General features: G+C 31.3%; 16 protein-coding genes and 1 long non-coding RNA gene across 21 annotated transcripts in view; 9 read left to right on the plus strand and 8 right to left on the minus strand.

Annotated features, from left to right (window-relative positions):
* Positions 1-497, minus strand: part of LOC114162233 (uncharacterized) — a 6,770-nt gene extending 6,273 nt beyond the window's left edge. The window contains exons 1-2 of one of the 3 annotated variants that reach the window (XM_028046051.2): positions 406-497; positions 1-140 (exon numbers count right to left, since the gene is read on the minus strand). The exon at positions 1-140 is cut by the window's left edge and continues 56 nt beyond it. In XM_028046051.2, coding sequence (XP_027901852.1) covers positions 1-67 — 67 coding nt within the window. In that variant the 5' untranslated portion in view covers positions 68-140; positions 406-497. Of the gene's footprint in view, positions 141-391 lie in introns of all 3 variants that reach the window. The other 2 variants (XM_028046052.2, XM_028046053.2) reach the window with 2 other exon arrangements.
* A 7,211-nt stretch (positions 498-7,708) lies between these two features.
* On the plus strand, positions 7,709-9,924 carry ATL43 (RING/U-box superfamily protein). The gene has a single exon (XM_028047362.2). The coding sequence runs from the start codon at positions 8,371-8,373 to the stop codon at positions 9,739-9,741; it is 1,371 nt and encodes a 456-aa protein (XP_027903163.1). The 5' UTR covers positions 7,709-8,370; the 3' UTR covers positions 9,742-9,924.
* Positions 9,925-11,788: 1,864 nt separating this feature from the next.
* Positions 11,789-16,254, minus strand: LOC114163201 (uncharacterized). Its single transcript, XM_028047361.2, has 16 exons — positions 16,007-16,254; positions 15,793-15,821; positions 15,546-15,667; positions 15,253-15,330; positions 14,987-15,106; positions 14,751-14,870; positions 14,507-14,648; positions 14,166-14,342; positions 13,872-14,027; positions 13,632-13,738; positions 13,336-13,426; positions 13,094-13,235; positions 12,859-13,015; positions 12,563-12,679; positions 12,211-12,337; positions 11,789-12,080 (listed from the first exon to the last, which is right to left on the minus strand). Exons 1-16 carry the CDS (start codon positions 16,077-16,079, stop codon positions 11,847-11,849), a joined length of 1,992 nt encoding a protein of 663 aa, XP_027903162.1. The 5' UTR covers positions 16,080-16,254; the 3' UTR covers positions 11,789-11,846.
* A 7,564-nt stretch (positions 16,255-23,818) lies between these two features.
* LOC114162938 (Rhamnogalacturonate lyase family protein) lies at positions 23,819-27,982 on the minus strand. The gene is made up of 15 exons (XM_028046954.2): positions 27,829-27,982; positions 27,629-27,750; positions 27,469-27,528; positions 27,227-27,346; positions 27,025-27,144; positions 26,789-26,930; positions 26,481-26,651; positions 26,240-26,395; positions 26,035-26,141; positions 25,768-25,858; positions 25,489-25,630; positions 25,257-25,413; positions 24,572-24,688; positions 24,351-24,477; positions 23,819-24,272 (listed from the first exon to the last, which is right to left on the minus strand). Exons 1-15 carry the CDS (start codon positions 27,868-27,870, stop codon positions 24,015-24,017), a joined length of 1,932 nt encoding a protein of 643 aa, XP_027902755.1. The 5' UTR covers positions 27,871-27,982; the 3' UTR covers positions 23,819-24,014.
* Positions 27,983-28,888: 906 nt separating this feature from the next.
* Positions 28,889-31,392, plus strand: LOC114162939 (uncharacterized). The gene is made up of 3 exons (XR_003599321.2): positions 28,889-29,015; positions 29,126-29,382; positions 30,840-31,392. It is a non-coding gene; the product is annotated as an uncharacterized LOC114162939 (long non-coding RNA).
* A 966-nt stretch (positions 31,393-32,358) lies between these two features.
* Positions 32,359-38,269, minus strand: LOC114164537 (uncharacterized). The gene is made up of 16 exons (XM_028049248.2): positions 38,095-38,269; positions 37,591-37,660; positions 37,210-37,331; positions 36,989-37,039; positions 36,534-36,653; positions 36,332-36,451; positions 35,905-36,046; positions 35,021-35,191; positions 34,762-34,917; positions 34,556-34,662; positions 34,119-34,209; positions 33,699-33,840; positions 33,458-33,614; positions 33,134-33,250; positions 32,933-33,059; positions 32,359-32,834 (listed from the first exon to the last, which is right to left on the minus strand). The coding sequence occupies exons 2-16, from the start codon at positions 37,630-37,632 to the stop codon at positions 32,589-32,591; spliced, it is 1,911 nt and encodes a 636-aa protein (XP_027905049.1). The 5' UTR covers positions 37,633-37,660; positions 38,095-38,269; the 3' UTR covers positions 32,359-32,588.
* Positions 38,270-40,379: 2,110 nt separating this feature from the next.
* On the minus strand, positions 40,380-48,114 carry LOC114196268 (uncharacterized). 2 transcript variants are annotated; one of them, XM_085667057.1, is made up of 6 exons: positions 47,950-48,114; positions 44,140-44,219; positions 43,658-43,793; positions 41,883-42,020; positions 41,670-41,791; positions 40,380-40,744 (listed from the first exon to the last, which is right to left on the minus strand). In XM_085667057.1, exons 2-6 carry the CDS (start codon positions 44,181-44,183, stop codon positions 40,585-40,587), a joined length of 600 nt encoding a protein of 199 aa, XP_085523183.1. In that variant the 5' UTR covers positions 44,184-44,219; positions 47,950-48,114; the 3' UTR covers positions 40,380-40,584. The 2 variants fall into 2 exon arrangements, with proteins under 2 accessions (XP_085523183.1, XP_027942659.1); XM_028086858.2 differs by lacking the exon at positions 47,950-48,114 and adding an exon at positions 44,328-44,508.
* LOC114164371 (Pentatricopeptide repeat (PPR-like) superfamily protein) lies at positions 45,009-47,215 on the plus strand. Its single transcript, XM_028049020.2, has one exon. It carries the CDS (start codon positions 45,204-45,206, stop codon positions 47,001-47,003), a length of 1,800 nt encoding a protein of 599 aa, XP_027904821.1. The 5' UTR covers positions 45,009-45,203; the 3' UTR covers positions 47,004-47,215.
* A 5,130-nt stretch (positions 48,115-53,244) lies between the features above and the next one.
* LOC114164446 (oligopeptide transporter 2-like) lies at positions 53,245-57,940 on the minus strand. The gene is made up of 6 exons (XM_028049121.2): positions 57,168-57,940; positions 56,964-57,061; positions 54,632-55,195; positions 54,297-54,549; positions 54,034-54,216; positions 53,245-53,949 (listed from the first exon to the last, which is right to left on the minus strand). The coding sequence occupies exons 1-6, from the start codon at positions 57,666-57,668 to the stop codon at positions 53,338-53,340; spliced, it is 2,211 nt and encodes a 736-aa protein (XP_027904922.1). The 5' UTR covers positions 57,669-57,940; the 3' UTR covers positions 53,245-53,337.
* Positions 57,941-60,152: 2,212 nt separating this feature from the next.
* On the minus strand, positions 60,153-65,794 carry LOC114163062 (CBL-interacting serine/threonine-protein kinase 8-like). The gene is made up of 14 exons (XM_028047124.2): positions 65,075-65,794; positions 64,918-64,980; positions 64,471-64,542; positions 64,258-64,365; positions 64,104-64,178; positions 63,953-64,006; positions 63,705-63,830; positions 63,166-63,255; positions 62,305-62,427; positions 61,456-61,575; positions 61,118-61,234; positions 60,883-60,939; positions 60,725-60,799; positions 60,153-60,638 (listed from the first exon to the last, which is right to left on the minus strand). Exons 1-14 carry the CDS (start codon positions 65,231-65,233, stop codon positions 60,537-60,539), a joined length of 1,341 nt encoding a protein of 446 aa, XP_027902925.1. The 5' UTR covers positions 65,234-65,794; the 3' UTR covers positions 60,153-60,536.
* A 3,694-nt stretch (positions 65,795-69,488) lies between these two features.
* Positions 69,489-74,667, plus strand: LOC114163061 (oxidoreductase, zinc-binding dehydrogenase family protein). Its single transcript, XM_028047123.2, has 10 exons — positions 69,489-69,807; positions 69,891-70,199; positions 70,275-70,363; positions 70,447-70,575; positions 70,673-70,793; positions 72,247-72,331; positions 72,442-72,551; positions 72,835-72,977; positions 73,523-73,619; positions 74,153-74,667. Exons 1-10 carry the CDS (start codon positions 69,727-69,729, stop codon positions 74,444-74,446), a joined length of 1,458 nt encoding a protein of 485 aa, XP_027902924.1. The 5' UTR covers positions 69,489-69,726; the 3' UTR covers positions 74,447-74,667.
* Positions 74,668-76,798: 2,131 nt separating this feature from the next.
* On the plus strand, positions 76,799-77,950 carry LOC114163694 (F-box protein CPR1-like). The gene has a single exon (XM_028047989.1). It carries the CDS (start codon positions 76,799-76,801, stop codon positions 77,948-77,950), a length of 1,152 nt encoding a protein of 383 aa, XP_027903790.1.
* A 1,410-nt stretch (positions 77,951-79,360) lies between these two features.
* LOC114163695 (F-box/kelch-repeat protein At3g06240-like) lies at positions 79,361-80,512 on the plus strand. Its single transcript, XM_085666802.1, has one exon. The coding sequence runs from the start codon at positions 79,361-79,363 to the stop codon at positions 80,510-80,512; it is 1,152 nt and encodes a 383-aa protein (XP_085522928.1).
* A 1,805-nt stretch (positions 80,513-82,317) lies between these two features.
* On the plus strand, positions 82,318-83,454 carry LOC114163696 (F-box protein CPR1-like). The gene has a single exon (XM_028047991.1). The coding sequence runs from the start codon at positions 82,318-82,320 to the stop codon at positions 83,452-83,454; it is 1,137 nt and encodes a 378-aa protein (XP_027903792.1).
* Positions 83,455-84,359: 905 nt separating this feature from the next.
* On the minus strand, positions 84,360-93,299 carry LOC114164564 (phosphoglycerate mutase-like protein 1). 2 transcript variants are annotated; one of them, XM_028049283.2, is made up of 11 exons: positions 93,131-93,249; positions 92,829-92,936; positions 92,527-92,588; positions 88,786-88,893; positions 88,440-88,519; positions 87,461-87,623; positions 86,149-86,223; positions 85,937-86,025; positions 85,525-85,644; positions 84,714-84,758; positions 84,360-84,631 (listed from the first exon to the last, which is right to left on the minus strand). In XM_028049283.2, the coding sequence occupies exons 3-11, from the start codon at positions 92,584-92,586 to the stop codon at positions 84,523-84,525; spliced, it is 849 nt and encodes a 282-aa protein (XP_027905084.1). In that variant the 5' UTR covers positions 92,587-92,588; positions 92,829-92,936; positions 93,131-93,249; the 3' UTR covers positions 84,360-84,522. The 2 variants fall into 2 exon arrangements, with proteins under 2 accessions (XP_027905084.1, XP_027905083.1); XM_028049282.2 differs by lacking the exon at positions 92,829-92,936 and having other exon boundaries at positions 93,131-93,299.
* Positions 93,300-100,032: 6,733 nt separating this feature from the next.
* Positions 100,033-101,242, plus strand: LOC146883965 (uncharacterized). Its single transcript, XM_085666803.1, has 3 exons — positions 100,033-100,094; positions 100,171-100,428; positions 100,510-101,242. Exons 1-3 carry the CDS (start codon positions 100,033-100,035, stop codon positions 101,240-101,242), a joined length of 1,053 nt encoding a protein of 350 aa, XP_085522929.1.
* Positions 101,243-112,965: 11,723 nt separating this feature from the next.
* LOC114162621 (transcription factor bHLH93-like) lies at positions 112,966-114,921 on the plus strand. The gene is made up of 4 exons (XM_028046573.2): positions 112,966-113,819; positions 113,918-114,076; positions 114,240-114,404; positions 114,515-114,921. Exons 1-4 carry the CDS (start codon positions 113,238-113,240, stop codon positions 114,599-114,601), a joined length of 993 nt encoding a protein of 330 aa, XP_027902374.1. The 5' UTR covers positions 112,966-113,237; the 3' UTR covers positions 114,602-114,921.
* The last annotated feature ends 12,009 nt before the right edge of the window (positions 114,922-126,930 follow it).

Raw genomic sequence — 126,930 nt, forward strand, 5'->3', positions numbered from 1 at the left:
TTACGGAGTCATTGGCACCGCCTTCACTGGTCTCATTTTTTCCGCTCGCAGTCCCACACGCACTCATAGTTTAAATCTCAGCACTAAGAAAACCCAAAGGCCCCAACTTGATCCTTTCACTGCAAAATAATACACTAAACCTACCAGAAAAACAAAATTATTGCACCGTTCTTGCTTAACCAAAGAACTCAATTGTCATATAAAGAACCAAAAAAAAAAAGACCAAGAACTAAAAGTTGTTGACTGCAGTGTTTGGGAATGAAATCATGGTTCTTCTTTCACCAGTGACATGCAAAAATGATTAAACAAGAAAACACATACAGTCATCACTTAAGAGAAAAAATGTGAAATGCAGAAGTAAAGAAGAAAGAAATGTGAGGGAAGTACAAACCCCACTGGCTTCACCTTATAGGAGATTACCCTCTGTCACAGAACTCCACAATCCTTGTTTTCCAGATTTGCTCTATTATGAAACTATCTACTACAGTGATGTGTTTATATATAGAGAGAAATCGGGGGTAGATTATTAACTTTAATGGGTGTCTGAAATTTAAAAAACAAAATACAAAAATGTTTTTAGAATTTTCAACTATTTTATTTTATAAATATATACTTATCTTATTAATGTTAAATAATTGTCAGCCTAATATGATTGATAGATTATATTTCAACTTTTCTACCTAATCAAGCCATTTTTTTCACTGAAATAAGTATTGCTGATGAGTAAAAAATTAAATCATTCTATTTGTAATAAAAAAAATGTATTAATACATGATTTAAATATTTATTGGTGTAATAAAAACGACAAAATATATAATAAAGAATAGTAAATAGATGGTGATGAAAAGTATAAGTATCTTGTATCTCATTTTTTTTTTACATCGACCTCCGAATAATTTTAATTAAAATTATCATTATTAAAAAATATTAGTTGATATAATTTAAATGATAAATACATTTTTAATTGAATGATTTTATGAAGGAAAATTCACTCTATAAATGATTGCAGTTAAAAAATAATAATTTGTAATAAAAAAATAGCACGTTACCCTTTTTTTTCTGAGATGTTAATTATATTAATGATCAATTTGATCTTTGACAATGTGTGATTTTGAGCAACTTGTACACTAGTTATAGCAAATTCTCGTATGAAGAACCAAGTGAACCATACTAATATCAAGAAGACTTGACATAATTAAAATATAAAATGAACAAAATACAATAATTCAGCTAGTACAATGGAAATACGATTATACCAATTTTATTCCAAGAGAACAAAATTGTAATAAAGTTTGTTTTAATGTATAAATTTTATCTTAACTCTATGATAAATTAAATAACGTTATGATGCAAGTTTATTTAAAATATTTTATAATTAATTTTTAAATATTGGTTTAAATTAAAATTGAGTTAGAGATAATAAATAAAAAAATGGTTAGAAATCAAGTATATCTTTTTATTAATAATTAGTAAAAACAAATAAGCATGGAGGAGAATCTCATGTGATTTGATACATAATTCACACAAATATCTTTCTGTTTATGTAATTATAAGAAAATAAAAAAGGATTTAGATTGGAGGTGAAAGTTAATGATTTATAGTTAAGTTTGTATTATTTCTTTCAAATAAATAATAATTGCATGGTAGACTCATGAAATTACAAAGAACGAAACGTATGAATTAGTTTTTCATGCTAATTTCATCACATGGTATATAAGAGCAACACATAAAGAAGGTAATTTCAAGAAGCACCCACCATCTATAATAATCAGTCCCAAAATATCGCTCAGTCATTGCTCAAATCAGCACAATGAAACACACAAATTACTCTCGGTCTCATGTAAGAGTAAACCTACATATGTGAATAATTTTAGTAACTTATATGAGATGTACTTTTAAGTAATCTATTTTACCAGAAAAAGAACATTTTTTTTTATATTTATTTCTATTTTACTTTTAAAATATTTATTAACACACGTTTATTTTAATTTATATTTAATAAATAGAAACTCTCTAATAAAAAATTGTATGTATTTAATTAAATATTTAACTATAAATTACATTTAAGGAAGGAAGGATTAGAAGGGTTGGAAGTAGTGATGCCAAAAAAATCCGTACCCACGGATATCCGTGGATAAAACCCGCAACGGATAGGAAATGGATATTAAAAATGGATACCCGCTACCCGCGGGTATGAGTATTTTTGATACCCGCATGTTAACGGAGCGGGTACGGGTATCATAGTATCCGTACCCGTGGATACCCGTACCCGCTAAACTTTACCCTTATATATATATATATATATATATATATATATATATATTAGTAAAAAATATTATGAGTCTTCATTTAATAATGGTGGTCAGATTCTTACCCCACAAATGAGTAAATTACTTCCATATACTGTGGAGGCATTGATGTGTCTCTAAGACTGGTTATGGACAAACATGGAAGGTAATGAAATTAACACTTTTACTTAGATATTTTAATTAAGTGATTGTTAGAAATTTTTACTGAACTTCTTATGTTTTAAGGCTCTTTTAGATTAAAATTGGACAAACATGAAACTTATAAAGTTAGTAATTTCTTTAATATTTTATTCAAAAATAAACTACAATATAAATTGGTAGTGATTTTTTATTTGTTTGTTTTTCAAGAATCAATCGGAGAAAGAGGACTTGTTGATCTAAGCACTAATTATGATTAAATATTTATTTTTTAAAATATTTTTGTAAATACCCGCGGATACCCGTGGATACCCGTGGATATGAAAAAAATAGACGGGTACCCACATAATGGATACCCGACGGATATGGGTACGGGTACGGGGTGAATATTTATCCAGCGGGTAGGGTACGGGGGAGCTACTACCCGTACCCTACCCGCCCTGCTGACATCCCTAGTTGGAAGATGTTCTCAAACTTTTAAAATGTTATACAAATATAATGAAAATTTATGATAATTAAAGATGAGTTTTTAATTTTATGATAAAATATGTAATTTAATATTAATAAACATTGAAATATAAAATTAAAGTTTTTTCATTAAAATAATTATTATTTTCTACTTTTGCCTTTTAAATTACTTATTCATACATTATTTTATGTTTAAAACGAAAAAGTTAAATATGGATTCATTATTTTTACTTTTATTTTTCTATCTATGTATTTTGTTTAATTTTTTTAAAGAAAAAAAAAACTCTTTTGTTAGTAAAATATTATTTCTATTTTGAATCTATCTGTATATTAATTTTTTTTTTAATATGAAAGAAGAATTAATTTTATGTATTTTTTTATTATCAATTTTTTATTATGACTTAATTGCCATAATTTTTTATTAGTTAATATTCTTTTCTAATTAAAAATCAATTTAATTATGTCAAGAAGTTTTCTTTTTAACGTTAAGAATATGTATAACTGTAAACAAATTTTATCTTTTAAATTTTAGTAAATAATAAAATATTATTTTAAAATTTAAACTTTAACCTTTTATTAATGATTATCTTATTCACTCAAATTTAAAGAATTTATTAATTTAACGATGTAAATCCTATACCTGTATAAGAAGTTCAGTGCACTTTACTTTTATAGATCATTTTACACTTTATAATTTTTACAAACAAAATTATTTTCTAAAATGAAGATTATAATCTAAAATAAAATGAAAAATCATTTTTTTTTAGATAATATCATTATTTATATTGATAAGGAAATATTTGAATATTTTATTTAAGAATCTGAAAGAATTTTTTTTTGTGTGTATGTGTGTTATTATCATCATGTTGTAAATAATAATAAAATTGACTTAATTAGTAATTTAGTCCTCTAACTTATTTTTTTGGTTCATTTTGATCTCTTTTAGTGTTTTTGGGTTCAATTTTATCCTCCACTTTTGTAAAAGTGCTCAATTTGATTATTTTTGTTAAGTTAAATTAACACCGTAATATATTACATATTACGTGTAATCTAGTAAAATTTCTAAATTTTTAAATTGTTTGTCTTAAATTTTGTTTTTTGTTTTTTAAATATAAATGGTCATGTGTCAAGTTAGGATGTTGCATGCCAATTTGTAATTTTTTTTTCATTTTTATATTTTTTTATTCAATAAAAAAACACAATCTGTCACATAATAGATTATGATTGAGAATAATTGATTTCAATTTATTCCCTTTATTTAAAATTTTGATTTAATTTAGTTTTCTTATTTTTTAAAGGCTTAAATAGTCATTTGGTCCTAGTTTTGGTCGACTTTTTTCACTTTGGTCCTACTTTTGAAATTGTTTTCAATTTGGTCCTACTTTTCGTTATATTTTTTCAATCAACTCCTTTCCGTTAACTCCGTCTAAATCGTTAACGGATGTGAACAGTAACTGCCACGTGTCATTTTTTGATTTTTTTGATTCTTTTTTAATTTTTTTAAATTTTTTTTAATTTTTTTAATTATTTTTTAAAAATGTACACGTGTCAAACTCATATTATGCCATGTGTCATTATTGATTTTTTATTTTTTTTTTAAATTTTTTTAATTAAAAAAAAATCCACATGTCAAGCTAATATCATGCCACGTGTCAGAATCATATTTTTATATTCAATTTGGTCCTAATATTCGTTATTTATTTTCAATTTGGTCCTAGTTTTTTTTTTAGTTTAGTATTTTTTTTCCTCTCCAAAGACAAAATATAATTTGTATATAAATGTGGCTTAATTGCAGTTATATGAATATTCTTATTAAACTACATATTTTTATTAAATATTTTTAATTTAAAATTAGAGTTGGTTTAAAATTAAATATTTTTAACCTCTTAAAATTTTAAATTAGTGGTGTTATTGCTTTTTTTTGTTTTAATTTTAAACTAACGCTAATTCTAAATTAAAAATATTTAACAAAAATATGCATTTTAATATATACAAATTAAATTTTGTCTCAATTTGGAAAGGAACAAAAATGTTAAATTTTAAAAAAAATTAGGACCAAATTGAAAACGAATATTGGGACCAAATTGAATATAAAAAACTGACTCTGACACGTGGCATGATATTAGCTTGACATGTGGATTTTTTTAAAATTAAAAAAATTAAATTTAAAAAAAATAAAAAAAAAAAATAAAAATCACAAAAATGACACGTGGCATAATATGGGCTTGACACGTGTACATTTTTTTTTAAATTAAAAGAAATTTTAAAAATTTTAATTTTTTAAAAAAAATAAATAAAAAATATTAAAAAAATATTAAAAAAAAATAAAAAAAATCACAAAATGACACGTAACAGTTACTGTTGACATCCGTTAACTATTTTAACGGTGTTAGCAAAAAGGACTTGATTGAAAAAATATAACAAAAAGTAGGACCAAACTGAAAACAATTTGAAAAGTAGGAACAAAGTGAAAAAAGTCGACCAAAACTAGGACCAAATGACTATTTAAGCCTTTTTTAAAACAATCAAATGTTGTACTATGTAATTTGAAACCAAATCAGTAATAAAACTTAATTACAATTTATATATACATGTTAAAATAAATTTTTTAGAATTTATATATAAATCATTCCATAAATATTCAAATTCTTTTATCTTTTAAAAGCATAAAACATTAAGTAGTTAAAAATGCAAAGGACGAAGAGAACAAGTGAAAGAAGGAAATAAAAGCATGTCACTTGAAAGATGGATAAGCCCAAGATAAGTGATAGTTGTTACCAATCGAAATGTTTAAGATAAAACAAAGGAAAAAAGATATTTTAGAACAGAGAGACACTAACAAAATGCACACAAAGTCTCTCAAATTCATCATAGATCTCCTTCTTAGAAGTGGTGGAAAAGCTCCATCATATAGGCATGGGTTAAGACTTATTAGCATTAATAGAAAGAGTGATTCTGAAAGGTAGGACAAGCTACCATGACCTAGAGGAACCTAGGGATGACTCTTTGCTCTCCAAAGCTCATCTATTGTCCAAGCTTATTTTCCTAGAGAGACCCTATCGACTCATTTTCCTTGTACCCAATAAAATCATGAATTTGTGACTAATTGGTAAAAATAAGTTTCTTTTAACAAATTAAGGATTCAATATTTTTTTTTTAAAATATTTAGTTCATTAACATGTTAAATTATTTAGTCAAAGTAACATGAATATTTGTGGTCAATAAAAGTTTTATTTTGGTGTAAAAAACTACTTAATTTAAGAAAGTAAGATTCTCACTTTTCCAAATAAATGTTTTCATAAGAAACATTATCCAAAATCACCTCGAAAAGCATTTTTTAAATGATATTATTTTTCAACAGGTAAACAAAACATAGCTTTTCAATTTTAAATTATGGAAACCTACAGAATTTTATCCTGCAAGCTCTATGCAGATCAAATTATGCAGTGGTTTCTCCCTCAAGTAAAATGCAGTCTAAATGATTATCTTTTGTTTTTATATTTAAGTTTAATCGATATATGAATTTGTGTGGGAACTTATGCAGTAGAAAATATATAATTTTTTTGAGGTGACTAGTGCATGTCTGGTTCAGAACCTGTTAGAATTTCAAATCATTGAGTCAGTGTTAAATCAACCAAAAAGGTTTGTATGCAGCAGTATTCACTATATCATCATCAGAAGAAAAAAATGGCACCAATACAGTCAGCAGAGATACTCCTGCAAACTAGCACCAGTCCACAGATGCTGATTCCTTGTGAGTGAAATTCTACTCTCATGCATTATTATCTAAATCCATCAATCACTCCAAAAGCATCTTATTGTAAAAAACTATTATTCATCATGGAAATGCCTTGCAGGTCCACGTACACACTTTTGAAAACATGACAAGCAGAACTTTGAGTTTGTAGCATATCAGATACAAAACTTTGTTTGTAGCATAAGAAAAACAAATATATGAATTCATTCATCAACTTTGAAGGTGGGAAAAGATTAGAGGAGCCAGAAATGATAATACAAGTTTTGTGTGGCACAATTGTAGCTGCTGTCAACTAGAAAACGGGGCAAATGATTTCTGGAGTACAAGAAACAAGTACAAGTCTCAATCTTGCAGGTGTTTTCTTCCAAGAGTGTGCACTAGTCATTCATTTTTGATGCAGAAGAGAAAAATATAATCAATAACACCGCAGCATTCTAATCTGTGATGTGTATATCTTCAGGTGCATATTCAATTAGGCTTAGCCATGTTATAGAATACTGTGGTCCAGATCCCCATTTTAACAAGTACACCATAAAAATACGGAGTCATAGTTATTGTATTGATGGTCTGACAAATGACAACCAGGCAAGTTGTGTTTTTCTTCTGCATAGAAAAGCTTGGTAGTTTAGCAATTATATTAAACTAACATGCAAAAAACACCACTAATTGTAGATGGTTGGCTGGTAAAAGGACAATAATTTGCCTAAACTTAGGTTGCGAAAACAATGGAAACAGACATGAAATTAGTTTCACGAGGTTCCATAATGTTCCACCTTAATTTATATCATGGCCAAACTACGTAGACTAATTAGTGTGAGGAATAAAATTAATGAGCAGAAGCACATGGGTGAGGGTTAGTGGTCCCGTGGCTAGTGTCTGCTGCACTCTGCAATGAACTTTTGAGCAATCAGAAATGTTGTTATAGAGATCGATATTCTTGATGAGACTTCACATGTAAACAACACATGGCTAATTGGAGCAAAAACAAAAATGGAAGCAGCATGACAATAAACTTCATACCAGCATGATGGTAGTGGTGTTACCCTGTTTTGTGACCTCAGCAGAGATTAACAATGTTGCGCTTCTTCCTATCTCGTAGCCTCAGCATTATAGGTTCCTTTCCCGATGCTGTATGAAAAGGGGCCATTAGATCCTTTCAAGAACCGCCACCCTTTTTATCTTCTTGTTTGCTTATTGTCTATGGTGGTCCCCTCTCTAACTCATCATCACATTTCTTATTTTGCTTCCATCAAAATGTCACTACCACACAATCAATTATCTCTCATATGTATTCAATCATAAATTACCCTGTTAAAGAGTTTTCCAAATATTCATGTGTGAAGATCTGGATTTGATTCTCAAACAATAAAATTAGTTTCAAGAGAAATGAATTAGTCGGAAAGAGGTTTAAAGAAAGAAAAAATGGAGAAATATGTTTGATATTATGGCATTCAGTATTTAAAAAACGAAGATACTATAGTAGTAGTACAAGTGGATATTTGGAAAGAAGAGTAGGTGATGTATTTAATTAATAAAATGTGAAGTTATATACGTATTTGTCTTTGTCTTTTTGTATGTTTTTCCCCTGAATCCTTACCATAGAATCTCTCCCAAAATAGCTTCCCCTGTCCACTCCACATGATTAAAAATTAATGCTGCGCTTCACCCTCCTCAGCTAACCACCACCCGCGCCCCCACATGGCTCCTGCACCCTCCATCTTCCTCCTCCTCCTCACTCTCCTTCTACTCCTTACAAACGCAGCACACACCAGAGAAACTCCACCTCCCACTCCCCAACGAATCATTGCTCCACCGCCGCCCGACAACGAAAATGACACCTCGCCGCCGTTCAGACCTGGCATAGCGGTGGTGGTATGCGTTTTGACCACCATAATCTCCCTCACCTCGCTGCTCCTTCTTTACATCAAACACTGCAACGGCGGCAACATCCACAGCGGCGGGAGCTCGATTCCGTGGACGGTGGCGCCGTTCTCCGGGAGAAAGAACTCCGGCATTGACCGGTCCGTGGTGGAATCGCTTCCCGTTTTCAGATTCGGAGCGCTGCGGGGACAAAAGGAGGGGCTGGACTGCGCGGTGTGCCTGACGAAGTTCGAGGCGGCGGAGGTTCTCCGGCTGTTGCCGAAATGCAAGCACGCGTTCCACGTCGAGTGCGTGGACACGTGGCTGGACGCGCATTCCACGTGTCCTCTGTGCCGGTACCGCGTGGATCCGGAGGACATTCTTCTGGTGGAGGACGCAAAGCCTTTCCGCTGCCAAACTCAGCCCCAGCGCAACAGCCACAACAACAATTCCTCCAACCAGGAACGCGCGCGGTTGAATATGGACGTGGAGAAGCAGGAGATTGGGCGGAGGCATTCGTCGGTGGGGGAGAGCGGAACGGAGGAGCAGAGCCGGAGGTGGACGACGTCGTTCAGGAGGTCGTTGGATAGCGCGACATCGAGAAAAAAGAACGAGAGCGTTGGTGTTGGTGTTGGTGTTGTTGGGTTTGGTTGGTTTGTACGTGGCAGAAAAGACGGGATGTTGTTGACGCAAGAAACGGAGAGAGAGGGAGATAGGACAAGCGCGGAACGGAGGTTGGAACACCGGATCATTGTCTCCCCGGGACCCGGCCCGGGCCCAGGCCCGGGAAAAATGAAAATGAATGGGGTCCATCAGCGATGGAGCGATGTCCAAGCTTCGGACCTGCTGTATCTGACGTCGGAGATGATAATGAGCGAGGCGCAATGGAACACGCGCGGCGGAGGAAGAGGAAGGGGGACGCGCCGTTCCAATGATGATGGGGTTGAGGACAGTTGGAGTGGCAGAGGGATAATAAATTCGAGAAGTGTGTCTGAGATCACGGGATTCAGCAGGTTCTCCAGCAATAGCAATAATAATAACGAGGAGGACACAGATAGACACAGAGACAGAGAGTGGGAGCAACAAAGACAAGGACATGGAGAGAGAGAAGAGGGTCTCGTCAGAAGGTGGTTGGGTTGGATTTCCAAGTCTCACACACAACAACAACATCATCAACGACAACAAACACATTCCCAAACCCAACCATAGGTACGGTAGCAACTTCGGAGTTCCTTTCTTTCTCTCTCATCACTCTCTCTCTCTCTCTCACTCTCTCAGATACAGACAAACCACTGCATTCATGGATCTCCCTTTGTATCTTAGCCTAGCTTAGCATAGGATTTGTCACTCCCAACACAACACAAAAATATGAACCCACTTTCCAATTTTTTAGCTCTTTTTATTTCTCTCTTACTTTAACTTTGTGCAACAATCGGAAGTGATAAGAGGAGGCACGTGGATGGAAGGGACATGATCCTGCACCAGTGTGCATGAATGGGATACGGAGATCCTCAATTATTTCTTCTTCTCACTCTCCATGCACTCACATACACATTCCCTCACTTTTTAACTATTTCTTTTTATATATACTTTTTCCATCTGTAAACATCAAACACATCTCATTTTTTAAATTCTGAAATTACCTCACTCTGTCGTTTCTCGCCACTCCTCAAAATTTAAATAATGCTAACATTTCGCTGCACCACTTATTTATTCCCACCAAACTTCAAAACATTTTCTTTCTATAAAAATATAATAAATTTTAGTTCTTTGAAGTAAAAGAATCTGTGATCCTTCTTCTTGGAAGTCATCGAGGCAGTGTAGTGTGATTCTTGTACAACTTTGTATATATATCTTCTTTTCTTGTCAAATTTGAATGTAAAGAGATACTCGCAGTGTGACTGAAAAACTCACTGCTGGCTGCCACTTCACTTAACGGTCATATTCTTTCCGGATTTTCATCCATACTTTGTCTTTCTGAAAAAAAAAAAAAAAACAAAAACAAAAACGTGTTTCTGCAGGGAGCCCCACAACCTGAAGTGAAACTGCTGGAAAACTGATTACTATACAAAAGTGAGAATCGCGGAAAAAAGGGAAGGTCCTATCTAACATGGTTGCTCCAACTATTTTTCAAAACCAATTAATATCATTTTTTTATGCGACAATTATCCAATATAGTTATGATTAGAGTGTAGAAAAGAGAAGTCACCAACAAATATACAAAAAATGTATATAATAGGTCAACGTAAAATAAAATAGTTAGTAGTTAATTGAACGGGTATTTCTTATTACATGAACGATAGAATGTCTAATCATTAACACCATAAAATCTGGCAGTGAGCAAGGTAAAAGAAACATGTTAATGTGACTAAATAATTTAGTGTAAATAATTTACTCAAAAATCCAAGATGGATAAATGATGCTTTACTATAAATATTTACATAATATCATGCAAAATACGTATTAATTCATAACAAATATATTTATTGTGATCTTCTTTTTTGAACTTATCATCATTCGAAATTGGGTAACCCACCCCTAATTTTAAAATAACTAGGAAAGCGGAGTCTTTAGGTATTTCACTGTTCTTCTTTTTAGATTTTTTGTCCTTCCTAATAGAATTGATGGAATGACTTTATGATAGAATATATTTGTTCAAGGACCTTGTAACTCTAGCTCGAATCATTGAATTTAGATATAAAGTTCACTCAACTAAAATTCCAATTCTAACTAAAAAACAAAATAAAAATACCTAAAGAATTGTATCAGTTTTGTCCTTGGCGCTTATACATCTGTATTGCAAATACTTATTGAAGATAAGCACAGCGTGAGATAAAACCTTCCACCAAATACCAAAAGACACCGACGATATAGATATAGATATAAATATAAATATATTATTATTTTTTAAATATTTACAAACGTAATCAATAATATGCTTTTAAAAATGTAAAATAAATATTCAAAATATAATATAAAAATTGTATACTATACACTTCCAGCTGGTGCATTACACGAGTTATTCGTACATGACATCAAAGAACAAATTTGATAACGAATCAAATCCTTAACCAATAAAAATATTTGCTGAAAAAAGTTTGATTGAGAGTGACGTCTCTTGGCATCTACCATTTCTTTGCTATTTCATGAAATTTGTTTGAAAGAGGAAATAAAGAACTAAGATGGCACAGTTTGTAAATGCAAAGAGAACGAAAGGAGGAAAAAAAGAATGAAAAAAGCTTTTGAAACGAGTATGTTGATCAAACAATTACTTTTGAAGTGAATATTCTTGAGAACAATGGTTAATTTGATTTTCAGCGTTTATATTCTAAACGAATATAGTCGTACATAATTCCTATAAAAGGACTTGTGTTCATCGTTTGCGTTAGAAAGATGGTATTGTTCCCCTGCACAAGAAGAGTGTCGTCTACATCAAGGCTGAATAGCCAATAGAGACCGTGAATTCCATGTCTAGCTATTGTATTCTCTTTTCCAATCACTCCACTTGAAAATAAAGGTGGATCTGCTTCTAATTTGTTTATCCGAATCTACCCTCCCAAAATTTCAAGAAAGAAAACCTTGTTAATGAGAGATAAAAAAAAACACTTGCATGTATGTGTGTTGCAGAATTTCTTTATGATGAATATCAAAATTATTGAACAGAGTTTTATTTTATACCTGTAATTCTGCATTATGCACAGATGCCAGAGCCACTCGTAATGTGTAGCTTCCATGGGTATTCACGCGATCAAGGTTGAAGTTAATTTGCCATGTGGTTCCTTGGTAAGTGCCATTATCTTTCTTCCTGTGAAACAGTAAAGGAAAGTAATCAGAGGGGAGAGAGACAGGACATCTTTTGAGACATCTTTTGAGACATCTTTTGAGACACCTAGGCTGTAAGAACAAGTACAGAACCTAAACTCTCCTAAAATAAAATTTTCCAAATGATAATATGTGCGCTTTCATGAGGTGGGGTTTGGGTTTAATTACCAACAATAGATATGAAAATAAGAAAAGCAAAAAAACACACCTATTAACCTGAGCAAAGAACCAATCTTTTCTGTAGTCACTAACGCCAACAGTGTAAACTAGGTCTTTATTTGGATACAAATCAGCATATCTTTCCCACAAACCATATTGCCTAAACCTGCAAGCAATGGGGACACAAAGTTTTCTTTTTCTCTAAAATGAAAGTTCAATGATATAATTAATATTTGGATGCAAAAACAAAAACCTAGGGAGCAACATATATTGAACTTGGGCATAACTTTTACAGGTTACATAGTAATGACAAAATATGTTCAAGTGGGTAAAGAGGAAAAGAACCTGTCTGTATGATTGACATAGAGTTTGTTAATGTACATGGGATTTGGGTCAGGAACATAGAACTCAGCAGCTGAACGATCAGGGATACCTATTTCCCACAACGTAGGACCATCTCTAGGTGGCTCATAAACAAGCTCATGCACATTAATTTCAGAACCTGTTTAAACATTGGCCTAATGAGTTTAAAACAAAATATATTTTGGAACTTCAAAAAAGCTTCATAAATTTGTTTAACCTGAAGTTACGTTGATGATTTGATCGAATTGATAATCTCCAATGTATCCATTGACCCAGGAGTAGAGATTATAATCCCCAGGACGTATGTTAATAATTGAGAAATAGCCTTTATCATCAGTAATCGTCCAAAATTGATAACCCTGTAAGGAAATAATTACAAGTGTCATTTTTTTTCCTCTGGTGGCTCAATGTGTTGCTGTTGCTTATTTAAACGGTACAAGGAATTAGTTTAAATGCTACCTTACATTCTCGTTGCCAAGATCCAACTTCTCCTATGGCTGCTAGTCCCACATAAGCACCACTAACTGGGATGAATGCATCACTAACCTTCCTATACAGATTTAGCTATATAGAATGAATATACCATTTTTGGCGTAAAAATGAAGGTGAAGAAGAAATAAATACACCCAAATATCTAGATTTAGCAAATGGTAAGACCATAAGAAATTAAGTCTTAATTGTTTTAAACATCATTTGATCATTCTTCCTTAGCTGTCTGGAGATTTCTGAAGATGAAAATTAAGTAAGTGACCTACCTGTCTCGGACAAGCAATCTACCTTGGACTTTACCTCGTTGCTCAGCTGAGAGAAAGTCCTTTGAAGCTGGAAATGTATAGGGCCAGCTCTCAACTTCATTGACCATCTGCAGTTTTATGTTTCTTTTGTAAACTAAAAGTGGCAAACATTTAATATTGTAACAACGACAATGATATTTGAAAACAACGAATTATCCTTAATGTTTAATCAGTTAAGATAAAATTATACAAGTGGCATACCTGTTGTTTGGCGTCCTCCCAGAGTTTGACTGGGCTAACCCCGTTGGATAGAGAATTAAGGTACAAGAATATGGGCCCATAGACTTTCTTCCACGGCTCATTAGGCCCAAATTTCATTATCAGATCCGCTCCTGAATAATGCGTGCTATGAAATACCTGATTCATGTAGTTTCCCAAATGTGGATTTTTACACCTTTAAATAGAATTGAATATTGTTCTGAGTAGAACCAAAAAAACAATATAAGAAAATACAATCCAGTGATAAAAAGAAAAAATGTTAGCAAAAAGTCTTACAGAGAGTGTGGTGGGGCCAACGTGAGAAGTAAGATATTGCTTGAGGGGTCCAGCAGATCGGAACTCATAGCTTGGCGTAATTAGCCAGAATCCGGTGGAATTCAAGGGATCAATGCTCATCCAGCCGTGAACACGATCGTTTCGACTCTCGCACGAATACTCATATTTATCATCCACCTGTTCTCAAACACAGACCAACTTTGAGGTTACCGTGTCGGAGGCTAATAATCTATTCAAAATCAAATGTTTTTGGCAAGTAACTGAAAAGGAGATTAGATACCTAAGTGACCTAATGTTGACTATTTTGTAAAAGTTTGGTAATAGATGAACCAAAAGCATACCTCGCCTTTGAATTCGGGCTCCACGGGGTCAACGAGACGCACAGCCTCAGGGTAGGCAAGAACTTGACCTCTTGGGGGAATCCGGTCATCGGGCAGAGGCATAAATCTTTGCCTGTTGTCCGCTATAGACATGTAATGGAACCTGTCCAATAAAAGAACAACCTACGAGATAAACAAAACAAAACATGTGCTTCCCTTTTTATTCATTTCTGAGGAACGGCAAACAAAAGCAATTGTTACCCACTTGTCTTTCCTAGGTTTGAATGCGATCCTAGTATTGTCGATATCGAAAGCTGGCCATTCCTTCAAATGCTCGTAAATGGCATAGGTGTAGAACCCAGAGAAACCACGAAGCAATATAAACCTGCACATAATCAACTTCCTCTTTATCATATCACAGTCATGTAATTAATTAACTTAATGTTGCTTCCGAAACGGAACCCCAGAAGCAGAGAGAGTGTAGGTTGAAAGTAGAAGAACCTTTTGTCAATGTTGAGTGGCGGAAGCTTCCCCTGAAAAGACGCATTCCATGTTCTGGTGAAAGATAGCTCTACCTGTTCTTCGTTTTCCACTATCACCGTTAAATTTGTTGCTTCCATTCTGTATATATTCAATTATTAATACTTATATTATTTTTAAAATGTTTTTATAAAATATTTTTTCCTCTTTCATAAATATTTTCTTTTCCCAATTCTGTCTTTCTTTTCTTTCAAGAAAAAAAAAAATACAAGGTCCACGAACCAAACCTGTCAAATCTACCCTTTCCCTTTGCTCCTTTTTCTGTTCTATTTTCTCCACCTTCGTCCCAAACAATGTCCCAGTACCTACACGCATACATCAAATGAACAAGACAAATATAAAAAGTAAAATCAGGGTTATGATTTCAGATTCGAGATGCTGACAATCAACACAATAGCTAGCTGATTCTCATTGGAGATTATTCTTTGCGTGCTCAGTGTTTGTGAATTGTCCTAGAAGAGATCTTTCTGCAGTTATTAATTTATTTTCTAAATAACATTTTGAAATTAAATTGGTGTACCCTCTGTCGTATTCTTCGTTGAGAACTTCCAGCAAATTGTCGATGCCATTATATCGAATTCCCGTGACAATTCCTTCAGGATTTGATAAGTTGACCTGGACTATGCCATTATCCATTACCACCTGGTCAGAACAAACAGAGTTACAGACAAAACCAATGGCTAAAGCCTCTGCAACAAGCCACAGTTAAATAATAAATAAAATGTATATAGCTAGGCAGAGAAGAATCCATTGCAGAAGTGGATTACATGTTTATCTTGAATATCCAATCGTACTCCTGGGGATGATGACACACAGTGAATTAGTCCCTTGAAAATTTTCAGATATCTTAGCAAATTTCTATTATTTTCATTAATACAAATCCTGGTGCACTTTTTTACTCTTCTGCATTAAATTTGTTGGACGCGATAAAAACATAGTTGTGGCAGAATTAGTAAAAAGGGTGAGATGAAGCTGAGAAACCTGGTTTGGTATCACCTCCCAGAACCACGAGGAATTGCAGCATCAAGAACAGAAAGTGTTTAGTGAAGTTCATCGTCTTTTTCTTAAGCTTTGAGCTCTTTGGGCTTTTTTGTTTGATGACAAACTTAGTTTTCAGATTCTTTTGATGAATGGGATCTGCATAACTCTTTTATATCTGCATAAAAAGGCTTAAGAGAAAATCTATAAGAGGGAAATCCTTCTGTTAGAGTATGAAACTTAGTTCTCACCATGTTCGGGGAAAAGATTAGTTATATAATCAGTCATGTAATCAGAACATTTAAAAGTGTATCGATCTTGTCAAACTTTATTCTATTATCAGTTTAATTTTAATAAATTGATGTTATAAAATTTTAATACTGTTAATTAATAAAATATCAGAAGTTATGTCAGGTACAAATAGTTATTAATTAATAAAAAAGTCAACATAAGAATTTAGAAATACAAGTTAAAGTTTCTTGATTAAAAATTATAATATTGTGCAAGTATCATTTATTATTTGCAATCATTAATTGTGTAAGTTACAATCATTAATTGTGTAATTTACAATCATTAATTGTGTAAGAGTGTGTATTACAAAGAATATTAAAGAATGTCCTAGTAACATTTCCTCAAAGAAAACAAACATGTTACTCCACGGATATAATGAGAATGTTAAATGTTTGTTTACTGACACCAATTGTTTTATAAAACCACACATTAAAAACATTATCACTTAATGCATCTTAATTGGTCATTTAAGTGGACTCCTACAAAATATTGAATAATATAAGTAATTTGTCAATTAAAATAATGTTTTTTATCAATAACAAAAATTATGAACCATAAATCAAAGTTCTGTACGTAGAGTTGGATGTGTGACTCGTCATAATTTAAAAAAAATATTTTAAATGAAAGTAATTTCATTATATATATATATATATATATATATATATATATAATCATTAATGTATTTTAATTTGTGATTTAAATGAATTTTTACGTAATATAGTATATAGCAAGGCTATTCAAGAAAAAATATAAGATCAGATTTTTTTTATATTTAATTACTTTTTTTTTCAAAAGTGTCAAATTAGTTTTTTAGTTTTTTTAAGTTTTAATTTGATCCTAATTTTTAAAAAATTATGCAATTTGGTTATTTTCGTTAAATTTTTGAAAACGAATTAAAGATTTTTTATCAAAATTAAATTTGTTAATATGGATGATTTGTTTTATTGATGTAATTAACATAATCATAATAACAATTTTGATATAAAAATAATTGATTCGTTTTAAAAAAATTTAACTAAAAGGAAAAAATTGCATCAAATTTTTAAAAATCAGTACCAAATTAAAACTTAAAAAAACTTTGAGACAAAAACAGGAACCAAAAGAGTAATTAAATCATTTTTCAATAAATAAATATTTAGATTGCACACTATTTTTATATTTTTATTAGGATGATAATATTTTGAAAACCACCAAATAAAATTCATATAACTCAAAATAATAATATTTTAATGATATTTATTTTATTTTTTCAACCTAAAACATTAATATATATTATTATGTTGGGTTGTAATGTGAATGTATTTGCTTTCATGTGAAGATATTATTTTTCTTTTAATTAACTTACAAGAATGTATTGGAGAAGGTGTTACTTACACGTCATACTTTTCAAATAGACAAACCTATAATATTATATTCATTATATAAATGTAAAATGGACACAATTTGATTACATTCTATTTTAATACACAACTTTATCATTAATGCATTTCCATTGACAATTTAATTGAATCATTAGAATACAAAGTATGAAACTAATCATTGGCAATGAAAAGGAATATGGTGTACTTTGTAAAAGAAAAAATCATATGAAAGTTTTGTAATAAAATGCATAACATCATTCTTCCCCAAACCTATAAAGTATAAACAATGAGTAGGTAATTTGCATTTTAACTACTAATGTTGATTTAGGAATGTAGTTGTTGGTCGACAAGAGAAACATGTGACAGTTAAAAAGCAGAATAAATTAACAACTTTTGGGTAATGAAGTCGCTCATAAACCTGTCAGTTACGTAACATAAAAATAGAAACTAAAGTCATGTGAAAAAATGCTTCCAACAATCTTGTTCGACTTTGTTTCTTCAACCACTTCCTTTTTCTGTTAGTCCTAAAAAATGAAAAGGATTTGCTAACCAAACTCACGCCACAGACAATATTTATTACCCCTTTTAACAAACTAAAGAATTTTGTGTACACTTTATGTGAGCTTTTTCCGAAGAAAAATGTTGAAAGATTTAGTATTAATGAAGTGTGAATAAATTAATATAAAAAATCAATTTTAATTCCCGTTCTTAATCCATGATTAATAGAAACTCGAATTTTTTTCGTAACTCGTCAAATTTTTTCAAAGCCACCATGCCTCATTTTACAGGAACTCAAACTCGCTTTATTTCATTAAATTACATTCATAAATTAATTTCATTCATTTAATATTTCTTTAGATTCGAAATCTTAAAAATAATAAAATTATGTCATCTTATTTATTTTTATCATATAAGACGGATTTCTAACTCATTTTTGAATTTCTAACATTGATTAGTGATTAGGATATTTTGAAGTAAATTTTCCGATAAGTCAAAGTTATAAGGAGAAGGTGGTGCTTTTATATTCAGCAAAGCAATAAAAAAAGAATGGTAATTTATTTTGTTCTTTGGTGCTAATTAGACGGTGGTGCACTAATTATGGTGGCTCTAGAGTATTTTTCGGACAAATAATGATTTGAGTAATGGAAAAAGATGGAGAATGATGGTGGGTAGTTGGAAATTTGTAGTGTATGATTAGGTTCTATACAACGAAGTAATATTGGTAAACAATCCAAATCCATTAAGGTTATATAATATGACGTGTTAACGAATCTACTTACATCATAATTATAACTTCAATTGCTGACCCTTGTTAATAGACTTATTTACACATGTCCATGTCCAAGGTATAGTAAAATATTTTCCTTTGGAAAAGACATGCTGCAGAATAAAACTAGAAATGAAATGGAACCACACTATGAGAAGCGATGATTTTGAAGAATTTTTCGTAGATTTGAAAGCGAAGGAGGACGCTGATTTGAGGGATCTTCACATCCAACTAGCATAGCATGATGAGATTAAAGAGTGATTGGAATAATTTTACGCTTATATTTTTGTTATTTTATTCAAAATAAACAAACCAGCAATGTGCATTTAAGTTCTAGTAGGTGAGCTTCTCCATACCACTCTCATTCCATTTTCCTTTCTTCCTCTTTCTTTGAATATTCACCGGGGCTTGCTACCTTTCCACCCCTCTTTGTTGTTGAGAAGAGGGATGGTGTCGACGATAGCAGCGTGACAGTGCGATAGAGCGTTTACGGAGTTGATCTGTGCATATCTCTTCTTTAGAAACGGATATGTTTTTGTGGGTATTCAATGGAACCAGATTTGTTTTTGCCATAATTGAAGGGAACCTATTGTCTTTTTGTTGGATCTGATTCCAACTTTTTGAAACACAAGCATGGTTTCGTTTTAACTGATTCCATTTTCATGTAACATGTTCCATTTTCATTTGTGGTGTTTTTGTAAATTAAAATATTAAATTTTGTAAATCAAATATATTTTAATATTACTTTTTTTTCAATTAATAAATATTATTAATATTTTTATTTATGATAATAATATATCAAAAACTAACTACAACTTATCAAAATATCATTTTAGTATACTTTTTTTAATATCAAGGATAATTATGTCATTTTACATTTTCATCTATTCAATTTAATTTCACAAAAGTTATTCTCAAATCTATTTCATTATCAATCCCAAATCTCTAAAAAAGAACAACATAAAACTCATCTTCTAATCAATCCAAATTAATGCTCTTTTTCTCTCTTAAATCACCACTCACATAAGAACACACCCTAAATGATTACATGAAAGCACATAGAAACATGACATTTAAGTATTGAATAATAAATCTTTAAATAAAAAATTAAATAACATAGACTTGTAAATTACAAAACCTTTTATGTATTGAATGAAAAAAAAAGAGAAGTAAAACTTAATTAAATAATAAATAGTCATTTTTTATTAAAAATCACAAAATGAGTCCATTCAACTCGTTTTAATCGAACTCTTGTTGATCTACCAAAAACGAAACAAAACTGGTTGGCCTGTCATGCAAAACGAGTTGGAAATATATTTAATCAGGATTATTACTATATAATCAATTAATACAAATATATCTTTAATTTACTTATATATACAAAAGAAATAAATAAATAAATAAATATATATATATATATATATATTAAAAATAATTTATTCATAAAAATATTTTTTTAATTGATTAATTATCGTCTTTGAATAAATTAAAAGAATTATTAGTTTAGATGTTAACTTATTCAATTATATTTAATAATTAAAACTTAATTTATAATTAAGGGTTAATAATTAAAGTTATAAGATTATGACAAATTTGCATCACTAATAATATAATAGAAAAATAATATTTTAAATTATTTTTTATTTTAATTTTTAATTAAAAAATAATTCCACACCCCAACTTCTTGTACTCTATAGTTCGGCAGATTAGACAGAATATGCTAAAATTGGAAAAGAGTGAAATTGAGATCCCTCATTTTTTATCATCTAATTTTGTAACGTAGTAATACCACATAAACATGATCATGATTCAAGTTCTTGTTGGTCACCAATTAGGATGTAATTATTATATTGATGAATAGTTAGGTGTTTATTTGGGTGATGATTGGATTTAGGGGCTGTAGAATGAATAGTTATCTGTTTTTATTTTCTTTTTTTGAAGTTTATTGCTTTTATAATTTTTAATATATATTTTAATTTAAATTATGTTGATAAAAGTATTACTTTAATATTCTAAATTATTCCATTAATTATAATTACTGACTGAAACCTGATTTATAAGTACTCAATTCAAATTATATTATTACATGCTTGTATTTTTAAATCATGTAATAAAAACTTTAAACACTTTTTTGTTTTAATTTAATAAATTAAAAAAAAACGACTTAAAAAATAGAGTGATAAACTAAAAATGCCGGCCATTAAGTTTCACTTCTCATTGAGCTCTGATTTTATTAGTAGTTTTTTTAATATTTAATGATTTTTTTAATTATTTTGTATGAGTTCATTGTTTGTAGGTACTTTTTAATGAGTTCATGGTTTCATTAATTATTATTTTTATGATGGTTTGATTTATTCAATTCAATTGGTTCAATTTGTGGTTGATTAATAATTGTGTGAATAAATTTTTTTGAGAGGTATAAAATTAACATTTAAGAGTATCAATTGTAAGACCCTAAAAAATGGCGTTTTAAAAGTGATAGTGGTTTAAAAATAGTGAGACTCAAATATTTTAATATTAAAAGGCTTTAGTATAAATAGAATTGTTATAAACGAGTTTCATTATTTTAAAACACACCACCATCTCTCTAGAAACCACTTTTCTAGAGTTCTCTGACTTCTCTCTAGAGGTTCTGTCTCTCTGGTCGTCTGATTGAAGAACCGAGACCGTAGGATTGATCCTCTCGGCGAGCTCTTCAAATTGGACCGATCAGTTTCTCCGTTCGCGTAAGTTGAGTTTTCGCTCTTTATTTTAGTCTTTTTCTGTTTTCTGTTGCATGCAGGCCCTCTTCCGCTTGCATGCGACATTTTAATCATCAGTATGAGTCTCTGTTGATCAGTGATCATAACGGTATGTCCTGATCGTTCATGTGATGTTTCTATGTTTAGAGGTGTTGAGGTTTTTAAGGCGTTGACGTTTATAAAGTTGTCTAAACAGGATAACAGGTAAGGGAAGCTAACTGTTTTACTTTAATTTCGTATAGAAATCATTCTGATGACTTTGAATTGCATTATTGATTGTTGTATGAGTGCTTGAACTGTGTAATTGAGTGTATGCTTGGATTGTGCTAGATTTCTTTACTGTTGCATGTGAGAACAGATTGGGAATCTGGTATTTTCGCCTAAGCGAGCAGCTCTCGCCTGAGCGAAAACACCAGAAACTCATCCCCTGTTTTTGCGCGAGATCTCGCCTAGGCGAGCCAGTCTCGCTTGAGCGAGAGTCACTCTCGTCTAAGCGAGACAACTTAGCCTGAGCGAGAATTCGCCCAGAGTTTGGGTTGTTCTCTGTTTCGAGCCTCGCTTAAGCGAGAATGACTCGCCTAAGCGAGAGAGCTCTTTTCGCCTGGGCGAGACCTTCTAGCTTGGGCGAGAACCTCTGCAACTGAGTGTTATTTATGTTTCTAATGGATGAAGCTATGTTTGAATGTTAAAATATGAACTTAGTTATGATATGCATGAATTGTTATGACTGGTAATATGTGCGGTGAAATTGCATGAAGTTGGAATATGAGAAGAAGTGGTTAAACTAGGATTTCAAGGGAAATTCTAAGAGGAATGTTTTAGTGTATGTAAGGACATAAGGACTCAGTTTTGGTTGGTATTCTGACGCTCCTAGTAACCATTAAGACTCATGTAGAGTATGATGGATTACGTCAGGGGGAGTAGCAGGAGGTCCTGGTCTATGGACCCGATCCGCCATAGAGGTGATGGGACTTACCTTGGGAGTGGTTGGGTGATAACCCCTTGTGTCCAAACTCTGCAGAGTTTGGGAACCATCGCAGGTGCAAGCCAGCAAGAGATCCGATGTCGCTTACATAATCCGGATATTGAGTCTAGAGTCATGTAAATGTGTTGTGGTGGTCTATATGATTCTGGTGATAATAAAAAAGATTGTGTGGTTTCTGTTTATAATTGAACTGCATGATTCCTTAATCAGATTAGCTTACCCTTGCTTTTTGTGTTCCTGTCTTGTGTTGTATGTTTCCTTTTGCGATGATCACCTATTCGGTGGGAGCAGATGTGGTTGTAGTGTCAAAGGCACTTCTGGAGGATGAAGAGCCATCGTGTTAATGTTGAAGAGGAGGTTTTCAGTGGGAGCTTTAGCAGTGGTCAATAGTACAGAGTTTATTAGTTTAGTTTAAGTGTATAAGTGATATATTTTTATAGTCATACCTTTTGTAAGATTGTATTAATATATTGGGTACACTGGATTATCTGTTTTGGAACTATGATGAAACTCCCTATTTTTTTTTTAGTTTTAAGCTGCTGAAATTGGGATGTTACATCAATAAAGAGCTATATTTTCATGATGACAAAAATTAATAAATATGACTAAAGATAAAATACTACAATTTTTGTAAAAATAAAAGAAATATTGACATTTATATTAAATTTATAAAACAATTGTACAAAAAGAAGTTATAAAGAAATCTCTTTAATTAATTGTTACAATGTTATAATTACAATATTTATAATTTTCCATTTTATTTAGTTTTTTGAAAGTCAGGCAAACCGATCGATTTATATGGGTTAACACTAAGATTTGACTGAAAATCAATAAATTTATAATTAGTAAAGTATTTTTTAATTTAGCCCAATTAACTGGTGGATAAGTCAAGTGATTTAGTTAAAAGATAATGATATTTTAATTATTAAATTTTGACAATTTTTTCTATCAATAAATTTACTAGTCGTATAGTAATACCAATAAACCACTGGTTGGTAAGTGATTATGGCTTATTTAAGTCCATATTCATGTAATCTTTAATTAATCTAGAATTAAATATATTTTAATAAAATACTGAAAAACATCATTTGTCAAATGGTCATAAAAGGATACTAAATTTTGGATAGATTTATGGTTTATTAACACAATGATGACATTGATGTTCAACAATTTTTGAAGACAAACGTTATGAATTTGATAGATAATAAAACTTGGTAGATTCCCTTAGGAATTCCTAATGAGGTCAGGTAACAAATTCTTAATGCAACTACAAACAAGTACAAGCTAAAAAGAAACTGAGTTTTTCCTTATTTCAGAAGCTCCATTCTTTATTCCCAGTATTTATTCTTCAGAAACAGAAAATTGATCACTTTGTGTTATTGATATTAGATGATGGTGGAGCTTCCAGACGAATATAATCATACATAATTGCCTGAAATGGACTATTTCCTCTGCTCTGTGTTAAAAAGATGGTATTATCTCCTTCAACAAATTGAGTTCCTGCAATGTCTACACTGTAAAGCCAATAAAGTCCATGAATTCCATGCCTTGCGATCGAGTTATCCCTTCCTATCAACCCACTTGAAAATAGAGGACGAGGACTCTTTGGATTATTAACTCGAACCTAAAATTGTAGTAAACATTAATTAGTAAAGGTTACGATTATAAAAAGTTAATTAGACTAATGAAGTTAAGAATTTGCCTGAAGTTCAGATAGTGTTGCTGATGCCAAAGCCACCCGAAGTTTATAGCTACTGGTTGTGTTCACCTTATCGAGCTGAAACTTGATCTGCCATGTGGTTCCTTGGAATGTGTTGTCATCTTTCTTCCTGAAAAAAAGGCAAAATGTAAAAGCCAACAATGCAGTTATACACTGCAAGATGTTAACAATACTTTGTTAAGAAGAAACCATTTTTTTTGTACCTGGTAACTTGAGCAAAGAACCAATCTTTGGTGTAGTCACTCACACCAATTGTGTAGATCAGGTCTTTGTCAGGGTAGAGTTCTGCGTATCTCTCCCACAATCCATATTGTCTAAACCTGCCAATTAAGATCCATTGTAAGAGTTATACAGAAATATTCTTCATTAATTTACAAGCTTTTACATGGGAACTGAAATTAATCAGTTTTAATGGAGTCGATTTTGGCTTTTGAAAATAAACTCAATGAAAATACATCGATAAGAAAGGTCTTTTTCATTGGAAATATGTCCATATTTAATAATGAGAGAAACCTTGTCCTCTTATAATCTTCAACACATCTTCTTATGCCGAGGTATATACAACTTGAGTGTGGAACTAGATTCACAGTAACTCATAACTCTGATATCAAGTTAAAAAGTGGACTTTAAGTTTGCACCACTTATATACTATAAACTCATATTATCTTATTTCTAATCAATATTGTCGTAGGTGACATCAATTGTTCCCTGATAGAACTCAAATGCGCCGAGTCATAATTGAATGTGGTGTTTGAGCTATTACGCTCTTAAGTAAAAAGAGTTGCACCCTAACCAATGGTTATAACTTTTGGTTTAGTTATAAGCGCTCGATCCTAATAGTTGATATCAGAGTCAAGGTCACAAATTGGATCCTAATAGCTGACTTACTTGTCTGGATGATTAACATAGAGTTTGTTGATATATTTGGGATTTGGGTCGGGAACATAGAACTCAGCAGCTGTTCGATCGGGAATGCCAATTTCCCACACTGTTGGACCATCTCTAGGAGGTTCATACACAAGCTCACCAAGGTCGATGTCACAGCCTATTTTCAAGTAAATAGTCAATACAAAAACTCAGTAGTTTAAAAAGAAAAAACAAAAAAGCTTCTTTCTTATACCTTCTGTTATGTTCATAACTACGTCATATTTATAGTCACCAATAAAACCAGGCACCCAGGCGTAAACATTGTAATCTCCTGCAAGTACATTGGTGATGGTGAAGTAGCCATCATCGTCTGCTTTAGCCCAAAACTGGTAATTCTGATAACAATTAAAATGTAATGTATCTGTTAGCTAATGATCTTTCTATAGACTTAAAAGTTCATAAGAGACAAAACTTAAATAAGCATACTAATAAGAACATGCAGTGAACATATTCTTCCTCCATTTCAAGTCACCTTGCATTCTCGTTGCCATGATCCCACATCGCCTGGAGGAGCCAAGCCAACATAAGCACCTTTTGCTGAGATATAGTCATCGTTTATACACCTATATATATAGCAAAATGGAGTTAATTAGATTAACACAAGTTATTACATGTGCTTTCAATGGCCTGCAACACAAGAAAATCTTATTGCTTTTTGCACTTTCACTGTATCAAGGTTTAGGTGGTAAAAATTACCAGATACTGTAACTAATCTCAAATAAATTTTATCAGAACACACCTCTCTCTAACCAAAAGCCTGCCACTAACATTACCACGTTCGTCCCACTTCGCAAAATCCTCCGATTCAGGGAAACTGTAGGGCCAGCTTTGAACTTCCACCAACATCTGTAAGTTTGCATAATCATGTGGTGGTGTCACTAACTATGCCATAAAATCAAGCTATATATATAATTTAATATTAGATACAGAAACAAATATTAAACCTGTTGTTTAGCATCGTCCCATAGCATAAGGGGGTCACCTCCATCATAGGAAGAATTCAAATAAATGAAAACAGGACCAAAAACTTTCTTCCATGCCTCACCAGCATTAAACTTAGGCACCAAATCCTCTCCAGAATAATGTGCACTCAGAAACACCTGATTACGTTATTTTTTAGCAAAGATAATGAATGTTTGAGACATGGAATCATGAAACATTGCAGAATATGTTGGGAGCACTTACGGCAAGCGTGGTGGGGCCAACATGAGAAGTTAAGTTTTGTTTGAGGGGCCCACCAGATCGAAACTCATCGGTGGGCGTAATAAGCCAGAACCCCACTGCAGGATCCATGCAGATCCATCCATGAACTTTGTTGTCTTTGTTGTCGCATGAATATTGGTACTTGTCATCCACCTATATACACATACCAACCATTTTTTATTCCATTTCACTTTTCATTTGATGATGCTCATGAAAAATGAGTTCATCAATTAATTGAAAATGGTGAACTACTTAATGGTGGATCAGTATCCCAACCTAAATTTGGTTACCTCTCCCTTAAGCTCTGGTTCGATGGGATTAACAAGTAGAACAGCTTCTGGGTAGGCAAGGGCTTTCCCCTTAGGTGCTAATCTGTCATCTGGAAGAGGCATGTTTCTTTGTCTATTATCAGCCATGGCCATGTAATGGAACCTGCACAACACCCATATATATTCTTTGAGATTGAGGAACAACAATGATATTATTATAATAACTGGAAGGATTAATAAAAAATTTAAGCCTCTACTTGTCTTTTCTGAGCTTGAAAGCAAGTCTTGTTTCGTCAAGATTGAAAGCAGGCCACTCCTGTAAGTGCTCATAAATTGCATAGGAGTAGAAGCCCGAACAACCACGAAGCATTATGAACCTACAATCACACATTAATCCATTAATTAACTTTACATTATGTATTAACAATGCAAAATGAACAATGATTGTTAACTAATTACCTTTTGTCAATGTTTAAAGGTACCAACTTGCCCTCTAGAGAGACGTCCCACGTCCTGGTGAAGGATACCTCAACTTGGTCCTCATTTTCAACCATAACTTGGAACTTTGTTCCTTTGATGCTGCAGTCACGTATCATCACAATGTGTGACTTTAACTTGTTGAACAGATTATCGTGGAAAGAAGAAATGAAGGAAACGTTAAGCCATAATTTGTCGTACAAGTAAAACAAAGAAACACATACACATCAAATGTACCACTGGTTCCTGTACTTGTCGGTGAGCTCCAAACAAGGTCCCAATACCTGCATGAAGTCGAAGACATGTTACTAGGAACACCAAACGAAGTTCCTTAATCTGCAACATTGAACACAATAACTTTTTCTAAATAATACATATACATACCCTCTGTTAGATTCGTCATTCAAAACTTCAAGCAAGTTGTCGATGTTATTGTACTGTATTCCAGTCACGATTCCTCCAGGATTTGATAAAGTGAGTGTTAGTATGCCATTTTCCATCACCACCTGCACATGAATTTTCGTTACCCTTAAGACTGCTACGAAAATTTATAAGGAAAAACAAAAGGGCTAAGTTTTAAGTACATGATTATCTTGAATAGTAAGTTGCACCCCCAGTAACGGCATGGTGTGGTATTTGCAGTGAACGAGTGAGCAATGAAAATGTGAGAGATTGAGAGTGGTTTAAGAGAATGGCTGAGAATATTTATCTCATAATGCAAAGAAAGAGTGACCTTTATATGGTAGCAATGGGTGGTTTTAAGCAGAGTTTTGAGAAAAAACAGTGTGTGCTTATGTTGTACTACTCAGCAATGTGCCAACAGAAAAATGGATAGTGTGAGGGCTGAAATGAATTGGATTACAGAGAAAGCATTGTTTTGAATCTCTTTACTTGGTCGCCACAGTTTGGTGTATACGGTTTTTAGATAATGGCGTACGAGTGAAGAAACAGTCAATTACAACCATACAGAAGGATAAAAATTAAAATATGTAGTGTTCTATCAATTCCTTCTTTTCGTTTCCTTCATTTCTTATTCTCATTAGGCGATTGTTGGGACCAATGTATTTTAAAAAAAAATCGAAACCTATTTAAACACAAAATTAAAATTAAGATTTATTTAATAAAATTGAGACAAAAAATATATTTTAACCAAAAATATATATTTTTCCTCTAACTCCGACATATCTTTTAAAAGTAATTCGGTAGAAAAACTTAAAACTTTAAAGTGAACAACATTTGATCACTGACTTTAATTATATTTACTACAAAAATAACGTTTAAGTATTAAATGAAATATTTGTAGAAATATTATAACATTTTATTTATTTATTTATTCATTCTGAATTGAGGGTAAGGTACTTACGCCATTTGAAAGTTAATTTATACACATTCTTTTGAAAATTTTAAAACAATATTCAATTCAATTGTCTTATTCAAATACAAGCTAAAGGATAAAATATAGTTTTTGTGTCTTAAGTTTTGTCAATTGGGGTTTTCTTCCTGCACCCCCAATATTTCTTCTGCACCTCCAAACTTTTCATAAATTCCAAAACTACCCTTTTAGTATTTTTAAATTTTAAATCAATTAATTTCTATTTTTCTCTCCTATTTAATGCTTCACTTGTTTCACTGAACCCTAGCCGCCGCACACCCCCAATCTCTCATCTGCCCACACTCACCACTCTAACGTGCTTCACTCTCTGGCCCACTCCTTCTAATTTTTTTTGTCCGCTCTTCCTCTTCCCTTCCCCATTCCTCTCCTCTCCAACAGGTAAGTAAAGCTAAAACTATCCCGTTGTATATTTTAATTTTATAATTTATTGATTGTTTCTGCCATCTTTGCTTTGTTGTACGTAATTATTATTTTTTATTTGAATATAGATCTGTAAAAACACAAAAAGCTGGAAGTCGTGGAACCAGGTTGGGAAGAAAAAAAAATGGCACTTACGGAAGTCGACATCAATATCGGAAGTTGACTTCCGTAGTTAGTAAATATTGATTTCCGTAAGAGCAGTTCCACTTCCGTAGGCCAGTGCAACTTCCGTAGGCGAGTTCGACGTTCGACTTCCGTAGGCGAGTTCGACGTTCGACTTCCGTAGACGAGTTCGACTTTTGTAGGCGAGTTCCACTTCCGTAAGGCGAGTTCCACTTTCGTAATAACGTAATGACGTGTTCCGCAATTTTTTTTACTTAATTTTAATTTTAATGTAAATAATTTTGATATTAATTAATTTTAATTATTATTAAATTTAATTAATTATAATTTTAAAAAAGTAAAATTTAGAATAATTAAAATTTTAGTTATATACGATTTTGAATAATTTTAATTTTATTTAATTTTATTATTGAGTAAATACAATTTTAAAAAATTATAATTTAAAATAATTAGAATTTAAAATAATTAAAATTATAGTTATTTATGATTTTGAATAATTTAAATTTGAATTAATTTTATTATTGAGTAAATATAATTTTAAATAATTATAATTTAGAATAATTAAAATTTTAGTTATTAACGATTTTGAATAATTTTAATTTTAATTAATTTTATTATTGAGCAAATATAAATTTAAATAATTATAATTTTAAATAATTATAATTTAGATTAATTAAAATTTTAATTGGTTTATGATTTTGATAAATTTTAATTTTAATTAATTTTATTATTGAGTAAATATAAATTTAAATAATTATAATTTGAAATAATTATAATTTTGAATAATTATACATAAACACTCAACCATAAAAAAATAAAAAAAAATTAAATTCAATCAATAAAAATTAAAAATATTCATTCAAAAATATAAAACAAACACACAATAAATAAATAAATAGTAAACTTAAACAAATAATAATTAAAACATACAAAAATATAAACAAAAAATAAATATTCATGTAAATAAAAGTTAAATAAATAATATAAATAAATAATAAATAAAAAATAAGTTATTATTCAAACCGTAACAAAATTATAAATTACAAAATAAAATAAATTAAAATATTACTAAGTCTAAAAGCATGGAAGTAGAAAAGTGAAAGAAAAAAGAAAAAAGACAACTTAGTATAGCGAAGTGGAAAACTGAAAAGCAAAAAACAAAGAAAAAACAAAGGTTAGCCATCTACGGAAGTCGAGTGGAAAACTGAAAAAGAAAAAACAAAGAAAAAACAAAGGTTAGCCATCTACGGAAGTGGAGTGGAAAAATGAAAAAAAGCATGGTAGAATAGAGAAAGCATCGGAAGTGGAAAAAAAGAAAAACAACTTGACTTCCGGGCGAAATATTCACTTTAAAACCAGAAGTCCACTTCCGTAACACTATAAACATTTACTTCACCGGAAGTCCACTTCCGATTTATTCATACACTTTCGGAAGTCGACTTCCGTAGAAGGAAAAAAATTATTAAATTTTACTTGCCTCCGGAAGTCGACTTCCGTTTTACATATACACTTCCGAAAGTCGACTTCCGTATATGGAAAAAATAACTTAAGTTCTACATGACACTTCCGTAAATAAAAATGACTTCATGAAATATTAAAAATGCACCAACATTTATCTCACACATAAACTTATCAAATATAAACTTCTATTCTAAACAGGTGTACCTCTTTTTCTGAGAAGAAATGAAGCAGATGGAATTTCACACCTCAACCACGAAATTTTTTGCAGTGACCACGAAATTTTTTGCAGTGAAAGTAAATGTAAGTGAAACTGAAAGTGAAACTGAAGAGGGGTGCAGGGTATATAAAAGACTGGCCGGTAATTAATTCAGGCAGCCAACTAACTTTGCCATTCATAATTGCGTCTACCTAATTAAACTTTTTTTATTTATTTAATTTTCCAAGGACATAAATGGAAGAGCATGAATATTTGGAGGTGCAGAAGAAATATTGGGGGTGCAGGAAGAAACCCCCTTGTCAATTTTAAAAGATAGTTTTGATTCTGCCGTTTTCTTAAATGTGATAATTTAGTCCGCACGTGAAATCCACTACATTTCAAAAATGAGGTCTAAGACATTGTGTTTAAGACGATGGAACAAAATGCTGTACAAAATTGTTGGAAACAAAAAGTATTTTTGACTAATCGTGAAGATCTAAAAAACAATTTAACCGAATGCTTAATTATAAGTTATTTTAGGTACACTTTTAAACACACATTAAATCCAACTTAAAAGCTAAAAAGGATTTTTTTTATAAAAAAGTTACTGTACAAATTGATTTTAATTAATGAAAAACATTTGAATTTTTTACTGATTTATTCCTTCTATTTCTGTTTTAAAAAATGACAGAAATTTGATACACCTACTTGGCCTTTAAACATGCAAAAGTTTTTGCTTGTGACAGGTAATTGTGGAGTATACTAATATCCATCCACCACCATTTAAATAATATTTTTCTTTGCTGAATTTCATTCATTAAATATTAAATAGTGAAATAATATATTTTAAATCGTGTCACCAAATTTCTTTGGGATGTTTTTTAGCATTTAGGACATTCATTCCAATGAATCTTCCCTTTAAGATTTTTAAGATTTTAATAGGTTGGACTGATTTAAGAAATTACATCAGCCTCTATAACCATCACTCCTAAAGCCAGATTAATAAAGTTAGTAATTATTTTTTTTATAAGCTTAATTAAATTAAATTTAAACTGAATATCTTCAATTCAACTGAATTCCATAAAAAAGTTATTGAATGCTTAATATTTTTTATTTTTGTTTGACTTTATCATCAATGGAATGGCATTTTTTGTTTTGTTTTTAATTTATCGGTCAATTTGATATCTTTTGATTTGATAAAGTTGGAAAAGATTGTGATCAAGTTGAAAAAGATTGATAAATTCATCGATTAGTTGAAGATAACAAAAATCAAACTAATAGATTAAAAAAAAAACACTAATTACAACAAATATTTAAAGTGATACTTAATTATAAATACTTAAAATTTAATTAAGATGGTTTATATAAATCAATTAAATAATTTTATTAAGAACGTAAGAGTCAATATAATGAGAAGAAGAAACTAACTCTATAGCTTGGGACAGTGGCTATTACATTTCTACAGTGCAAATAAAACTCTATATTCAGATGCATCAGTTATATCCTTGGACAATCTACCCGTGCACTTGAAAGGTGGATGATTTAGTCAAACAAAAACATCAAATACAATTACGAGTTTATCATGTGTGCTTTCAGAATTCTCGTGACTATCAAACAAAGTCCAAATAAATACACAACGACAACAAAAGATTGCAGAAAAAACAGAAAGAAAAAATATAAGATAGTAGTACGCATACAATGTTCACAACTATATTGTAAACATTTTGTATCATTTACGTCCCAAGGTTAACTTAAATTCCTTCACAAGGTGGGGCTTCCAAACGAATATAATCATACATGATACCTTGATAGGGACTGTTGCATCTTGGTTGCGTAAAATATATGGTATTTGTGCCATCAACAAGAAGAGAACCTGGTATACTCACATTGTAAAGCCAATGGATTCCGTGAATTCCATGTCTTGCAATTGAGTTGTCCCTTCCTATTAATCCACTGGTAAATAGTGGTCGCGCAGTCTTGGGATCATTTACTCTAACCTTCACGACAAGCCATAATGTCAGCACCACATTCTACAAAGTACTTATCACAACCAGTGGGATGTGTATGTGAGAAAAAAAATAGTTAGGGAGTTTACCTGCAATTCAGCTAATGTTGCAGATGCAATTGCAACTCTCAGTTTGTATGTACTTCCCTTAACCACGCTTCTGACTTCGAACTTGATTTGCCAGGTGGTCCCTTGAAGAGTGTTATCCTCTTTTTTCCTGCAGTTTCACACGCTTGAAAATTTAGTAACATTCTCATCTCATGAAAATGATCAATAATCCATAAATCAGACCTTGGAGCCTGCGCATAAAACCAATCCTTCCTATAGTCACTAACACCAACTGTGTAAACCAAATCTGCATCAGGATACAATTCTGTGTATCTTTCCCACAATCCATACTGCCTGAACCTACAAGTTGAGCAAAAAAAAGGAAAATCTAAGAACAGACAAACTGACATCTCAATGAAATATTTTCATCACACGTACAAGGATAAAATGCACAGTTGGGTAAAGATTTTAGCGTTTTCGCCATTCCGTGCTATGGTATAGATAGTTTCACAATTAAGCAAGATCCGTTTAAGCATTATATGGAAAAACAAAAAGAACAGAGCTAACCTGTCTGGGTGGTTGATAAAAAGCTTATTAACATATTGGGGATTGGGATCAGGAGCATAAAATTCTGCACCAGATCTATCAGGAATACCTATTTCCCACAATGTGGGACCATCTCTTGGAGGCTCATATACAAGTTCACCAAATTCAGTGTAAGAACCTGCATCCCAAGTTTATTAAGCACAGAACTCAACTTTATTTTGCATGACGGCAAACAAACTTAACTTTGACGAAGCTAAGGAACCTGGCGTTATCTTCACAGAATCTACAAATTTGTAGTCCCCAACAAAGCCAGGCACCCAAGCAAAAAGGTTATAGTCGCCTGGACGTACATTTCTAATAGTAAAAAATCCATTCTCATCTGCTCTGGTCCAGAATTGATAGTCCTGTTATGAGTAAAAGTTAATTAATCTTCTGGTAAGAAGTTATTTTGGGCACATTCTTGTAATTATATTGATTTTTATAATTTATCCTTTTCAAAATAAAAGGAAAACAAGATGATGTCTCGCGTAGTCAGCAAGATCCCTTTGATCACAATCACATAGATCCATCCTCGCACCAAAGGTGATAAAAATTACAAAAATAAATTATTTGAGGGACAAACTACAAAAGGTAAAGCTCATGCAACTATAATGCTAGTTATCCACAAGTGTGGGAAGAGTACCTTGCATTCTCTTTGCCACGACCCTGCATCTCCAGGTGGAGCCAGGCCAACATAAGCACCATTTGCTGATATTAAGTCTGTGCAGATGTACCTACAATTTGAATAGTTTCATAAAATTTGCCAATGCAGAAAAAAAGAATAACCATAATCTTGCTGCTGCTCAGCAGCAGTTGATGAATTATTCAACTAATTATTTTTTTTTTAAATTTCTCACCCCAAAAAAAGTAAGTAACCGCCTTCTTTTTTTCATATTACAAAAATGACTAAAAGCTTTTAATAAAACTAGTAGTAGCTTTTATGTAACCTGCACACCTTGCACGGGCCAAAACAAAATCAAAGTGCACTATATAATGCAATATATTCCAAACACAGTAAGATACAAATCCAAAAAATGGAATATATAACCCTCAAGAATAAACTAGGAATATCATGCTTACTTGTCTAAGATAAGTAATCTGCCACTGACATTGCCCCGTTGATCCGATTTTAAAAAATCCTCTGAAGCTGGGAAATAATATGGCCAACTTTGAACTTCATTCATCATCTGATTATCAATTCGAATTAGCCTTATGTGATAATTACTTGATCGAACTGTCTATACTAAATTCCTCCTAACAAAGGCTCACGAGAAGCATGCACAAACCTGTATTTTTGCATCCTCCCATAACCAAAGTGGGTCGTCACCAACTGGTGCAGAATTGAAATAAAGATATACAGGACCGAAGACCTTCTTCCATGATTCACCACCTCTAATTTTAGGCACCAAATCTTGTCCCGCATAGTGACCACTAAGAAACATCTGATGATGCCAATTTAATAAACATGTCAAGAAGAGTTAAGATATTATGATAGCCTTGTAGGAAATTCTTATCTTGGTCTAAAATTTAATTTCATTTACTTACTGCAAGTGTGGTGGGCCCTACGTGTGAGGTCAAATTCTGTTTGAGGGGTCCACCAGAACGAAACTCATCACTAGGTGTGATCTGCCAGAAGCCTATTGGTGGGCTGAAAGATATCCACCCATGAACTCGATTATCCTTGTTTGCACATGAATACTGATACTTGTCATCCACCTGTGAATTAGATTGAATTCAAATAAAAACCCGGTGAAAGAGTTAATACAAAATCCAAGCATAGGAAATCATCCTACCCCCTCTTTAACAAGCCACATGAATTACTCAACTTGCCAGATCAAACAACTATGACTTGCGTGTTTGGACTTTGATTAACTTTTTTCAAATACAAAGTAGTTTAGATAAGTTGAATGAATTCATTTGAAGCCATTTGGTTAGTTTCAGTTGCATTTTTCCACTTTGGTTTCATGATATTAAAACTTAAACTGATGCCAGTTACAAAAAAGCAGTTGAAGATTCCTTTATTCTACAAGAAACAATGTTCTCCTTGTCAAAATTTAGGAACAGAATGTCTAATGTCTCATATGTAATCCTGCTGGTTTAATGGAATATAGCATGAATAAATTTATCATAGCTGACAGCCAAAAGAGAGACAAGTAGTCTAAGTAGATAACAAATATGTTAATTAAAGTATGAAGGGGCAAAGTGACAGTGTAAACCACATGTTGGCGAAGTAATACTCCCCAAACCACATGAGGGAAATTAAAAATAATATTTAATTACGCAAGTAGGGACATATTGTAAACTTTTGTACCATATGAGCAGGAACTAACATTGAAGCCATCTGAAGAAGCAAAGACTGCTACGATAAAATACAACTAGAAGCTTTCAAAAAAATAAAAACAATGTCAGGAAACATTTGCAACAGATACCTCTCCTTGCAATTGTCGGTCTTTGGGATCGGTTAGTAGGACAGCTTCTGCATAGCCCAAGGTTTGGCATCTTCCGGGTAACCGATCTTCTGGATAAGGAAGAATCCTTCGCCTATCGTCTGCCATAGCCATGTATTGAAACCTACATACTTCATTGTTAAAGTGGATGAAAATCCAAAAAAGAAATAAACGTTCCTATTTATCTACCAAGACCATCTCAGCTGATATGGCTATATTTGTGAAAGAAACTGATATTTCTGATAACAAAATTATATGATAGTCTTATCAAATTATTTAGTAATTATCAATTTCCCCCAAAGGGTTCTACGAATTTCGTGTTAAATATGCAAATACAATTAACAAGTACAAGAGAATGACAAACGTAAAGAGATGCCTCAAACTTTGTTGTCAAAATGATAGAATTTACTTGTCTTTTCTTAGCTTGAAAGTAATCCTCGTTTCACCGAGATCAAAATCTGGCCATCCATTTAAGTGCTCATAAATTCCGTAAGAGTAGAAGCCAGATGAACCGCGGAGCATTATAAATCTGAAATTGACAATCCACAAATTTTAATCCTATAGCTATCAGTAAAAGAAGCCAACTGATACACAAAATTAGAGCCAAGGACCTTTTGTCAATATTTAAGGGGACAAATTTTCCCTCTAGAGAAGGATCCCACATTCTTGTGAAAGAAAGCTCCACCTGTTCCTCATTTTGAACTATAACTTTAAAACAAGTTCCATGAATCCTGAACCATAACATCTCGAGTTAGCATGTGCTTAAAATATTATCCTTTGAGCAATAATGGAACTGATAAAATTGCAAGTAGACCATGTAACCAAAATAGAGGGGTTCGACAACTGTTTTACTTCTGCTCGTGTGACATAAAAAACCCACTCCTAGTTTAATTGCAAACTTGTTGACAACCAGTTTATTTCTGATCAAGTGTGACTCAACCACTTCAAATATAATATCAAACTCAAATCAGGGAATGCATTTGAATAAATCTTTATTGAGAAACTGAATTGTTGGAATAATATCAAAGACACCATGAAGTTATAGAAGAAAGTAGTGTTGTCATACACATCAAAGATCCCTTTGCTTCCTGGCGCACTCCAAACGAGGTCCCAGTACCTAAACATTCAAATGAAAAACAAAATCAGCTTACGGCTTCAAAAAGTAAGAGCTTCCTAATATTTCTCCACAATGAGTACAAAGTATATTTTTGTCTTTCTTAATGACAAATCTGTCAACCAATTCACCGTGTCTATTGTTTAAAGTGTGTGTGGATGTGAGGGGCATACCCTCTATTAGACTCCTTGTTGAGAACTTCAAGCAAATTGTCAACACCATTATATCGTATCTCAGTGACAATCCCACCTGGATTTGATAGCGTAACCTGGACTATGCCATTATCCATCACCACCTGCACATGTCAAGACATTCAAACAATAACAAGAAACTAAAACTTAACTGACAGTGTGGCTATACGTAACGCTGTCAAAGCTTCATTAATGCACATCCTACATTCAAACTTAAGCTACAAGGAAAAAGAAACATACAATAATTTAACCTACATGCTGGTACGTTGCACAAACTCAAAAATAACAAGTCTTTTCAAGGCTTTGTGATAGAAGCACAACTACGAGAAACAGGTAGAAAAAATGCACAGGCGTCAAACTTACATTGTGATCTTGGATGTGCAACCGTACCCCTGGGCCGGACATGGTGAACCCTTGTTTTTGTTTTTACTAGCTTGCAGATAACAGAAGGAATCTAGTTAAGAATTCCATCAACAAAGTTTAAAAGAAATGGAATGACTTAGGGAAACAGAACCTGGTCGTATGAATTTGAAAATTTCAATTACTTCGCATTTCAATGAAATATAAAAACAGTTGCAACCAGTTATAATGCTTGAACTTCTAATTATGTCTACAAATTTCTGATACCTTAGTTTTCTGTGTCAACAAAAACGTAAACCTCGTAATTACAAACATGACAAATAGATGAAAATGAAATAATCATTTAGCTTCTTCAGAAGCGACCAAATAGGGTGATTCACAACCACATATACACAGTGAGAGAAATTTCAAGAATATATTTAAAATAAAAACATATATCGAGAAATCATATATTTCATGAATTACAATCGATGAGGATGAATGGTGAGGTAACCGAGGGAGACGTACTATATCAGTGCACGACGACGGAATCCGAGGGATCAAGAGACACGGATCGCACAGCTTCAGAGTGTGAAAATCGCCTTGTTATGAACAACAACGGCATCGAAAGTGCATAATGGGAAACAGAGTTTTAGAACAGAACACTATACATTGTAATTGCAGTAATTGTCTTCTTGATCCCAAGTGTCACCTAATAATACGTGTATATGTTTTTAATATTTTTACAAATTATACGAAATATAGTAAATTTGTTACAAATTTTATTTATATCATGCTTTATTAATCTACGTTATAATCTTCAAGATCCTTTGTGATAGGAAAAATATTATATAAATACTATAAATCAACTTAAAATGCTCACAGAAAGGAGAGAAGGGAAGGGAAATGTAAACAAATATTTCATGAACTCGAGTAAAAGAGAATTTCAAAATTTTATTTGAAAACCTCTAACTCATATAAAAAGGATTAATAGAATTCAATAGTTGGTAGGTAATTGATTTTCTTTAATTATATTGACAAGAATTTGATTCCCTAATTATACATTACAAGAATTTTCAAAAATAAAATTTACTTTAATGATCTCTACATACGGGGACATTAATTGACAGAAGAAAAAAAAAATGAATGAAAAACGGTAAGCACGTGTGGATACAGGATGGAACATTCCTTGCTTTTATATCTAGATATACCCGTACCCTTCATAAGGAAGATCAATAAGATCGCTGGCTGAATAGTCCATCAGAATCCTTGTATCATCCAAGGAGGAGGTTGGATAACAAGTTCTCCTTATTATATATTATTATATATGATAATTGTATTATTTTTATATTAAATGAAGATATGAAAGTTGAATATTATAAAAAATAGGAATATGAGGATAAATTCTGTTAGTATCGGTGGGTAATAGATATTCATACATAACAAATATTTTAATATATATTTATAATCGAGTATGGGTATTCGGATTTGCATATATCTATTATCTGCCAAAATTTAAAATATTTTTTTGTTCTTGTTATGTTATAATATATTAAGTAGTTGCATTCTAAGATAACAAATATTTTAATATCCATTAAATGAATCGATTGTAATATCATATTATCCGTACTTATATATTCTCGTGAAAAAAATTAAAATGATGTTTTTATTCCTGTGTTAATGATATATTAAGCAGCAGATATATGAATTTGGAGTGTTCACGGGTCTTAATCACAATCTTTTAAACTCGTGTTAGGGTTGCACACATTTTCATAATCCCATTATCCTCACTTTTATTCAACATGCAGCATGAGTGAGTGAAGTAGATGATTTTGAGTTTTTGTTTTCGGTAATAGGATGACAAATAAGCATGATAAGTAAGTATATTATCCAAAATCCTTGTAAACTTTAGTTTGGTTGTATTTTATTTTATTCAAAAATATTTTAATTTTAAAGTAATTTTAGTGTTTAAATATTCAAAATTAAATTTTCGTGTATTTTAAAATTTCAGCATGTATCTAGCATGTACCTATGGGTCGAAAATAATCTAGAAGTTTTTTCATGTGAGTATCCCATAGATGAACGGAACAGATGTGGCTTAGTTCTTTTCATTTGAGTAGGCATTATCAATGTGTTATTATTTTTGAAGACTCATAAATTCATAAATTTATTGTTTTGATATTCTGTGTTTAAAATGGTGTCGATATATGGTATGGTTGGACACAAATTTACCCATCACGTAGTGCACCTGGGTGTCATCAACCAAACTCTTCATTCTGTCTCAATAAATACTCGCATCTACATCATTCTAGTGTAAAAGGCTTCATGGTGATGGAACAGATTAATTTATTCTCCCAGGCATAGTTTTGTTTTGAAGCAAGCACTGACAAACATATAGGTTGAAAAACTCGTTTTATTTGGTGACAAAGAATAACAAAAAATTAAGTGTAACGATTAGGTATAAATTTGTCTATTTATCTGAACTTTTAAATTCATCTATCATTTTACGAGATTCTTTTTCCTTTAATGGACAGGAAAATTTTGAATTGAGTAATCCCTGTTAAAAAAATGCATTTCAAAAATCAGGGGTTCTCTTTATCAGGACAAAAATGCATTTCAAAAACTGCTAAATACTCACCTTCATCTGCATACGTTATTATTTATCAAAAACTTGCTTAATATTACCTAAAATTTATTATAGTAATTTAAGTGCTAACGCAGAATCACAAATCCCAACAAAATATCCCCAAATTTTATCAAAAAACCATATTTCAGTTCCTAGATAACAGACGAATAACAAAGAAATGGCAATATTGGTAATGAATGACTCATTTATCTCTTGCTACTTGGCAGTTTTCACTATGAAATAGAATAACACAATAATAATTCAATGACAATGCCAATCTGTTTTATCCGCAGGTGAAGGATATCCCATAGTTATCTCATTCGACCTTCTGTTGTATGCAAATAAATTATACAGATCAAGCAAATTTACAGTAACATGTATTCTCTCCGCTGTTATTGCACATTGCTGAGATCTGTCTTTCTCTGGAAAAAAATAGACCCGAGTATAACAGCAATACCGGTGATGGCTATTGTGAAAAAAACACGCTTTCTTGGGAAATCATTCTGCGGCCTTCTTCGAGGACCATCGTCTCTTTCAACTGGCCTCACGTACCTTCACAAGAAAATTAAAAGTAAATATTCAATCACGAAAAATAAGTTAAGACACACCTATTCTAATAAGTTAAGACATTTTTAGAAATAAAAATATATACATGTAAATTAATTAAACAATCGTTTTAGTGCTATGAAGATACTCTTGACATCAGTTTGGTCTTCCAAGATAAAATGAATCAGTCCTCTTAAGATTTAATGTGAACATCAGAATAATTCTAACTTGATGTCATATGTAACTTGAAAAAAGGACCACTTTATGACATATCTTAAAATAGTTTTATGAAGCAAGCCAATTGGAAGGAATTTCTTCTAAGGGGAATAAAAACAAACCAAGCCGAAGAATACCTTAAACAATCAAATAACTTTAGAAAAACAGGAGATATCTCTCAGATGATAATTCATTATTCAAAATTTCATGGAACTTGCCTGTGGTTAACAGTAAGTGAATTGTTATTTTACCATCTACACTTAATATATGACATGCCTGCGATTCTCATACCATCTACATTCTAATCATTGTTATAAATTTTTTAATGGCGATTCTTTGCCACTCTCCTGCAGAATGTACAATTCAGCACTAAAAAAATTATAAAAATTTATGAAGCAACCATAAATATTCATGCTACTAATAGGGTAATTACACCGTCTACAGCTAACAGGAACCATGCATCTTAGAAAGAGAGCACAAAAATGTATTTAAGACTTGCACAGGTTGAGAAAAAATTCTAAGAAAAAAATCCATCCCAAACTCTCGTGACATCTATAAGCTGCATCAAGAAATAATCTTTGGCAAATGTATTTTTGTGGAAAATAACACTTTTTTTTTCCTCCCAAAACTCTGAAGGAGCTATTGATTCAAGCTGTTTCAATACAAAATAATCTAATTGAAATGCCTACTACAATCAAATGATACCATTTCCTACCTTGAAGGCCCTGAAGAATTTTCTTGAATTCTATTGCAACTATCTTCATGGTTGTATCTTTCACGCAGTCTAACATACTTGTTACAAAGGTGACAAAGTTCTGTTCGATTCCCGCATACTTCCTGAATGTTTAAAAATCAAACTGAAATTAGTACCTGAGTTTATTGATTGATGTAGACTTCTCAAATACAAAAAGTCCTTTACAAACAGTACCTGATGCTCAGCCAGATCAATGGCTGGCAAAGGAAATTCACAGAACTCACAGGTGACCATCCTTCTAGGACAATTTTCATCTCTATGGATATCTAAAATATCACGTTCCATAGTTTCACTGCACAGCGAACAGGCAACCTGCACAAATTTACGATTTTCTCATGAATAACCATTGCAAAAGTGAATTTTAAATCTGATTTCATGAACAGTGTTATAATGTGCTAAGCAGCCTTTGGGAGAAGGGGAAGGAAGGAGCAACAGCAAGGAACTGATGGGCATGTAGCCAGCCAGCTTCCTTTGTCGTATGGAGTTGACACTCCAAGTTTCTACACTCTATGATATGACCGGACCTTCATATCACATACTGGACATAGTAAAACTAGGACTAGTTCAAAAAAAAAATTGCACCTGTTACTGCATCCCCGTTCCATTCTTGATTGCTAAAAAATTAAAGCCAACTGAGTATGTGAAAGTTGAAAGAGCTGCTTAATTAAGTAATATCTATTATCAAAGTACCGAAAAATCCTTTAAGAAAGTAAACCCTCACCAACCAATATATATTCCCTCCTAAGAACCATTATCTTTTTCTATTTTTTTATGAAAGCACTATTAATATAGAACCAACACTCCATTGATAGGTCCCACATATAAGAACTAAAGCAACAATTATCAGAAGCCATGCTAAGAAAGATATCAACCAAACCAACTCCAACCCATCCATAAAAATTGATGTATATCCAATCCATCTATTATTTTGTTTTCTAATTTTAATGCATCTATGGGATTATAACTCTGCCGTTCTCATTTTTCACAATTCAGGATCCAAAAATTACTATTTGTAACTTAAAAATTACAGAGACAGTTGAGTAATCATTTTTGTTGAAGTTTAAATTGACTTGTATTTTTATTAGGTTGTTTTCAAATTTATATTTAGTAAATGTTCAGTTCAATGTTGTCATTTTCAGTTGGAAAGCATGGGAGAAAATTGAGGGGAAAAAGAAAATGGAAACTATTTTCTCAAAGCTACAGCATAACTGTTGACAAACTCATGAGATGACCCAAAAATTTATACTTTTATTAATATGAACATTTGAAAACCAGAAATCATAAAGTAGCTATTTAATTAAATTTTAAATACTTTTTTGTTATAGTTATTGATTTGAACATTCTTTTGTAACGAGGTTTCAAAAACAAAGCTGACGGAATATATAAATGAACTACATATATGGAAAACAAGATGCAAATGATAAAATTCTAACATAAGGACCCATCATAAGGTAACTTTTAGAGATAGATAGGGGGTAACAAGAGCAAGAAGGTTGACAATGTTTATTGAGTTTCAGTTTTTGGAGCTCGCAGATTCAATTAGTCCCAAATATCTGCAGAGATATGGTTACAGCTAGTGAAGGCGTTGAGTGACTCATAGGACAATCTCAAGATTAAGTTACGCAGTTCTCTCAGTGACTCGGTTGAAGAAGCTGGCGTCTAATATATCCTAGTTAGACCAATTACCACTATTAATCGAAAAGATCTACAAAATCCAACTCATAAGATCTAAAGTCATAACTTGATGAGTTTGATTGAATGATACATGAACCGGGGGGATCATTTTCCACTAGTAACTAAAATTGTCAACCAATTGTCATGAGACATCAATTTAGACCCTTAATAAACTCAAAACATTTTGTATTTATTCTCTGATTTTCTTTATCTTCAAATACAGAACTTCTCAACTTATATGTTTATCAAGCAAAAGAAGACAAAAGTTTCCATACCGGGGCATGCGTGTTCAAATAATGCTCCTCGGCAAGTGTTTTCGGAACCATATCGCAACAGATTTTGCATCTTTCAAGGTTCCGAGAGCAATGAGCATAATGCAAATCAATATTTGCAGAAGGGATAGCCCGATCACTAAAAAAACAAAGAAAAACATACCGAGAAAGAATAATGATCAAAGCTCCGGAGGATAAATCATAAACACGTGATTTAGGAATTCGATATGAACAAAGCATCACCCTAAATGGCAAAAAGAAAATAAAAAATCACATCATCTTGGCTTTCATCGCCCTGAAGCAGTTCTGAGTCAAATGCGATACGAGTAATACCCACGAAACAAATAAGGCCAATTATCCACAATTTCAAGCTTAGAACTGTCAGGGGAGTAAATCACTGAACCTAGTTCCTCATTTTAACAAATATCAAATAATTGATCATTTCATCGTAAACCATATTCATAAATTGGGAGGGAAGTCTTTACCAGTGAGTGCATATACTAGTGGCCTGATCGGACACCGTTGCCATGTCGTAGAAACAAGCAACCTCGTTCTAGGACCAGATCTTAACGAAAGAATTAAAAAAGGAAAGACATTTAATAAGTATAAGAAATAAGAAAACAAAAATAGAAACCAAATTAAATTAAAAATATATATGAGGGAGAGAGATTACAAAAGTAGAGATTCGGAATAGGGCGTAAGGAAGAGGAGGGTTAGGTTATAATTAAGGAAAATTTGGGCAAAATAAACAAAATGGAGAATTGCTCTTGTTGAACCACTCTTATTTGAGGAGACTTTTCGGAACCATCGGCCATTAAAATAGATGACTGAGAAAGTAGCTACCATTTACCTTACGCGCCATTAAGACAAGGGAACCATCAACAACCTACCCTTTTCATCTTATTGGGCCGTATGGGCTTGTTGGTCTTTACAATTTAAATGAGCCTTTTGCTTTATGCATTCGTCATTACTAAATACAGCACCACACAAATAAATAATAAGCTTACACGTCTCGTCGCCACTGCAGAGAAAGAACACCACGTAGAAAGAAATTGTTACTTGATTTTTTTTTCTTACTTTTCTGTTTTACATTTTTTTATTACTAACTATAATTATTGCATTTTTTTTCTTAGTTTTGGTTCTACCAAATTCTTATTTTCTTTTAACCTCAATATTTATTGACATTCTTTAAATTAATAGTTATTTAATTTTTCAAAAGATATAAAATATGCAAAGTGCAGAAAAAGGATGCAAATAGTAATCTGATGGGCATGCGATGAAGAGGTCGTAAAAAATGAAAGCCCAATCCAGCCCATTTACTGTGACGACAAAAGCATAAATCTGCGTTTTGTAAGAACGAGAACAACAAATAGAGGATAAGTACCCTCGTTTTCTCGTCCCTGCAAACCCCCCCTAACATATCAGCCACCGTGCCTTCTCACCATTGCCGTGGAACCTCTCAACTTAAGAGGTAAACAAAAACCAATTCTCATTTTTTACCTATCACTACAGTTTCAGTGGCAACGCTTTTGCAAGTGTAGAGAAAACAATGGATTTAGTGGTACCGGAACAGTTTTGTTCATTTCACCGCTTCCATGTGATAAGAGCTAGGGTTTCGGATAACACCGTTTCGCGACCATTTATTCTATCTGCTGATACTGGTAGTCACTTTACAAAATTGAAAGTCACTAGGTCTAGAAAGCGTTCAGACAGTCGCGTTTTCGCTGCTTCAAAATCCGAAACCTCTGGTTTGAACGGTAGACTGCAACAAATTGTGAGCACCTCAAACGGGGACTTGAATGGCATAGCTATGGAATCTTCGGCCAGCGGGGTGAACGGTTCCCGGAACTTTGAGGAGTTTGCGAGCAACATTCATCTGCGGAAGTTGGTTAGAAACGGGGAATTGGAGGAAGGGCTTAAGTTTCTGGAGCGCATGATTTACCAGGGGGATATCCCTGATGTCATTGCTTGCACCAGCTTAATTCGCGGGTTTTGCAAGGGTGGACGGACTAAGAAAGCAACGAGAGTGATGGAGATTTTGGAGAATTCGGGTGCTGTTCCTGATGTCATAACTTACAATGTTTTGATTGGTGGTTATTGCAAATCAGGAGATATAGATAAAGCCCTGCAGGTTTTGGAAAGAATGAGTGTTGCTCCGGATGTTGTTACATATAACACCATTTTGCGTAGTTTGTGTAGCAGTGGGAAATTGAAGGAGGCAATGGAGGTTCTCGACAGGCAGCTGCAGAGGGAGTGTTATCCTGATGTGATTACTTACACGATTTTGATTGAAGCGACTTGTAATGAAAGTGGCGTTGGTCAGGCGATGAAGCTGTTGGATGAGATGAGGAAGAAAGGATGCAAGCCTGATGTGGTCACATACAATGTTCTTATCAACGGTATTTGCAAGGAGGGTCGGTTGGATGAGGCTATAAAGTTTTTGAATAACATGCCTTCATATGGTTGTCCACCGAATGTGATAACTCATAACATTATTCTGCGTAGCATGTGTAGCACTGGGAGATGGATGGATGCTGAGAGGCTGTTAGCTGACATGCTGAGGAAGGGTTGTGCCCCTAGTGTTGTTACTTTCAATATCTTGATTAACTTCTTGTGCCGGAAACGGTTACTGGGAAGAGCTATTGATGTCTTGGAGAAAATGCCAAAGCATGGTTGTGTGCCAAATTCCTTGAGTTACAATCCATTGCTTCATGGGTTTTGTCAAGAGAAAAAGATGGATAGAGCAATTGAGTATTTGGAATTAATGGTGTCAAGGGGTTGTTACCCGGATATAGTGACCTATAACACTTTGCTTACAGCACTATGCAAGGACGGGAAGGTGGATGCTGCAATTGAAATACTGAATCAACTGAGTAGCAAGGGATGCTCTCCTGTCTTAGTTACTTATAATACAGTTATTGATGGTCTTGCAAAGGTGGGAAAAACAGAGTCTGCTGTGGAACTCTTAGAAGAGATGCGCAGAAAGGGTCTTAAACCTGATATAATTACGTACTCTTCACTGCTTCGTGGACTTGGCCGTGAAGGAAAGGTTGATAAGGCTATCAAAATTTTCCGTGACATGGAAGGATTAAATATTAAGCCCAATGCTATCACTTACAATTCTATTATGTTCGGACTTTGTAAGGCTCAGCAAACTAGTCGTGCTATTGATTTTCTGGCTTATATGGTAGAGCAAGGATGCAGACCTACCGAAGTCACATATACCATTCTTATAGAAGGCATTGCTGATGAAGGATTAGCTGAGGAAGCTTTGGAGTTGTTGAATGTGTTGTCCTCCAGAGGATTTGTGAAGAAAAGTTCTGCTGAACAGGTAGCAGTCAAGATGTAGAATAAAATGCATTTTTACCTTGTAAACTTAGATGGCTAAGTAACATTTTTGTGCACATAGATTTTGTCAAACCCCTCATGTAAGTTACTTGTTCTGGATTTTGGATTTTCATTTTGAGGAGGGAGAGGGGCTGGCGAAATGCGTGTCAATTTTGTTAGCAGGTCATTGTAATTCAGTCCAGACATATTTAATTCTAATTTATATTATTTATATACTGCTTGGTAGTTAATATAGGCTAATATTGTTTCCCCATCCTGCTACAGCATCCATGGTGACAGTTTTTTAATCTCATCATGCAAGATATTTAACTAGAATGGTAATTCCTTGGCTGCAGATTGTGATATGATTGATTTAAAGATCAATTTGTACGTCTTATTTTTCTTAGAGCAATTTCTTTTTCAGCATATGGGTACGAGTATAGTCGATTGCAAAATGAAGAAATGTGCTTTATCAATGGGTCTGAGTTTCATCAGTGTATTAATATTACCAAATTGATACAAGCCAACATAATTGGTGCCTTAATATTTCATGAAATGAAAATGGACCAGAATTAATAGAAAATGTAGACAGACTTGGTTATTTTTCTTCTTGCTGTACTGAATGATACGAGAGAAATACCAGTGACAGGGAGGCTATTTGCATGGTATTTTTACAATTATTGTAGCTCTTTGATTAACACAAGGCCACTAGAGGCTTTTCCTACATGCTGGTGTGACTTTCTCATGGTATTGGTTGATTGATTCATCGATTATCGATGGTCCCTCAAAAGTAAAGACAATTCAAACAATTTCAGGTGTGCTTCTTTCTCCCCGTTCTTAATCCTTTCTGACATTGTCCATGATTTATTTACTGTTCCTTTGTTACCTGCCCTCCCTTTGAGGGACTTATATTGCTCACACACGCAGATACAAAATATATCAAGTACCCATCAAAGTTTTCACCGTACCTTTTGAAGGAGGCTTCTGAAGAGTGTGAACTCCTTGAAGCTGGCTCTTTCTCTGAAGTCACTCCAAGCCAGTCTAAACCATGCACCAATGGTGTGTGTATAACATGTTTCTCTTTACCTGCAGATATTATTAGTACAGTTGCATTCAGTGTATTTCCTTGGATTGGAGCAGATTCTTTTTTTGATCTTTCATGTGTCATGTACCACTTATAATATTACACTTACGAAATGGGTGGGAGCAAGGTTGCCACTCTCACCATTAATTTGCACATTATTGTGCCAGCTGTTGCTTTTCACTGTGGCAAAATCAAACATGACAACCCCGTTATGGTTTTTTGTTTTCTTGGGAAACTCCAGTTATAATTTGGTGATATTTTTGCAATTATTTTCGACAAAAAAAAAATGCTATTTTACACATAAAGCCACAGCCAGTCACTGTATATCAAGTGATTGGAAAGGATATGCCATGGATGAAGATTACCTGCAGTTGGAAGGAGAAAGAATATTCAATCTCTATCCTTAATTTTGTTTTTCAATTCTTATAAAATAGACCACTGATATTGCCATGCCCTTTATTGATAATGTTTTAATATTCTTTCCAATGCATTTTCTTTGACAATGATGCATATCAGAAACATATCTTTTTTGCAGAAAAGAGCAAACAAAACAAAAGAAGAATAAAACACAGACTAATGTCTAACAAAGACAAAAGAAGAATACCGCGTGGTGCAGAACAATCAAACTCCACACAGGTGGCTCTGTAATACTCAAACTCTTCAGCTGACTTTTCCTTCCTTGGCAAGAACATCGAGTCCAAATTCTGTCTGTGTTGGATTTTTTGGTAGGTATTATTATCTGTTGAGTAAACAAAATTAAAAATACACTATATATTAAAAAAAATTTATCTGCTTTAAAATATCAAAATTAGTGTCTATTAATAGTATTAGTAAGCACATTAGAAAACAACATAAAAAAAAAAAAAAACATTAAAGAAAATTCAAATTCAAGAAAATCAGAACAAAAATTCCTTCCTCAATGTTCCACAACAACCTCAATGGTGTTTTACAATCCATTTCTGTCCGAAAAAGATAAAGTTTATTCAATCAAGCTTATAGAATATATAGAAGAAAAAAAACTGCATTACCCTTTTGTAATATTAATTGAATTAACTATCGGTGAAATAATTTTTCTAATAGCAATTAAATTAATTAGGATAAAAATTACAAATGTGAATAATAGTTAATTAATTACTATTGAAAAAAGTTCTTATCCTTTCTTTAATTTCAATTAAACAAAATTCTATCATAACATTTATTATCATCTACGGAAACCTAGTAAATTTTATAAAATTATATAAATTTCAGACCCTAGAATCTGTGAGTAAGTTTTCAATAAACATTAAACAAACTGATAGACGCATGTTAGTATTTTCTTTTTTTTTTTAAGTCCTGTTAACTTGTTTGCAGGACTAGAAATGAATTGAACAAATCCACTAGACTCGATAAAACATTATTTAATTTGAAGTTTAACATGATGCGGTATAAGATCCTAATTATTTTACATGTTTTTGTTTGTTCATTTATTTATTTTTGTAAAATTGGAAATTAATTAAAAAATAATTATTTGAATTTAATAATATAAAATATATACGAGTGTGTGGAGTTTATTCATGACCAATTAAAGTGAAACTATACATGATTCAAGTTTTTTTTACTACATTATACATGATTCAAAACATAACAAAGTTTATCTCATCTACTTAACCAATTTAATTTTTAACTCGTGTTGGAATTATTTGATTTCTGAACAAGTATGAATTGAGTTTTGAAGTATCTTTGATTTTATATCAACCCTACCTGCTTGAATGGTTATACATTTGTAAAAATAGATTGTGTAGAGATAGAATCTATCAATAGTAATTTATGATGCACTGAAACTTTAATTTGGATCACGTCTTCTTGTTGATAATTCTAGGATATTTTTTCGATATTTAGTAATAAATTATCTAATATATAAAGCAGTAGTACTTTTATGAAGATAAAAATTTATAATTTTTTATGTTAATAACTTTAATACATATCATTTTAATTTAGATTTATACAATAACAATTATATATTTATCACATTTTTAAGAATTATTGTATATTTTTTAACATGCATATATTACGACCGTATTCTATAATTTTTGAAATAAACATATCAAATTCGTGTCGTATCTGATACACGTATGATATTTGTGTATCATAAATAATAATTATTGTTTTCTTTTTCAAATTTGATGTCAATATTTAAAAACGTTTACTAAATTAAAAATAACACATCAACAAGAAAAATAATTAATTATGACAAGAAATGTTATTATTTGTAAGAAAAATCCTTGTTAGATGCATTTTTTCTTTCTCTATATAATGTTTTGTTTGGTTGGGTATATAGAGTTAAGGAAAAGGAAAAACATGGTGAGATTTGATTCTTCCATTGTTTTACACCATCCAACATTTTACTTTTCATCTGAGGGGAGAGATGATTTGATTACCTATGAAACAACTAATATACTGAAAAGAAACTTGAACATTCATCATTCAAATCCTACATAATTTTACCAAACACATCACATCTAACCAAAAAAGTTAAAAGTGAATGTCATGAATCAAGAAGTTATCGTCTTCTTCCACTTTTTGTCAGTAAAAAGACTCTCATCTAAAGAACCAAGAATCAGATCTTGGGTGGGCTTTCCTTGACATATATATTATATCATGAAATTATCTTATTTTTAACCGAACAAGACGTTCAACCGAAATAAGTAAAAAGTTATACATAAAAGTTAAAGATGAAAGACACTTTCTAATCCTTATAAGTCGACCCATTAAGCTCATATATTGATAAGCATTGTGCTAAGTTCCATTTAAACAGTGGTGTGACTAATTCTTTTCACTTTATCTTTATGATGATTAGGTAGAAAGAAAACTTAAAAACACACTGTGATGGGAATTATGATTCTCCACTAAATTACCGACCTAGGGCTACTGAACGTTTTGATTAGACAAAAAGAAAGTCATAGGTTCCATGAATTATATTGTTCTTTTCTACTTTCAGATAAATGAGGAAATGGTCCTCCACTCTCGATTTTACTAGGAGAATAAAAATCTAAATGCACCACTGCCATTCTCATATTCTCTTCATATCAGCACACAGTCAATATAAAAAGGACAAAACTAGATTCTTCGACTATCTATTACAAACACAAAAAGATATTTTTTTTCTTAAATTATTATCATTATTCTCTACCACACACTTAAAATCCTTACCAAATAAAATTCCAGAACAAGATAATAGCACCCCACAAGTCAGAAACACCGGAAGCTTGAAGTTTGGTTGAATGAATGAAGCAACCTGGAAGTGATGGAGAAAAGTTCGTGTTCCAGAAGCAAATCAAATGGGGGGTGGCTTTCATGCTGGGGGTGTCTTAAAATGAAGCTTCCATGGACGAAGAAAACAAGCTCTTATAAACCAGTTGGTGGTTTTAAGTATGACCCTTTAAGCTATGCTCAGAACTTTGACGATGGATTGTTGGAGGACGACGAAGAATCGTTGCAGCGTGGATTTTCTGCTAGATATGCAGCACCTTCCTCACATAAATTGCTCAAGCAATGATAATTAAGGTTCTAAAAGTTAAGGTCAGAGCTAATATACATATACATATATATGTACAATCATTTATCATGTCTGATGCAGCAAATAGAACAGATATCAATAACTCATCTGCACTGCACATGTGTTGTTATCAGTTTGTATTCAACACTATAATAGAGATTGTTGGTTACAGGAAGTTCATATCTTCAAGCTGTTCTTGTGAATTTAACTAGTGTTGGCGATATTTACTGAAGTTATAAAATAGAAAAGATATAACATATTTTAATATTACTTTGTTCAAATATTAAAATAACAGCAATCGAATTTAAACACTTATTTATATCTTAAAACTTTATTTATTTATTTATTTTTATTTCAAAAACTAATATAATAGTACTTTACACTTGGATAATCTGTTTTATACATTTAAGTTTGCAGTTAGGTAAACAATTCCTAACTTTGATGCTGGTTGACTACCCTCTGTATTCCTCTGTTCCAGCATAATCTTTTCTTTTCTTTTTTATATCAACAAAAAACAATTAAATATAAAATAGAATGTTTGGATACTTTAACCCTTTTACAAAAGTGTTCAAAAGATCATTCATACACGGCATCATACTCAACAATAGCAAAATCAATTAGAGTTAAACAAAACTCACAACTAATAAACATAATTTTTCAATTATATAAAACAGTTTGCAACATCGATTGATAGTGAATGTTTTCACCAACAAAAGTTTTTTCCTTTGATTTCAGAAAATATTTTAATTATATATATAAGAATGTGGTACAAAATTATTAGCTACCTCTGATTGATCTTGAACTGCGATAATTAACATCTTACTGTGTATGACTGATATCGTAATTTATAGCCTGAATTTAGTATATGATTTGCACTTACACAGTCTCTCTTCAACCCATGAACTAATTGAGCCAATTAAGATCATGTAATATATTGATTCATTTAAATGTTATTTGGCTCAATTTATGTTATAGAGATGAGCTTCGTGGATTGTTGGTGTAACCTATACTAACAATGTTTTTTCTATACAAATTAAATTAATTTGAGTTTCTTTTTTTAAAATTGAAATGAATTGAAAATGAAAAAAATTATAAAAATAAAAGAATTAAGAAGGAGAGCACAATTCACAAATTTTTGGGATTCAAACGATATTTACTTTATCATAATTCTCCGCATAATTAATCGAATATTTATTTTATCATAATTTTCTATAGAATTAACTAAATTAATTATTTAATTGAGTCAAACAAAGGTAATTAAATCAAATATAAATACAAATCAAATCAAAATTTAATTAATTCTTAATTTGATTTATTAAATTGGAATTATAAATTAATATTAAAAAACGTGAGTTTAACAATAATTTGGAAAATCTTTTCTGAAGTTTCTCTGTTGTTAAATGTGGGCTGAGAGATGCGTGTGCGAGAAAAATTGAGTGTATACTTCATATCAGAATGTATTCTATTTACAGGTAAAGGTAGACAATAAAAAAATTCAAAAATAAGTTAATCGACAGAATATATGTTATTTGATTTAATATTTGTCTATGTATGTTACTTATCATATTCAATGGAATTCTTCGTGCATATTATGATGTGATATTTTAAGAATACTTAATTATATTTACTAATTAAGAATGTAATTAAAGTTGTATTTATAGAGAAATATTAATCCATGAATATACATTTGCTCCCTCATCATCATCTTAACCAACAACTATAACATGTAATTAGAAATCAAAAGACAGGACAGCCTTCAGCAATTACACCTTTTGCCGTTGGACATTGAGCAAGGGGACAGTGCTCATCAGTTCCCCACCACTGAATGCCTTTACCCTCCATCGTAACTGCAAAGTATATAAGAACAGTCATGAAAGCCAATCCCGCGTCCAAAGCTGCAGCTAGCACATAATTATACCGCTGCCACCAATTCTTCCTATATTTGAACACAAAATAGTTAAAGATTGTGCCAACAACAATCCACGAATTGAAGTTCACTGTGCTAGCTGGTGGCATGTTTGCAGTTGCTCCAAGAAGTACAGGAAGATGAATTAAGGATATCCAATGTTGTTTCGGAAACACTTTCTGCACTGCCCATATAACAACTGGTCCCACTGCTCCTATTAAGAAGAACCAATTCAGGTTTTGGTATTTCCCTAGAGTACCGAAAATCCTCTTTGGACCAACCAGACCCCAGATCACAGACGCATCAAAGAAAACATGATCACCCGGGCACGTCCATGGACTGTTTTCGGGAAGTAAATCTTGTTTGCATATATTCTTTATTGAACCTAGCAGCCACCAGGCCACACCAACATCCACGCTTCCTGATATCAGAGTCCCTATAACCTATGAATACAAAGTGTATAATCTCTCAAGACACGCTTTATTTTTCTCACTACAAACCAATACGCGTAACTCAACATATCATACCTGAACGATGAACATTGACCGAGGCGGAATCTTCATATAATGTCCTAGTTTGAAATCAGATAGAAAGGAAACGGCCTGTGACATACTTATGTAACCATATGTCTTAAAACAAACGTTTGCTATTGGTTCTCCCGGTAAAATCACACCCATGATGTACTCAGTAATGATATTCAATCCTGGACTCTGAAAATTAAAGGGTAAAGAATATAATAAAAACAATATATATGAAGGTTAATAATAGTAGCAATTTCTTGAATATATACCTGATTTGTGGTGGCTGTAATGATGCTAATGGGGAGAGTAAAAGTAAGTGCAAGACCAGCTGCAAAGATGAGACCCCACCATGGCATTTGTACCTGATCTTTCATGACAGTACACAGTATAAGTGCCAGTACAAAGGAAACTAAAAGCGTCACATGAAACCACCAATTAGGTATCGGCTTGTATTTCTTCATCAGTCTTGTGTGGATGTCTTCCTTTCCAGATCGTGAAGATCGGAATTGTTCGTATATCTCCCTGTTTAACCCGACAACATTAATTTAGTTCTGAAAATACACAAATAAAAATGAGTAGTGCTTTCAGAGTAATAATTACCTACCTTCCGTTGAATATGGCCACATGAGTGAGGGATGCGGCAATGGCAGCAAAACCAAGGCCATAACTGATAGCAAAGAACACACTCAAGTTGACCAGACCTTGTTTCTCGTATGCTTGCATGTCTATCTCAAACTTTTGATTGACAATAGCCGTAACATTATAGTCGTCACCGTGAGCAGTGAATAGACTAGAAGAGTATATAGGAAAGTTCTTGGCACTGTAAAGATTAAGTCCCCAGTATGAAATGGGTATGATGAGGTAGATCAATAAAATGTAACCCGCTAAGACGTTTGCTATAGCAAAGAAAGGAGTGACAAGGGGATTGCCAAGGAATGAAGCAATGGTGGTCCAGTCAAGAGAGAAAGAACCCACACCAAGTCCATTCTTGCCGGAACCAACCTGATGAGCAGTAACTGAACGTGGAAATATCCAGCACACCCACGAAATAATTGACAGCGTCGGAAATAGGTATCCAGGGACCACGTACCACGCGAAGCTGCAAGTAAGTGCGATGATAAAAAACTTCTCTTTTGACATGCGCTTCCGTTCTTTTTCATGCAGAGCTCTGCCAAATGTTCACATTCAAGAGGGGAAGAGTTTCATCGTTAAAACTAAAATAACTAAGGAAAATTATGTTTTGACATTTTATATGCTTGTTTTTATTTTACATAAATGCATATAAAAGTATATCACATTTTGGTCTCAAAATACATTTTTCAAAAGAGAAATGTTATTTCAATAATATAATAATTACATATGCATGTACCTTTGGTTCTATATAACAACTTTTGATAATGTAATAATTGTACTATTGTTAATATATATGTTCCAATAATTTATAGCGCATTTGCAACGACTGTTTGTAAGTTTCTTAAGTTGGAGTACTATTAAAGAAAAAAAATCTAGTTGAAGGTTACTTAAGTATTTTTGACTATAAGAATGTATTTCAGGTTTATCAACAAAAAATAAATAAATAAATAAATTAAGTAGATTTTTTAAAAAAAAATTATGCAGTACCTACAAATTTAAGACAAATAAGAATACCTCATAAATATTTTTAATATAAAATTTGGTCTCCTGATTTTAATTGTTAAAATAAAATTATATATTTTTAAGAAACATTAAAATCAAATTTTTCAATAAAACTCTAATTTTCTTTTCTTTTCAAATATATGTCACTAAAAAACTATTTAGAAATGTAAAATTGTTCATTCGAAATAGAAGAATGATAATAATTGGGTAAATAAGCTAAATGATATCTAATTAAAAAAAAGGAAAAAGACTAAAATGGAAAAAAAAAAATTAAAAATTTATTTTTAAGGGAATTCAAATGATTTTTTTTATTCTTCTACTAAAAAATTCAAAAAAAAAAGTTTCTAAATTTTAGAAAACATTAAAGTATACCATAAAAATATTCTCAAAATAATCACATTTTTCCATTAATTGAATCCCAATCACTCTATTTTTCTGTAATTCAACCTCACCCACCATTCATCAAATTCTTTTATATTCGAATCCTTTAAATCAAACTGTGTCAAACTTATCTTAAATAAAACAGGAATTTGATGGTTTATGCAAATAAAAACAATGAAATGACTTAACTATATTTAATTATAGAGTAACAAGATAATTGAGATACCAAAACCACACGTTACTTAAAAAATAAATATAAAAGCATAATCTACACGCTTTACGTAGAAATAGAAAGGAAAAAAAAAATTAGTTGGTCATCAAATATGGGAATCATGTTTAAAATCATATGAACACGTTTCGTTAAATTTAAATTGTGTGACCATCTTTATATGTATAAAAGATGATGTGAAACTTGGCGTATTTTCTTCAATATTCTATATTTTTTTTTTTTGAAATATTAATTAAATAGGGTATAGACTTCGGTATTTGGTAAAGACGGTAAAGATGCGTAATAAGTTAAAGAATAGCAGACAAGATTTTAATATAGTCCAGTAATAAGAATTTGCTCTTAATGTTATGCCCAACGGAAGAAAGATTCTTCTATTTAACATCAAATGTAAGCTATATGAGGCACGATACTAAAAATATAATTGAAAATAATAAGCTATATATAATCAATGTAATTAAAACTACGCGAATAGTTTGCCGTTGATTTATTTCACTTAAATAAAGCCAATAATGAATATAGTAAAAAAAATTAAATATTAATTCTTACTGTTACTAAAAGTATTCATAACATTTAACTGATAAAGAAGCGGAAATTGTAATATTAAAATAATAGAATTGGTAAAATAAAATTGTGAAGGTAAATGGATGAAAAAAAAAAGTGAAAATTATGGGGAAGAAGACGATTAGTTTACCTGAAGAGAGAGACTTGGACCAGAGTACCGGGCCACCACATCTCTGCGGGCTCCACCACGTACTTCTTCATTATCCCCGCCCATCCATACCCTAACACCTGCGTTCATCACCATAGCTAATTCTTCACTGTTCAACCAATAACGCAATTCGTTTCAATCTTCAAACTACTCTAACTCACTCAGCTCTCACACGTTTAACATTACCTGTGTGGTCAACACCAGGAGCCAACTCGCCAAGAAGGTAATCTTCCTGCCATAAAACGCGCGTATTATATCCACAATGCCAACAGCGTAAGCCGAACCGCTTCCAAAAGCGGCACCGGCATTCGCGAATATCGATATCAGCACGTGCTCCTTTGTGTTGAAGGGGCCAGGGTTCAGTGAAAATTCCCTCCCTCTTATCTGAACTTCCCTTCTCGGGAGAACCTTCGCCATGAACCGCCCGATTGGAAGCGTCGCCACCTGAACCGAGATCATCGTCACCGTGAGCGGCTGGCTACGGTAGCCGAAAAATGTGTTCAAGAACGAGAGCAATATCACCGCCATGATCCCCAGGAACCACATGCGGAACGTCCAGACCGGCTCGTTCGGATTGTCTTCGTTCGACACCACCATCCGAACCTCCTCTATCGGCGAAACGTCATCGTCGCCTTTTGCGTCTTTCGGACTCTCCGCCCGCTCGCGTTCTATCTCGACGGTGGCCATACTGATAAAAGCACGCGCCGCCCTCTGTGTCGCTCACTGGTGAAAAAATTGATCGGAACAAAGTTTAAAACGGGAAGATCCTTACTCGTATTACTGCCGCTGCATTTGAACCACCAACAGATTTGGTTTTTGCTCGAACAGACTTTGCTATTGGAGTTTCTAATGAGGATTTATATCCACATCATTGGTTAATGGTGCAAACAAGTAATGGCGGGTTAAGGATTTATCTTTCTCGTACCCCTGAGACTTTGTCTTTACTTTCTATTCAGTATTAATCCTTTCCCTCTTCTTCTTTATTTCATGCACTATTTCTTTCTTTAAATTGACTCAATTGGACTTAAATTTATAATTTTTATATTTTCTTTCATTGGTGACTGAACTTTTGGTTTGTTCATTTTTTTTTAAATGTTAATTAATCTAAAATCAATTATTCATTAATTTCTTTATGAATAATATTAAAAGATTACTTTTGTGTAGCAAATAAGTGTTTCTTGCATTTAATGAAAATATCAACTGTTTTAAGAAAATAATTTTAATTAATTTTATTTATTAAAATTTAATTGATCATATTCCTAATATTAAAATTTTCAATATTGTAGTATTTTTAAACTACATAAGACTAATTTTAGTCACAAAAAGTATTAATGAGCGATTTACAAAATAAAAATTTATTAGTTATTAAATTAATTAATATTATGAATAAAATTATAATTGATTTTTAAAATTTAACCACCAGGTCTTACTTGTTAAAAGAAACTGTCACTGAACATTTAGTTACCAAAGTTTTTGTTACTATAAAAATTAGTTTTTAAATTATACTCTAATTAATTAATGATCAATTTAATGACCAATTATAAATTTTTATTCACAATAATAATTATTTTAATAATCAATAACTTTTTTATTATTTTATAAATTAATAATAAATGATTAACAAAACATTTGATTATTAAAATTAATTATTAATGAAACATTTCTTTTTAGTGTTAAAAGTTTGGAAGTCATCCTTATTAAGCAATTAGTATATAAAGAGAAAGAGAAAAATCATAATATGTATTGTTTTAGGAACTCAAATACTCTAATTAAATTTGATAAAAATAGTTCACACACACAAAGAGTAATTAAATAATAATAATAATAATAATATTTAAAAATCATATTTTATAACTAGGAACAAAATAGATATCCATGTTTCTGAAACACTTGTATTTTGAATAACTTTTTGTACTCACTTGTTGAGTTTTTTTGGAAACTAAAAGGTTCACGTCGTAAAAATAACATCACTTTAATCTATAACAATATATAAAGGGGATTCCCCTTTTTGTGTCCACTTTTTAAAATACCGATTTTACCCTTTAAATATAACAATTTTTTAAATTTTTTAAAATTGACCGTTACTTTTACAAAAATTTTATAAAATCAGATGTCTCTACTTCTTCTTTATTTATTAATGGTTATTCTTTTATCTGTTCTGATATATTTCACTTTATTTTTAATAAATATAATTCTAATATATATATATATATATATTAACTTAATAACATTATCATATTATCACCTACTAATATAATATCACGTATATTTAAAAAATATATACACACAGGCGCGATAGCGCCTGTGTTACGCTAGTAATATAATAATGCGTATTCGAATTTTATATTAGAAATAAAATAATATAACTAAAATATCATTATTTTAAGTTATGGATGTTTTTTTTTACAAATGTTAAAATATCAGCACCCCGTCTTTTATACATCTTATTCAAACACAATTCCTAATTTATTAATTTGAGTTTTTTTTCTTAATTTTCGATGCAAACTAAAACGTTATGAGTATCAAATTATTTTTTAACTTGAAAATTTATATAATTAAATGTCAAATTTAAGCTGACAAAATCATGAAATTTCGTGTCAACATTTATTATATATTGAGCGTAATTGGTATTCATGAGAAAGGATAAATATTTAATTTTAACATGACAATGACTTATTATAATACAATACAATGGTTTTTTTAATAACAAAAAATAATTAAGTTCTCACTATTGTCTAAACAAATTTAGATCCATTTTTTCTAACACTGCATTATTAACGAGGTAAATCATTACGGTTGGTTGGGATACACGAAGATAAAATACAAATAAGAAAAACAAAAAATGGTTCAAACCAAGACTAATATTTTCTTTTCTTTTGTTCTCTCTACAATTAATATATATTTTTTCTCTTGTTTGAACAATTTCTGGAGGCATGTTTTGTTCCTTCAGAATTAGGATAATGACAAGGACCAGAATTATTTGTAATCTCAACTCCTCCTTTTGGTCTGACCTATATTTTTGAAACAGTGTTTGCGACAAATGGAATTTTCAACATCATCATATTTTTTAAATATAAATACGATAAATTAGTTTATATATTTAAATTTTATTAAAATATAATGTTTTTTTAAAATATTCAAATATCATAAATTTAAGAAAAACATAACAAGTAAACCGTAATTGAGACACATTTTCACATTAACTAACTTTTGACAATAACAAAATAATAATGATAATAAGAATAACATGTTGAGACTTTGGAGTTACTAATCTCGTTAAAAAAAAAAAAAAAAAACCTCATTGGAAAGTCGAGACAGGAGAAATCGACTTTCGTAGTACATTTGGTGAAAGAAATAAGCTTTCGATGTGGTATTTGCAGAATTTGTCAAAAAGAAAAAACAGTATTAGTGTAAAAAAAAAAAAAAAAAACTAGGCAAACCGTATTTATAAAACCTTGACATGCTGGGCTTCAATTTTGTCTTTCACATTGTTTTGCTTTTTTTTTTTTTTTTCCTTTTTTGTTTCAACCAAGTGACGTATCAGGAGTGATGAATCTATCGCCTTTTGCTTTTGGTCTTGGAGATCCTTGATTTAGTTGCTTCATGAGGGGGTTTCCAGATTATATCCTCAAGATTGCTACAAAAGTTCTTATAAAACTGCAACAATATGGAGTGCATCTTTCGTCATAAATCAAAAGTAAAAGCAATCGAGATGGGTAAAACTTAGGTTTTCAAAAACATACCTTGAGGTATTCACCAGTATCTCCAGCTGCTTTCTGAATGTCCACCATGTAAAATGTGGGAGCCACTTCAAAAATCTTGGACCAGATAAATAAGAATTATTGTTTTAGCCATAATGTCATGGAGCAGTCGAAATTCTGGGAGAGGGATAGAAACTTACTTCCATGATGACCGAGAAATAGGATGTTTTGTTTGCTGAAACACCCTCTACCCTCATCTGAAAATTTATACAAATATCACTTCAGATGATGACCAACTTTGTCTTATGTAAAAAATGACATCAGATGATAAACATTTGAAAGTTGTATGTGAATGGAGAAAATTATGATGCAAAAGAAACCAGAGTAACAAAAGCAGTGAAAGCAAGTAAATTAAACATGTAACTGCAAATAGACCTTGTAGTTGCGGATATGTGTCTTATATCCCATTGATTGTGCCACGACTTCCATACTAGATAAAACCACCTTTGCTGGCTTTTGAGTGACAAAGCGGGTTTGGTACTTGACAGAGTCCTGCGAAGATATTCGAGTGACAAATCACATATCTTAACGCTAATCACGGAAAATATTTAAGAAAATTAGACCTTTAAATGACAGAACATTGTAAGTGAGTGTCATCATATATTTTATATCACAAGGACCCTTGTAACATGGGATATGGGACTGTTATTTGACCATTTAGATATGATTACTGATTGAGCCACATCGCAACACACAATGTAACAATTAAATACCTGTCCACGATCAAAGATCGTTCCAAGATTTAAGCCTTGAGACAGAATTATCAAGTCAAATGCATTAAGCATTAAGGGACCCATGTCCTCGTTATCACATTGTTGATCAGCCCTCTGTTCCTGCAGCAACAAAATAATCAGTAAGCAGCAAAACATGGAAGATAATTAGTAGACGAATGCCACAGGAGATAACAAGTTGGCCTCTTTAACTGAAGAGAAGGGACACCAACTGTATAAAATGACAACTCAATTTGCATTATGTTCAACTTCCTTCAACTCAATTATACCAGTGATGAAATGGTTTTTCCAGGAATAAGATAATTCAAAATATCTTTACTAATATTATTATTGTTTATGGTTCTTTGGTATGCTTGTTTATCAAATGGAATTGTGGAGTGACGTATAATAGGAACCACAAATGCGTTTTTGGCAAAAGTTACTCGCCTGATAAACAATCCTAGAGTGCTACTCCGTCTCATGTTTTAAATATTCTCCAAATAAAAGGAAATATCAAGTTCTTTACACTTATCAAAAGCAATATGAGAATATATCCATATACCGAGTATAACCAAAACTCGGATAAGATTATCCTATTCTAATTTAGAATGAATAATCCAGAAAAGAATAAAGTCCCCTCCCTAATAATGATAACAAATACTTCAAAGTCAAAAATCCTAATTTTAAAATTAAAACCCTAAAACAGTGTGTCCAATCTATCTCAGATTCATTCTAACAAGATGAATTTGAATAGGTAGACTGGAAAATGGGGACAGATTAGCTCAAACAGCAGATTTTTTTTACACACATATAGTTGATAAACAAGCGCGCCCACACACAGATTTAACATACCTCGGCTTCATCAAAAGCAGCATTTATATCATCAAGATTTACATCTTCATACTCAAGAAGACTGACAGGAACATAGCTCCTTTGAAACCATTCATCATTTCTTATCTGTTCAATGGTTATACGCTGCAAATGTGCATGCAATCAGGGGAAGTAAATTAGTCAGAAAGAATGACGATCGAGAAGTAATATTTAAATCTATAAAAAAACTAGTATTAGTACATTACACATGAACAAAAATGAGGTCCAATACATATAATGGAAAAAATCCTTGAGCTTCAAATATAATTTGAGCTAGTTAAATTCTTCATCCATAAATGTGGAGTCAGTATTGAAAACAATGATCAAGAACTACAGGATGAAGCAACGCTTTAATTCAAGTTTAGCAGTATGAAATACTGAAATACCGAACATATGTGCTCCACAGGTACAATATAGGTGCAATAATAACTATCAACATTTTATAAGTAATTCAGGTGTGAAGGATAATTTTCCGTAAGTTTCATTAATATTTGTCATACCACATCAAAAGAATGTGCTATATTATCTTATTTTATTAATCTTGATAGAGAAATAAAACCATTAACGGGCTCAGTATAAAAAATCAAGTATTTAGGGATGTTGGTATCTGCACTCCCATTTTCCAAATCAAATTTAATTTCAGCACAAAGCAAATTGGCTATGCATGTCCAGCCTAAAGGGCTCCTTCTGTGGGGGACACTTAAGTTTTTTAAATACCTTTATATTACAACAGATCATCAAAAGACCCAACTCATTTTCTGATTCTATGGCCACAGAGCATTAATTTTAAATTGGCTTAGAAAGGTTGTACTTCAACTCCCGTTGTGTAATGCAAATACTTACGGTTTCAGGATTTGGGTCCAAAATTCTATTTATCAACATTTTTGCTCCCACAGGAAACCATGGAGGGCACGAAAATTCTGCTCTCTCAATCTGAAAGAAAGAAACAAAAAAATAACAATGAAAAATTATCATCTTTAATAACAATCCAAATTCCACTTTGATGAAAACAATCTAGACTAGCAACACAACCCTCAGATAATGCAATATTTCTTGAGCCTTTCTACACATAATAGAAGAGTGCTAACACAAGAACTCGTAGCTTTCAGAACAACAGCCTGCACCTATTGAGAGATGCAAGAGACTACTGATGAAAACTTCCATTTCCAATTCTGTCATTCCGAGTCAATTTGCTACTTTGGACACTCTTTCACAAAAAATAGATAAATTTTGACCCCATAACAGCAAATTGTTAACTACTTATTATCATGTCAAATGGCTCATAAATAATAATTGATGTATTTCTATATATGCAAGATAAATAGTTTTATTTGCAATACAGTATATCATAGAGAAACTATTTGTCATGCTTAAATTCATGCCTTACTATATAAGGTGGTTAGATCAAGCTCATCAAAGGGAAGATATCCAGCCAGTAGGACATAGAGGATAACCCCACAGGACCAAACATCTGCCACAGCACCGTTGTAACCCTTATGACTGAGTACCTAAGTCCACAAAGTCAAAAGAAAAATTGAAGATATCAGCATTAGAATAGTCAGTATTTTTCATTTGACATAAACTGCATCACTGAAATTTAGCTAAATGACAAACCAGACTTGTATTTTACCTCAGGAGCTACATAGTTTGGAGTCCCACAAGTAGTTCGAAGGATACTCACTCCCTGTGAGAATGTTCAACAAGTTAGAGGCCCTTTGGTATCGTTGTATCTTACATGAATCAAAGTCATATATAAAAAGCTACTTTTGCAACAAACTCACCTGTTCAGGCAATGCACTCAAACCAAAATCGGAAATCTTTATATTTCCCAGAGAATCAAGTAAGAGATTTTCAGGCTGCACAAGGCAAAGAAGAAAATTAGAAGAAGTCATGAGAAGATAACAGACAAATTTTCATATCTCACTCAATGCAAACCTTTAAATCTCTGTGATAAACACCCTTACTGTGGCAATAATCTACACCATCAATAAGCTGTTGAAAATATCTTCTAGAATCACCTTCACTAAGACGACCATGGTGTATCTGCACAATTATATTATTCATCATGAACATCGCTAATATCTTGAATGGTGACTAATAAACCTACAATAAAACCTACAATAAAAGGGTTCATCTTGAGATACTCACAATTTTATCGAACAATTCACCACCCGTGATGAACTCCAGTATGATGTAAATCTTAGTACGGCTAGCAAGAACCTGAAGAAAAGCATATTTTTACAGCAAAACAAAGTACTTGAGAATGGCGACAAAACAAGAAAAACATCAACAATGGCTTATCAGAGAAAATATTGAGTCAGCATGTCTATTCTCTTAGAAAAGCTCTCATTAACGAAGTAAGTAAGATTCTCAAAATATACTTCCACAACTGTTCTCCCACTCCAATTTCCAAACGATAACAAATAAAACATAAATCTGTGACTCAGGTTTTCCTTTCACTTGCTCGAAAATACTGCTGAAACCTTAATTGACACCATATTCCAAAATCCAATCATGATTCGAAATTGGATGACAACTTTCAAAAGAACCCAAACCGACCCTTAATTACAAAAACAGAAAGGAATTATCACATGCCTCGTAGAGGCGAACAACATAAGGATGCCTAACTAGCTTCATAATGGAAATCTCCCTCTTGATCTGCACAATAATAGAAACAAACCAATAATGAAACATTTTTTCAACGAAAGGAAAGTTAAGCTTATAAGGAAAGTTAATTAATTGAGAGTGCAACCTGGTCGACCATCTTGTGCTTGATGATGGTGCTGCGGTCGAGCACCTTCATGGCCACGCTCTCTCCAGTTTCTGTGTTCTGAGCGAATTTCACCTTCGCAAAAGTTCCCTCCCCAATCGTCCTCCCAATCTCATACTTCCCCACTTTCCTCAGCACCATCTCTCTCTCTCTCTCTCTCTCACTGCACCAATCTCAGCTTCTGCATTGCACACTCATCCAACCCCAAAAGCGTTTCACGAATCAAACGTTAATCACAAGCTTCGCACTTTTCCAATTTTTAACTTAATATTTATTACTTTATTAAGTTCCTTCTTAGCAAGAAATTAGAAAAACTGAAAGAGACCAACTTCACTCTTTGAAATTAACCAAAAAGAAAATAGAAACGGAAAGAGAGTATGACAGCTATGAAGGAAGGTTGATTGGTTGGTTGGTCATAAAAAGGGAAGTCGTTTGGGGAAATCGGAAAAAGGAGAAAAGAAAATTAGTGTGTAGAAAAGGAAAATGAAGGAAGGAAATTTGAAAAGAAGTGAAAAAAAGTTTGAATTTTTATTTTATTTGCTTGTGGGGATATATTGGAGACGGAGAAAGCATGGTGGACTTGTGACAAAGCGGTGAGTAAGCAAGAGGGTGAGAGCGGTTGATTGTGTGTGGGGCGGACGATGGAAAATGAAAGAATCGACGAATGAAGGGATTTTGGGAGACAGTTCCCGTAGATACGGGTGTAGGTGATTACCTCACCTCGTCCAATTATTAAGAGCAGTAACCGGCACTAAACCTAGTTTTTCGGCTTGTTCATACGGTTCATCTTTTCTTTGCAAGTCACGTCACGCACGCACTCAAATTGGAATTGCAATTTGATTTGGAAACTTGCAGTTACGGGGGCAAATCGGTCAGTTCCGTTATATTTGATCCGGTCCGCCGTAGTTTGTCGGAAAATGGTTAGGTGGGGCCGGTTCGCCACAGCAAATAAGTTGAATATCACAACCCGTCATTTTTAAGACCGAGTCGGTGGCTTGGGTTCTCACTTTCTTTTTAATTTTTAATTCCTTTTTTTTTTTTAATTTTTGTTTAAAATTTTTTTTCTATATAAATTTGGTTATATAATATAAAAAATATTTTTTTTAATTATTTTTAATTTTAAACATAAAAAATTTAAAAAGAAAACTAAAAAAACGGGTTAAAAGATAGGTGACGAGTTGACCCGACAAACTAACAGACTAGACGAACTAAATTACAGCAGGTTGACAAGTCAAAAATTTCATTCCAGCTTACCATTTTCTTAACAAGCTGACCGACCGATAGACCTGACCTACTTATTTGTAAGTGAAAATGTTTTGGAGTGTCAACTTATTTTTTAAATGTTTTTCTTTATAATAATAATATTTGAATTTAGATTATATACCCTCTCATCTATATTTTTAAAATACTTGGAATATATAGTCATGTTTCTATATTGTATTGTTTCTATGACTCAAAATTAAAAAAGTAAAAAGTACAACACACATATTCACAAAAAAAAAAATCTAAGAAGAGATTATTATCGTACATTTTCATAAACAAAAGTCTAAGAAGAGATTATTTATTGATATGGAGAATAAAAAAATCTATTTAGAGAAATTAGAAATATATTAAGACAGCATTTTATTTTCCAATACCATATTCACATTTGATGTTTTATTAAGCAATATTTCCTATTTCCCACCAGCATACATTCAATTTATATGACTGAACTAAACTTATCAATTTCTACTGCTATTTTCATGCCTGTTATATTATAAAATAATTAATTTTCTAATTTGCAATTTGTTCCACACATTATGTTTTTCATTGAATAACAAAATACGAAATCATAGGTACCTGTAATTTTTTAGTTTCTGAGTAAAAGAACATAAAATCTCTGTTATGTTTAAAATAGATTGCTAAAAAGAACAATGTGTTCCGAGTCATTTTTGTATGTAGTGCATTACACAATCTATCATGAGTTACTGGTGTTAAATGTGAGAAAAAAACTATATGTTTGTGCGCATATATCAAACATTCTTGAAACACTTACACGTAAACAAATAACTCTTTAATTAACTCATGTACATACAAATTTTATACAATAACCAGTAAACAATTTTATTTTAATACTGGATATTTAGTCATTAATATTATAATAAATCAATTTCACTTAAGTGGTAGTTAACGAACTCAACCCAGTAAAAGAACAAAAGTTAATAGAAACTAACTTATGTAAAATGAAAGTTTGTGAACAAATTTCCAAAAAGTATAAAAATATAATTATTACACTCTTAAACTTTTTTTAAAATATATAATGAACTAAAGAAAGCATACTGAAAAATAAATAGCACCCTTTAGAAATTTTTGTATGCATTCTCACAAGAACACATTGTTTTTACGGAATACGTTTTTTTCTTGTTTATTTAATTATTTGTCACATCCAAATCTGAAATTAAATACAATAAACTTTTATATATAGCAATCGAATTACTGGTACCTATCTTTATCTCTTTGTATTGATAAGTACTCTCCGCACCTCCTCTTGTTAACTTTCCGGCATCCATAGTCTAATGAATAAGCAATTTTCTTGTAGAGATGATAATATACCGAGTCAGGTATAGATAATATTTATTTACAATCCGACCAATAATAAAAGAATAATTTGTTGCTATTCATATTTGTTTAAAAAATATTTATAAATTTTTTAAAATTTGTGGATATTTAGATGTTCATGAATATTTAAAAAAGAAATATAAATTTTATTTTTAATTTTTTCATATTAAAATGAATATTAAAATATTAACTATTCAAGGTTTAATTACTCTTTTCATTTCTGATTTTGTCCAAAATTTTCAAGTTGGTCATCCTGTTGTTTTAAGTTTTAATTTGGTCATGGTTTTTTAAAAAATTAATGCAATTTGACCTTTTTTGTTAATTTTTTTAAAGCGAATCAATTATTTTTTTATCAAAATTGATATTATAATTATGTTAATTACATTAATAAAGTAAATCATCCTTATTAATAATTTCAATTTTCATGAAAAGTCTTTGATCCATTTCAAGAAATTTAATAAAACGAACCAAATTGCACCGATTTTTTACAAATCGAAACCAAATTGAAACTTAAAAAAACTGAAGAATTAATTTGACATTTTTAGACAAAAACAGGGACCAAAAGAGTAATTAAACCTAAATTCAAATATAAAATTATAAAATAATTTTATAACAATTTAAAATAAATATATTTATTTAAAATTTTACAATTCAATTTACAAAGTTATTATTTTTAAACCAACTCTAACATTTGTCTATAAATTATTAATATATAAATATTTGAAATAATATTTAAATAAAGTTCGATGTAAAATAAAAATTTAATTTTGTTATTTAGATAACGGGTAAATTTTGTCTCAATTTAGATAAAGATGAAATTGTTTCAGTTTTAAAAAATTTGGGACCAAGAGTGAGACAAAATAACAAAGACAATGACTAAATTCAGAAATTTCACATTCAATAGTAACACTAGCACTATCACATCACATTGTCTCTGGCACACCATCAGCTTGACACATCACAATTTTTATTTATTTTTTTAAACAAAATTATAAAAGAAATGAAAATTAAAAAAGAAAAAAGAACTGCATGCTAAGATGTGGCACATAGTTAACTCTACTACTGCTAACAAAAATGACCTAATTACAACAAAATTTTCAAAATAAACACTAATTGAGATAAAAAAAAAGAATAAAAGAAAAGGAGATGACCTATTTAAGATTTTCCTACTAAAATGGAAACCAATGATTTAATCTATATTTTAAGTTAAATTTGTAATTTAAAATTATAATTTATATATTTAAAAAAGGAAAATGAATTTTTGACTACTAAATTACAATTTTTTCTTACAATTTTAAGTGTGATTTCCATTTTCCATCTTTTTGACTACTCAAAAGATGTAACCTCATGTTATAAATTTAATAATCCATAATATATATATATATACTAGCAGAAACACAGGCACTATCGCGTGTCTGTATGTATAATTTTTTAGATATACGTGATATTATATTAGTAGGTGATAATATTGTAATGTTATTAAGTTAATATATAAACTAAAATTATATTTATTAAAAATAAAGTGAAATATATAAAAACAAATAAAAGAATAATCATTGATAAATAAAGAAGAAGTAGAAATAGCCGATTTTATAAAAAACTTGAAAAAATAACGGTCAATTTTTAAAAATTTAATAAATTATTATATTTGAAGGGTAAAATTGGTATTTTAAAATGTGGACACAAAAAAGAATTCTTTATATATTATTTTATATATATATATATATATATATATATATATATATATATATATATATATATATATATATATATATATATATTTAGATGTATTCTTCATGATACACACAGCAGTTCTTAAAATCTGGAGCAGTTAAATGCATCACGTCAGAAGTTGATTGGATCGGAGGGTTTACCAAAAGGGGGAAACAGTGTCTGAACCGGCATAAACAAGACAACCCGTTTAGGGTTCAAGGATTGAAGTGACCGGAATTTGAAGCATAGAACTGGTGATTCATGTGTTACAGATTTATGAAATATTGTACTGGTTAGTGACAGTAGCAATTGAATAATCAGCAATGGCGAAAGCAGTGATCGGAGAAGAAACGCGACTCAAATTGGCGGAGGATCGTCTCAGCCAATCCGCACTTCCATCTGAGGCACATTCTCCAATGCATCTCCGTCACACTCTCACTCTCCCAAATACCTATCTAACTAACTACCACTCCGATTTTACTTTCAGGTGGGTCTTATAATTGGCAAGTTCAGCTCCGCTTTGGGCCGGGCCTTCCTCTTCGATTTGGTTCCCACCCCACTCAACGATTCCGGTGAACCCGCCTGTGCTCTCACCGAGCCTGACAAGAAGAAGGGTCCGAAGCCCAAATCCAAATCTGAGCCCGCCGATTCCTCTTCCCTGTTCATCGACAAGGACTGGGTCGCCGAACATGCACGCCAGGTTTCTAGAATGCTCGTCGGTGGCATGAATGTCGTGGGCCTATACGTTTGGGTCAGCGATGCCGCGTTCAAGAATTCCACCATAATGCTTTGCCAGGTATGTTAACAATTATCACTGCTTAATCCAATCGTATTTGACTTCGTGATTAACTATGTATGTGTTGTCTTGTAGACAGTGAAGGGTGTTGCTGACGCAGCGCCGGTTTTGGAGGGTGATTGGGATGAGAGACTGCTTCTTCATATTTGTTATAGTCCTAGAAGGTAACCCTAATACTAATAATTGTTCCATTTTGTATTATTATTTTAGTTTATGATGTGATGCTCAGATGTTGTTATTAGTGTAGGTGGAGTTGTAGAAACTGTTCATTGTCTTCGAATATTACATCAAGTAGTTTGCGACCTTGTGATTTTAAAATGGGGAAGGTCTTAACTTCCCTACAGACGTACAAGTGCATGTACAATTTCAACATCAGGTAACTTCCTGGAAATTTGTGCAATTCATAGATTATCGGCTGAATCTGTTGGTAATTTGAGTAATTGGATATGATGTATTCTGTTATATCCTGCAAGGTTACCCATTTTACGTGACAGTGGATCGAAGTTCCAGACATTGAGTGATATTCTTCGTCATGTGATATCTGTTCATGCCAAAGAGCTTACAGGTGCAAAGGCCTTGATTGACGGTAAATTGGTAACTACACGATTACCTGTTTTTCTCTTCAGCCTCTTTCTTCTAATTTCCGGTTACTGTTTATGTTTGGTGAACTTTATTCAGAAGTAAGAAGCAATTTGGGTCCCAATTTGTTGAAAAAAATCCAGTTTCTTTAAGTAGCAGAATTTAATTCGCTGCTTGTACTGTGTTTGCCTCCCACAATATTGTTTTCATTGTGGTACAGTGGCTCTCAGCACTGAATATTACACGGTTCAAGATAGTTTCTGCATCAGAGTTTGTTTGAGTTGGACATTGAATTAATGTAACATTTTGATGTTGCTCTCCTAAAAATTCCTTGGTGAAATACTGAAACTGTATTCTGCTAGACTGTTGATGTTGAAGTCAGATGAAAGCTTTTATAATTAGATTATGGACAAGTATTCTCATTTGCTTCATTATTTATGTTGAGGATTTACAACAGTAAGAAATATGGTCAAATTATAATATATAAGTGCAAATCTCATTTTCCAAACGTATTTTATGAGATTGAGTTAGACTTAAAATTCACATTCTAAGATGGTAGCAGAGTTTATCCTAGAAGGTTTATTGGGCTATCGTCTCACTCACTATCATACCACATACAAATATTTAGGCTCACGCTTGAGATGTCCAATCTTTGGTTTGGTATAAGGAGATGTGTTGAAGATCTTACATCAACTAGAGATATGATTAAACTATAGTATATAAGTGAGTGTAAACCTTACATTTCAAACGACTCTTATGAGATTGATAAACTTGAAATCAACTTTTTAAGAATATGTTATGATGTAGGATTTAGAAATTGATTGTTGACTCACTTTTTTTTTTTATAGTATGTTACTAGATCTGTGGTATCTAGAACAAATTATGTTAATAAATGTTGAAGATATTCATAACCAGAACCTGACTACAATACTTAAGCTGATATATTATTTGGCAAATGTATCATCAGTGCTGCCCATGAAGTTTGATCTTCATGCTCTCTTAATACAACTGTTACAGTAACAATGCAATTTGTTAGAGATATACCGATTCGTTTGTAGTGACAGAAACCGTGGTAGAGTATTAGAAAACCAATTATGGAATGTAGAGTATATTTAAATTATAACAACATGTTTACCTTCATACTAACAGAAGTAGAAAAGCCATGGGGTGGGGGCATGCTCAAGATTCAACAAACAAGCCAAAAAACTAATTCAAATGTGATCATGACAAGTACATAAGCATAGAGGGGTCAAAAAAAATTCAAACAAATGAGTGAACCCAACTCTTCATGGGTTTGAGTTGAGACAGTTAGGTTAAAAAGAATATAGTTTTTCTTAAATGTGGGTCAAAGGCTCATAGGCATGTACTGCTTGTATTTTGGGTTGATTACCCCAAACTATTTTTTGATTACAATTTGTAGAAAATCCTTATCATTTAATTATTTATAAGAAATTCATTTCTATTTTAGGTTGTTGAGAGCGAGTCATATTCATCTGATGGTGTGCATGAAGTCGAATTGCTTATACCATTTCTGAACAATAGATCTATTGAAGGTATGTTTGCCTGCTGCGTTTTCATATAAATATTCTGATTATTATTGTTGTTGTTATTCTGTTGTTTTAAAACTTCATTTTCTAATATTGACAGTTAATATTTTGTAAAGCATGCAGCCAAGGGGATGTTGTTGGTCTTCTTTCATTTAGTGGCTTGATATGTTCTTTTGCATATCTAAATTCAAAAGAGCCAATATCACAAGCCGTCACTGATATAAAGGTGAGTCAATAATTATACATACATACATATATATATATATATATATATATATATATATATATATATATATATATTCATTCTGTTCATGAGTTTATGGTCAAACTTTTGTCCTTTTATTCAAGGGTTGTCTTAGAATTGACAATTGTTTGGAAACATCTACCTATCCTAAAATATGATTTCTTGATCCCCCAGTTCTTGTGTGTAATAAAGAAAATGAAAGTTCCCCCACCATCAACTTTCCTGATTTGTCTTGTATTGTCATGGATTACAATTCTGTGTGTAGGGAGATATTATCAAGAGTCTGCAAAGTAGATTGGATATAATCTGTGATGAGGTAGACGCTGACTCTGGTAACAATCATGATGAAGCAAGCAATGAAATATCAGTTGAAAAGCCTGTTCCCCAACTAGTGTTACACACATTGAGGTAGGTAACTTGTAAGAATGGTACAGTACTCATTGATATACAATATTTTGCTTGTGCTTCTTCCTGATGTGATGTCATCTTACAAGGTTATTGCTTTTTGTATACATATACCTGATTCTTACTCACTGGAGTTCTCTTGTTAAGTTCATTTTATTACACTGTGGGATCAATCATTTATGTTGGGTTGTTTCAAACACTCGCAGTGAAAGCAGTGATCCAGTGCATGAAGCTTCTGTCTTGTGGGGGTCTGGGGAGGGTAGATGTATGCTGTCTTAAGGGATTTTATGCCACATTGACACTTAAATGAATCGTCGATCAGCATTTTTTGTATATTCATTATAAAGTTTATGTTGATGCATACATAGAGTAAATCTATGACCTAAATGTGTATAATCGGAAAATCACATTCTAGATTTTGCCGCCATAAACATCTAAAAGTGATAATCATGTCAATACACAGATTAAATTGATGCATTTTTGTTATTTTGGCTTACTGTGCTCTGGTTTGTTTGATTAATTAAGCGTATTATATGTTTTTTTGGCAGAAAAGGATGTAGTCTTCCATTTCCTAAAAGAGTCTTTGCACCTTGGTTAGCAGGGGTTTATGTGTGTGATTATTTGCAACCTTCTGAGACTGTCGAGGTATGTTCCATTTCTGTACGGAAATAATAGATCTGGTGTCTAAATTTGTTTCCATGCGTGATTTTGTTTGAAGAGCAGCTATTCTCTGTTTTGCATCATGGTATTGTTGCAGAAAAAGATGTATTTGTTTAAGAATTTTGAACTGATCCTTAAACATGTGCATAAAGAGACATTGTTGTCTTGACAATATCAATAATTTATTGATTCTAGAATACTTCTGTCAGAAATAAAGCACCAGGTCATACCTCGATTCGAGCACTTGGGTCATACCTTCAACAATAATCTAATCAATCAAAGTATAATCTGTTGCAGTGCAAATAAAGAATGCATGTATTTGTGTACGGCTTGAATTGAGGAGCATGCATTACATTACATGATTTAGTGTTCCGATAACACCATAATTGCGGAAGGCAAAGTAATATGATAATGACGTTACGTGTCATTTATTATGAACTTGATCTTTTATTTTTATTTCTTCTTTCTTACTACTATTTTTTAAATATTAGTCCTGACTTGTGATTATCATTCCTTAGGTTTTTAAGGACCACTGCATGGAGTTATTATCCATGAAAGCTCCAATGGATGTCTCTACAATTTTGGAGCCAGAAAAAGAAGTTCTATCTTTCAAAACTAAATCTTTCTTTGACCTGGCAGTGCCCTCCAATTCAGAAATTCATGTCATGGAAGGCAAGAGCAAAGTTGATGGTGGAGGAGAGAGTTCAAATAGTAAAAGTGTGAAGCCCGGTCACATTAATGTTGTCGTCGCCGGTCTTATCCTTCTCTTATCTGTGTTAGTTGGTTTTGTGCTATTCTTTCTGAAAGGTTGAGGGTTTTATTCTAGGATTTTGTGTTACTTTACAAAATTGCACAGTGGCTGACAACAATTTACACTTGGAAATCATACATCGGCAGATTTGAAAAATAATTATTTATCGGCATCTAAGTAAGGTCAATAGGGGGGTTGTGACGCTCTTCATATGTTATCAACTCAGAACTTGACTCAGTTCTAAGGGTTATAAAATTATAAGTTGCAAGTTCTATTAAGAAACATTTCAAATTAGTTTGCTTGAATATGTTAAATATAATTAAATGGAAAAGTTTTATCTTTTGTTTTAGAAATAGAGACTGGTCAATTCTCCTGCATAACTTTTATAGAGTGAATGTTGACATGCCTAAAAGATTGACATGCCCTCAAATGTCAATTTAGGTTCGTGGTGTAGTGATTTCACATTACAAGTTTTAAAGAGATTAAACTGAACTTTACATTTAAATTTTTGTATGGTTAGAGATATCTGAAATGGGATATCTATACATTTAAAGAGGTTTAAATTGGAATTTTGAATTTCATAGGCATTGAAATATTGGTATTTATGTTTCTCATTTTTCTTAAATAAGGGGAGATTAAAAATTTTCAAAATTTTTTTTGAGAGTAAGAAATGACGGTTTTGAATACTAATGAACTAGTTTTGACTTTCAAGTGTAAGGAGAATAAAAAATAAATAAGGTAAAACATTAAGTTATGTTCTATAAGTTAAAACATTAAGTTGTGTTCTATTCATTAAAAGGACATGTAATTTTCTAATCTAAAAATACACAAAATTATATTAAACAAAATACAATCACGTTCGACCTATTTCAACAATATAAAATAATATATGTTAGTAATTTATATTAAAATATAGAGAAATATGATTAAAATATTAGTATATTAAATTGTTAAGTATTTATAATTTTTAAGATATTAACATATTATATTAAAATATAGAGAAATATGATTAAAATATTAGTATATTAAATTGTTAAGTATTTATAATTTTTAAGATGTTAACATATTTTCTTAAAAAATTATAAGAAACTAATATTCTATCATTAATAACTAACTAAACTATATTATTTTACAGTACTAGTGAAAATATATATGCCTTCACTTTTATTTTATTATTATTATTATTATTATTATTATTATAAATATAAATACATTATGAAATTTATAAAAATGAATTCATAAAAATTAATTATAAAATAAATATTTTTATAATTTTAATATAAGTATTTTTTTTGTTAAAAGAATTAATTACATTAAAAAACAATTAAAAAATCTAAAGAATAAAATAATTCAGGCTTAATTATGTTTTGGATCTCTAATAAATTAGAAAATTTCCAGTTTAGTGCTTATTAAATTTTTGTAATTTATTGAGTCATTGAAATTTTAAAACTTTTCAATTGAGTCTCTAAAATTCTATTTTTTTATTATCTATTATCTGCATTTTCTCTGTTTAAATACTTAAATATCATCACATAAAACATCGTTACAAACTATCACAATGTCAAAGATCTCTCAAGAATTTGCTTATGTATTTACGTAAAATATTTTTGAAGCTAATAAAAATTATAAATATATGTTATATGCCGCTCATAGTTTTTTTTATTTTTTATTATTATTATTCATGTGTTAGGCTCGTCCACGTGACACTAGTAGTTCTATATGTCAAAGTTAGTACACGTAATAATGATAGCATCAAATATCTTCGTTTTATATTCAGTTTCTCTATATATTTATCCTTTTTTATTTAATTCTGTTTCAACCGTAGTAAAATTAAGTAATTTTGTTCCTTTCTCCAAATTAATACCATTTTATTTGTATAGTTCGGTTCAAAAATTCATAAAAGTTCAATTTAAAGTTAAGATATATAGTCTTAAAGCTATTATTAGCAATTAAATATAATAATATAAATGACAGTTTGAGAGTATTTAATAGATATTTTGTTATTGGTTACAAAAATAATAAAGGAAATGCATGAGTTTAATTTTCAATATTATATTATTTATGGTTCATAAATTAATATAAAAGTAATTTATAATTTTATTGTAATTATTAATTTCACATATGGTTTTTATTCACATATTAATTTTAAATATGGATATAGTATATTATATAGAGAATATTTTTCTTATTAAGATAGATATTTCAAGAAATCTTAACTGGAATTTAAATGTTAACTTACGGTACATCATATAAAAATCCTGTCAAAAAAAGTAGAATTGATTAAGATTATTATATTAAAATTGACCTAAAGCAGAAAGAAAACAATATCTCATTGATATAAAGTTAATTTGAAAAGAAAAAAACTACCTTTCTAAAGAGCCATAGTTCTGCAGTTGAGAAAAGCATAACAAAGATGAAAACTGGTGACAGCAAACGAAAGAAGACGAAGATTGATTCCCCTCTTTCTGTAGACGTTAACGAGGACTTGGTGAAAGAAATTCTGTTGAAGCTACCCACCAAATCTGTGTTAAGTTTCAAAGGCTTATCAAAGTCATGGTTCTCTCTAATATCCGATCCTGAATTTGCAAGAAGACATTTTGACGCTGCAGTTGCACCCACCTACAAGCTTTTAAATATAGTTAAGGATTGTGCAGTTTATTGTGCAGACAAAGAATCAGCACTTTGTGATGATGATTCGTGGCATGCAGTGTCCAATATTAGTGGCTTTCATTGGTATGTAAACTGCATATCCGTGGCAGGCTCCTGCAGGGGATTTGTTCTCCTACAATATTTGTTGCATGATTTTGTGTTGTGGAATCCGTTAACTGGTGTACAGAAAGAAATTCACCAGAAACGTGGCACATGGACTCGACATCATCTATCTGGAATGGGATATGATCCAGTGGATGATGACATTGTGCTGGTCACTATAATCCTAAGAATTCATGATGGTAATCATATGTTGCTTCGTTATTTCTCTTTGAGGAATAATTGTTGGACTTCTGTTAAGTATGATGTTTCTTATGTTGCACCTTATTTTGGAGCCGAACTCAGACATGGACAGTTATGGAATGAGACTCTCTACTGGATTGTTAAGTCTGCTGATGATCTTAGAAATGTAATGATTGCATTTGATGTGAGGGAGAAAAGATTATTAGAGATTACATTGCCTCATCACTTAGCCAATCTTCCAAATGGATCTGACATATACCATTTGAAGGTAATGGGAGAATATCTGTATTTGTGCTTGGTGGTGCGTAACCACCCGTATCAACTGATTGAAATATGGTCAGTGAAAGAATGCAAACAAGAAACTGTTTGGACCAAAACATTTGATTTTTCCTTCTATTTTAGACCTTCTCTGAATCTTATTTTCCCCGTATGCTTCACAGAAAATGGGGAAATTTTGGCATTTTGTAACAACAACACGTTAGTGAAAATCGACGAGAAAGGTAAGCTTAGATATGGGAACCAAAATAACAGTAGACTTCATTTCTTACGTTGTGTTATGTATAGAGAGAGTTTTCTACCACTTCCTGGTGATGAGGCTGAGCCTGAAGATTGATTTGTTGGAACTGTTAGTGAGTATCCAGATAGAACAATTGATGTGATACTTTCTTCAGGTAATTAGGGTTAGTGTATTCTATTTAATTTCTTTATTTATTTTTTTCTTTTGCTGATATTGCCGATGTACTTGGCTTGGCCAAATGTTCTTTAAAATTCAGAATATAATGTTGGTTATTGTTTGTTAATGCCCATCATTAAATTTCTTCTGCACAATAGTTAGTTTAAGCTTTATAAGCTTTTGGCACGTAATGTTATTATGTACATATACCCGAAAGATCTCTTTGCAATCAATGACTAAATGTTTTCCAATTAATTCTGAATACATGGGTATGGTTTTCAACGGTTCGGCCTTGGATTGTTTGTTGCATTGCATCTTATTGTCAGTATGCAATTCTAATTTAATTATTGTTAAAACATTTTTAGATTTAAAAAATGTTATATTAAACTAAAATTAATAGTCTATGATGCATCGATACTTTAATTGTCCGACATGTGTCCGTATATGATATTTTAGGATATTTTACCTTACCAATACATATTCATGAAGTATCTAATTTATAAATGAGTAATACTTTTATCATGACAATAATTTATAACTTTTTATGTTGACAACTTTGATATATATGATTTTAATTTGAATTCACACGATATCAATAATGTATTTATCATATTTTTTACAATTATTGAATACTTTCTAATATGCATACATCATGTGTTGTATCTGTTATTTTCAAAATAAACGTATAGATATATTAAATATGTATCATATTTGATACACGTATCGTATTTGTACATCATAATATTCTTTGCTTTCATCATCGTAGTAATCTTCAATTTTATTCAAATAAATAAAAAATATTATGTTATATGAATAATAGGATATAAATTTTATAGTTAGCTTAATTCCTTTGTCTAACCTTAATTAATTTTGGTCAGAATCATATCTAAAATTTAATTTTAAATAAAATACATAATTTTAATTAACTTATAAATTTAATTAAAATATATATTTTTAATTATTTTTTTTGTTATTTAATATATTTTTAATTAAAGAAATAAAAATTATTTATTATTTTACAATGATTACAATAATTTATTATATTAATTAAAAAATATCATATTTTTCAATTCTTAAAAGAAAATAAAATAATACCTACAAACAAGTAAGATTTTAACTAAAACAATAAAAAATATTCATTATTTTATAATAATTACAATATCTTATTATATTAACTAAAAAATCTTATATTTTTAAACTTCTAAAAGTCAAGTAAGATATTATTATATCAATGAAAAAACTAATCAACAAAAAGTTAAATATAAAAATAAAATTCTGAATGTAATAAAAACTTAAATACAAAGTTTACGAGACATTTAATTATGTTTTATTTTCAATATTATATCGTTCATGATTTATAAATTCGGTGGCAGTGAAAGGAAGAAGACGAAGACTGGTGACAGAAAAAGTGAGAAGATGAAGACTAATTCTCCTCCTTTCATACACGAGGAGTTGATGGAAGAAATTCTGTTGAAGCTACTCACGAAATCTGTGTTGCGTTTCAAATGCTTATCCAAGAAATGGTTCTCTCGAATCTCTGATCCCCAATTTGCAAGAAGACATTTTGATGCTGCAGTTGCACCCACCTACAAGCTTTTAAATCTAGTTAAGGGTTCCGATGAAGCTTATTGTGTAGACATAGAATCAGCGCTTTGTGCAGATTCCTGGCATGCAGTGTCCAATTTCAGTGTTCCTTCAAGTTTATCCGTGGCAGGTTCTTGTAGAGGATTTCTTCTCTTACAAATTTATTTCCAGAATTTTGTGGTGTGGAATCCGTCTACGGGTATTCAGAAACAAATCCTCCGAAACACTTGTGTTCAATATGATCTATGTGGAATGGGTTATGACCCAGTGGATGATGACATTGTGGTGGTGACCGTAACCCTAAAGGGTGGGAGGTATAATAATACACTGGTTCGTTATTTCTCCTTGAGAAAAAATTGTTGGAGTTCTGTTGAGTGTGGTATTTCTTATGCTCGACCTTACTTTGGATGCAATCTCAGACATGGACAGTTCTGGAATGGGGCTCTCTACTGGATTGTTGCTTCTGCAAATAGGCTTAGAAGTGTCGTTATTGCATTTGATGTGAGGGAAAAAAGATTATTGGAGATTCTATTACCAGATCATTTAGCCATTATTCAAATGGAATCTGACATATACCATTTGAAGGTAATGGGAGAATATCTGTATTTGTGCTTGGAATCGTGTAACCAGAATCTACGAATTGAAATATGGTCGATGAAAGAATACAAACAAGAGACTTTTTGGACCAAAACATTTGTTTTTCTTTTCAATTCTAGAGATCTTGTGAATCTTATTTTTCCCACATGCTTCACTAAAAATGGAGAAATCTTGGCATTGAGTAACAGCAACAGGTTAGTGAAAATCAATAAGAAAGGGAAGCTTAGATATTGGATGCATAGCATATCTGATATCCTAAGTTGTGATATGTATAGAGAGAGTTTTTTATCACTTCCCAGCAACTCAGGAGAAATTAAGTGAAGATGAACAACAAAAAATAAGAATTCATATAGAACAATGCGATAATTTCTCTATAAATAATTAGGGTTAGTATATGCTATTTTATTTAGCTTCTTTATCCTTTTCCTTTTGCTGATATTTGTTAATGCAGTGGCCAACATTGTCTAGTAACGAATAAATTTCTTTTGCACATAGTTGGTTTAATGTTTATAAGCCTTTTGGCACATGATTTTATGATATATTCGAAACATCCATTTGCAATGAATGAAAGAATAAATCATTTTCAACATCTTAGTTTATTTACCTGCATAATTTCTGAGCATTGGGTATGGTTTTGAAGGGGCCTTGTTTGTTGCATCATATTCCCACCACAAATATTTTCTTAGAAGTGAGAGATCATCTCTATCAAACTAAGTAATAGTATTCTTTGTTTTCCATCATTTGTACTAATCTTTAATTTTAATTCAAATAAATAAAAGTTATATTATATAAATAATAAGAATATTATTTATACTTTTTTAAATAATATTGAAAAGTTAAATAAATAATCTTTATAGTTAGTGAGCTTATGTAGCCTTAGTTTACTATTTCTCAGATTTTACTCATATCTAAAATTTAATTTCAAATAAAATAAATAAATTTTAATTAAATTTCAGTTACCTTATAAATTTAAATATTTTCAATTCAATGTATATTAATATGAAAACTGTTCATACACGTCACGATATCGTTATTTCATATGTTTTCAATTAAAAAAATAAAAACTATATATTATTTTACTAACTACAAATATCTTATAATATTAACTAAAACATTTCGTACTTTTCAAGTCATGGAAACAAAGATAACACTAAGATAATATAATTTTAATTAAAATAATATAAATTATATATACATTATGATAATTATAATATTTTATTATCTTAACTAAAAAATCTCAAAACAACATAACACCTAACAACAAGATATCAAATATATTACCGTATTAATAAAAAAAACTAATCAACGAAAAATTAAGTAATTTTTTTTGTGTGAATATAATAAAAACTTTATTAAAAATACAAAGTTTATGAGAATTTTAATTAAATAAAATAAATATAAGGATTTATTCACTGATTTTGAATTTATTCTTAAACACGACTAAAATTGTAACTTAGGGAAATCCATTCCACGCAAATAAATCATAAGAATTTGATAATGATTTTCAATATTATATTGTTTATGATTTATAAATTAATATAAAATTAATTTATAATTTTATTATAACTTTTCCCTTACCATATCATTTTTATTGAGATTAACTTTCAGTCTGGATATATATATATATATATATATATATATATATATATATATATATATATATATATATATATATATATATTATTTATGATTTATAAATTAATATAATTTTATTATAATGTTTCCCTTCCCATATCGTTTTTATTGAGAGATTAATTTTAAATCTGGATATAGTATATTATAATAAAGATAGTTTTCTTATTAATATAGATAGATATTTCATCGAATCTTAATTAGAATTTAAATGTTAATTTAGAGCACATTATACATTATGTAACGATTCTAACAAATAATTAAGGTTGATTAAGATTATTATATCAATATTGTTAAAATTATTTAAAAAAGAAATAAAACAATATCCTCATACTGATATATATTATAGATTATTAAGATATAAATTTGAAAAAGAAAAAAAGAAAAAAAAAACTACCTTTCTCATATATATACATATGTTTCACCATAAGAGTGGTGAATCTAATACTAACAAAGGTGAGGGCTGGTGGCAGAAAAAAAGGAATAAGACGAAGATGAGTGACAAAACGAGTGAGAAGATGAAGACTGATTCTCCTCCTTTTGTACACGAGGACTTGATAATAGAAATTCTGCTGAAGCTACCCACGAAATCTGTGTTACGTCTCAAATACTTATCCAAGTCATGGTTCTCTGTAATCTCCGATCCCCAATTTGCAAGAAGACATTTTGACGCTGCAGTTGCACCCACCTACAAGCTTTTGAATCTAGTTAATGGTTCCGTTGAAGCGTATTGTGTAGACATAGAATCAGTATTTTGTGAAGATTCATGGCATGCAGTGTCAGTGTCCGGTTTTAATATTCCTTCAAGTTTATGCGTGGTAGGTTCTTGTAGGGGATTTCTTCTCTTAGAATGGGAATGTCTCCTCTTAACATGTTTGCGATATTATTATGATTTTGATTTTGTGTTGTGGAATCCATCAACTGGTATGCATAAAGAAATTCACCGTGGCGCTTGTCCTACACATGATGTATCTGGAATGGGATATGACCCAGTGGATGATGACATTGTGCTGGTCACTGTAACCTTAAGAAAGAACAATAATGGGATGATTCGTTATTTCTGTTTGAGAACGAACTGTTGGACTTGTGTTGAGTGTGCTCTTCCGTATTCCACATGTAAGCTTAAGACGAAACATGGACAATTCTGGAATGGAGCTATCTACTGGATTCTTAAGTGTGCTGATGGGCTTAGACATGTCGTTATTGCATTTGATGTGAGGGAAAAAAGATTATCGGAGATTCCATTGCCGGAATATTTAGCCATCCTTCCGGTAGGATCCGACGTGTACTTTTTGAAGGTAGTGGAACATTTTCCTTTGTGCTTGGTGGTGCATAAGCATGCTTCACCGTTTGAAATATGGTCGATGAAAAATTACAAAGAAGAGACAGTTTGGACCAAAACATTTGTTTTTCTCTCCGATTTTACATTTTTTCTGAATCGCATTTTCCCCGTATGCTTCACAGAAAAGGAGGAAATTTTGGCATTCTTTCACAAAAACAAGTTAGTGAAAATCAATAAGAAAGGTGAGATTACATTTGGGAAGCAACATAGCATCCATTTTTATCTCCTACATTGTGGTATATATAGAGAGAGTTTTATACCCATCCCTGGCGGTGAATGTGAAGATTGAATTGTTGAAACTGTTGGAAGTGAATGTGATAATTTCTTCTAATTAATTAGGGTTAGTATATGCTATTTAGGTTTTTTATCTTTTTCCTTTTGTTGATATTGCAATGTACCGGTCACATGTTCTTTAAGATTCAGAATATAATGTTGGTTATTGAGTTGTTATTGGTAATCATTAAATTTCTTTTGCATTCTTTGAACAATAGTTGGTTTAATGTTTATAAGCCTTTTGACACATAATGTTATGATATACTCGAAACATCCATGTGCAATGAATGAATAAATCTTTTCTGAACATAACGTCTTAATTTATTTATCTGCTTAATTTCTGGGCATGAGACGAGATGCTCACAAGTTCGAAACAAAAATTATTATTATTTTATAGTGATTACAATATTTATTATATTAGTTAAAAAATCTCATTTTTCGATTCTTAAAAACAAATAAAATAACACCTACAAATAAGATAATATATTTTTAACTAAAAGAATAAAAATTATTCATTATTTTGCAATAACTACAATATCTTATTATATTAACTAAAAATATCATATTTTAAAACTTCTAAAAATAAGTAAGATAACACCTTAAAAACAAGTAAAATATGTTACCATATTAATAAAAAACTAATCAACGAAAAATTAAATATAAATATAAAATTCTGAATATAATAAAAACAATTAAAAATACAAAATTTATGAGATTTTTAATTAAATCAAATAAATATAAGCACTTGTTTTTAAATTTATTCTAAACACAATTAAAATTGTAATAATAGGAAAATTCATTCCACGCAAATAAGTTAGAAGAATTTGATAATGTTTTAACTCATCTAGAATCATAAAGGCCTAAGAATTAATGGAGAGTTTCAGGGGCAACCTTTAATATCCAAAGTTAACACATGAAAGATTGATATCCATCAACGAATGCTAAAATTGAGTGATAATTGTCAACAAATATCTTTCCATCAAAAAAGAGTTGGTAAGATTTGTGATTTTAGCATTGAAGAAACCTATAAATGCAAATCATGAAAACAAAGATATTCCACCCTATAACAGAGCAACAAGAACTATCAGTTTCCGTTTCCTGTATGGTTCTCGTCAGCAACATCACTAGGAAGGTCAAGGCCATATGGAATTTTGCCAGAATAGTTGGTTGATGATTCATCTGAACCAATCATACTGCAAAATGGAAAATGAGATTCTTACGTGAATTTTCTGTAAAAAGCCAAATTGTAAGTTATTCTGCAAACAAAATGCTCACCCTTTATCAACCACAACCATTGAACGTAGCTCACAATTAGCAAAGCTGTATGTACAAAAGAGACACCCAACATCAACTAATTAGCACCATGAAAGTTTGATACAACTAAGGCTCCAAGAAAACTATTTGCTAAAAAGTTATATATTCTCTTAAAGATTGGCATTTGAAAAATTCAGAGATGGGTTTCTCAAACAGATTTTTGTACAAACTAGTTTCCAGCTTCAATTTTAAGGGGAACATCAAATAAAAGATTAAAACAACGAGTATGAATATCCCTCAAGTGTAATTTCTTTGTCTTCCGCTTTTTATTTTCGAAGTTTTTTTTTTTTTTTGTCAGAAGTGAATATCATTACCAAATAAACATCATTCAGAGAACTCACCTAACAAAACAAAAAACTTAAAATCACTAGAGTTTATATTTAAAAAAAATAGAAGTCATTAAAACATAGAAAAACACAACAAAAATTATTTATTAGTATTCTAATCAAATATTAGTATATAAGTTTAAAATTGTAATTAAAAATATTTGAAGTCTCGATGGTATATATATCTAGCACAGTTCAACACAATTACTATGTAAAAGTATTTGTGCTTCTTAGGTTGTCGGAGAAGGACATGAATTATACACTTCTATACTCAACCAATAGAGTTGTCATGTAAATTAATGAAAACGATATACACACACTGTCTGATAAAAGTAAAACTTAAGTGGTGTTAGGATTCAAATTGGTCATTTAATACTCACCACATATCTCAACCCTATGGTGTTCATAAAAGAGACAGGCCAATATGTTTTCAGATGAATACTTACTGTGTACAGATTTCACTCTTCACTGTTGGATGACAATCATTTCCAAAAGCACTCAAGGAGTGAAACAGAAAACCGCTGTGGGTAACAACAGCTATTTCCTTTTCTTTTCTTGTCCACAGCCTGCACCAACAAGAAAATACTCAAAAAAAATCAAATTTCCAGTTGAAAGCATGTGCTTCAGATGTCATGCAACAACAGCACACTTAAGTGCAACATGGCCAAAATGTCAACACAGTCCAGCCAATTAAAAATTTCAGTTTAGACCTCAATTCTAGTAATATAAGAACATTTAAATTCAATACAATCAAGGTTATTTTTCTCTTTAGCTCTCCCTGCCTGTCTTCAATAAGACTGCTCTTGTTGAATATGAATACTCATTGATGTGAAATATAAATTGTTTAATCACACTGACCATTCCAAAAATTTAAGTCCCCTGGCAGCAACTTCTTCATTCTTCTCTCTTATGTCAGGTTTCCACAGAATGTCTTCATCATTTTCTATCTGACGTAATTTACACGCAGGAATCCCATCAAATTAAACTTGATTATATTCTAGCAACTATGGATCCGAACAAACTGTCGTAGCTCTAGCCCATACATGAGCTTATCATAACAGATTACCTACCAATGAAAAATCAATTGCTGGAAACATATTTCGGTAGTCAGTGATGCTTCTTCTCTTATCACAAGGATGCACCCCCTGAATTTCCCAGAATAAAAAATAGATGATGAAGACAATTGTTGAAATTAAATGCCAAATGACATTAACAACAGCAACGAAGGGGTAAACACAATTATTGCTCAATTTTAAAATTTTGGCTGCTCATCATAATCCAATCTAGTCACTAGCTAGTGGCTATAAGACCAGTAACTTCTATGCCAAATATCCAATCAGATTCATTTTAAAATTACACAGTCAAAACATAAATCAATGTAGAGGAGCCAACAACCCAACACACATCTCATGCATGAATAAACAAACTTACTGTTAAAAAATGGATTTAAGCCTAACTTAACCCTACAAAACCCGTGTGTAAGATGAGGTTTGCACCCACATATATACTCTAATTGACCTAAGTGGGACTTACAACACACTCTCTCACGCCAAGGTATATACATCTTAAGCGTAGGACTTGACATTAATGAGTGTTCCGCTAGTGGCCGAATAACAAGTGGAACAATATGTCCAACAAACAATAAATTTTACTAGGATAGGCTCTAACTTGGCTTTGATACCATATTAAGAAGTTAACTTTAAGCCTAACTCAACCCCACAAAATCGGATTATAAGGTGAGGTATCCTAGAGAAATTTGTTGTTTGTTGGACATATTGTTCCACCCACTATCGGACCACTATTGGGCCATCCATTAATGTCCCACGCTCGAGATGTATATACTTCAGCATAAGAGGGTGTGTTGAAAGATCCTACATTGACTAAAGATAGGACAATTCAAAGTATATAAGTGAGTGCAAACCTCCCCTTACAAATCGGTTTTATGGATTGAATTAGGTTTAAAATCAACTTCTTAACCCTTACTATCAAAAAAGAATTGGGAAATTGGTTAAAATAAAACAAAAGAGCCAAAGTTGGAACAGGAAAGTACACCGTACAGAAGCTGTTCAAGAAGTTGACATATTTGTATTTTATTCAATAACCAAACAAACATGAAACAGCTAACAAACAATAAGACCTGGCATCAGTTTCCTAAATAAGCAAGGAAACAAGTTCCAGAAGGGTAATGGACACGGCAAACATGTAATTTCAGTAATTCATCAGGTACTTCCTAATTACTGGTTCTGTATCCTCTTGAAGCTTGGGAGAAAATAAGTAAGATATAGTAACTAACAAAATGTTGAAAGCAAACAAAGGTACAAGTGATTTTTTGCCCAAACTCTCAAATCCCAAAGTTACAAAACTGTCATCATCATTACATACCAAGTGTTCTCGGCAAAGCTCCACTGCTAAAAATGGTGGAGCATTGAGACTGGAAATTGCAGGCCGATCACTGTCTCCCACACCGGCGTTCATTAGTGGAGGTACACTAGTCTCATCGGTACATGCTTCACCACCAAAAACTCCCACTGCTGTTTGCATGGTCCTGCAATGCCATGATTAGCAATAAACATAGGATAATCACTACACCTTAAAATTTTGTATGTTTAATAATACGCAAAAACATTTCTTCAGTGAAAATGCCAGTACAACTTCACTTGACTACATTTAAATAATTTTCATGCGATACTAAAAGGACACTCCAAATCAAGATACCACATAATAAATATAAAACTGGAATAAACTGTTCACAAATGTTTCCAGTTTTTCCAGCTTTCTCGGAATAAAAAATAAATTAGAAGCCATTTTGCTAATACGCATAGTGCCCTCATATTTGAAAAACACTACAATAATTAGATGTTAGAGATATAAGAAACTGATACAGACACAGGTACACCCATATATATACATATATACACAAATAATAGAACAGATTAACTGACATTGTATCATTCAAAGATTAAAGTTGACATTGGACATTCTATTAATAAACTTGTGCTCCGTAGGATTTCGACCAAGAGTTATATTTCGTTGAAACTTCACAGCTGCATCATATCTTCATCAATCAGTAAAACATTATAATTTTAAAATATCATATCCAATTTGGTTATTTTATACATGATTATCTGAGTCTAGACTAATTTGTAAACATGTTTGCATGCACCCTATTATTTTCAAGATGTTTTCTTTACTCACATGTCACATCATCTACAAGTATCCTTATCAGGCTATCTGGTATATTTCAAGAAATCTTGAAGACCTTGGTGAGAACCAAAAACGATCTTAACATGAGAGAGTAAAATGGGTATTAAATATTGACAAAAAGTCTTAAGAATAATTTTAAATTACAATGTGGATATACCTTAATAAGGGAGAAACAATAACTAGTTCAATTGTTTTGGAAAGACCGCTAGCCTTAACATGTCCTCTCAGATTTTCAACCTGTCATGGAGCCACAAGTATTACACATGACGTTAAAATTACAAAATATTGGTGAGATGATCACAAGGAGAAAAAATTACAAATATGAAATTATAATTAACACATTATCTCGTGATAAATTATGAGGAAGAGATTATAATGATGTCAAAACATAACAGTTAACTCAAGTACCAATCCCTATAGGAAAGCCTAGAACTATATTTTTTTTATAGTGCAAAAATGCATCAAGATTTGTCCTAAAATAACACCAGTTGATTAACAATTACCTGTTTCCAGCCGAGAGGGGTCAGGCTTGCATCAAAAAGATCATAAGACTTGTACGCTTCAAAGTTCTTTTCACCTTCTACATTGTGAAATCCTTGGGCATGTCTAACCTGAATACAAGATTGGAGAAGACCGTAATACACTTAAACATAAACAAATGATCTTTTCAACACCAGAACACAGCACAAAAGGAAGAGTAGGTAAGAAGAGAATGAAGTTTTATTTTCATACTTTCACATCAATGATCTATAGCACAAAAATAGAAATGGAATAATAGCATTCCATTCCTAAAAGTACAAAATATTAGGGATCCATATAATCCTAATTTGCTCTCCCCTTAATTCTAGGAATTTATTTCCAATCATAATATGAATTTAACGCCCGAATTTCAACCTTCCTAATTTATTGATACTTCTCCTTAAGTTGTAGAAAATATATCAATCATACCCAATTTCCTAGCTCCTAGTTCAAAAGCCTACCTCAAAAGCCCTTCGGTCACAATATCTGCTATCTGTTGTGCAGCTGGAACAATATCTCCACTTGTTCCATTCGATCATGTAGAATAGGATTGTGAACAATGTTGATTGTTGTCTTGTTATCACAATACAACTTCATGGAAAAATAAACAGGCTTCCAAGTTCTTCTAAGACTCGAGCCACAAAACTTCACAGATTTCTTGAGTTATTGATCTAAATTCATACTCAACAATACTTCTAGCAATAGAACTTTGCTTATTGCTCCTCCATGTAACCAAATTACCCACAGAAATGTGCAATATCCAAATGTAGACCCCTAATCTATAATTGATCATAACCAATCAACACTAGTATACAACTTGTCATTTCTTGGTTTTCCTTTCAGATAGCAAAGAATTTTATAACTTGCTTCAAGATATAACTCACAAGAGCAATTCAAAAATTGAGTTACCATGCTCACAACAAAAACATTGTCTGAATGGGTGTGTAATAAGTAAATTAATTTCCCAACAAGCCTTTTGTATCTCAATGTGCCAACTGGCACAACCATATGTGACTTCTCTAAGCATAGCATCGACCACTATAGGTGTATATGAAGGCTTAGATCCTCTATTTCTCATTTTCTATCAAGAGATCAAGAATGTATTTTTGTTTGTGATACTATGATACCCTTCTTTTATATTGAGACTTCCATTTGGAGAAGTTGTTCTAAATCTTTGGCTAGCCTTTGTTTCAATATGCTCATATCTTCAAAATCATCCATACTTACAATTGTTCCATCTATATAGACAATCATACCCTTGTCCTTTAACAACTTTATGAATCTTTCTAACAATGCCGTTGGGGAGATGTCTTATGTCTGTATAATAACCGATTTTGTTTGCATACCTTTGTTCCAAGCATCTCGAGAAAATAGGTGGAGGCTACATATACCCTTCTTCTCCCAATTCTCCATTCAAGAAGGTGTTCTTTACACCAGGCACGAAGTAGACAAATTATTACAAGAGATACATACTTTGAAAGACCAAGGATGTTTTGTAAAATACCTAATACCTTTCCTAACAGCTATGAGAAGATGGAGTAGAGTTTACACAAAAATACTTGAATCATCAAGAGATACATACTCGTGCCTGGTGTAAAGTATGTATCTCTTGTAATAATTTGTCTACTTCGTGCCTGGTGTAAAGAAGGTGTTCTTTACACCAGGCACGAAGTAGACAAATTATTACAAGAGATACATACTTTGAAAGACCAAGGATGTTTTGTAAAATACCTAATACCTTTCCTAACAGCAATGAGAAGATGGAGTAGAGTTTACACAAAAATACTTGAATCATCAATCTTAGGAACTTCTAAAGGATCATCAAAAACTTCATGATCCAACATTTGCATAAACTCTTTGCAATGTTGTTGAATGGAGCCTATCTTTTCTTATGCTTGAATATCCCAAGTAAACAAGACCTCTATATTGTTTCAAACATTTGTGTAGTTTCGGCATTTTCATTTTAAGATGGCATTTGAGAATTACACAATTCAGCAATTTTCACAATTAAATTATTTGGTTTCATTGATTCTGGTGATTCTTGAGATGGGATATCATTATGAAACCCGAGTTAAATCAAAACCATCTTCAGTGGTATCACGCAAACCTTGTCATTTGAACCCTCTCATTGGTCATCATAAAATAAATCCAACCCCTCCTAAAACAATCATTATGGCATTATAATAGGTTGTTATATTGTGCTCACCGTGTTGCATCTTCCACATACAACATGTAAATTCAAATAAATGTGAATGGCTATCCATAACAAAACAGATTTCCTTGATGACTTCCCAATCATGAGAGGTTGTGGCAAGAAAACTATTGGAAAGTCTACATCAACTAAATATAAAATCAAATATACTATACAAGTAGGTGCAAACTTCACTTTATAAACCAGTTTTATTATGATAGTATCAGAGTCAGTGCTAGTCAAGTTTGTCAAGTCTTGTGTCACCTGCTATTAGGTCCTCTCTAGTCTCACTCAAAAAGTTCAGTCTTGAGAAAAGAGAATGTAGAAAAGAGAAGATGTTGAAGAGCTCACATCAACTAAAGATAAGGTCAAATCATAATATATAAGTGACTGTAAATATCACTATATAAGTTGGTTTTGTGAAGTTGAAGTAGGTTTAGATTCCACTATTTTAAGAAAAAAACAAACAATTTTCCTGCTGCTAGATCCATGGAGTTGATCAAGTAGGCAATGACTATGAATTATTCAAAGCATCGTTGCTTGTATTTTGGATTCATAGCTGCTGGTGGATGCACCTCCCCACTCAAATAGCCAAGTTTCTTTCACCTTATCATCAACCACCAAATGTAAAGTTTGGTTTTTTATATTCAGTTGATGACTGGTAATTTGAAGAGTTCTTAGAAAGAAATTTTGTTGTTGGTCGATGATGCTCATTATCCAAGTCCACCAAACCACTGCCCTGCCACTATTCGGATGGAATGAACTGGGGCTCAACTAGGCAACCTAATTGTTTAAGGATGGGAGCCCTAAAGCTCTAGATACCATGTAGGTAAGAAGAGAGTGAAGTATTACTCCCATACTTTCAAGTCAATAACCTACAAGATATAAATAGAAAAGGAATAATACTAGCGTACTCCTAAAAAACAACATATCATGAATTGATTTAATCCTGAATTATTCTCCCCTTAATTCTAGGATTTATATCCTATCATAATCTGAATTGAACCTCCAAATTTCAACTTTCCAAAAATCACTAAGAGGAAGGAACACCCTAAAATATGTAGTTAGTGAAATTTGACTCACATTAGCTAAATGTTAAGCACTTCCAACTATTCCTACTTTCAAACAACATAGCATATTTTAAAATTTCAATGAGAAACAGATAGGTAGATAATAACAGTGAGTGCAACGTGCACCCTCCGACCCTATTTTATTGGACCCTTTCAACTAATTCACACCCTTTGAGAAAATTAGTTCAATTAGTTAAAAAACAATAAATTTGCCAACAAGTCGTGTTGTTGTTCCAAAATTACTCTTATCATATATTTAAAGCTAAAGCAGTTTAATGGAACTTCGTTATTCGTGAAGAGATAACAAATGTTCTGGGAAGGGACATATAAACGGGGAGTAAAGGAAGTATCTCGATTTAGTTAAACTTTGGGATTCATTTCACACACAATGAAAAATAAACTGATTACATAGGGCAAAACAACTTCTAACCAAAAAACTGTTGAAGGGTAAAGTTGCAACGAACCAGGTGAAGAGTTTTACAGCGGTGCAATGGGTAAAGAATTTGACCAGCAGCAGTATCCATATCTGCGTGACATTGAAGAAAAGCCAAAAATAACATGTAACTGATGAAGTTATCATTTATCACTAAAGCAGATCTGCTTTCTGGTTCAGCTTAAAAGGAATGAATCGTAAGGCTTCCGACAACATCTTGTCCTCTTGAACAAGACAGGAACAGCTCCATAAATAGGCAAAAATGCTTAAAAGAATTTGCTCCTAAAAAAATTACATTACATTAAACATAAATCCACAAAAGAAGGTTCGTACATTCGCAACAGAGAACGGTGCACAACCAAGCTTACGCTCCAAGCCTCGTGGAACGTGGAACATACCACAGTCTCAACCAAAAGCGAGTTCAAATTCGATTTATTATTACTAACGAAAAGGAACAAATCAAATGGAATTGAAGAAAATTGAAAGGGCGTTAATCGTCACGTAGAAAAACTGCGTCGAATCTATGTAGCGGAAAACGAAAATTTGCTGAGTAGATTGGATGGTCGGAAATTGAGGTGATGAAATTTTAGCAAAAGGAGCTGGAGAAAAATAGTATGGGGGAAAGAGAAGAGTACCTGAGGGATAAGAGAAACAAAGGAACGGAGAAGAAGGTTGAGATGCGCAACGACGCTTGGAAATGGAACCGGGGACAAAACTGGAATTCGATAAAATAGGATTAGAAGAGATGAGCATGGTGTTGGTCTATTAAGAGAAAAATATTGTGTGACAGTGAGAAATTTGCGAGTTGTGATAGAAAATTATATATATAATATAATGATTATTTTTTCAATAATTAATTAAATGATAAAAAAATAAAATAATTTAAAATATGTAAAATTTTATATAAGTAAATTAAAAAATTATGCAACAGTTACTTTTAAAAAATGTTTTAACACGTTTTTTTTAATTCCTCTGGTAAAATTTATTAGCAATGTGTGAATGGTGTGAATCATTGCATTGCTTGCAGAAATAAAAATGCATGAGATTGGACCATTTAACACCTCTCTCCACAGCATTCTCTCATTTGGTCAAAGAGAAACATTGGTCATGGCGGCACAAGAATCAATTTTTGTTTCCAAGGTGTAATTGCGTCAATTTGTCACACCCACACAGTAATTTCACGTGCTCAACTTGTGTTGTGCGTAAGGACAAGAGGTAATACAAATACGTTTATTAAATTAATCTTATAAAATCAATTTTAAAATAAACGTAAAGATTTTAAAATAAAATTCACGTTTGTTTATATATAGAAAATGTTAAATTTTTAACATAAATAATTATACTTATATAATATATATATATATATATAAATGAATTTCAAAAAATACTGTAATAAAATGAGTTTGGCTAACTAAGATCTATGTTAAATTTTAATTTGATCCAGGGATGTTCTGATTAAAGTGAATTAAATGATAATTAAAATGGTAAGGAAATTAGTACTATTACTCTTTATCACTAGTGAAATTTTTAGTTTGTATTGTAAATTTAAGAGTTAAATATATTTTTTTCTTTAAATTTTAGTGAATTTTTGAATTAATCCATCTTCGAAATTTTATATCAATTTAGTCTTTTATCTTTAAAAATACGTAGAGTTAGTCTTTCTTACCAAATTTTGTTAAATTTATTCAATATTTTAAACGCATTTTATGATAATATTTTAAGTTAATATTGAAGTAAGAATGTATTAAACGGTGTAAATAATTCTATTATTATCATTAAATGCGCTTGAAACGTCATATAAACTTAACAAAATCTTGTTAAAATGACTAAATTAATACATTTTTAAAGATGAATTACTAAATTGATCAAAAATGTTGAAGATGAACTAATTTTAAATTTTAGTGAAACTTGAGGGACCAAAAATATTTAACCCTAACTTTAGAAAGTTGAAAGTTGTCATGTGAATTAAATAATTTGAAAAGCTAAATAGTTCAAAATTATTATTTTAGAAGAAAACTAAAATTAAAACTTTTGATTTTATTGTGTAATGTATATTAAAATAATGAATTTTGAAAATTAAACAAATTTAATTGGACTAGCAAGTTAGTGATTAGGTGAGTGAGTTAAAAAACAATTAGTGGGGATGAGATGTGCTTTATCTATTCGGATCTTTTTTCTTTGTTATTGAATCCAAATCAGTGTAAGGTTGGGCTGTTCTTTGAACCGAGATAATTCGACGTACATTTCTTCCTGCACCCCTACAAAGTTTTTCCTACAGTCCCATAATTTGTTCTACTTTATGTTGCGTTAAATTTTATATTTTAAAACGTACATTTTAGAATATATTTATATCATGAATTGTACAAGTCATAATAATATATTATTTATTTCATATTTTAGAATGTATAATTTAAAGTACAATGTATTTCAAAATGTATAAAATTTATGGGGATGGAAGTTGAAAATGTGGAGGTTAGGAAGAAATAGCCATGCACCAAAATCGGATCAAAATTGCATATATGAGAACTAGTGCAAGATCTAACGGCTAGAAAGAGACCCTTCATTGATGGAAACAAGAAAATGATCATGGGCTTCTTGGTACTATTGTGGACTTCAAGTTTTTCTTTAAAAACTGCAACTAAAGCCCGGTTCTATATATATATATATATATATATATATATATATATATATATATAATTAAATGGACAGAAGTTTTTTAACTTGACCAGACTCTATATCAAACAAACAAAAGATTTTGACCCCTTCAAGTTTTAAAAAAATAATAAAATCAAATAAATTTAAATAAAATATAAGTCGATGTAGTGCTTTTATTTAATTTTTAGTTAATATAATATATTTAAATAAAAGGAAGAACTAAATATCACTTTATTAAACATATAAAAAAGTGATTCTCACTTAGCATAACGTAATTAAGATAAAAAATATGTTTTTAAAAACTAAAAGATGTAAATGTCATTTTATTAACAATATAATACGTGAACTTTTGTTTTAAAATTATAATGAATATGAGCTGACTTGGGAAAGGTAAGTGTATATTTTTCTTAATTGTTTTTAAATATCATACATGTCCCCCCTCTTCCAGGTCCATCACAAGGGAAATGAAAACCTAGATTTGCTTTATCCGGTATCAATCGTGAACTACGAGCAAATAGAACACCCTTTAAGAGTATCAATATTGTTACATGAATTGTAAATGCATGAATATGATGGACCAAAAAATCCGCAGTTCCTAAAGGAATAGGTAACAAAGCAACTTTACCGCCCACTGCTACTAAATTTTCACCTCCCCAAGTCAAACTGGTACTTGTTGCTGCACCTGGGACTGTTGTGCCAGGTGCTAAAGTGTGGGTATTTTGTATCCATTGAGCAAAGATCGGCTGTAATTGTATAACAGTATCTGAAAACATATCTTGAGGGCGCCCTAATGCGCTCATGGTATCATTATGAATATACAAACCAAAACTGTGAAAACCTAAAAAGATACATACCCAGTTAAGATGTGATATGATTGAATCACGATGTCTAAGGACACGATCTAATAGATCGTTGTATCGAATAATCGGATCATAATCTCTTACCATAAAAATCGCTGCATGCGCAGCAGCACCGATTATGAGAAATCCACCAATCCACATCACATTATACTTTAGATATAGTAATTTGAATAATTTTTTTTATAAAATGAATTAAATGTTGTCAGGTAATAGAGTCATAAAATGACGTAAATGAGTATATAATTTTAAATTTTACTCTATAGATATAAATACAATTCGACAATTTTTACTTTAGAATAGGAACGGTTACATATATTTTTATTTAGAAAAATGTTTTTTTAAGTCAAATTATTGTATACTAAAAGTGTTTGGTTTTTGATACTCTAATCTTTTAAAAAAAACGGTGAGGTGATGGATTCAAATCCTAATTCGTATATTTTTTAGAGATTTGATTTAAGATAAATAATATTTACTTTTAAAATATATAATTAAATTTAAAATAGTTATTAAATAAAATAAGGGTTAAAAACAAAAAAGTTTTTGGGGTGTATAAAATAACGGTTAAAATTAAACTATTTATAAAATAATAAATAAAATTAAAAAAATAAGTGTATAAAATAACAGTTAAAATTAAACTATTTATAAAATAATTAATTTTAAAATAATAAATAAAATTGAAAAAATAAGTGTTTTAAAATAATTACTAAAGACAAAATAAGTGTTTAAAATAATAAAAGTAAACTATTAATAAAAAATAATTTTTAAAATAATAATAAAAAATAAAATTGAACAAACGAAACATAGAAAGAAAAGAGAAAATCCTAATTATATATTGTGATAGACGAAGACTCCTTGATAGAATAATCATCTAAATAACTTTTTCTTTAATAGAACGGAGATGAAAACTATGAGAGTATAATCACCTATTTCAAACTTGTCATGCTATATATATAAATTAAGTTAGTTATACACATGTTTAGGTGAATGTAGTAAAACCTGAAAATGGATAGTAAAACTTTAAACTCGCATTTTTCAAATTTCACCTCATTTGCGTGGATGGAAGATGAAGACTTTCTAAGCTTTTCCATTTATCTTGCCTAAACAAATAAGATTAATCTCAAATTCGCTTAATATAAGTATGATTTAATTACTCGTAAGGTATCCAGTTTGGGCCAAGGGTGTCAATTTGGTACCCGGCGAAAAAAAGGTTTCAATTTGATACCCAAGTTATTTTAAGTGCATTAATCAGGTACATTTTCATTGACGCCGTTAGAGTCATTAACGTTGACGAGTGAACAGGGTCTGTTGACACAAATATTTGACACGTGTATTGGCACTTATTTCTGACGTGGTATTTTCAAAATAAGTAATAAATGAATTTGCGTTTGAATTAAAAAAACAAAAGCATTCAAAGCTGTTAAGTTTGGAAAGACGAAAATGTGAGTGAGAAGTGAGAAGGAGTGGAGGAAGAAGCGATCAGGGTTTCTGCAAAATCGAAGGGCGAATTGATCGGAGAAGGTGAAATCTTCGGAGAAGGTGAAATCGTTCGGAGCAGGCGATCAAAGGTACGTTTTTTTGAGACCCCTGTTCTTCATTCTCATCAGGGCATGGATTTAGGGTTTTTTATGCGAATGCGTTTGCTTTGAAATTGGTGTGTTGGTATGCTTTAGTGTGTTGTTTTTATACGCTTTTGTCGGTTGAATGTGCTTTTTCAGTAATGCGGTTGGGTGTGTATTTGTTTATTCGATTTTGTGGTCCACCGTTTGTGTGAAAGTGACGGTGTTTGTCGGTGTTTCAGTAATGTGGTCCCCCATTTTAAATTGTATGTCGGTGTGTATGTGGTATTGACTGTAAATTTGGTATTATTGTTTGGGCAATTTTATAGATTACAGATGGACGACCACTTTGAAGTTGTTTTCCACCATGGGGGAAAATTTATAAATGATGGGTCACTAAAATACGTGGGTGAGAGCAATACCCTGACATGTGACCCAGATAGGTGGAGCTACTTCGAAATAATGTCCATTCTGAAGGAAATGGGGTATGTGAACGTCAAAGAGATGTGGTATTCAGTGGGCGGAGGTTCGATGTTGGATGGAAGGTTAGAGTTGCTAAGTGATGATAAAGGGGCATGCCATATGGTTAATATTGTCATACTCAATGGCCAAGTGCATCTTTTTGTTGTACACATGGTATCTGAACCTCAGATAGTTCATTTGTTGGAGTATGGTGGTAATGAGGTTGCAGCTGATGAAGGAGTTGATGTGGAAGATGCTGTAGAGGTAGGAGAAGACTGTGGAGTTGGAGCTGCTGCAATGGTAGGAGACGATGGTGGAGTTGGAGCTGCTGCAGAGGTAGGAGAAGTTGTTGGAGTTGGACCTTCTGCAGAGGTAGATGGTGGTGTTGGGATTGGATCTGCTCTAGTAGTTAATGTGGATGTTGGGATAGGAGGTGGTGCAGTTGTTGGAGAGGATGGTGGAATTGGAGCTGCTGCAGAGGTGGGAGAGGATGATGGTAGAATTAGAGCTGCTACAGAGGTGGGAGAGGATGATGGTGGCGTAGAGGTTGATGGTGGCGCAGAGGTTGATGGTGGTGCAGAGGTGTCCGAGGAGGAATCATATGAGGGCAGTAGTGCAAGCGATGAAGATTTTGATGTTCATAGTTGGAATGAATCTTCGGAGGAGTTATCTGCTGCTGAAGGAGATGATGGTCTGTTTGATGTACCTATTGGAGGAGATGATGCATCTGAAGATGAACTTTTTAAAGTCAGAATTAAAGAAGGTAATGTTGGTGGAGTGAGAGGGTCATCATCCCAAAAGCCCAACCTTAAACATGTGGACCAAAGAGGATTCTCTGATACAGAATGGCAATCTGAAACATTAGATAGTGATACAAGTGATGAAGATAGAGATAGATATGGGAGTTTTAATATATTTTCTCAACCAAAAAATATGGAGGACTATAACTGGGAGGTTGGGACTTACTTCACTGAAAAGGAACACTTTACTGATGCAATTAGGACTTATGGGGTGCACAGTGGGAGGAAGCTGAAAATATTTAGAAATGACAAAAGAAGAATTTGTGTTAAGTGTTTAGGTGCGAAGGGTAAGTGCAAGTGGTATGCCTACTGTGCTTACAAGGATGCCCAAAGCACTTGGCAATTGAGGAAAATAATTAACAACCATACTTGTAGTCGTGAATTCAATGTGAGGCTAATGACTTCTAAATGGTTGAGTGGACGGTTGGAGAAGACAATAAGAGAGAATCCAGGTGTGAAATTGACTGCCTTGAAAAATAAGATTGGAAGGAAGTGGAATATAGGTGTGTCTAGGTCTATGACCTTCAGGGCAAGGACAATGGCATATACAAACATAGATGGATCATTTAAGGAATAATATAAACGCATTTATGATTATGCAAATGAACTATTAAGGTCCAATTCGGGGTCAACTCTGAAAGTTCATGTTGAAGAGAATGAAGGGAACCCAATATTCAAAAGACTTTATGTCTGTCTGAAGGCCTGCAAAGACAACTTTGTCTCTTGTAGGCCTATAATTGGTGTAGATAGTTGTTTTTTGAAAGGCAAATATGGTGGTGAGTTGTTGACAGCTGTAGGAAGAGATGGAAATGACCAGATGCTCCCTTTGGCATACGCAGTAGTTGAGGTTGAAAATAAGGAGACATGGAATTGGTTTTTGGATTTATTGATTGAAGACCTTGGTGGGCCTGAACTTTGCTGCACTTATACATTTATTTCAGATCAACAAAAAGTAAGTTTATTGACCATTTTCTGTCACTTTTCAGATTTTTATGCAACTGCTATTCTATTAATACTGCTATACTTTACATTACTTTGACATGGACTGCTCCTAGCATTGCAAGAATTGTTACCTGGTGTGGACCAAAGGTTTTGCGTGAGGCACATCTATTCTAATTTCAGGAAGAAATTTCCTGAAAAAAATCTGAAGTTGTTGTTATGGAAAGCAGCCTACTGCACACATCCCCAAGCATGGGAGGCAGTCATGAGGGAAATTAAAGAAGTTAATGTAGACGCATTCAAACACTTGTTAGCCATCCCACCAAGGTATGTTGTACTAATTCCTGCAGTACATTGTATATATTGTGAACTGTTTTTGAAGTCAATTTTTTTATCAATGTAGGTTTTGGTCTAGGTCCAGATTTACAGCCACACCTGCATGTGATACACTGGTGAATAATATGTCTGAGGGGTTTAATAGTACAATTCTGGATGCAAGGAGCAAACCAATAATCAGTATGATGGAAGAAATTCGGATTTATCTCATGAAGAGATGGACAAGCAATAGAAAAAAGATTAGTACATTTGAAGGGACAATCTGCCCACGAATTAAGAAGAGAATGGAAGAGGAGGCAAAGAAGACTAAATATTGGCTTCCAAGGTAATACTCGTATATTACTGTGATAATGATACAATTCATTTTGAAATGTGAATTCACTTTATTTTTTTGCACTCATAATAGCTGGTCAGGACAAAGATTGTTTGAAGTGAGTCATAGGTCAATGATTGGAGAACTATTTGTGGTTGACATTGACAAACAAGAATGCAGCTGTAGAAAGTGGACCATAACAACAATCCCATGCTGCCATGTGCTGACTGCTATTAGATTTTTAAATCTGAATGCTGAAGACTTCCTTCCACACTGGTTTCTTGCATCTACCTATGAAGAGACATATTTGTCACTCATATACCCTGTCAACGGACCTCATCTATGGGAGATGACTGCTGCGACTGATGTTTTGCCTCCAACAAAGAAGGTCCTGCCAGGAAGACCGAAAAAGAAAAGAAGATTGGAGGCTTGGGAATTGAGGAAGGATGACACTCAACTGAGACAAGGTGGTACCCGTAAAAAATGTGGGTTATGTAGAGAAATTGGCCACAAAAGAACAAGCTGCCCACATGCTCCTCCTGCACCAGCAGAAACTGCTCCATCTGGAACACAACAAAACACACTTGCAGACCCTACGCAACCAAGTCAAAGCACTCCACAAACTGAGCATACTCAACCAAGTCAGCCTACTCCACCAACTCAATCTACTCAACCAAGTCAGACTACACAAGTCTCACAGCCACACAATGCCACTCTTCCAACACAAGCAAGTCAAACTACACAAGTCCATCAAATGCAGTCTACTACAACAGCAACCTACAGAGAAAAATTGTCTTTCAGGAGGGGCCCAATACTGAATCCGTGATGTTGTGTTTTGGAAGATCAAATTGCTGTTGTGTTTTGGAAGATCAAATTGGAAAAAACTTTTGTAATTTGCTGGTGTATTTTGTAATCTGGTGGTATATTTTGGTTTGTTTTTTGAGAAGCATTATGTATATTGAACATCCACTTGGTACGAACATCAATTACCAACTTTTAATTAAGCAGAACAGTATTCAATGAATATAATATTGGGTTATTATGCACAGGTTGTCTTATTATTACTGGATGGAAATGTTTTTGGCTTATTATGCACAGGTTGTCTTATTATTGCTGGATGAATATGGTAATCCAGTTTGTGTGCTTACATGGTGTAGTTTTTTGTGGTTTCATTACAAGGCTATATATGATTGGTGGATGAATATGATGCTCCAGTTTGTATGCTTTCCTTCCAAATATAATTCAAATAAAGTGACAGGAAAATTTACTCGAAAGATATTTTCATTCCATAATCAAAATCCATTACAATAACATAACGTAAATACAAACATTCTAACCCATGAAATTGCATCCACACCCACTGTACTCCATCCAGGTTACAACAAAATCAAAAAATTTTATTCAACTTACAAACTAATATAAAGTTCACCAGTCCCAGAAAACATATTACCTATGTTAAAAACCTAATCCTTTTTTTAGACACCATAACTGATTTTTCAAGAGCATATATTTTTCTCCTTTGTCTTCTTATGGTTGCATCTCTTTCATCCCCATTGTCTTCGTTGAACCACTTGAAATAATTGCATCCTTTAGATTCTTCATTGGCACCACTGCGCTGGTTAAAGGAAATTAAACCCACAAAAATGCTTAACACCAACAAATATTATGGAAACCAAAAATTTAAACAATAATTAATACCTTGTAGTTAGGGCACCCAAGAAATTGCTTTCCAAAATTCTTTACTGTTTTAGCAACTCTCAACGCTGCAACCTCCCCACAATAGCACATTGGGGTTCCACCCGCACTCCTATACGAAACAGTAGGGGAGGACACACTATTTTTTTGCGATGCCCACGAAGAACACGCACAACCCTCACTGCGAGACATTGAAGAATTGATTGGAAGAAGAAGACACACAACAAGGACCAACCTCTTGAGCTCTAAACCTGCAACATAATGGAGCGAAAGAAGAAGATCACACATTGACGAATTGATTGGAAGAAGAAGACAAAAATCAAGAAGCCACTTCTTAAACTCTGAACCTGCAATGGAACGGAGAGGAAGAAGAAGATGATATGGTACTATTAAGAGTTAGGGCAAATCTATACATCACCTTTCGTTATAACACCACTGCACACTGTACAATTATTTTTTTTACACGTATTCTTCTTTCAATGACACATATCCGTTATAAATTGCCACGTCACCAAGATTTTAACGCCGTTTCTGACAATCTAACGGGATGTACCTGATTGATGCACTTAAAATAACTTGGGTACCAAATTGAAATCTTTTTTTCGCCGGGTACCAAATTGACACCCCTGACCCAAACTGAGTACCTTACGAGTAATTAAACCTATAAGTATCTAACAAGCTTCAAATTATTATATATATTTTTGCATTAAATTATACAAAGTTAAACATGTTTTGCATCCTCTTGTATTATAATATGTTGGATTTTAATCAATGTAAATTTGAATATTTTTTAATCAAGACAAAAGATATTATCTAAAATAAAATCATTACATTATTATTAAACACATAATTTAATTAAATATTATAATTTATGTTACAACCTATTTACAAGTTTAATATATATGATTGTAAGGATCTTGATAGCGCTTTTCATAAAACTTCTACTTTTTTATCAAACATTTTGCTTCAACAATGTGTTTTTCTTTAGAAATTATTATCTGCCCAGAAGTTTATAATTTATTTTTAATATATAAAAGTTTCAATATCATAACTTAAATTATCAATAGTTGTAATGTAGTTTATTTTTAATATATCACAACAATTACTTATATTAGACCCTCACTCTTCCACAAACAATAATCTAATACTTTATAAGAATAATCAAATACTTTATAAGAATATGATACTTTGACAAACTTTTTTAACAATTTTTTTTTAACATATATTAATTTTTTTTTTCAAGTCATATCAAATCTTTATTTCATCCATGAGAGATAATGTTATGTGTATATTATTAAATGTTTGTCTATCAAACTTTGTTAAAATATAATTTTCGTACTTTATATTTGCATCTGGTCTAATTTAACTTTGATTTGGTTTTGTCTTTTGTATTAATTTGTAATATCGAAAATGATGGAGCTGAACAATCATACACGCATACTTCTTTTCATAACAAAAGTGAGTTGTATAATTATCGAAACTGATATTATATATCATTTATAAAGTCTTTCATCACTGAGCTATATATGTTAGTGAAGGTCAATGAACTTTTGCCAAATGTAATTTGGAACTGATCATATGTTGAAAATGTCGAAATTTATAACTGACAGCTAATAACTACCTGTGTGTTGTTTATATTCATTCACAAGTGTAATTTTAAATATATAAAGCTCAACTTACCTATAAATTTTATTATATAGTTGGAAGTCCACATCAACTAAAGATAAGACTAATTCATAATATATAATCTTATAAATCAATTTTGTAAGGTTAAATTAAGTTTAAAGTCCACTTCTAATATAATATCAGATATAGGTTAAAGCCTATTCTCATAAATTTTTTTAGACATTTTGTTAATCCTCACCTATACCATTATTTAATAATAACTTTCCTATAATTAATCACAAGTTCGTGACCTCAGTTTTAGTCCACTAAACACGCTAGTTGGATTTCATATATAGTCTACAACATGTTTTCATTTCATTTCTAACCTACAAAATTGGATCCTTTGATCTGCATAATCCTCACTGATTTTTCTGGATTTTGATCTTCTTTCCTGCATCTCTCCCCCACACAAATTTGACTAATTCGAATGCTAGCACAACAAGGGGGTTTTCTAGTTTCGAAAAAGACAAAATTTGTGGAGCGCTGAATATTGTAACCCAACTTGAATTGGAAGGTTTTAAATAACTAGTTTTTTCAAATCGTGTTATTGCACAGTTGCAATTCCCTCTGAGAGAGGGTACGTGGGGCTACTTTGTTTCTTCCACATACTAAAAAACAAGCTATCTGGTTTAGAGCTTAATACTATATTTCTATCTGCGAAATTAGAAACTTATATGTTAGAAGTGGATTTGTGGAAAACCTAACAAACTAATCTCTAGATTTTGATTTTTTTTTTTTTTAAATTATGTGCACGCATAAAAGGATTGTCTGCATTAGTGTGTGTATTAATAATTTAATACGAATTTTAGTATAATTAGTATATGCAAGTTATGATGATTAAGGTTGGTGCAATAAGTGCAAGTGCCTTGAAAAATAAATTGATTTGTCTATCTCATAAAAGACAAAAGGTTAGATTACAATGTAGTGTGACCACCCAACACATAGCCGCTCAATTTGAATGGAGCTGACCCCATGAAGATCACAACTCACAACTCACAAGCATTCAGATTTTCATGAATTTAAGACATGAAAACTAATATTAGGGCAACATATACATATGTAATAAGAAGACCATATTGTCTTTATGAGAAAATCTCGCAAAAGATATTATCTAAATTACAATATTATGGATCTGGTAATAAACAATTTCAAGTTCCTTGTCTATCAAATATTGAGTTCCAATATTGGTGGATTAGTTGTTTGACAAAGAGTAGAATATTTGTATAACTAATTAATTTTGAATGTAATCAGCAAGTTGACGTAACAAAATTCTCCGTCTTGTTCATTTATCAGCTATCCATAAAGGAGGGGAAACTTAAGAATCAAGGTTTCTTACATATGTAATTAGTCTCAAAATCTATTTCATTATTACTGAAAAATTATTTTCTACTTAGCTTGATCTTCCACTTTTATATATGTGTACCTGCTAATTAATTGTTTACTAAATAATTATCTTTACTTATTTATAAATACTGTATTGTTAATATGCAACTCAATTCTGGTCGAGAATCTAAGTATGAATTTAACTTTCATATTAAATAAAATTGATAAAGTTGAACATCATGTACGGATCAAAACTCATAAACTTATTATCGTAAGATTATGAGCGATATCAATCTCTTATATGTGAATTATGTTCATATTCCATTCGTGTTACATTTTTCCTCTCTCAAATCCATATATATATATATATATATATATATATATATATATATATATATATATATATATATATATATATATATATATATATATTACATTTTTAACTCTTTTAACTTATAAGTTATTTAACTTTCTTATTTTTATCTAATATATATCTTAGAGTGATGTTTGAAACAAAATTCAATATATATTTTTTAATTTATATAAAATTTATATATGTTTTACGTCATTTTATAAAAATTATAGCTATAAAAAAAATCTTAACTTTACAATATTAGCTAATCAAAATTCATTAGTAAAATTTTATTTTACAATATTAGCGAATAAAATTTTATTAGTAAGATTGTGTTTTTATTTTTTAAATTTAATCACCTTATTATCTGTCTCATTCTCGCGATGAAAAAAAAAAACACGTAGACATAATCAAAGGTCAATTGTAACCTACATATAAACATAAAAATATAAAACATTAATTCTTAGAGTAATAGGATCATAGTATGAAAATTTAAATCAGTTACAGTAAGAATTGATGTAGCATAACATTAATTCTTAACGCGTCTTTGTCTTCGAAGGAGTATTAATAACCGGTTATATGTCAAGTCAGAACAACGACCGATATAAAATAAAAATTATAAGAAAATGTTTCTTAAACAATTAATTTTAGTAATAAATTTTTTTTAATCATTTTATATATTAATTTATAAAATAAAAAAAATTATTAATTATTAAAATAGTCAATATTAGGAATAAAAAATTATAATTGATCACTAATTAATTTTTAGAAAAGTTAAATATCTTTTGGTCCTTCAATTTTTATTGAAAATTGGAATTTGTTTCTGTTAAAAATCGTGAACCAATTTAGTTCCACATATTTAGAAATACGTAAATTTATTCCTTTAAATAATTTCTTTTTTAAATTTGTTTGATGTTTAAAATGTGTTTCCCAACTAACATTGAAGCGAAAATGTGTTAAATAGCGTAAACAAATCAAAATATTATACTGAAATGTGTTTAAAATGTCAAATAAACGTAATAAATTTTGGTTAAAATGACTAAACTCACACACTTACAAAGTTGAGAGGCTGAATTGGTTCAAGATTTTCAAGAGGGACTAATTCTAATTTTTACTAAAATTTGAATAACCAAAAACATATTTAACCCTTTCTAAAATTTACCTATCAAGGTTTTAACTAACCAATTTTCTTTGATAGCTAAAACTTTGGTAGCTAAATTTTAAAAACTAATTGAGAGACCAATTATATATATATATATATATATATATATATATATATATATATATATATATATATATATATATATATATATATATATTCATAATAATAAATATTTTAGTAACCAATAATTTTTTATTTTTAAAATTGATATACAAATTAGTTACTATCATAGTGATTAACAATTTTTAATCGCTAAAATTAATTATTAATAAAACATTTTAATGTAATGTTACCTAAAATATAATATTTAAGTGCTATAGTGGGTATTTTGAGGGTTGAGGAATGTTTAATCCTAACAAGGATCAACAAGGGAAAATACAACTCTTAAAAGCATAAACACTTTTATGACTCAGTGAAGAATTATGTAGATTCTTTTTCCAAAAAGGATTTGTCGACATGAAATACCAAACTTTTAGGTGTTGGCCGCTTAAAATATATAAATTGTCGAACTTCATTAGAAACCAACGATGGTTATGGTTGGAAAAAAAAAACACTCTTTAGAAGACCTTTTTAGAGGAAATCATGTTCCATAAGTCTTCTATTGATAGGCTAGATTAGTTAACACTATAAAAACTTGTAAAACTCTAAAAGAAACATTTTTTTAAAAAAACCAATGAAAAAGTATATATATTATGACACAGGAGATGCATCCTAACATATCAAAACACAAGTAAAAAAAAAAAAAAAAACTCCACAAGACTACCATACAAGGTATGAGAGTGTACTTAGTATTAAAAGAATAGGCTAACTTAAGTTCTGGATCAGACACAAGAAGTTAGGTGAATTTTGAACTTATTTTTTATGTATTTCATTTCTAATACTTTTTTTCTTTTCATTCCTACGAAACACTTGAAGTGAAAGAGTAAAGTTACATGCAAAGTGTAGATCACAGGCACGACTTTTGATGAAATAATTAAGAGTGATTAATATGAGGTGGGGTTTGCTGCTGGTTGCATCCTTCTCGTTTTCTTGCGCAGGAAATGACTCGTGATCGACCTAGAAACTACTTTTTGCAGCGCTTTATTAACATAAACTCTCACGTGCTTGAGGTTTTGGGAGTAAGAACAAAGGTGTTAAGTAAAAGTCTTTCACCATAATCATGTAAGTTATGATTACTTCAAATTGCATCTTTTTAAAAATCTTTACATCCACAAATTATTTTAATATTATAAAAAATTTTGAGAAAACGAGAATTTGAAGAAAAGGGATTAATATTAAAAAATATTAACTTGGTGCCAGCTAACACCTGAATATTGCACTTTTTCCCCCACCCATTACTATTAACAAGGATGGTTTTGAATGTTGTTAGCTGAGAAGCCATCACATAAAATGAAATGTTAGAAAGAGAAGAAACAGGGTGACAGGTACCAAGAACCACCCCCACTCACCTTCACATGCATGCTAATGGTAATGTCCGCAGCCAAGCTACTTGGCCAAATCATTATCAACAACCATGCTAGAACATGACCGACCATATAAAAATGTCTTCTATATTTTGTAATCTTTAATATTTTTTCGAAACATGATAAAGAAAAATGATATTTATTTCACATGGAAAATTAAATATGTTTGTAGTCCTGTAAAATTTTAATTTGTCAATTCTAAACTTTGATATATTTTGATTTTCAAACTTTAAAAGATATAATCCTTTTAGTTTAATGGCAGTGTTAATTTTTTCTTACATATTAAATGACATTTTAGATTATATTTACGGGTTAAATATGTTTTTTGTCTCTCAAGTTTCAGTCAAATTTGAAATTAATTTTTCTTTACAACTTTTGACCAATTTAGTCATTTATCTTAAAAAATGTGTGAATTTAGTCCTTTTAACCATATTTTGTTAAGTTTATTTGACGTTTCAAGCGCATTTCATAATAGTATTTGAATTGTTTATACCGTTTGTTACATTTTTGCTTCAATGTTAACTCAAATATTATCATAACATGTGTTTAAAATGTCAAATAAACTTAACAAAATTTGGTAAGAATGGCTAAATTCACGCATTTCTAAAGATGAAAGACTAAACTAGTATAAAGTTTCGAAGATGGACTAATTCCAAAATTCACTTAAACTTGAGAGACAAAAAACATATTTAACCCTATATTTATAAAACTGTTACGGGTTGCATAATTGTCCTGTGGGAGAGGTCAGATGGGTCAAGTCACAATCCAAAACAGAATTCCTAATAGAACAATTGTTGAGCAAAGATTGTTGCAGGTGACATCAATTGTCCTAGGACAGAGATCAAGTGGTCAGGTCATAATCGAATCATGACGTTTTGGCTGTTACACTCTTAAACAAAAAAGTTTGCACTCTAATTAATGACTATAACTTTTGACCTAGTGGTGAATGTTCGATCATAACACAAACAAAGTTTTAATTTGGAATAAAGTCAAGTTTTAATTTTACATTAAAAATATATTTAATTTTTTAAAAACTTTGATTTGATTTGATAAGAGTATGAATTTTGGAAAAATAGGTATTGTGATGATTTTGTAACGAATATTTGCATAAGAGGTAGATTATAGAATCTAAGATGGGTGGTGGGTTATTGGACCCCAATCTGTAGTGTTTGAGAGTGGTGAGTAAGAAACAAAAAGTGGAAGAAGACAAAAGTGGGAGATGGAGAAAGATTGGTGGTTTTGGTGGAAGTTCAGAACTCCAAATAAGATATTGTGGGCTGTCAAAGCTGAATCTTACGAAACAAAGGAAGATCCAAACCAAACCAAAAACTGCTTTAAGAATACCACTTTGTGTCGGGAAGGTAGGAGGAAAACAGCCGCGGTTTTCTCCCATTCATTTCACCCACGTAATTTTTTTTCTCCCTGTGCTCCTCGTGCTTTCTTCAGGTTTTTAATGTGTCACTGTCTCTTCCAAGTTTCTTTTCTTTTCACAATTTATTATCATCACTTTCTTTCTTAAATGAATCACCTGGATATCACAAATTTTCCCACCACCACCTGGCTAAGAAAGAAAATTTTGTTTCAATTATCCAATTTAATTCGAATAAAACCATTTTTGGTACATGTTTAAAGAAAAAAATATATATAAACACTTAGATACAAGATTTGGCTAATGAGGATAAATTCTTCCTTTTGCAAAGGCTCATAATATTAATAATTTAATATCTGCCAACCATACTAATCAAACAAAAAGGATAAGCAACCACTCAGTTCTTGTCTGGGTGGTCTTTCAGAAATCCGCCATTTGTTTTTGGTGTTTATCATATTATAATGTCCATTACTGCAACATCATGCACACAACCTTCAAATTCAGATTCTTCTGCAGCGATTTCAGATGAAATTGCATAAGTTGGACACCTGTAACGAGCCTCTAATTGTCCCTTAATTAATTTTTCACGTACTTTAGCTCATACATTCTGCATTCCCTTTCATTAATCTAGTGTCTAAACAATTTTAAATGTGTACTTTTTAAGTTAGCATGTTAACAAGTACCATTCTACATTATTCTTAAGACCATTCTGATTCAGATGCTGAAAAATAAAATTTCTGTAAAAATTAAAAATCCTTCAATTTCTGAAAACTACCCAAAATAATATAAGAGTATACAATATTTCATTCATTTCAGTGGCCATGGATGCAAGAAAATAATACACAATTTGACAAGTATCTTGATTAGTTAGTTACAGCAAGTAACTAAGTAATAAACTAGTGTCCTCTTGTTATTATTGTAGTCTTTTGTTAGATACAATTTATTAAGTGCAATTTGAACTGAAGGACACTATATCAAAATTAAGTTATCAAGTTTCATGGCAAGAAACTCTAAAAGTTAAAGTGCACAATTGTTATAAAAGGAAAATTAAGCTAACCAAGTTTTAAAAAGCAAGAAACACATTTCATTAAGATAGCTTCAAGTAACTATTGTTTGAGCAATAAAACAATTCCTAAATGTTCCACCAATATCTTGTGGCTCGATTCTTCTATGTTGCAAAAGGCAGTTCTAAAATCTTATATTCTTCAATGATATATATATATATATATATATATATATATATATATATATATATATATATATTATATTATGTTAGCTAGGTGTTTAAGATCCAAAAAAGCCTAGGCACTGAAAGTTTTGTTTCTCTCATTCAAAACGAGGTAAAAAAAAAAAAAAAACTCTTTAGATTTTGATGAAAGATGAAAGCAAAATAAAAATGAAACATAAAAAAAATAGTGTTTACTGAAAACCAGGTAAAAGGAAAGAAAACAAAAGTAGAAACATCTAAATTCTAATTGTAATTAACACCTAACAGTGCTTGAAACTAGATGTGATTACAGCAAAGCTTGATGGGGACACATTTGTTATATTGGTTAATTTTTTACTTTAAACTAAATAAGTTAATTGACTTGTATCCCGTTAGCAGTGTCGCTTTAGTGTAATCATTTCCCTTTTTTCATTTTTTAAATATATTATGATTAAATTTTATTAGCAAACTTTGTACAGTCAGTACTTTTTTTTATACGTGTAAATCTATCAACTATTATATTATTATGTTTAATAATTTTAATTAAATTATTTCATCTAAAAATATGTGATTGGATTAATTTTTATATAAATCATAATTATATAATTTTACATTAATTAAAAAAAAGTATATTATTTATGTAGATAAAAAATATGTAATATATATTTTTCAAAATACATGAATTATTTTAATTTATATTCGTGACAATAAGATTAATTAGATCTTAATAGTGAATGTAAAATTATATTTTCTATAAAATATAGTATAATAATGGATAAAAGTTATCATTAGTATAAATTGCTCTTCTATTAATCAAAGAAATCATATTTGGCCATTACACTACAAGCTTTCTATAAATTCTTTTGAAGGTAATGATTGACTCCCGGTTTAAACTTAATCATTTGCATGGCTGCTGCTTAGACAGATTCCAAGAGTCAAAGAACATTGTCATTACTATGTATCACAATTTCAAACTTCAATTCAGAAAACTCCAGTGAACAGGTATTAATTGTCAAATTTGAATTTTTTGTGTGGAAATTTATAAATTAATACCATTAAATAACTTAAAATTTAATTTTAAAATGCTTTAATTACATTTTAATTTAAGAGTGAATATGAATTTAATGATGTGAAACTTGTACTATTAAAGGACGCGTGGTTGTTAATACTGCATTATTCAAATAAAATATTGTATATGGACGACTAACCTAAAATGATTGAGAATAATCTATCATCTCAAGATTAAGAACAATTGGTCCAATAAATGGCTTCCACCAAATGCAAGCACTCATCTTTCCTTTACCTTTTATTTCTTTAAATGAAATAGTGTTTTGCGCATTCTCCAGTTTGAATTGGATGTGGGGTTTTGATGCTTTTTTATATAAATTGGTTGACAAGCCCTCATCTGTAAGAATGCTATAAGGCTACATCTTCTTTATTGCTAAATTCAATTCCTACTGCATAGATTAACTTGTCAATGGCACGTGTACCTTAGATTCTTCACACCATGATCATACCTCGAAAATGACTACATTTTCCCCATTGGCATTTCAGAATGTAATTTCGTGCTACACATAATAAAGTTATAACCATAGCTGACTTCTATGCTCATAAAAGAAAATGACATTGGTGAGGTTGTTCTTTCTACCTATGGCCAGTCACAAACTCTTCGTCAAGAGACCATTATGCGTACACTTTTTCCAAGGCTCCAAAATCCGTGACTCATAGAAGATCATGTATAAATCTACCCTTCCATATATAGCAGTAGAATACTAGCATGCAGCTACTGAAACTAATTAACTGATAATTATTATTAACACCAACAGTGTATGTATACTTTAACTGTCATACAGTGGATCAAGCAAAGACTAGTGAACCCCTACATGAACAATGTTCACCTGCTAGAACCAAATTAGTGAGGTTGTATTGTATTACACTATTACTGCATTAATCTACGTAAACATATAAGAGAGAATTAATGTCATATTCATCTAAGTTATTACTATTTGCATTAACTATTAAACGTATAGGATATACAGAAGAGTGCAGAAAGAACAAAATAAGAATACCAACTCATTTGAATTCGTGAGCTAAGCCAAACTTTGGAGGCATTGGAGAGTGGGACCCAAGTTGGAAACTTTCTTCAAGGGTTGAGAGAGAGAGAGAGAGGTGTTGGCAACAATTTATATTACACAGCTTTAAACATACAAGGAACCTGGCAGGTTTTATGATGACAACTCCATTCTTTTTGTTTCCAGGCAGATACGAGGGTCAAAGTTTTCTGAGAATACCAATTAAATATATAGTTTGTGTTTGATTGCAGCAATTTCGGTGAAAAAGACATAAACCGCTGTGAAATGAAAAGCAGATTCCATTTCTGTCTTAGGCTATATAGCTTCTAAAACTAATGAATACATCATCATCATACATACCACATTGTATATAATAATCCATACGCAACAAGGCTCGCTGTATTCCCCTATAAATTCTTCATTCTTAGTATACTACATGTTCTCAGAAGAACTCAAAAGGTGTGTTTCTTAAAGAATTATAGCATCCTATTGCACACACATTTAGAGAGTGATATGGAGCACTATGACCATGATTTCTTGGAGGAACTGATGACTCTAAGAAGAGAAACATGGGACACCACCAATCCAAGTACAGAAGAAACCCAGTTCTTCTGTAATGGCTGGAGTAGTTTTGATTGTTTTGATCAAAACTCTCTACCTTACCTCCCCAACTCTTCTTCTGCTCAAGAAGTTCCTCAAAGCTACAACGACTACCACCCCTTCAATGAAATCTATGGCTCTTTACTCGATGAATCCTCACCGCAGATTATCGATTCTTACTACAGTACTACCCTTGATACTCCACTCAACACCCTTGGTCAAGAGGATTATCCATTGTCCATTATGGAAGAAGAAGACCCCGGTATGCTCGGGGAAGAGCTTAAGAATTTGGAGCTGCAAACTACATGCAAAGCTGAGCCAACCCAGTCCTCTGAAATGCCAGTTTTCAACATCGGAACGGGTCTGGAAAGAAAGAATCGGTCAAAGAAGCTTCAGGGGCAACCCTCCAAGAATCTAATGGCGGAGAGGAGAAGAAGAAAGAGACTAAATGACAGGCTCTCAATGCTGAGAGCTATTGTTCCCAAGATAAGTAAGGTATGCAGTGAGTGTGAGTCATTCGTTGAATGAGTACTGTACTACTACACTAACAGAAATTAACAGATCTAATTTGTTTTGTTGAATGCTTATCACAGATGGATAGAACATCTATACTTGGGGACACCATTGATTACATGAAAGAACTTCTGGAGAAGATCAACAATCTTCAACAAGAAGTAGAAGTGGATTCTAAAATGGTAGGCATTTTCAAAGATGTGAAGCCAAATGAAATCCTAGTGAGAAATTCACCCAAGGTAATGTATATATAAAACTCAGTTATGTGTAATGTTCTTTGAACTTGTAATAATTTCTCTGATAGACCCTTTTGAAATAAATGTTTGTTGATATGACACATCTTCATTGTGATTGGTGCAATCCTGCATTGGTTTTTATATTATAGTTTTGTGGTCTATGCAGTTTGAAGTGGAGAGGACTTCAGACACACGGGTGGAAATTTGCTGTGCAGGAAAACCAGGATTGTTACAATCAACAGTAAACACCCTGGAAGCCTTAGGCCTTGAGATTCAACAATGTGTTATTAGCTGTTTCAATGATTTCACAATGCAGGCTTCATGCTCAGAGGTACATTAGCACACCATGTTTATGTAGCTTCATATTTTCTGTCGATGGTGTTTCTTGGTTGAGGCTCGTACGGTGTAAAGAAGTATCCTTTTTTGTCTGTGGTGTAACAGGAATCGGAGCAAAGTGCAATGCTGAGTTCTGAAGATATAAAGCAAGCGTTGTATAGAAGTGCAGGATATGGAGGAAGGTGTTTGTGAGAGTTGAACAGAGGAAGAAGATGAGAAAATGCACTTAGGATAGTTTTCTATTCCTCACATAATGTTCATTGGTTTTGCTAAGACAGAGGCTAGTTTTTTGTTTTTTTTTTTTTTTTCATGAAATCTCCATTATGGTGGACTCGTCCGTGTGATTCTCAGGCAAAGTTAGCAATTATTAATGTTGATGTGGATGTGATCATGTAATTGTAATAATAGAATTCAAGGACGAGAATCTAGTTATTGTCCCTGAATGCATGTGGAGGGCACAAGCAAAAATGTCAAGACATAATAATAAGAGTAAAGTTCGGATTTTGTTTCTATTCTTTTGATATGGCTTTCCAATATCTCTCTTTGTGTGACTTCTATGTATAAAGACACTTTTCTTTGTAATGATGTGACATTCATAATTGAGTGCTTTTGATCTTCTGCTAGTTTTTTGCAAACGTAAGAACGTGATCTTCAGTAATTTTGCATCGGAAAAAGGTTAAAGAATTACGAAGGAATTATTTATTTATTAGGAAAACGGAGTAAAAAAACTCATCCTTTAAAAACACTTGTTCATTTTTATTTTTTATTTTACACTTAATTTTTGTTTGTACTTCGAAACTAGTGGTGGGTTTACAGAGCGACACTGAAAAGTTTAAAGTTTACGTACTTTTCTAAAAAAAAAAACAATTCTTTTCAACAGCTATTCTTCCCTGTCTGTTTGTCTCTCTCTCCAAAATTCGAAATGGACTTTAACCAATATAATTTAACAAGCAACCATAAATTAACAAGACCATGAATAAGCCATCTACGGTGTTCATTATATAATAACGAAAGAGACAATTTAGAGTGTCACGTAATGTTACACTGTTTTGGGTTGTGGATCAAAACAACCATGCCTATGGTAACTATATCCTTAAAGCATGTAATATGAATCGAATGGCAAGGATGAATTTCAGTTGTCTCTACAGAAGAAGATTTCAAATTTCCATCACTTTTGGTCGGCACTAGTTGCCAGAAACATGAATGTGAAAGAAATTAGAAGGCAACGTGAAGATGTTGCGGATAAATCCAAAACTAAAATAGCTCCAAAAACATGAGGTATCAGGTATTATTATTACTCCATGTTAGTACTAGCTCCAAAACTGTTGTTTCAGTGAGGGTTCATATGTGTCGTCTACTACTATCCACGTTCACATTCTGTAACAAAGAAACGTAGATTCCAATGATATAATACATACCCTTGTTGCTAAAATCAAATCAAAGTCTTATCCAACCCTTGTTTTGGTTCTGTTTTTTTCTTTCTTCTTTTTTTCTATACTCAGATTTGAGTTGCCATTGCCATATAATCCAAGAGAATCTTTCAGACATGATCAATGCCCTGGCGTCACTGCTTTTTAGAAAGCTCAAATGTGAAAACAAATGTGGCGTAAACTCGTAAAGCCAACAGCAACGGGAAGAAGCTTTTTGTATTTTTGGACGCATAAGAGAGAAATGCACTCCATAATTTAAAAAATAAATAATATAAGTGAAACATTAAATAAAATGGGTGTAAATATATTAAAGTATATAGTAAATAGATTCTACCGTTTTTAAACTTTTTTAAATTTTTTTCTCAAAGTTGATAGATATTCACGCAAAAGGTGCCCATAACCAAACAAATTCTTGTCTAAGAAATGAATGCCAAAAACAACCTCGTATACCCGTCCCACAACATTAAAGTCCCTACCAAGAAGAGTCACTGAGCATCATCAAATACATGAGACATATAAGAAATATCTAATCACTGACTTTTATTATGAAAAATAACACCTAAAGTTATAAAAAAAAATATCAAACTTTAATAGTTAAAAAATTATTTTTCTTTTATTATAAAGGAGCAAGAAGACATATTAAATATCTAATTAAGAAATGAGTTGAGAGTTATGTTTAATTAAATAACTCTCTCACATTGAGTACATTGTGTGTTCATGTTCAAAAAATCAAGTGAGGAAATCAAATAGCTTCAATAACAAAGAAACACCCAAATCCAATAAGAATAAACTTTGATATATGTAAACAAACGTTTCATTAAGAAAAACCTGAACCGGTGTCCAACAATGACGATTAATGAAAACAGAATACACATAACTCTTTTCTTGAAGAGTTTGTCCCTAAATTACTTCATATATGTGTCTGTTAAAACTATAGGAAGTTTGAATTAAACTAAATATAAATACAATAAGGCTATTGAAGAATTTATTTTAATGAAAAGAATAGCACGGTGTCATAGTAATTTGGATAGGTTTAAAGCATTTCTGTTGAAACATTTAAATCTCAGTAGTTGTTTATTTTTATACATATGAAACATGTTTTAAATAATGATTAAACTTCTTTTATAAAGCAATTTAAAGTCAAAATAATTTTTACTAGATTTTTATATTTTATGACCTTAATTTTTCTATTAACGGGATGCAGATAATTATACAATATAAGGATGTGTTTTTATACACATTGCGATATCCACTACTTTGAAAATAATATGTTGTTTTAATACTAATCTTTACTAACCATTTTTTAAATTAAAATAATTATCTTAAAAACTTTATTCTTTAAAAAAATATTTAATCATTTTTAAAATTTAATTATATTCTTAAACTAAAATAATTATTTTCAATAAAAAAGTTACTTATAAAATATAAAATAAATAAAACTATTCATTATTTTGTTATTAAAAAAAACATTTTCACTACTCCACTAATTACTGTAATAAGTTTCAATATTTTTATAAATATTTATTTATCAAATAGTAATACGCAGCTCAACACTTATTTATTGATTATGTCTCACGTATTTGTCTATATGGTTTGTCTTATTTATTTATTCAAGTCAGCCATATAGTGCAAGTAAGATTATTTTTGTAACTTGTAATCAAATTCATTGTATATAAGAAGTATATTGGATGACAAAAAAATTGATTGTAAATTTTAAAAAATTGTAGAAAATAGCATTTCCAATCATTTTAACGAGTTACAAAATTTAGTTTGTAAGAAATATCTCATAGGATAGGACATGTCTTAAAAAATAAGATTAATGGACTGTAGTTCAAAATTAGCAATTGCTTCGTCATGCACCCTGTCGGTTTTTTTAAAATGGCGATTTGTTTCTTATAGAGGTGACTTCTGGATTATAAATTCTGGATCAGGCTTTCCGAAACAATATTTCAAGATTTTCTGTTCAAAAAATTTTGGAGAAGAATTTCCGAAACAATGTTTTCAAAATAATATTTTTAGAATAAAATTTTCGGAATGCTTGAAATAGAACACTTTTTTTGAAATACATTTTTCAGAACAGAATGTATATAAATACTTTCTGAAATCATTTTTTGAAGCATCTTTACATGAAATGAGTTTCGGAAAGAATTTTTCAAAATATATGAAATATTTTATAAAAGAACCTCTTAAGAATTATTTTTGTTAGTATTTCCTCTCTTATTCTTCTATTCCAGCAACGGTCGCGTAGTGGTGGTATGATAGTGACATCGGCGATGGAAGTGAAAGTGTGATGCAACGGTTAAAGAAATTTAAATATTTTTCTTATATTTATGGAACTGCAGAAAGAAATTGATGGGGTCCATGAAATAATTGCTTCAAAATTTTATAAGCCTGTCACAAAATTTACGGCCCAAATTATTGAATGTCCGCAAAAAGAAATGGGTAACGATGAGGAAAGTAGGGTCCTTCTTACTGTACCCAAACTTTCTTTTACACCTCCAAAATTATTTTAAATCCCAAAAATACCTTTTAACCATTAAAGTAAAGTCACGCACATCACATCTCCAATGTTTTAGAAGTCAAAATATATAACTAGAAGTTGATTTCTGGAAGTCAAAATATATTACCAGAAATTCCCAAAAGTCAAAATATATTATAGGAAGTCGATTTTCGAAAGTCAAAATATGTTATCAATATTAACTTCCGGAAATCAAAATATATTACCGGAAGTCAACTTCCGAAAGTAAAAATATATTACCGAAAATTGACTTCCATAAGTTAAAATATATTACCTAAAATTATTTTCGAAAATCAAAATATATTACCGAAAGTCGACTTTCAAAAATCAACTTCCAGAAGTCAAAATATATTACCAGAATTCAACTTCCGGAAGTCAAAATATATTACCGAAAGTCGACTTCCAGAAATCAACTTCCAGAAGTCAAAATATATTACCAGAATTCAACTTCCGGAAGACAATATATATTACCAAAAGTCGACTTTCAAAATATATATATATATATATATATATATTTCTTCGTTTATAATTTTTTAATTTAAACTTTTGTTTTTAAATTTTATTTTTTAGTTTAATTTTTTTAATACATTATATAAAAATTATATGCATACATATATATATATATATATATAATTTTATTTTTTAAATATATATTAAATATACTTAAGAAATCAATTAAATTAAAAAAAATATTAATTATGTTTTAACTATTTTTAATTTTATTTAAAGTTTATGTTTTCTAAATTTTAAATTTTTTTACTTTATTTACTTTTTATGTTTTATATTTCGTTTTATATATATATATATATATATATATATATTTATATATTTTGACTTTCCGAATATTAAAATTTTAATATGTTGTTGAGTTTTGGAAGTATCTTTCATCAAAAGTTGATATCCGAAAATGATTTTGGGTGTGATGTTTGTGACTTCGTTTAAATGGTCAAAAGATATTTTTAAGATTTTAAAAAATTTTGAAAGTGCAGAAGAAATTCTTAAAGATGCATGGAAAAAGCCCCAGAAGAGTATGGATGTGTTGTTGGGGAGGAGGAAAGAAGAGGAAGACAAATTCCACTATTTAACTTTCTTAACGTGGTATAGTAAGAAAGTATGGGGATGCAGGAGGAAATTCCTCTGCCACAATTTATGGCCCAAAATATTAAATATTACGAAACTTTTTGTTAGCAAAAGAATGCTACATTTTATTCTTAGGCAACGATTATTTGCACTTAAATTTTACTAAGCACACTCCCGTTTTCTAAAACTGCAAAATTATTCTTTATATTCCTGCGTCATGCAATGCTTTTTAATCTTTTTTGTCCGTAACTAACATGAGACCCGTGCAATATGCACGGTCGTGTTTTTTTCCTTTCGTTTTATATTTTTTTAATTTTTAAAATAAATTTTATTATTAGTATAAATAAATTAATGATTTGAATATTATTGGTTTAATTATATAATAATTAATTTTATTATTTAACTATATTATTGATTTATTTAATTATAACAATTTGTAATAATAATAAATTGTTACTAAAATAAAATATAAGCATATTATGTAATATGATTTTGTATAGATTAAATATAATATAAAATTTATGTTAAAATATTTAAAAAGAAACCGTGTATGTTATATTAAAATAAGATGCGTACTTGTATGATATATTTAAATGAAATGTGTATGCACGGGTCGTTATGAAGGTAAAATAAAAACATATGGTGTTATATGGTCCTGTATAAAATATATATAACATGAAATTGATGTTAAAATTTTTAAATAGAAATACATGTAAATATAAACACATGTATATTGTATTATAATAAAATGCATATCCACATATCGTTGTTAAACTAAAATGTAGGCATATTGTATAATACTGTATCGTATAAATTAAATACAACATGAAATTGATGTTAAAATTTTTAAACAAAAACACATGTTCATATAAACACTTTAATGTTATATTAAAATGAAATATGTGTATGCAGAGATCATTATTAAAGTAGAATGTAGGCATATTATTTATATGGTCCCATACAATATATATATATATATATATATATATATATATATATATATATATAAAAGATGAAATTTATGTTAAAATTTGTAAATAGAAATATATATAGACGCATGTATATTATATTAAAATATAATGTGTATCCATGGGTCATTCTTAAAGTAAAATGTAGGCATATTATGTAATAATGTCCCGTATAAAATAATATAACATGAAATTGTGTTATAAACACATGTATATTATATTAAAATAAAATGCGTATGCACGGATCGTTGGTAAAGTAAAATGTAATATAATTCCATAAAAAATAAATATAGCATGAAATTGTAAAAAATAAAATATAATAAATCTTTCTAATCTTCAATAAATGCAAATTCAAGTTCCATTGAATATTAAAATAATAGTATTAATAAATAAAGAAATAAAATAAAATAAAATAAAATAATTCATTATATTTATAATAACAAATAATAATAATAAAAATAATATTAATAATTGAAAAAAATAATACAATGAAATAAAATTATAATATCAATAATAATAATGATAATAATGATAAATATATTGCAAATTAAGGAAGATAATGTAAAGTTGATTAAATATATTGACAAAATATAATTATACACATGATTTTTGGACATCATTAAAGAAATTTATGATATTTAAATAAGTCAACAAATAAAAATGTATGAACTCAAAATCTTCATCAAAGAAATTTAAAATAATTAATAAAATTAAATAATTGATAAAAAAATATTTATAAATTAAATATTGTTATGAATTAAATGATTGTCCATTGATTTGATATGTTTACTCATATGATTCATTACTCTTTATGGTAAATATTTGTATTAACTAAGTTGATTTGTTTCCTTTATGAATTACATATTGTATCTATAAATAGGACTCTTCCTATCAATAATAATACACAGATGAGTTGCTCTCTATTCTCTCATTCTCTATTCTCTCTTGTTCTTCTCTTCTCTATTATCTGTCGTCATTCTCTATGTTATTCGATTTATTTTATAACATGTTATCAGCACGATGCTCCAACCAATTGAGGATTAGTGGAAGTTTTTTCTCTATAACGACAATGTTATGCGTGTCTCAATCCAGGCTCTTTCTAATCATTTCTCAAATTATAATTTTACCTTATATTCTTCCTCTTGTGATAAGAATTATTTAACTTTATCAATTTTCATCTTCATCTTATTATTTTTATTTTTATTATGACGGTGATTATTATTATTATTAATATTATTATGTTATATGCTAGTTCTAAACACGCGAAAAGTTGCAAAATTTGGATTTGTGACTCTTGATATTACAAGGAAGAATTCCTTATATTGGAATTTTAAATGTTGAAATACATTTATATGCAATTGATATTGGGATACCATTGAATAAAGAAATAAAGCATCTAATCAATTAATTTGCTCATGCGACAAAAATATTGTGAAAAGAGATTTCACAAATATTATGGATTTATTTCATGCCTATGTATGGCTGGCTGGACAAAACAATAAAGCTTTTGATGAAAAATCATGAGATCCGCCTAATCTGCTCCATTCCCAGAAGTGAATGCAGTAATCAATATTATGAATTTATTTCATGCCTTTGTATGGCTGAACAAAGCAATGAGCTTTTGATAAAAAATCATGAAACCTGTCCAAATTGGTTTTGCTCCATTCCCAGAAGTGTGAATGCAGCAACATTTTATTTATATTTTCATGATCGATCATGATCTTGATTTTGGACATGGTTATACAGAAAATTTCAAAGACACATTTTGTCACCAGAAGTGGCACGATAATGTGAAAAAAAAGAAAAGGAAAATGTGAAAATATTGACAAAAAGATGAAGGTATATATTATCATTACGATGGTAAAGGCCATTTGAGTTGTACTTATTGTACACTAGAGCATCTTACAAATAATGAGAAGAACATAGAAACACACTTTGCTTATGAAGATGGTGATTCTGATTATGGCCATATGGATGCTAGTCATCTTGATATTCTTATTTTGTTTGCTAAAGCAAATGAAAGCATTGATCACCTAATTAATTATGAGAGTGTTGAAAAAAAAAAATCTCATATTGATATTTACATTTATATGAAAAACGAGTGTTTTGCACTAGTACCAAAAGATATGTGTTTTATTGATTGTGCAACAACTTATATAATTCTCAAGAGTAATAAATTTTTCTCTTGTTCGATAATGTGAGACATCGATGTTAGTATTATTTATAGTACTACAAATATATTTGAAGACTCTAGAAGAGCTATTATACTTCTACCAAGAAGTTGAATAGAAACTTATTAAGTTTCAATGATATTTGTCTAAATGGATATTATATTGAGACAAACAATGAAAAAGATATGAAATATCTTTATATCTCTATGATTGAGTTGAAAAAGAAAGTGTATTGGAGAAATTATCAACATTCTCTTATAGTTTGTACTACAAGTTTATTAGTACAATTTAAATGCATGTCATGGTAAACCAGAAGTTTACAAATCAAAATGATTGCCTTGTTTGACATGATTAGTTATTATGATGCGAAAAAAAAAGGGTTGAAAAACTCATGTGAACACGTTTGAAGCATGGTAGACCTATTGGTTCCAAAGATAAAACCTCTTGAATGAGAAAGGGGGCTAATATGCAAAATAACCTAATCGAAAAGGTTGAAATCCCAAAAGATTCATTTGACATAATTAATGGTTCAGTTCCAGAAGAACCTCATGTACCTGAAATGGTTGAAAATGATGAGATCTCAATAAATTATGTCATGAATCATATAATATGGAACCAAAATGAAGTTAACATTGACGAAACTTTTACTTATAACATAGCGATGAATGCTATGAATGACAATGAGGATCAATAAGCAATGATCAACAAAAGATTGTCAGCAAGGAAAAGATTGGCCAAAATGAAAATATGCAAAGAAGCATAATTATATTTGTTTGCTAAACGGAAGGTTTTTGGACGTGTAGTTCGCACTCCTGAAGTTGTGAAACCCATTGGGTACATATGGATTTTTGCGCAAAAATCAAATTAAAAATGATGAAATTGTTAGATACAAAGCATAATTGGTTGCTCAAGATTATTCACAAAACCTTGTATTGATTAGTGAGAAAACATGTTCACTAGTATTGAATGCAACAACATTGCAATATTCGATTATCCTAATTGCACAACAAGGTTTGCATTTACATCTAATGGATGATGTTACAACCTATTCGTACGGTTCTTTTGAGAATCATATTTATATGAAAATCCCTGAAGGATTTTATTTGCCCAACAAGACAAATTCTAAAGAGGGTTATTCAATAAAATTGAACATGCTCTTTTATTGATTAAAGCAAGGATGTGTGTGGTATAACCATCTTATTGAGTTTTATTAAAATAAGGATATGATCCTTTTTGTCCTTGTATTTATATGAAAATATTAGAAAATCAATTTGCCATAATTATTGTTTATGTAGATGACATAAACGTCGTTGGAATTCCTAAAGAGTTCACAAAGGCAATTGATTACTCAAAGAAATAATTTGAGATGAATGATCTTTGAAGGGCAAAGTCTTATTTGAAATTAGAAATTGAGTATTTAAATAAAGGTGTTTTTATACATCAAGAAGCTTATATAATTAAAGTGCTTAAAATGTTCTAAGTAGACAAGTCATGTCCATTATGCACTCCAAAAGTTGTGAGGCCGTTAGATGTTGATAAAGACTCTTCTTAGACCTCAAGAAAATGATGAAGATCTTCTTGGTCTAGAAGCACCATATCTTAGTGTCATAGAAACACTAATGTATCTTGCTAATTATACTCGATCTAATATTGCATTTGTTGTAAATTTGTTAAGCAAGATATAGTTCTTCAACTACAAGAAGAAAATGGTTTGGAGTAAAACATATACTTCGTTACTTTAAGGGTACTACGAATATGAGCTTATTCCATCCAAATGATTCAGATTCAGACCAATGGGTTATGGATATGCATGTTATTGTACATATTCTTACAATGTCACAATGGTTGATCACAAACAAGATGTTTGTTCACATGTGGTAGCACAATGGTTTCATGAAGATATATGAAACAAACCATAGTAGCAACCACTACAAGAAATCTGTTAATTACCGACGGACAAATACCGACGAATATTTATCCGTCTGTAATGATAATTTTCCGACGGATTTAGCGACGGATCTTAAGCGGGAACAATACCGACGGATTTGTCCGTCGGTAATAACACAAGACACAGCTGGCGACGGATTTATCCGTCGGTAAATTTTTTCATGCAATTACCGACGGATTAGTCCGTCGGTAAGTTCGCGGATTAAACTTAAAAAAAAAATCAGAAACCCTTTCCCCCCAATTCGTGAAAGTCGTCTCCTCCAAAACGCAGTGAGAACGCGCCACTCGCGTTGCGCCATTACCGCCACTCTGAACCGCCGTCGTGCTAGTTGCAATCTTGGCCGTAACGGCCTTCTTCCGGTGTCCGCTCCGTCACCCACTGCAAAACGCGATTCTTCTTCTCCAAACGCGTTATTGAAGTCGCGCTGCTGTTGCCGCCGATTGCTGCTGCCACTGCCGTCGCAATCCCACTCCCAATCGTCGCCGTGACGGCCTCCTTCCAGTAACGCTTTCGATGGCTTGAGTTCGAGTTTGGGATTCAGTGGCTTGAGTTCGAGAAGCAGGGTAAGGGTTTTGTTGCTCGAGCAATAAACCAAGCTTTTAATTCATCCTTACCCATTATTTTTTTTCTGATAGTTGCTTCCATTTTTGTGGCGAGAGGAATTCGAATTGGGCTTCCGCGTGAGTGAGGTGCTCTGTTTGGTGCTGCTCCGGCCGTTGAGGATTCCGGCCGTCGAGGTGCTCTGACCGTGGGGGGAACCACTGGTTTTGGTGCTGCTGGGCTGTCTTGGAGGTAACTCCCATTTTCCTTTCATTTTTCTTCCTATTGCAGTGCATCCGAATTGAATGGAATTGAATGATAGAGCATGTGCTGCTGGTTTGAAGCTTAATTTTATGATAATTATCATCACCAATCTTTAATAATTGTTTACATAAACTTCATTTTAACTAACCAATGTATATAGATGCATGTATTTTGGACTGCATTATTTTGGTGAATGGAAAACTTGAATGTGAAAAGTAGTGCATTTTGATATGTTTGTGATTGGAATTAATGATCTGATTTAGCTAGCTAACATCTTCATTCGTTATTTATCATATTTTTTTAGTTTTGTTTTTGGTCCTTTCCATTGGCCATTTTTTGAGTTTTGACTAGACAAACTCAAATTACCTTGTTAATTCTGAGTTGTGATGTTTTCTCCATCTCTCTTGTGTTAATTAGAACTTGTCCAATTAGTTTTTTAATAGTTATATGCACTAGTGTACTTAATTTCGAAATTTTTGCACTTTTAGCCTAGTTTAGTGGTACTTTTAGGTGTTAAGGACCAAGATTTCGAGTTGTTGTTAATTTTTGTCGTGTGAGTTCCTTTCTAGTCATGTTTTGGCATTAGAAACTTGTGTGGATAGTTAGATTAAAGTTTCATAGGTTAGGGTAGTACATGCACATAATTTAGTAGACTAGTCTTGGTTTTAGGTAGTGATTTTGTGTAAATCTGTTTGGAGGCAGCTTGTGTGTTAGGATTAAGTTTTCCTAAGTCATTTTAAACTTGTCTACGTAGTTTCTATCCACTTCTACCCGTGATTTAGCATAACCATAGTTTTTAGCCTAGTTTTAGTGTCTTTTAGGAGGTTTTAGGTAGTGAAACTTTGAGTTTTAGGTAGGATTTAAGTTTTGAGTTATTTCTTAGGTTCCTTTTGTCATTTTAAGCTTGTTCAGTAGGTTCTTGGTGCTGTTCTTACCAGTTTCCATAGTTAGCATATTAGAGCAAAAATGCAAAAAGTCAACTCTTGGTCAACTTAGCAACTTTTAATCCAATTTAGTGTTTATTTAGGCCATTGTTTCAGCTGCATTTTCTGCCATAGGATCACTGTTTCTGCATCAAACTAAGCCACAAAGTTAGTCACTCTAATTCAATGACAAAAACATTGACTAAGTTGTGAGTGGTAGACTACTTATGCATAAAGTTAGCCTCCACATATGAATTTTCGTGTGCCATCTTATTCCTCACTTTGGCCTAAGTTTTCATCATTCTTATACATTCTCCATCAGTTTACACTTGCGTTTAAGGTTCAAATAAAAAAGTCAAAGTTTAGTCAACTTTCTAAATGGCTTATTCTTTTGCAGGTACATTGACTATCTTATTTTGTAGTTCCTCAACCCTTGTCTGGTGTTTTTGGTATGTAGCTTTCATTGTAAATTTTTTGTTGTTGTTTGAATATATATGATTGAAGTATGATTATAGCAAATACTAATTGCTTTATTCAATTGCTACCTTGAAATCAAGTATACTACCTTTCATATGCCTTCTACATTCATGGGCTTAAGTAGTAATAGGTTTATTACTTAAGTCTAATGTTTGATAATTGTCCTTTGTTGCACTTATCCAGTGTAACATAACATTTTCGT

The sequence above is a fragment of the Vigna unguiculata genome, chromosome 9 (assembly GCF_037176805.1).
Source record: "Vigna unguiculata cultivar grain cowpea cultivar isolate G323 ecotype 2 chromosome 9, ASM3717680v1, whole genome shotgun sequence".
NCBI lineage: Eukaryota > Viridiplantae > Streptophyta > Magnoliopsida > Fabales > Fabaceae > Vigna > Vigna unguiculata.

Coding starts and splice junctions, on each gene's coding strand:
- ATL43 (XM_028047362.2), top strand. CDS start 8,371: ATGGCTCCTGCACCCTCCATCTTCCTCCTCCTCCTCACTCTCCTTCTA.
- LOC114163201 (XM_028047361.2), bottom strand. CDS start 16,079: ATGAACTTCACTAAACACTTTCTGTTCTTGATGCTGCAATTCCTCGTG. Junction 15,331..15,545: donor AACGAAGAATACGACAGAGG/GTACACCAATTT, acceptor GTATGCGTGTAG/GTACTGGGACATTGTTTGGG. Junction 12,338..12,562: donor TTCTTTGCTCAGGTTAATAG/GTGTGTTTTTTT, acceptor ACTGTTTCACAG/GAAGAAAGATAATGGCACTT.
- LOC114162938 (XM_028046954.2), bottom strand. CDS start 27,870: ATGCCGTTACTGGGGGTGCAACTTACTATTCAAGATAATCAT. Junction 27,529..27,628: donor AATGACGAATCTAACAGAGG/GTATGTATATGT, acceptor GACTTCATGCAG/GTATTGGGACCTTGTTTGGA. Junction 25,859..26,034: donor AGGCTTTTGGTTAGAGAGAG/GTGTGTTCTGAT, acceptor CTATATATATAG/GTGTATAAACGATGACTATA.
- LOC114164537 (XM_028049248.2), bottom strand. CDS start 37,632: ATGTCCGGCCCAGGGGTACGGTTGCACATCCAAGATCACAAT. Junction 36,047..36,331: donor TTCAAGCTAAGAAAAGACAA/GTAAATTCTATC, acceptor TGAAGTATGTAG/GTTTCAATACATGGCTATGG. Junction 33,060..33,133: donor TTTTATGCGCAGGCTCCAAG/GTCTGATTTATG, acceptor GTGAAACTGCAG/GAAAAAAGAGGATAACACTC.
- LOC114196268 (XM_085667057.1), bottom strand. CDS start 44,183: ATGGCAACGGTGTCCGATCAGGCCACTAGTATATGCACTCACTG. Junction 43,794..44,139: donor ACTAGTATATGCACTCACTG/GTAAAGACTTCC, acceptor TTGTTTTTTTAG/TGATCGGGCTATCCCTTCTG. Junction 42,021..43,657: donor ATTTGAACACGCATGCCCCG/GTATGGAAACTT, acceptor AAATTTGTGCAG/GTTGCCTGTTCGCTGTGCAG.
- LOC114164371 (XM_028049020.2), top strand. CDS start 45,204: ATGGATTTAGTGGTACCGGAACAGTTTTGTTCATTTCACCGCTTCCAT.
- LOC114164446 (XM_028049121.2), bottom strand. CDS start 57,668: ATGGCCACCGTCGAGATAGAACGCGAGCGGGCGGAGAGTCCGAAAGAC. Junction 57,062..57,167: donor TCCTGGTGTTGACCACACAG/GTAATGTTAAAC, acceptor TGATGAACGCAG/GTGTTAGGGTATGGATGGGC. Junction 54,217..54,296: donor TTACAGCCACCACAAATCAG/GTATATATTCAA, acceptor TTTAATTTTCAG/AGTCCAGGATTGAATATCAT.
- LOC114163062 (XM_028047124.2), bottom strand. CDS start 65,233: ATGGTGCTGAGGAAAGTGGGGAAGTATGAGATTGGGAGGACGATTGGG. Junction 64,981..65,074: donor AGCACAAGATGGTCGACCAG/GTTGCACTCTCA, acceptor ATTATTGTGCAG/ATCAAGAGGGAGATTTCCAT. Junction 60,800..60,882: donor ATTTCTCGGTCATCATGGAA/GTAAGTTTCTAT, acceptor ATCTGGTCCAAG/ATTTTTGAAGTGGCTCCCAC.
- LOC114163061 (XM_028047123.2), top strand. CDS start 69,727: ATGGCGAAAGCAGTGATCGGAGAAGAAACGCGACTCAAATTGGCGGAG. Junction 70,576..70,672: donor ATGTACAATTTCAACATCAG/GTAACTTCCTGG, acceptor ATATCCTGCAAG/GTTACCCATTTTACGTGACA. Junction 72,552..72,834: donor AAGCCGTCACTGATATAAAG/GTGAGTCAATAA, acceptor TTCTGTGTGTAG/GGAGATATTATCAAGAGTCT.
- LOC114163694 (XM_028047989.1), top strand. CDS start 76,799: ATGAAAACTGGTGACAGCAAACGAAAGAAGACGAAGATTGATTCCCCT.
- LOC114163695 (XM_085666802.1), top strand. CDS start 79,361: ATGATTTATAAATTCGGTGGCAGTGAAAGGAAGAAGACGAAGACTGGT.
- LOC114163696 (XM_028047991.1), top strand. CDS start 82,318: ATGAGTGACAAAACGAGTGAGAAGATGAAGACTGATTCTCCTCCTTTT.
- LOC114164564 (XM_028049282.2), bottom strand. CDS start 93,248: ATGCTCATCTCTTCTAATCCTATTTTATCGAATTCCAGTTTTGTCCCC. Junction 92,589..93,130: donor TTGTTTCTCTTATCCCTCAG/GTACTCTTCTCT, acceptor AATGTCACGCAG/ATATGGATACTGCTGCTGGT. Junction 87,624..88,439: donor ATTGTTTCTCCCTTATTAAG/GTATATCCACAT, acceptor ATGGCATTGCAG/GACCATGCAAACAGCAGTGG.
- LOC146883965 (XM_085666803.1), top strand. CDS start 100,033: ATGAGGGAAATTAAAGAAGTTAATGTAGACGCATTCAAACACTTGTTA. Junction 100,095..100,170: donor TTGTTAGCCATCCCACCAAG/GTATGTTGTACT, acceptor TTATCAATGTAG/GTTTTGGTCTAGGTCCAGAT. Junction 100,429..100,509: donor ACTAAATATTGGCTTCCAAG/GTAATACTCGTA, acceptor CACTCATAATAG/CTGGTCAGGACAAAGATTGT.
- LOC114162621 (XM_028046573.2), top strand. CDS start 113,238: ATGGAGCACTATGACCATGATTTCTTGGAGGAACTGATGACTCTAAGA. Junction 113,820..113,917: donor TTGTTCCCAAGATAAGTAAG/GTATGCAGTGAG, acceptor TGCTTATCACAG/ATGGATAGAACATCTATACT. Junction 114,077..114,239: donor TAGTGAGAAATTCACCCAAG/GTAATGTATATA, acceptor TGGTCTATGCAG/TTTGAAGTGGAGAGGACTTC.